The sequence below is a fragment of the Alternaria hordeiaustralica genome (genome assembly GCF_023758085.1).
Source record: "Alternaria hordeiaustralica strain BMP 2776 chromosome Unknown scaffold_35, whole genome shotgun sequence".
NCBI lineage: Eukaryota > Fungi > Ascomycota > Dothideomycetes > Pleosporales > Pleosporaceae > Alternaria > Alternaria hordeiaustralica.
The window spans coordinates 20,195-159,715 of record NW_026056807.1 but is presented as its reverse complement, the minus strand read 5'-3'; the positions used below and the strand labels follow the sequence as shown (position 1 = coordinate 159,715).

The following is a 139,521-nucleotide window of genomic DNA, read 5'->3' as shown; positions in this document are numbered from 1 at the left end:
CCGCTCGACTTGAGTCCTTGCGGGGTAAGCGGCGTTCGTGGGGAAGCTAAGCAACGTTCCGCGATATAATCGGCACGAGATAGCAAGAACGCGGATTGGTGGACAATCGCGCCATGGAGCGGTGTTCTCGCCGACTATTGCTGTCTGATTTTCAGGGTACTTCGGTCCATCTTCGTTGTTTTGACACGTGCGGGGCCGGGTCTGCAGACCAGGGAGATCATGAGGTAAGGCAGTAAGGCATGATGCGCAAAATGAGTTCTGGAAAGTGCTTCATCCGAGCTGTATTGCGCCGAACGTCTGAGTATCCGAAGATACCCGAGACGGCCTCTGTCGATAGTGTGCTGACTTCTGGTAGTAGGCTCGTCCTTGCTCCGCAACATAGTGAGTCACCAGATTCTTGATAATGTCTGTAAGCTGATGGGTGAGCAAAGCGGTGCCGCACGCAGCTTATTGCTGAGGCGCACGCTACGCAAGGATGCGTCGCGTGGGAAGAGCTGAAGCAGCAAGCGCATGCCTGCGACGACGGCGGGGAAGACGTGCCCGCTGCAAGATCAGGAGACAGCTGACCACGACGAACTCCCGAACCTTCTGGCAAACTTGAGCCCTGCAGGGACGTGTAATGAAACAGCAGACAAAAGAAATGAGATGTATCAAATACTGGGCAGCGTTATGCTGTTTCCGGGAGCGCCATCCGATACTACGTAAATCTGGGGTCTGGGGATAGTCTCCAAGGTTTGGTTCTACCGGTAGCGTACCATGGTCTTCACTCGCCGCGCGATCGAATCGTAGATTTAACGCACAGCACCGGTTCAATGGGTGCCGTTCCTGAGAAACGGTTTGCATCATGCTTGCCTCAGGTTTCAAGATCGCCGTGTTATTGTTTGGTTCGTGATAACCGTTGCGTATGGTCATCTTGCTTTTCGTGGTGGTTGGCCATCGCGACTTACCTTCTTTAGCAAATGTCCGGGGTGCTCTCGATATCGTCATCGCTGCGTGCATCGAAGCTTGTCGCAACAGGTCTCTGCGCGGCATGAGGACCGTCCATCTTCACGGGCAGTGCTAGGAGCAGCACGGTGTCCATGTGCTCGTATCTTCAGAAGCCTCGGTGTTGTCGAAGAGTGGCCGGGGGTTGTTCCGCTTGTCCAGCGTAATGTCTCCCCCGCCTCTTAGACCCCAAGTTGGTTGAGCTTCGATAGCGTAGTCATGCAAATGCCTCGGCTTGCTGTGTCAATAGCTGGAGGCTAGAGCATGCATCAGCACGGCGAAAACCGTAAGATCGCTGTTGTCGTTCCCATTCATAACGTTGGAGATAGCAGGGCGAGAAAAGAGGCTGGTGAGCAATGACGTACATCTGTGAATGCGATGGACATGTGGGTAATTTAGGGCTGCATACTACCGTGGCGCCTCTATGGAGTGGAGCAGGTGTCCATCTACCGAGACTTCGGAAAAAAGATGGTGCATGCCTGATCTCGATCTTTGCAGGTCTGCCCTGGCATCATGAGACTGATCGTGATCAACCTGATGCGCCCGTTAATCGCAGACACGATCGAGAGATCGCGATCATTCGGGAATGTAAAGATCTTGATTGTCGTCAAACGGCCCTTCCATATCGCGATGGTGTTGACTGAAACATGCCAGCGAAGCCTGGGGTAATTGACGCTAGGCTAGGGCAATGTCCCGGAGTCAGAGCCACTGCCGAAGATCTTACCGACTAAGAGCCAACTATCGTGAAGGTCAACAGACGGTATGAGCGCGCTTGGGCGATGCGCTGGCAAGACTTGAGGTTTGAGCGGGGATGGCTGGCGTTCAAACGTGTTGGAGACAGGTGATGCATCTGTAAACAGTCAAAGCGCAAGTGTTCATGTAGCTGCTCCTACTATTTCGAGTTAGTGATATGACGGTTGATCTGATAAAAAGTAGATTGTGGGGTGCCGTCTGCACCGCGTGCCTGATGTAAAGAATACCACCGGATGAAGCATGATGGTGTACCGCTAGGCTGATGTGTAGGCAGAGGGTCGGGATACGGCTGAAGACTAGGGAAGAGAATCGACAGGAAGCAAAGAGAATGTCACTACAACGACAGAGACACCTCATGCAAGAAAAAAACTGAACAAGCCTGCAGACTACGTTGACCCAAAACCTTGCAAAGTAGGTGACCTAACGTCAACGTAGGCTCCAGGCTGTTCAGTTTTTCCCTAGGTTGGCGTGGAGAAGTCGTAGTGCCTTGGTTCTGGTGTTGCTACTCCCATGTGCCCTGCTGGACTATGGGCAGTGCCAATGGCTGCATTCAAGGCCAATAAGCCATTGGTATGACCGAATCCTCTCGTACATTAGGTGCGCAAGCCGAGATTGTGATTAAAGTATGTGTAATGCGGGAAGTATTGACGGAACGATGGCGCTACGTGTGGGACTCTACATCCAGGCAATGGGAAAGACTTCCGCGGCCACGACCTCAAGCACGACATTTTGACGGCGCTCTCGCCGACCTGATCAGCGGAGAATGGCGTCCTGCACAGCGGCAATTGATTGTATCTGCCTCGCCTCAGCGACACCAGCATCCCGAGATCCGTTCGACGCGTAGGCAGACGCAGACATCAGATCTGCACGCAGCGGCATTGGCGAGAAGGGACGTCACCAAAGTGTGACGATAGGTGTTCATGTGACGGGACCCCCACGGGGGCAGCAAATGAGACTGCGGAGACAGGAGGCCTGGAGTGATACTGGACCGAAGCCGCCAACGGAAGCGATAATCACAGTCACAGGACGAGGGATGTAAGCGGTTGAGCCAGATATTGCCAGGGAGCCCTTTGGCGTGGCGGAGTTCCTCGTACATGAGGCTGAAGCATCTCCAAGTTGACTCGTCAAGGCTGGCTTCAGATGACCACTCGCAGGCGCTAACATGCCAACGCATCGACCTCCAGACCGACTTGGTCGCGGGGTAGCGCTGCGGGTGCCTGATAGAGCGTCGCCTTCCGCCGTTTTCAGGGATGAATGTTGTTTTTAGCATCCGGATGATCAGAGGACTTTGAAATCAGTGGTAATAGTGAGCGTCAACAATGCAAGCTGCTGGAGCGACCGGGGCCGCGTTGCGCTGCGCTGATTGAGCCCGCGCAATCCGGTGGTGATGATTGCTGAGCGACGACCGAGGGACGATTGGCGAGGCCGCTTCCCGGAGTCATCTGGCAAGGCTTGCATGGTGGTTGAGTGATGCTGATGCAACGCATATTGAGCAGCGAGGGGCGAGGGCGACGACGCCTGGAGCAGGAGCAAAACGGCGCGCGGGGAAGTGCGGTAACTTTCAGCTAGCATGACGTAGTGGCGTCGCTCACTATTGTCAGTGTCAGTGTCTGCGAAAAGCCTCGCCGCCCGACTCGTGCCTTGCCCTGCTGAAACCGCGAGCGTCGAGATTGCGTTGCGCGGGGGCAGCTGTTGGTGTTGAGTTCGCAGCTCGAGTCATAAGGCTGAGCGGCGTCTGCAGCCGTCGAGTCTCGCCCGCGATCCCACGACGCACGACGGAGGGTGGGTGTGCTCGCCACGATGCACGCACGATGCACGTTGCCTGCGCCCTGGCCTATATGGCGCAAGGGTAGGCCCTCACGGGGCAGCGCCCTCGAGTACCGCATGCCCTTGGTGATCTCCTGTGATGAGCAGCGGCGCAGCAACATGTCAGGCACACAGAGTTCGTGACGGTGAACAGGAAGCCGGGCCGAAGCAAGGGCGGCGCGGCTCAGTCCAATTTGACTTTGGGCTGTGACGAGCGACGAGCAATGTCGCGGCTATTGCAGATCCAAGTTTCGCCATATCATCAATAAACAATGACCAGGCTGATCGCCATCGTGACACAGACAGCGTGCCCTCTAGGCGCGGCAGATGTAACGGGGGGAATCAGTGTGGTGGTGGTGCGATCCGGCACTGCATGAAGCCTACAGCAAAGCGTGCATAAGCGCTTCTTAGGCAGCTAGCTTGGAGTGGTTCAGAAGAGCGGTAAAGGAACCTGCCAAACAAGTGGCTCTTTACAATCGAACATGCGTCTTGTTGGGACCTCGAACCCCGGAACAGGTGACAGCTAGAGAGTCAATGAGGCTTCGAGGTACATCGGCCTAGTGCATGGCCTTGCCGCCACAGTCACTGTAGGCATCATGTAGGAGTGTGAGATAGTGAAGAATCCGCTTTTTATCATTAGGTATCTAGGCAAACACCTGCTATTTCCAAGCTAGGTGTTGCTGTGGTTCAACAGCTCCGTGGAGCCGTCCCATGCCGGGGTATAATGGGTCGGGCAAAGAGTCCGATACAAGTACAGTGCAGGTGATAGTACAGACCAAATAGGCGTGAGCCGTAACCCGTCTTCAGACCAAGAAGCACCCATTGTCCGATAACTGCAGGAAAGAAATTCGTAGCCTCATTGGGCGTAATCGATGCCCTGGTGGTATCAGAAGATTTTGGGAGGATCATAACCCATCATCGCCTGCAGAGCGCTAAAGTGAAGAAACAAAACGCCTTGGTCCAATGCCAAACCATAGATGCCGCTAGAAGTGCAAATGTGAAGAAATGATGATGAAGTGCTACCATCCGGAGCGGTGGTACTCTTGGGCGTCGCCGCCGTCGAAGAACTGGTTGTAGGAGCTGTCGGGCTTGTTGTCGTCCCGGAAAGTAGTAGATCTAATTTGAGCTTGTTGCTCGTTGGTGTTGAGGCCCTTGACATCGCCGGTGGTCATGGCCCGGCGGAGGGCTGGTAGGTTGACTGCGCTTTGTGCGCGCTTTGCTACTGCGTTGGTGGTGGCGTTCTTTTGCTGCCTCTCCCAGAGTAGGTTCTGGCGAAGTGAGCCAGTTAATTCTGAGGTCAACATATTGCGTCTACATGTCTTTGGGGACATGGCGGGTGGGTGGACGTTGGAGGTGGTCATGATGATGGGCTTTGGGCGGGAAGCCGGCTCGCGCATCATCAGACCCTTGTCCTCGTGGGGAGAGTTGCCGGTCGATGGACCGTTGGGTGCGTTGGTGCGGGAGCGTCGGATAGCAGGCGATGATCGCGATGCTTCGTTCTGTAGTGCTGATGCGCGGTCACCCTGGTGAAGCGCGGTTGTGAGTAGGGAACGGCGGGAGGTGAGGTTGGGCTTGGAGTCGACACGCGAGAACAAGGGACGGTGCTCAGCAACGCTGGGGGGACCGCTCTCCTCGTTGTCGTCGTCTTCCCACTCGTCTTCGTCGGAGTCCTCGTCCTCGATGGCGCTCTCGTCGACGTCGTCCTCACTGTCGGTCTCAATGGCCGCCTCGCTGCTCTCGGAGACGTCGTGGAAGGTGCGGGTGCTGACCTCGTTCTTGAAAGAGGTCGTCTTGCGCATGGGAGCGGCGTTGCGCAGCTGCTGGGAGAGGGAGCTGCGCTGGAGAGAGTAGGCCTCGAAGGAGCTGCCGTTCTCCTCTTCCGAGGAGCCACCGAGAGTGAACATGGGCTGCTTCTTCTTGCTCAAGTCGGCCTTGGCAGGCAGCGGCTTGGTGACAAAGCTGGAGGTCTTCTTGAGGATGGGGGTGGGGTTCAGGTTGGTGGTGGACCGTACCGAGGTGGAGATGTGGCCAGGCTCGAAGCCGCGAACGACGCTGTGCTCGCTCACGTCGGTGGAGGTGCTCGCCTCGGAGCTGACGGCGGGGCTCATGATGTCGCTGTTTACCGTGGTGGCTACAGTGGAAGTCGAGGCTTCGGGGATGGGGCGGGCGGTGGTGGGGGGCGAGGTGTTGTGTTGGGCGGGCTTCTGCTCGGGTACGGGCGGGGCAAGCTGTGCGGGCAGTGGTGAGAGCGGCTCAATGAACTTCTTCTCTTGGATCGAGTTGACGACCTTCTCGAGACCGATGGGCGTCATGTGCTTGCCGCGGGCCTGGCTGGTAGCGGAGTCGTGGCGGCGCAGGTCGGGGCGGTCGGCCGAGAGATCAGAACGGGAAGTGGTGATGATGGCGCTTTCCACATTGGAGTCGTCGGAGGCGACGCTGGTAGACAGCGCGGGCATGTCCGCGGCGCTAGCCGACAACTGGCGCTGGAAGGTCCACTGGGGAGCAGCCACGGGGTCTGGCTGGCAGCAGAAGGTCTCGCGGGACCACAACCGCCAGGCCATGTTTTCGTAGCGTTTGCCGTCTTCCATGGCAGGCGAGCATCGTGCAAATACTGGAGGGTGAGTTAGTCGCTGTTGTGCGCTTCACATGCTATCATGGCGATGTATCATGTGTCTATCGGCATGCATGTCACTCACCAGACCAGAGGCCGAACAGGTTCTCGGTGCTGCGGGTTTCGATGGTGCGCATGGAGCTGTGCTCGACACGCACTATGGGCCGTTCAGCGCGGAGAGGCATCGTAGGCGTTGTGTTGGGGTTGAGGGGGAGTTCGTGAACGGTGGTTCCGCTTGCGTCAGTGACGATGAGGTTCCGGGTGCGTCAATGGAGTTGCCGAGCAGAGGGAGTTGCCGGCGATGCTACAGCGCTGACAGATACATGGATAGACGGTGGTGAGTGAATGGGTGTATATGTGGGGAGGTCCAAGAGAGCGTAGTGGGTGAATGGGAGCAGGCGTGTAATGCTATGGGCGAGGTATGTAGAGAGGGCATGCAAGTGGGAGTGGATCTTGTATGTATAAGCCCAAGTACTGGTGTGCGTGCAAGGTCCACTAAGAAGGTGCAGGGGGGCAGCGACGACCTACGACCTGGGCCGACATGGAAGGCGCGATGGGCACCCACACTAACAGGAGACCCCTGCAACGCGCTCCTTCCCCCGGCAGATTGCCATCAGAGCCTTGATCCATGCCCTTGCGGCCTTTCTCGGGCTACCGCTCTTTTGCCCGGAGTCCAGAGTCTACCATGGATCCTCTCAGTCAGTTTCTGCGACGCTCGTGGCCCTCGTCCCCATCGTCATCCCCCCCAGAGACATGGCCGCATTCACTCTTCCAAAACAACGCATCCAGGGCCGCCGCCACCTGCGCCAGCGAATGCCACCTCTGCGTCGCCGCCCGCGTGGTGACGGCCTGGGCGTGGGGAGGCACATGATCTGAACAACACAGGCCGTGCACGCTGGTACTTCCAGAACACTGCCTGACTCGCTGTCTCTACCGCCTCCCTCAAGACTCATGCCCATCCCTCGCGCTGCTGCGTCGAGCCCATCGGGGCCATGCTGACCACGGCACCCTCTGCTCCTACGGCGCCCATGGTCGGCTTGCCTGGCTGACTGGTAGCACTGTCTGCTGTCGCTGGCGGACCCGTTGCACCACAAGTCACCTGCCCGGCGAACCTTGGGAGAAAGTTACGCCGCCGTAATACAATACCGCTAACTCAGCGGTTTCGAAAACCTATGCACGCCATGTGATGCTGCTTGTCGCATCCCGTTAGCGCTCGCGGAAGCAGCTGAAAACTTCCGCGCGGCGCTTCTTTTCCCTAACTCGCCTCTTCCGACATTCCCCCCTGCACGAGTCTAGCCTTTGAAGCCCATGTGCTTCCCTTGCCCAAATGGCTGCGCCCTTGGCTGTGCCTCTTGGACCCTGAGTCAATCCTCATGCCCATCCACACCAACTAGACAGCCTCACAGGCAACTTGGCACCCTCGACGAGACAGGTACTCGTGAACGTCGCGACAGCCCTGTTTTCAGGTCCGCATCCGACACTCTGTCGTTTGCACCGTCTGCATCGTCTGCGCAAATCCCCCGCACTGGGGTCGGCAACACGGGATCCTCAATTCTTCCGTGGCGGTCAAGAGCAGCCTTCGCACGCTCTGGTGACAGGGCTGCTTTCGGTGTGGTCAACTCCGCCTTTGTCTCTGCGATTGCGAATTTTACCGCCTACCACCAACGCTGACCTGCCACTGTGAATCGGCACGCCATTGTTCGCTAGGTTCCTAGATGCGTTGGTTATTCGCAAGGGTGCCAGGCCACGAGGTACAAGCCCGGTGGCCACCTGGTTAAAGTGCTGTCCTCGACGCCTTTGAGACATGCCAGCTACCCCAGATATTCCGCTCCAGACTTTGGGGTAGCGACAGGTACCCTGCCATGGTGCACTGTGCGCCCACTCGTCCTCCAGTAACTTCCAACTTGGCTGTTATGCTACGTCAGTCCAGTACACGGCAATTTCTCGAGGTCATCTGGGGCGCCTGTCGAATCACAAAGCCGCAAAAGCATCAGGTGCGACCGCACATTATCGCTGAATGCGGCGTGATGCTTGTTTCATGAGTTGTACACCGGCAGCTACCTCTACGTGGCACTAGACTGTCGAGTGCCTGTCGCTCTGCTTATCCAACCGGTCGTCGCTCCTGAAAGCCACCCGGCTCACGATGCAATCGATCGCACATTATGCACAGCGATTTCTTTGGTACAAAGAACAAACGTCAGCGTGGGGAAAGACGGGGCCATGTTCACCCCAAAGTCTGTCGTTCGCTCGTGACATGACAAGGAGCTGAACTTTAGTTCCCCGGACCGTGGCCCCGTCGTGGTTGTCGTATGCTTTTTCTCACGATCATCATACAACCGTCAACTTCCACAAGCTCTCCACCTCTATCGGCTTATCGCGACGGAATGAACCGCCATCAAACCTGGTACGACTGCACGATACGCCAAAGGTGTATTTCATGTTCGCATTAGTCGTAACCACCTTTCATCGTCCCGAGACTGCGTATATGTTGTATCATGACCTAAATCGGGTTGCTTTGATCATCAGCAGGACGATGACTGTACCCCAGATCACGACATAGCAAGCTGTGACGCTTGCCAAGCGATTGTGGTATCGGGTCTGCCGTTGCTTTTCGCTCTACAACGAGCATGCACGGCCATATGGCGACGGTGGCACCTACGTGATCGGTATGCGCACACGTCGTAATACGAACGACATTCTGTCGAGGCGGCGCACTGCCCAACTTCGACGACTGCACTCACTCACTGCCGTCGCCCTCTCTTCGGGACAAAATCGAAGCGATCGAGTTCGTCAGCGTCCAGCTGAGATGAGAGCTCGTATCTGCGTCGGGAGTAGCCATCAGCCTGTCATCCGTGGTTATGACAAGTGCCGGGGGGTCGATCGCTGTATGATTACTCGTCACATGCTCGACGGCAAACGATCTCGGTACATTTTGTATTTTCCTTTTACGAACGACTCTTCTGCACTGCGAATATGAGCTGCGCTATCAAGCCGCACACATCGATCTCGCATACAACCCACACTAACTACAGGATAATACATACTGCACCCACGATGGCGGCTTGACAGTGCCACTCTACCGGACACTGGAGAATGCAAAGAGCCCGACAGCCTGGAAACCATGTTCGAGCTAACCGTATCGGATCCGGGGCGTCCAGCCGCTCCCCGCGGGCGTCGCGTGGCTGCTACCAAGGTGCACCAATTGCCTGGCTTGCAACCACCGGCTGTTACATCGGTTGGTCGTGATAGCATTACACTCACCTTTCCGTGTCACGTTGTGATCATGCTCTGGGTCGCGCAGCTCCTTCTCCTTCCTGCTGCTGTCCCGGCTCGCGCATCGCAGATTCCCCTTCTGTGGCGGCGCCCGGCCGTTCTCAGCGCTCACTGTCCAATCATCCGCAACAACGTGCTCACCCTCACATGTGCTGCTCGTCGCGATAGTTAACCGAGGCTTTGATGGTCAGTGCAATGCCGCGCAATGCCACTGAAACATCACCATCGCAGAGAATAGGAAGATTTGCCTTTCCTGTCGCTACAGCGCTTCTATCACATCTCTAGCGTACGGGGGGAACTTGATGCTGGTCTCCGCCGTCTTGCACGAATCGACATGAGGGATTTTGCACGAATCGCAGTAGTCCTGTGCGTTCCCCGGAAGCGGACGTTGCGCCCAACAAATAGCAAGGGAGAAATTATTCCTCATTTCCAGTGAGTCGGGTCTCCATTCTGGCGCGCATTCAGTATCGTCGATTGCCTGAACGAGGTGCTGTGGCTGCCCAAAGCAGCGACACGTTCCCCAGTGCCTGGCGGTGGGGCCCGACGCGCAGGCATCCCACGCGTGCACGCACGAGCTCGTCGCATCGTCCACCTCCGCACTGATAACCAACCAAATGACATCCGGACGTCTCGCCGGTCACCGATGGCAACGCGATATCAAGCGGATCAAGGCGCCGGTCTTTCCGCCGAATGTCACAAGCAAAGTCATTCATCTGTTGGCCTTCGGTGCAATGTCGACCTAGTATCCCGCACTTCGGAGCAAAGGTCCCAAGAGGCCAACTACAGTCTTCCAGGCTCATTACCCCAGCCGGCATCGAGTTCACATGGACACGCCCCCTGCTTGGCGAACGCCGTGTGGTGTATACTGCTCCCACGTGTGCAGCTTATCATGGCTTATCCGAGTAGAACGCCCTACTCCCGCAGGATTCTGCAGCGACAAACGGGCCGGCTCTTTGCTCATGAGACCGTACCTGAAACCCAAAGATGGGGGTAAAATTCTGCAAAAGCAACTGCACGTCTGATATCTTAGCAATATTTTTTGTAACGGGCGAATGGAGAGGGATGGATTTGATGATGTTTTCCCGTAGGATTGTGGCAGATTCCTTCGCTAACGGCCATCTTGTTCCACCTTCTGCATTCAGGCTGCGCCTTGCATGGGCCCTCTTTCCGGCACCTACCTTGGTTAGCTTATCGGTCGAGCCGTGAGCAAAGTCTGGAGACCTCGTGGGACTGAAGACGGGTTACAGTTCCATTACTCGGCACCTTGCCATCTCTGGCAACCCTTCCAGACGCCTGTATGACTGGTCTTCTCTTTGAAAGCGGCTTACAAAACGACTTGAAAGTTTCCAATATAACGCCTCGAACATGGTAGTTACAGGCTGTTGCAGAAAGAGGCGGTTGGCGAGGCTCTTTCACCCGTCCCGGGCTTATGGTTCCCAGTTCCAAGTCTGGTTCGGTAACACTGCGTGCTGACTGTCATCTGCGCGTCTTCATCTATCTCGTCCTACCCGAACGCGCTTACGGTGTCAAGTCGAGTGGTGGTCAGCCTGCGCTGATGTACCCGCTCCCATATTGGATTCATTACACTCAGCCAGCGAGAGCGTATTACCGTGCTGTCGGGACCGAGGCGCTGACCCCAGATACCAACCCTGATTCCAAAGTCTCACTCTATGGTCGTACAAATCTACCTAGGGGTGCTGTAATGCTGTGGCAGGATGCTCGTATACCCCTTCACCGCCAGAAAACGGAGCTGAATTTGGACTCTGTTATTCAAGTGCCGCGCATAGCTTACGAAGATCGCAATGCCAGTCCGCACAAGACTATGATTGTGCAACACCCAAAGATATCGCTAACGAGCTCAAGACTAATAACACAACTGCCGTATCATCTCCGCAGACCCCACGCGTTACGCCCGACAACTCATCACACAACCACATGTATACCAAGGTACTTTATCACACGGCCCGAGTCTTACCAAGACTTTCGGCAGCCTTACACCTCCATGGTTTACCACGGCCCGAGCGACATGGCTCTTCATCCCGTGGTTGCGGTTCGCATGGTTCATGGATAAAGCACAAATATCCAGCCTATCAAGCCCCCAGCATCCTATGTCATTTCCAGCCACCACCACTCACTCCCAAAGTCGGTAATAGACGCAAGCGAGAAGTTCGGCTCCCATCTTTTGCAGGTTCCTCCATAGCCCCATACGTGGCCGGCAGGATGTCGCACCAAAAGCGCGATTTCGATCACGCAGTCTACCTGCTGTAGCACACCAACCTTAATCAAACGCAACGTCTAATTCCACATTCTGGAAGAATAGGCAGAACCTCTCCTCCACTGACAGACAACCGAGGCGTAGTTATACAGGACTCTCGGCATCAGCGAACGCATGCTCGGTCGATACCTTCCGTTTCGGTTCTGTTCCGTAGCCTCCGCGTCCGCATGCCTGGCGCAATTACCCCAGACAAACGTCGTCGCGTGGTTCGGTTCTGCATGCGCTTTCACCGGTGCTTACGCGCTTCCTTCGTATCGGGGTATTATATCTGGCTGTACTTTATGCTATGTTGATCCGGCCGTCACATCACATGCGAAAGCTATTTCCGCGGTCCCATATCTCGCGACGAGTATCGGAACACGAACTTCGGGCGGAACATGATGCTGACATCAGACGGCAGACGGCTGTAGAGCCAACGGTGAGGGAGGGAAGGCTCGGGGCGAGAGGGCGATATTACTGCCCTGCGTTTATCACGCTCGGGGCTCTTGCTTACTGTGACAGATGACTTGACTCTTGCGCTGTACAACACAACTACCCTGATAGCGTCATCAGCGTCCATGTCACGCTTTCTTGCGACACTGGAAACTTGGAGACCCCATCTCCACCCCCGCATATCAGACCCAGATCTCATCTCGCCACAGCCTTAATCCGGGCTGACACCTCGGGCGCAGTCAAGGAGAAAAGTGTCACCTGTCACGACTGAGGCTCCATGCGTCCGGACACGTCTCCAAGACTCTCACATGATGCTCCTCATTGCCGCTCTTGACCCGTGCCGTCGTCGAGTATCTTCGGTCCCCTGTATGCCACGTTTATCTCCACATCGACACGCGCAGTATGTCATAATGCCGTTATAATAGCTATCGCTACATTCATGCACATTCACCAGTTTAGCATGAGATCCCGCCCTGCGCCCAGGATATCTTCGTCACGCGCTTCCGCTTCGCCTCATAGTCGATCCTTCCTGTATGGGTATGGGTAAGGCGAATGGCCAAACCATGCTGATAGTAAGATTGGGCGCGTGCCTGAATACTGCGGGCGATCGCTTAGCTGCATTTAGAAAATGCTGCGGTATAGTTACGCGAATGTATAGTCTTGTTTGATATAGACTAGATGCGGTTCTCTTTCGATGAGGGACATCAGAGCGAATGGAGCGGCGATTTTCATATGGTAATTGTTGGAATGGGCGATTCGTTTCGAAGGATTGGTATGGTGATTGCAAGTCTAGATGTAGATGGTAAAGCTGCTGCGGATGAGTTCGCCATCGCCGACAAGCCAAACATGCGAGTACAGTACTCACCATAGGATGTGAGTGTTAGTTTCACACAGCGATCCAATCGACAAGTCGTCGCAACTACCGCAATAGCACCATCTCCCACCGGCTACCCTCTACCCGCTACCTCCCATTCCCCATCTCTACCCGCCTCCCACCCGTCCTCACAATACTCCGTATCCACCACTCCCCTCCACCCGTCAATACATCTCCTCTCCACTCTCCCCAAATCATCTCCACATCCCGACCTCTCACAGCCCACCTCCACCTCAACAACACCCAGCACTATACACACCCTAGCAACTATTCCCATGAACGCCCTGCAGCGACATATGCACCGAAGTAGCTAGCCTGTTCTTTCCCTCGTGTTTTGCCTCGTGTTGTCGTATGCAGGACGGACATATCCGCAAGGAACGGATTCCTTCATCTAAGCGTGTTCTAAGCGTGTTTGCGCTACTGACGTGCAGCGCTTCTGGATATGCAGGAATACTGCAGCGAAGGAGCGTGTGTAACGTGGGAATGGAGGGTTTACCCGGTCGCTAAATGTCGAGGCGAGGTGTAGGGAGGTGAAGCGAGGGTGGATGATAGTAGAGTACAACGTGGATGATGTGATAGTTATGGTGTTAGTGTAAGCGAGGTGTATGTTGTGAGACATGTGGATATAGGAATTAGCTTGTCAGGAGTTAGCTGTTAGCGATCAGCTAGAAGTGTAGTATATTTTCTCAGCGACACATTTCTGGCCCAGTCACGGATGCTCTTACCAAAGGTTGATTAGTAAAATGCGAAAGGAGAGTTTTTTTGGACTCCGACATATGCAACGGTACCACTGATGTCTTTGTCGATGCCTTTGCAATATATACATTTAACAAAATCTCTCACGACTAACGTAAACATAATATAACTCAGATTTTTAAAGTCCAGTCAGTTTTCACGAAGTTCAAGTTTGCAACCGAATCGTCTTCCAAAAGCCAGTAGTATCGTTGTCATACATCCAAGCTTTCCTCTCATTCCTTTCCTACACTCGTTTCCTCTCGAGAAGACAAAGACATCACACGCCGATACGAAGTAGAACAGCCAATTATTCCCTTCAATATCCAACAAACAACCCACCTCGCATACCAAACAATTCTCGTGTCGAGACTACATCAATCCCATGCGACGGCGCGAATCGAGGGTGAGGACCAAAATCAGGAATCGAATTTCCCGATCTAATCAACACGCGATCGAGTATGCCATGCTATGCACATATGCGCATGCGTTCGCATCACGTAAAAAGGATTCGATTCGATTCGCTTACGGGGGACCGGACGTGAGTGTCAAGAACGACGATCGTAGGATCAAAGGATTGGGCCTCATGCCGCGGAGGGACACTGATGCAAACATGATACGCAAAGCTAGGCGACTCGAAACCCCAGATACGTAAAGACAACAGTATCAGAGTGCGGCGTCAACATTAAATGGTTAGTAAGAGCCCACATTGTATAGCACCAAGATGCTTGTATTGATTTTACTTTGAATAGTCTATGGGTATTAACGCCTTAGACATACGTAGCTTCTAGATGCTGCCATCCAACATGCCCTTGCGCCTTCGCTCGACGCGCCCACGACCAGGGCACAGGCACAGTCACAAACACAAGTGCACAGATCAATCGGTGTGATAGGTACGGCGTGGGTGACATGATCAGCGTCTAGAAGTCCTGGTCGTCGTTTCCAGCAATGATGACGTTGTTGACCTGTGCGTTGGTGTCAGTAGTTGTTTGCAACAAGGCCAGTGATCCAGCGGTGAGGATAAACGGTAACACAAAGCGAAAAAAAGGGAAGGGTGGTGTTTGTTCGCGTGTAACGAGAAACAATGCAACCTGCATAAAGCGCACCCCCCGTGCGACGCCTTTATCTTCGGCTTCCCCGCTTCCCCGGCCTTGCAAATCGATCCAGAAGACGGACGCAAGGGAGGGAAAGTGAGCAAAGCGAGGTTGCACAGACGGGAGGGAAGCGGAAGGGATAGCGGGAAAGGGAGTCACACCAAGGGGTGTGCGGTGCGACAAACGACAATTCGTTACGGAACAAGGGCGGGAAAAGTTACGATACGTACCTTGAGTACCATACGGCACAGCTGTGTAGCGAGCAACAGTTGTTGCCGCTTCGAGATCAAGGGATCGATCACGAAGTGCTCCTTCATATCTGTGATAACGCCACGTTAGCACAATCTTCGGTAATTCAGCCACCAATGAGGCCCATGACGTTGTGCATAACAATGACAGCAAAGCAAAGGTCTCAGATGACTCCTGCTCATCTCCACTTGTAGTTGCGTTCATGCCAGCGCAGCAAGTGGCGTGGCGTGGGGTAATGCACCGTACCCCACGGGGGCGTTGGATGCGGGAACTGAATGCGGGAACTTGGATGCATCACGGGTCTCGGGTCTCCCGGAGATAGTCCGTACTGCAGCTATGCTTGATAGCGGTGAGGCAGTCGGGAATCATAGAGACAGCCGTGGGGAGATGGTTGGATAACAAAGAGCGAAGTGCACTTACCGTTGCTTCCCGTCTGCATGCAGTCAACACCTAACCTGGAGTTTCCCTCCTTGGCTTGTCGGGACTTGATGTTGGCGAGGGTTTCGATGGGGCTAAGACCGGAGTTCTCAGCCAGCGCCATGGGGACGGCGTCAAGGGCATCGGCGAAGGCGCGCATCGCGTATTGCTCAAGGCCAGGGCTCTGCGAAGTGTTAGTTGTTGTTATCGCGGAGCTTCGTCGCGCTTACCTTGACTGCGGCATCCTCAACTGCGAGCGAGCATGCTACTTCCGCGGCTCCTCCACCGTATACAATACGGTTGTCGCGCACCAGGTTTCGGACGACACAGAGGGCATCGTGTAGTGACCGCTTGGCCTCGTCGATGATCATCTTGTTGCTACCGCGAACGAAGACGGTGACAGCCCTTGTGTTGGCACACTCCTCGATTACCAGCATCTTGTCGCGGGTGGTTCCGAAAGTCAGTTCCCGGACAATACCAGCCTTTCCGAGCTTCTCTGCGCTGAGGTCCTCGAAACGGGGTACGATGCGTCCGTTGGTTGCGATGGCGATCAGCTCGATTTCTGGGCCTCCTACCCACCGTACAGCGGGGAGCTTGTTTGTGAGGAGAAGATGGTTGGCCTCGTCGTCGAAACCCCACTGACATATTACTACGTTGGCGCCGGTGTTCTTGATCTGCTCAATCATCTCGGTGAACTTGTTTGACTCGTAGTTTTGTAGCTTCTTGAACTCCTCTACGGTGGTAATGTCCAACTTGTGCTTGGTCTTGGGCTTCGGTGGCTCGAATGCGCATGTGAGGATGGCGAGTTTGGCGTCCTTGACCTCGGACGGCATCTGGGGATGCGAAAAGTCCTTGTCTATTATGACACCCTTGACAAGTAATGTGTCTTCGAGCGATCCACCGACCTTGCCGTCAACCTTGATGAGCTCGAAATCGACGTCTTTCCGCTCGAGATCTGCGACCGAAAGCACAGCATCTACGGCGATTTTGGCGAACTGGTCGTGCGCCTTGGAAACGATCTTGCTGCCCAAACTTGTCTTTGCGACCTTGAATAGCTCTTCGGTGTTGTCCTTGGAGAAGTGGATCTCGTCGCTGACCTCGTCGAGCTTGGCCACGGCAACCTCGCAAGCCTGGTCGTACCCGTCTGCTATCCTGATGGGGTGGATGCCCTTGTCGATAAGGTCTGCTGCCTGCTCGAGAAGCGCGCCCGCCAAGACTACGACACCAGTTGTTCCGTCACCAATCTCGTCGTCTTGTGATTTGGATAGTTCGACTAGTAGCTTCGCGACGTGGTTGGAGATTTCCATCTGGGAGAGAATGGTGGCGCCGTCGTTTGTGACTGTGATGTCTCCGTCGGGTGAAATCAGGATCTTGTCCAGTCCTCGGGGTCCCTAAATAGTATGAGTTCATGTCCTTGTTCCTCCGTCTCGGGCGGTGCTGCGTACCAGAGAGCTCTTGACGATGTTCGCGACGGTCTTGGCCGCGAGGATGTGGGACTTGACCGCATCGTTGCCGTGTTGCCTCTGCTTCTTGCCTTGACTGCCCCAGACATTAGCTGCTGTCTCTTATAGAGCCTTAAGCTTTCTCCATATCATTCCACGTACTCTCTGACAATGATGAATGGCCTGCCCGATTCATCCTTCATCACCTGCGCTATACCCCACTATGTCAGTCGTTGATTCGCGGGCGATTTGTAGTAGATTCGGACGCATACCGTTGGAAAGGTCGACCTCTGTAGTTTAATAATGTTAGCATATGTATCTCACTACTGAGGGTTTGGGAGTTCGGAGCTGTTGCTGCCCGCACTTACGCATCTTTGCGGTGAGAAAATGCCCGCTGAAGTAACAAATGCACGACTCCGAAGAAGTATCAGACTACAGACACACACTAGGAGGGAATCCCGGGTATGTTTGGTAGTGAGGGGTGGTGGGGTATAGCCAAACAGCTGCCATGTCGGTCTTGAAATTTCCCCAGAAGGGCTTGGCATCAGGGTGCACGGCCGCGAGTCGCGAACGCGCCGTCCGCCAGCTCCAACTCTCCGAGCTGCCCTGACGCTTGCTGCCCCGAGCCGCCACCACACCCATCCCCAGCGCATCGCGGCCTTCCAATCGCGCTTATCCGAATCGCCTCAAGCTCCACGAAGCTATATATCCCGTCATATCCATTCTCCATTTCTAGCGACCGCGTTTCGACATGCCTCGTGAGTCGCGCCCGCCCGCCCAAACAATCACCATACGCGTAATATCCAGCTGCTAACTTGCGCAGCTGCTCTTAGCGATCACGGGTCCTCGGACGCCGAAGACGTCCCCGCGCAGCCAAGAAAGGGAAAGGGAAAGCAGCCGGTGCAGGAGGATCCCATAGACGACGAAGAGGACGAGGATGACAGTGAGGTGGGAGAGGACGAGTACGCGCATATCCATATGTACATGGATCACATCGTGCTGACAATGCGACAGATACGTCGTTGAGGCGATTCACGGCCACAGATTCACAAAGGTGCGCGCAAACACCACCTCTTTCCCACGCGCAAACACTGACAACACCAGGGCGTCCTCCAATTCGACGTGAAATGGGAAGGCTACGACGACCCCAAGGACCGGACATGGGAGGCAGAGGAGAACATGTACGTTGCGACATCCCTCTGTACTAGGTTGAGACTGACAGTCGCAGGGAGGGAGCCATTGATGTGCTGAACGAGTACTTTAAGAAGATCGGAGGCCGACCAGAACCCAAGGGCCAGAAGCGGAAGGGACGACCATCGACCGCCGGCATCAAATCCGAGTCCGGCACCCCGTCATCCTCCACGAAGCGCGCCAAGGCAGACAAGCCAGAGAAGAAAGTGGCAGAATGGAGCCCACCGCCAGGCTCATGGGAACACGACGTCGACCACATCGACACGGTGGAGCAAACGAAGGACCCCAAGACGGGCCAACTGGAGAAGTTTGCATACTTGGTGTGGACGAATAAGCAAAAGACACAGCATCCTCTCAAGCACGTCTACCAAAAGTGTCCACAAAAGGTGCGTCAAACAAAAAAGCTCTCTGGAAATCATTCACCATACTAACATCTCGCAGATGCTCGAATACTACGAAAGCCACCTAGTCTTCACCGAGAACGTGGACGAGCCTCTAAACGGTGACGACACCAACGACACAGTGATGAACGACGACTAATCCGCTTAAGCCGAGTAGTACCCGAAACCGAAATTGCCGATCAAGATATTCCCTTCCGGTGAAGTTCGGTTCGACTTCGCCCCCGCGATGCCATACGCGAAGATGCTACCCAAAAACTTCTGTTCCCCGACATGGTCACCCATCACACCTCTTCTATCGTTCCTCCAGTCGCCGACCGTATCTCCCATCACACCTCCTCTACCGTTGCTCAAATCGCCGAAAGTGTCCCGGTTGATACCCACGGAGCAGTTTTCATCTTCCAATCCTATGATGCGCTTGGGGGCTGAGGAGGACCCTGATCAGCTGCAAAAGGGTACACATGTGTCTGCTGTGTATGGCGTATAGGCACTGAATGTATTATAAGAACTTCTTTGGATAGGTACGGAAAGGGAATACTGGAGTATCAAGGCTTCGTTCAAGCGGTTCCAGTTTGTGCCGTGTATCTGGTATCGTTCAAAATCTACAACGTTTATACATACGCCTAAGACATGACCTACAACGCCCAGTGAACATGATCGCGTGCCTTGCAAGTCCATGTCAGCACACCATTGTGGTTGGCATGCGCCTGTCTTGGACTACGTTATCTCTCCCAAGTTATGACCAAAGGCCCAAGTCAAATCAAGTCGAAATAGTTCACAGACGAGGCAATCAAGAGAAATGGTTTTAAGTAACTTTGAGTATGTGATTCATTCCATTCCATGCGCAATTGTATATACCAACATAACAATAGGTAACGTAATAACGTTGCGGGTATCCCAATTCGGCCCAGTCCATACCATGCCAATTCAACATGCCTTCTTCAATCTTCAATCGCATTATCTCGTTCTCGTTCTCTTATAAGTTCAAACTCCAAGGCGCAAGTCGCATAGCCATGCGACTGCCTATAACGCCGGTGTAAATGCGAACCACATCGTCCTTATCTCCGGTGATGTGCTGTCTTGTGTTGTACTGTATTCATATCGTCGTAAAAATGTCTCTTTTGTTCCTCTTCTCTCTTGTTGTATCGTTTCTCCGTACTGTGTTGTGTTGTGTTTTGTGGTGTGGTTTGTTGTGATGTGATGTGGTGAGGCGTCTACACATTCTCAGTCATATCCGAAACAGACGACGCAGTGCCGCCGACAGCCATGCGCGTCTGGAGGTAGTAGATGAGGTATGCGATGGCGGCAATCAGGATGAAAAGGATGAGGATGATGAGGAAGATGACGATGTTGCGCTGCATGGTTGCGGTTGTGGGTGGTGGGAACGAGGGGGTCTCGTTGGTGGTTGTGGTAGAAGTAGTTGGAGTGGTGGTGGTGGTGGTGGTGGTGGTGGTGTGTAGTGATGCGATGCAATAGTCTCCTATAGTAAAGTCAGCAAATCGTCCTTCGTAAACGTCGTAGTAATTGTATGCGCACTGTAATCTCAGCGCAAACAATCAATGGTTTTGTATAACGCGGTCGTGGTGGTGTCCAAGCTCGCTATCGTCCAAGCAACACTCAGTAGTCAAGCGATGGTATCCCGGAAGCAATCGAATGACCAAGGATAGCGATAGTAAAATCGTAGTACGAAGGAACTCGAAAAGTACAAGAGTATGGTAAGGGTGTATGTGAGGGGAATGAGTTAATAATATCAGCGAGGAAATCTGCAAGCCAAGTCGTAGTCCATTCTGCAGGTGGCATGCAGGCACTTTTGTACAGACGTGGCGGGGTGCGTGCGCCGCGTGGGTGGTTGGGTCGCGTCCATGGGCCGGAGGGGCTGGCGTGGCTGGGATGCCGGCGTTACTGGCGGTGAGGCTGGGCTTGAAACGTTGGTTGACGGACTTGATTTAATTGAGTACGTGGTGATGCGTTTGTTGAGGGAAGCTTGTTTTTGGGATTTGATTCAGGGTACAGAGATGAGGGTTGTATTGGTGATGGGGGGATGGGAAGGCGCGCGGTCAGGTGTTCTGGGTCTTGGCGCGTTCGGGGCGGGAAGGCGATCTGACGGCTCGGCCTTGCGACGACTTCACCACCATTGTTGTGCATTCCTGATGGGCTCTACCATCATCGCTTCCGATCATGCGCATACCACAAATCACTATCGCCTCAATTCGATTTTGCACCACAGTCGCAGATCCGGCGCTTGAGAAACCTTTCGTGAGCACGGCGAGAGTTTCTCGCATGACAACTCTGGACTCTCGCTGCTTCCAGGGTAGTCTGCTTTCGCTTTTTTCCAGAAAATGTCGGCCGTTGCGTTCAAAAGCTGATGTTCATTTGAATTTGTGTCGCATTCTGGAACATTGCCTGATTACCGAAGACGCAACGAAATGATATCTAGGGTGAGGTTGCCCCATTTGTGAGGTGAGTGCCATCAATCATGCTACGAATGGTGACATTCCAGTACCAAGGTAAGATTGAGCTATCTCACTGTCCAGGAAGCCACCGCTCGACAGGCAGGTGGGAGACAGAAGCCTGCGGGGGCCTATATACTTAAAGGACCTCATTCTTATCCCACTTCTTACACACCACCTTACCTTACCTCTACGATCGAATCGACATCAGAGTCGGACAACAGTATGCCACCCAAGAGAACCCATGCCGAGATGTCGGCTACAGGAAACGAACCGCCTTCGCTTGATACTTGTCCGCAAGGAAAGCATCTGGTCGCTTTGTGAGTGGCTTTTGTCTTCCCCAAAGTTCACTCGACTAAACCGTTTTTGACAGTGCACAACGAACGGATATACTCATCAAGATATGTGTACACCCTACGAACGCCAGCCCCGGTTCCGTTTACGTGCCACGTGAGCTGCTACGTTCTGTCTATCGCCCCGACCATAGCGAAGAATACCGTCGGTCCAAGTCTGGAGAATTGGAATTATTGGTCCCCGGACTGTACTGTTCCGAGGTACTTGGTCTATTCGTACAGTGGCTCTACGTTGGAAAGTACACCGAGCTGGGTGGTCTAGTCATTGCATTTAATGAATCCCCGATTCCGAACCTGACCATGTACAACACCGACAGGAAAGACACAATGGAGTGGGCAGTCAAGGCTGCGATACTGGCTTGGCTCTTGGGCGACATGCTACAAATACCCGGGTTTCAGAACTATGCTATGGAACGCCTCCTTGCCGCTCTTGCACGCAAGTCAAAGCAGCCACAACTCACATTAGCCTTGTGTTTGTTTGTTTGGGGATATACAGACTCTAGCGACGTTCTAGATTGGGTGCTGATGGACTTGGTCATCCGGAACTGGGGTGATGCAGCCGTTGTTGATCTGGCAGACTTGGACTCATGGTTTTCTTTCATAAGCGACCAGCCGTCCGACACCAGGGTCAAATTCATGGAGGGGACGCTCATGTCACTTGAAAAACGTCGTGAGAAGGTCTTGGTGGCGCAGGAGTATCTCGTCTGAGTACCTGAGAGCATGGATGAGACATCAGCTTCGGAAAGATGAGTACGGATAAAAGCATGACATGGTAGTCGCTTGGGATGAGGACTGGAGCAAAAGTACTGGATATCATCCGGAGAAGTCTATGGTACATGGACACTAGATTCATGTCCGGGACCATTTGCGTTACTTGATTTGGGTGCTTCATCACTACAAATTCAGCATCTGCTACCTTCTTCTCCTGAACTTCGCTTCCGAGCCGCCCGTCTTGGCTACTAGTTCCTTTCCAGCCTAGGTCTTCGTCTATGCGCTGTAGTCTTGCGGAGCATCTTTCTCGATAAAGCTATCAATCGCAATTGCCATAGAAAGAGCCGGTAGCCCAGACATGTATTGTAACCCGCTTCCTACATCTCTTTTTGCCTTCCCTCGATGCCCCATCGTTCCATCAGCCATGAACGTCGAACGCTGCATCTCTCTCCACAACGAAATCGTACGGCATGGCTGGGTCGGCTCAGGCCGCTCCGCAGATACACTTGCTTCGCACAGCAAATCCTGGTTCCAAGTATTCGGCGAGGAAGCCGAAGCCGAACGGTCTGCACTCTCACCCGACCTAGTCCAATTCCTTGAGCAAGTCCAGATTTCGCGCGTAGAAGAAGATGGATTCTACCCTGAGTTCTTCTACTGGGTTCAGGGCCAGTCTCATCCTGAGTATATGTTCGAGTTTGAAGATATGTTGTGGGATTACGACTACAAGAATGATAAGGAGGAGGAGGAGGGGAATGGTGAGGAGGAGGAGGAAGGTTATGAGGAGGAAGGTTATGAGGAGGGGGAAGGTGATGAGGAAGAGGAAGGTATCGAGGAAGATCAAGGTGACGAGGAGGAAGAGGATAATGAGGGAAGGCGCTTAGTCCTGTATGCTGCGGCTCATTTCGATACAGGGCATATCTGTGGGTTGATGTGAGAGACTTCATGTTGCTGTTATACTGGAACAACGAGCTCACAAAGACAGATATGACCAGAAGACCAATCTTTGTACTCTCAGTCTCACTATACACGATACCGACGATATCAGTACTCAGGTATGGTACCCATTAGATGCCGTACTTACCTTCTGGCTCTCTCAGATCCGTAACGAGACTATTCAGGCCCTACCAGACAAAGGCGGCAAACTTCGTGAAGAATGGCCTGAAGTATTCGACGAGTATTGGGAACACGCGCCTTGGGTTTTCGCGCCGTACAGTGAGAATATGCTCAAGCACAACCTCGATGTATGGGAGAAGCTCGTTGACGCGATTGAGAGCCGCATGCCTGCAGCCAGTAGATCACAAGCAGCCGACCCACCTGCATATGGCCTGTTGGACGACAACATACGTGACAAAATAGACATCCCTCAGCGATTCGCATACAACTTTCTCTTCCGCGCCCGCCGGCCTCGCTTCAAGATGATAGCTCCCGGTCTCCGCATTATCACATCCGCAGACTTTCCAGAACAACTCTTCCGCTCCTACATGTCCAAAGACAAAGAAGAAGTGCTACCCGTACTACTCTCCAAGTCCGACCTAAACTTCTTCGAAGACCCAACCTGGACTCCGCAAAGTCCAGAAGACGCCATGGTACCGAATTTCTTCGACTACCGCGATATCAAGACTTACCCTTCTGGCTTGTACCTACTGCCTACCAATCACAGAAGTCTGGAAGATGGTATTTCATTCGTTCTGCCGTACGCTATTGGCGGTAAGGGGTATGCGAAGAGAGGCGATGGAACAAATTTCGCGGGTGGAGAGGATTGGCGTGGGAAAGACAGCTTCACAGAGTTATTTCAGCCTGGACGAAGGGCGCTTGAAGAATTTCAGGCGCAGAGTCTGGCGGAGGTGTTGGAGAGTTGGCTGGGTATGGTGGAAAGAGGGGACTGGAAAGTCGATGAGAATGGGGTGGTGGGTGATATGGAGACTTGGAGGGAAGCGGATACGGAGGAGGGATGGAGGAAGTATGTTATATCGAGTAAAGAGCCATCTGGTAACGATTGAGAACTGGTGTAGATAGGGAGAGGCGTCATTCTAAGGCAGAGAGGCTTCAATAACAACGTCCAACGCGTTCTCATGACTCCAAATACCCTCAATCTTGAGTCCCACCGACTCGAGTAGTTCGCGAAACTGCGACTCAGTTCGCTCTTGACCAGAGAGTGATTGCATGACGTTGACATCCATGGCCGTAAATGCCCACGGTGCGTTTCGATTGGGTATGAGAAGCTCTTTGATGAGAAGCTTGGAGTAACCGGGCTTCATAGCGAGGACGATATTGCGCAGGATGTTGCGACATGCGTCGTCGCTACTGAAATCATGGAGAACGTGTTGGAGCATGTATGCTCTCGCGCCTTTGAAGAACCGTTAGTGCCTTATACGTAGGATTGTGATGCCACCGTAGAGACGTACCTTTGATCGGCTGCACCTCATTCCAGTCCCCAACATGTGCTTCAAACCCATCTTGCTCGCTCCTATCAACAATATGCTTCAACTCCTGCAGCACAAGTCGACCTTTGACATCCTCCCCAAGCGCTCTCCTCAACATCCCCAAATCGCCCGCATCGCCACCTCCAATGTCAACAAGTAGCACATCATCGTCAGACACAGGTCCGCCTTCCACCAACCGCTCTCTGAACGGGTAGTACTTGTCTTCCCAAAAGAAAGGTTTGCCGGCGTTGTACATTTGAATCATGCCGCCGAAGCGCTCTCCCATAGCTGCGTCTTCGTCGAAATACGTGTACAGCGACTTATTAGAGAAGCCATGGGCGTGCTGGAATGGGCCGTTGTTGATATCTGATGGGTTGCGGTGGGAGATTGAGTCGAGAAACGAGGGGACGCGCCAGCCTACGTTGTAGAAGTCGTCGAACCTGTTGTGGGTGTGGTATGAGTAGGAAGACCAATGTACGCATGAAAGAGTGGTATTTGGGGCTTACATGAAATGGATCGCATCTTTGAACGACTTTTGCCTCATAGACGCTGAGAGCCGAGTGCTTGCATAGGTATCATGATCGACTTCGCGGATCGTGCCGTTTGCTGCTAGATGGCGTAGGAAGCGTGCTGTACGTTCTTCATTAGTATGCCTTCATAAGATAAAGATTTCCAGTCCCTTCAAATAGTTCCGCATGCCAATCTTGAGGGCATTTGTTAAAGTTTGCGATAGTGCATACATACCAACCAACCTCACATCCGCCCCCGCGCCCTCAGCAATCCGCCCACACGACACGCCCTTCTCACCAACATCACCCAACGCCTCGAAAACTCCCCATTGTAAAGCAAGTCGAATAGCGAGATAATGTCCAGGCTGAGTGCATTCCGTTCGTGGTTAGCGCTAGTCGACCAGATGCAGTAGCTACAACCCCGCATACCCAGAAAGGCCATCACGACTTAGGAGACGTACTTCATTAAACGTCACCCGAAAGACAGCTTCATCTGATCTTTCCAATTCTTTCCTAAGCGCTTCGGCGAGACCGCTAAGTTGGAGGCGCTCGGCGTTGCTTAGTTGAGCGCGGAGGGTTGGGACGGCCGCTAGGAGGGCTCTGAGTTGGGAGAGGGCGTTGGACTCCATGGTATGCGGAAGGTGAGCGTACAGAATCTATTTCGCGAGCGGTTTTGGTTAAGAACTCGATGATGCGGTACCCATGATAGATATGCCGGCAGAAGGAAAGTAGCCAAGAAGGCGTATCGCGCCTGCCGTTCCAGGTCAAGCGTAGGAAGGCAAGAACGGTGGGGTGCTTAAGTTTACTTGTATGCTCCAGGAACATATTCGGGAGGCTAAAGACGTTTGGACGATGTTTATCCTTTATTTTGGGGGATCTGATGATGGGCTTCCAGGTTTAAATTGTCGGTTCCGTCGTCTACACCCCTCCCATTATGTTCGCGACTTTTCCTTTCCGCCTTTCCAGTCGTGCCCTGTCCATCTTCCATTGACCCCAGCAGCATGCCAATCCAAAGATTATTGAGCCTCTGGGAGGAGGAAACCGTCCGTAAAGGGCTCGCATCTGGGAATGACCGAAGAGTCTAGCTAGCAGCATCGTCGGTTATCTGAAAGGACTAAGTTTGTCAGTGAAACTTCCCGTTTTTATGAAAGCTAGTTGTACCTTTCTTGAGTAATGCCAAGCAATAGGTAGAAGTGAGAAGCAGTTGTGTAATGTAGGTTGATGAACGAACAAGTTGTCGTTGTCGAAAAGTGAAAGTGGCGCCGTTTGACACTGTTTGTGATGGAGAAAAGCGAGAAGTGAATATCATACGCGGCGACGTACATATAGTGAACGAGTTGTTGGTAGTTTTCCATGCGTGACGTGGTAGCGACAGAACACAACCGTGGTTGTGAAAAGTTAGACCCACCTCATGTGTGCGGTACCACCTTCACTCAACTCCTCGAGCTCAAAGACATTTGTCGTGGCCATCCACATTCTCATGATACGCAGCATGCCTTAACCATATACATTAACAAAAAAGGGTATATACAACCACTTCGCGTCCTCCAAAGTTTCCGAACCTTCAGAGTAGCTCAAAACTATACAAAAGCCCTCATCTCAATCCCAATTCCCATAAACAAACACCAAAAACGCCATTCTTTTCCTGAATCTACCCATCCATCCCATCTTATCCTCCTCACTGATAAAACCTCCACTTAACCTCCTTACACGCCCACTCCTTCCTAATCCCATTAATCCGCTCAACGTCCCACCCACTCGTCCACTCCTCATCCCCTACCTTCCCACCCAGCCGAATCACCTTGCTGAGATGGCACTCTCCCTCCCCCTTGGCCGTATACCGCCATTGCAAACAATCTTCGACTTCTGAGCAAACGGCCTGGCAGCGCTCGGAGCTATCTGCTGCATCGGGGTGTTTCTCGGCGAGCTTGTCCCAGTTTGGTGGCTCTTTCTTGTCTTCCTTCATTTCCTTGCCTTTCTTGTCGTCCTTCTTGTCGTCTTTCTTGTCGTCTTTCTTGTCTTCGCGCTTGGAGATGCTGTTCGAGGTGGGGAGGGCGCCGGCTTCTTGGAAGACGCGGGAGTCGGGTGGTGGGGCGGTGTCGAGTTTGAGCTTTGCGGGCTCTTTCTTGTCGTCTTGCTGGGTCTTGTCTTCTTCTTTGGGCTTCGCCTCTTCCTTGGCGGTGTCTTGCTCTCCCTTCTCTTTCTCTTTCTTCTCGGCGTCTTGCTCTTCCTTCTCCTTCTCCTTCTTCGCAGCGTCGTCTTTGAGCTTTTGCCGACGTCCTTCTGGCGCAACGATCTTCGTGTCCTGACTCAGGTTATCCCAGCCCACCTTTTGCGTTTCGATGTGCGGTTCTACGGAATCGTGATAGGCGTCGCGGTACAGATATGGCTTCTTCCAGCCGTTCGCAGTAGTCCACTTCTTCTCAATATCCCACTGCCTCGTGAGTTGATCACCGCCAAGGTGATTCCATGACACGGCAGGAGCACACCAGTGTTTCCTGGTGTAGTCAAGTGTACTTGGCTGCTCACTCTGAAGAAGTGGCCAAGAAGCGTAGAATTCCACATGTGCGTCGCCAAGCGCCTTCGCTAGCATCAAGTCGCCGCAGCATTGCTCGCCGTTGTCCGGTTCCCACTTGGTTGTGTAGAGCTCATCGTAAGATTTGGAGTACCGTCGCAGAGCACCCTGAGACATCATGATGCCTGCTCCGCGCTGCGCCACCTGCGTGCCCGCGATGTAGTAGGGCGCTCCGCTGTAGTACGGTATCCGGTAGTCCAGCCTGTTCAGCCATTGTAACAGGTTCGTCCAGCTCAGGCTCGTGTCGGCTTCGATGAAGACGAAGAACTTGGCGCTGGGGTTCATGTGGTACGCCTTGTATACCATGGGCAAGAACTTCCACTTTTCCAGCTCCTCCAGCTTCTTCGTGTCTGGCTTGTGCTCTGCATCAGCATGCATAAGCTGGTATTCCTGGAACTCCTTGTGCTTGAACTTGGTCTCGCCGCTGATCGAATCGAGCGCATCGTGTACTTTGTGCCCTTGGAACTCGCCGGCGTGGTCGCTGAAGATGGCAAAGGTGGGAACGCAGGCTAGCAGATTGCTGAGGTGGCTGTTGAGCTTTTCGATCTCGGCCTTCGATGTCTTGAGGACGACCATGACGTCTTTCGCTCCGTCGGCGTCGCTGCAGAACTTCTCGACTGCGTGTGTAGGGACGGCGGCTTCGGCGGGCTTCGTAGGCGCAACGTCCGGCTTAGCCGCAATCGGAGTCTTCGACGCAGGTATCGCCTCAGTAGCCAGTGTTGTAGGCGCTGCCATTGCGCCTGAGCCTGACATGCTCCCCGACTTATCACCACCCTTCAACTTTTCTTTATCCTCCCATCTTCCGCCATCTTCCTCATACTCCGCGACGCCTGTCTTAGCAGGCACGGACGGTGTTGTCTTTGCCTTTCCACCCTGCGCTCCCTTATCGTCCCATCTGTGATCATCTGTCTCCTTCGGATGATCTCCGTGTGCTATCGGCGTGGATGTCGCGTGCGGAGTCTCGATGACGGGCGGCGGTATTATCGGCTCGGTATGCACATTCTTGTGGTCATAATGGTCGATGACGGGTATCGTCGGCTGGGGCGTCTGTTGCGGCAGGCCAAAAGTCCAGAAGAAAGTCAAGAGCGAAAAGGAGACGATGATGATGGCGAGCCGTGAGGGGGTGATGAGCGGCATCGCGGCGATAGGGCTTCGACCACCAAACTTGGAAGTTGAGGTTTGGTTGTGATTCTTTAGGGCATTGAAATAGACAAAGTCTTTGAGTGAAAATAATCAAGTCATGATGGTTGCAATCGCAAAAGTCGCGAATGCCCCTCTGAGCGATGATCCCGGGAATGATGGATGGATGAGGCGGTGGCTCTCACCCCTTGGCTGTGGCGCTCGGTCTAGCAGGCGCGCCGGAAGACGCGCTATCACGACGCTTGACCTGCCCAACTCCATTTTTCGGTCTGCAATGCTGACGCAGATGCTTGCTTTTGAAAGAACAGCTAGAGACTTGAAATCGTATCTACAGAACTACTGTAATATGCAGGGGCTTCTGACAGCTGTCACCACGTGTCGAGGGCGCGCCCGCTGGCGTAGCTCATTAGATCACGTGATGCACTTCAATATCTTTGCATCAAGGACACTGTACGCATGCAACGCGATTGCAATGTTTCACCGAGCAGCCAAGGTAACTCCTAAAGATCTGCAATCGTTCTCCGGCCTGAAACTGGACGCCTTGCCTCGTCTTCTCTTCGGCGTCTCTCCCGCGTTCAATTTCCCTCCCACCGGAGTTCCTCCGCCGTCGACAACTTCATCACCCAGCACGCCATTACCAAATCGCGCCTCTTTGCATCCTTCTCTATTCCATCCGTCATCTCCAGCACAAGTTCCTTTCTACCCTTCTCGAGTCCCATCCCCACCTGCATCAACGACCGAGACGCGTTCGCAGCACCCAGCCCCTCCCTCCCAGTCTCTTCCCTCGCAACAACCACCCCCTCAGCATCCTCCCACACACCCTTCTTGACGCAATACAAAAGATGTTTCTCGGGCTCACATACACCTCTGTAATCGCACACATGATGCCGAGCTTTACATTTGGTAACATGCCAGATACGCGTCCATTGGCCGCCCCACAATGACTCCCCAGACGTCATCTGAATGCTTCCGGGGAGTGTTCCAGTTTTCTTGCCGCGCATCTCGAATTCATCTATGCTATATAGCGTTTCCTCGCTGCTGTAGCGGATCGATTGGTCGCGTGCCGTATGTGTGGTTGGTACTGAACATGACCGCGTTTCGCGTGCATGTACTGCGCGGATATGCAACTTGGATACCGATCCGTCGCGGTCGAAGTCTCGATGCAACTGGTATCGCGGGATGTTCTGCGTCTTGGTGGCGTAAATGAAAGAGCCGTCTAGTCTGAAGGTCTGCGCTTCTCCGATGGGCACAAGGTCGAGTATGGTCTTTTTCGCTTCTACTTGACCCTGGACTTTCGAGCGCGATTCCTCTTTGTATTCTAGAAACGTATGTGCTTTAGCGAGCGGGCGACGAGCTGTAACGTTGGCGCTTAGCAGCTTCGTCTCTGGTGCTGTGGCCGGGCTGCTGCTTGGGCGACTTGATGCCGACCACATGCTAGATGGAGAGATGGCTTCGTCGGAAAGTGCCTCATCACCATGCGTAATTGCACCCGTCAGAACGTCGAATGGGTTCTTCTCTTTCGCATACGTCTTGAAAGTGAAAGAAGAGTCAACGAGTGGGATTAGGTCGTCTTCAGCAGATGCGGTAAACTCAAATGGGCGGCTGAACATCGTTGCGTCTTTTTAAAAGAGATTGAATGATAATCCTACTGTCAAGTATAGGACTGCAGGTCTATATATCTATCCGCAATTTCTCTGAGTGTTCTACGTCGTTGATGTATCAGCCACGATGGGCGTCTAGGTTAGTCGTTGTCGGCATCTCGCATACACCAGCATGCGCTGTATAAGTCGATCGCGCAAGGAGAAGCTGCAGAGTCATCTGGCACTATTCAAGCGATTCGATTGGAAAGGCCGTCGTGTGTGGGCGTGGCGGATTGAGCTCTCAGTAAGCATGTGAATAAGCGCAGATCGCAGGTTGACTACGCGCGGCTACTTGCATACGCATCACAAAGCAGTTCGAAGCCAGATGCAAACGCAAGGCGCATAGCAAATGAATGTATTATTGTATACAGCGAGCGAAGGCAGCGTACGTAGCCAAATATCCTAGTCACACAGCTCAAACTTACAATGGCTGCCCATCCTCTCCCAAAATCGGAGCAAAGAAATTAAACTTGCCAAAAGGATCATACTCTTTCTTCAGCTTCCTCAGCTTCTCCAACCTCCACGGCTCATACCCATACAACTGCTCCGTTGTCTCATCACCCCTCGCATAGTTGATGTAAGACTCATAAGGCTTGTTCGTCCCGTTGATCATCGTGTCGCGGATCTTACCCGCGTAGTCCCACGCGAGTGCATCAAGACTAGCGTTCTTGTCATATGTCATGAACGGGGAGAAGAGGAGCTGACCATCGCGATCGGGGTATGCGGTGCTGTCGCTGGGTATCTCGCCGACGCGGTTGGTGCTGTAGCTTTCGAGGAGGACAGCGGAGTTGCGGAATTCGGCTGGGAAGGTGGTCATGATGTCTATGACTTCGCGAAGGGAAGGTGCGTCGTATGTGTCTGCTGAGACGGGGACGAGGGAGCGGGTGTAGCCTTTGGTGCAAGAGGGGCCGTCGCTGTCGGCGCCGGTGAATCTGCTGACGCCGCCGAGGTCGGTTATGCCTGATTCGGTGTTGATGGGGGACATCGCGACGAAGGGGTCGGTGTATTGGGCTGGGACAGTGTCGGCACCTTGGTAAATTACCCAGATGATGACGATGGGCTGGTGATGTTAGCAGTTGGACGGTGTTGAGGCAATGGATATAGACTTACGTTCACTGGGTCTACCTCTGGATCGAAAGAAAAGACGACATAGTGTTCCAAGCTCACCGACCTGTTAGCAGCAGTCATCCAAGTATTCGCGACTGCGACAACGTCTTCCATCTTGTCGTGCGTAAAGAAGTAGCCGCTGACGGCCCATCCATCCACAACTGGCTTCTTGTCATAGATCTTGATCTCAGCCTGGGTCACTAGACCAAAGTTGTGACCAGCGCCACGTATCGCCCAGAACAGGTCTGGGCTGCTCTCGTTGACGGTGATGGCGGTACCGTTGGCTAGGACCATACGCGCGGAGACGAGCTGATCGGATGCTAGGCCGTAACGTCCTTGGTTCCAGCCATGGCCTCCTCCGAGGATAGGGGAGACGTAGCCTACACAGGCACATGCTGTTGTCATTGTTTGCTTGTCATGGAGCCCCAGGAAGTCAATGACGTCTCCATTGAGGATACCGCCCTGTATCAAAGCAGTGTCGCCATCATCGACGATGAAGATATCGTTCATGCCGCGCATGAAGATTCCAACGGCGTTTGTGATGTTGTTGAGGTATGTTGTCGTCGCATGAGCCCCCGAGATGGCGTGGAAGGGCTTATCGTTGGCATTGGCATAGAGGATCTGGACTGAGGTTAGCTATAGGAAAAGTTTATCATGGTATGAGTTTACTGACAGCCTCCTGAACATCTTCTTCCGTCGCAACCTTTACGATCATATCGTAGTGCGGAGTCTGCCCGGCGCCCCATCGTACAGTGGCATTGGCAAATTCTTCTGAGCCTGGCAAGTAGACTTCCGCAAGCTGACTCAACGAAGACTTGAAAAGCTTGAAAGATGAATCCGACATATTCAAAGAAGCCTGGGCGGTAGCCACGCAGGCCGCTATGGCGGTCGCTGTTGAAAGAGTGTTGCGCAACATTGTTGTGATTCGATCCGATGAACAACAGATGAGGTACGGAATTCCATACTGTAGACTTTGATCTTATAGGACTTCAGATACTGGTAGACTACCGTGAAAATGCGTGAATTGCGCGCCTCACCAACTTGTCGCCGTTGTTAGTTTAAGGAGCGCCCTTGGTCTTTCCCGCTTCTCCACCAATTCCAACATTGTGGAACAAAGGAAATGTAGTTCACTAGCATCCTTGTTCCCGACACAATGGGTCAGGCGTGAGTCGAAGGCAAAGGGTCAGTTCGATAGGGCAATCGTGAAAGCCATCACTCCTTCTGGGCAGGTACCGTGGTAAACTGATTGGTAGCCGCGCGTGAAGCTTACTACGAGATTTTCGGAAGATTCATTGAACTGCTAAGTTCGGCCGAAAAACAAATTGATAAAACAGAACGAATATAGAAGGTATTGCCTACCGGTGTTGGAGGTTGCGCATCGGATAATAATGCGCGCTAGGTTGGGACGCGCGTTAGAAGCAAGCGCGTACACATGCTGGACCACGACGACGAAGTGACTTCGAAGGTTCAATCTGCGTATCAAGGGCCAGAGTCTGACCTACTCGGATCAAGGAACAAATGTGAACTTTGAGTATCGAAGCGCGACCGAATATACTAGACAAGTTCACGACGACGCATCGTAGGTGAGTTGTTCCGCGGTAAGAAAGTTGCTGACACGGGCCTTACTCAGTAGGGTCCTGAAAGACGCGCCCCTTGATGTACCTGTGGCGATTCATGGCTCCAGCGTCGCCGCGGAGAGAAGTGTACGGCACAGGTCCACGAGCTCTACCTGGCGAGCAAGCTTGCTAAGAAGCCCTGGAAATATCCCTTAGATACGTGATTTAGTATGTAGTGACATACGAATTCGTATTCGCATTGGGGCGTGGGGTGAGGGCACAAGCCGACCGACGTTGATGTGTGGTTGGCCTGGAGTGAATGGGATGAAGAGGAGATGTCCAGGTGGTGCCAGGCGCTGTTGCCTTCGGGCGGGGGTAAACTGCGCCGCCCCACTCTGTGGTTGCGACATCCCAGACAGTACCTGCTGGCTACAAGTCGTGTCGCATACATACACCCACGTCCTAATAAGTAAGTAGTTGGTACATAGCTGGCCAGAAAACTCACACCTCTGCCTTAATTTATGTTCAAGACCGCGACACGAATTTTAGCCATCTCTGGGACCACTCCAGGGCTGCGGCTGAGTTGACTGCATCGCGCGAGCGGTGCAGCGCAAAAGGAATGCTTGTTGCAGTCGATTGTTCCCTCCAAGAGGCCTATACATCTGTGCACAGCCGGCGCAGAATGAGGCTGCGAAAAGTAGGTGGCTTTGTGAGCCTACGTGGCGTGGCCCCTCAGCCAGAGGGGCGTATGCATGGAAGGACAACACAGCTGAACCAGTATATTATACTTGCGACTTCTCTCGTTTGTTAGAGTTACAGCTGAAGTATCACCTTCAGATAGTATATATTCACTTCCCACCTTCAGACCTGCGGTCCGATATCATACTATCCTCTTTTCTTCAGCACGGTCGACCAGCACCCTCTCAGCATGTCATCCCACGCATACATGGACGAACATTTGTTCGATCGAGATGTCCTGACGCCCAGCTTGCGTACCCCTCATGTACTCAAAACCGAGCCTCACTCAGGCATACGCCCTGAACAACCAGACAACGGCTGGCTTACGGCATCTTCGGAGCTATGGGACCGGACGGCGAACCATGAAGCGACCTCAGCACGAACCGCGGTGGCTAGTGCTGGGTCGCTCAAGAACTGCTACAACATTCCGAAACCTGATGAAAGCTCTACATCGTATGTTGTTCGAAGCTACGATTCCTTGTACTAATACTGACCCATGTGGGTGGGGGCATGCCGCATCGACTCTTTCTGGTCTTGATCTCATTTCTCTTTTCCTCTGTCTTTCAAATGTTTACAGCCTTGTAGCATTTCCGACGCTACGAGAATCTCTTAGTTCCCATGGATAACGCCTGTCGCAGGCCTACTTCTTTCTTCTTCTTACAGCATAGCGGAGTCCGTTCCCGGATCTTATGAATGAGAGCCCTCTCATTCGGGAAATTCCTCCGCTATGCACCTTCTCTTATGTCTATTGGATAGCAAATTTGTGGTGCGCCTAGCATGTATGCAATACTGTGAACCTTGAACCCAAGTCGCGATCGTGCCCCCATCTAGATTATACAGATCCCTCATCTCATGCCAACATACTGTTGCTCACGGACAAAATATCGTCGATGACTCGGTCTTGTTGCTGCAACCTTATACATACCATGGAGCCTGGACCGGTGTTCCTCACGAACAGACACTCACACACGATCTTCATATTCCTCAGGAATATGGAAAACACTGGAACGTGGAGCAGGCCATGCTAGAAATAGCAGATCTGAACGAAGAAGCTGCGTCTTCCGGATCCAAACATACTGTTCGAGATCGCGGTTACGCAAGCAACGCAGCGATACACAGCACCACAACGCCTACTAGTAACACTAGAGACATCCCCTTCCGAGTCGAGACCAAGAGAGTCTACATCTGCACGCATACTGGCTGCAACAAGAAGTACTCACGCATGCCGGACCTCCGACGCCACTACCGAGGATCTCATCTGGACGATCGTCCATTTCAATGCCGCGCTCTGGGTTGTGAACGGGCTATTCATGGTTTTCCGCGGAGGGACAAGAGAGATGTGCATGAGAAGAAGATGCACATCGACATTGGGGACGGTATCTTGTTGTAAAGGAAGAGATGGGCATGTGCGCGTCAGGGAAGCCTCATTGGAAGGGAAGACGATTCCGTTGGAAGAGAGAAACGCCATGTAAGAGCTGCGAACACTTGCGTCATATGTCGCACAGTCTGGGGCGCCACGTGGGAGATACGCACGAGGAGGTTTCGGGTTACGGCGCAGTCTTGCCATGTCTTGTTTACTACGTGGCGTTCATGCTGTCTAAGCGATCCTGCACAGCTCAAATCGAAAGCATTATCTACTTTCAGCGAGCCAATACATGCTAATCAGCTGGCTAACTTACCTGATTCCTGTCTGCGCGCTTCTGCTTCCGGCCGTGTGATCACCCGTTCGGTCTTCCTGCGTACGACCCATGTCCGACTCCCGGCGCATCGGTGATTCACATGACTCGACCTACCACTGCCTCCGACTCCTTCCAGCGGATCATCATTTAAGATTCGCAGTCTGCCTCGCATTGATTGAGATCAGCTCGCGAACTACACTGATCGTGACTATTGGCAGTAGTCGCGAAATTAGCTTTCGGCAATGCGAACTTCCCCGGCGGTACTGCGGACACACCCTCATGGCCGCAGTCAGGCGGATACGGGCCGCCACGACACCATACTGATTGGGGAAATTCTCACAGCTTTACTTGCCCCGACGGAGTAACCCTTGCTGAAGGGCACATGGTTCAGGGATGCAGGGCAAAACTTTCGTGGCACAGTCCAGGTGTGCTCTGTTTGCGCGTACTCCTTATGCTGACCGCTGTGTTACCTTGCTCTCTTGCTCTGTCAAGTTTCACCTACCTTTCTGCATTCATCCTTCTTGACCACGTCCGCGGAACTGAATTACCAACTCTCGCAAAAAGAAATCATGTCAAGAATTGCTTGTGCCTGGGCGGAGTTAGGCGAGGATGCTAACGATGCCTATCACTGGTACGAAACCACGCATATACCCGACGCCCTGGTGAAGATCAGGTCCACCGCCAGACATGCAGAGCAAGTGGAAGACAGCCCATTCCAGGAAGTACCTGGGATTGATGGCAGGTTCATGACCATTTACGACCTACCAAAACAACCAAGCGCGCAAGACCTGGATGCGCGGATATGCCCTGCGCTGGACAAACTTCCGAATGAGGCGAAGGTAGACACACGGTTCTACACAGAGCATAAGAACTGGTTTGGAGAAGAGTGGCGCGGAGGTATGTTATACTCAAGCTCATGATACAAGGATGCACCATGGAAGCTAACACCTTGCGTCAGATCCCCGCGATGTCCAAATGTGGGTCGTAGTCCTTTGGCAGCCCGCGCCAGAGGTTCACGACGAATTCGTAAAGTGGTTCGGAGAGGAGTTTACGCCCGGTATGCTCGAGAGTCCTGGACTTCTTCGCACGCGCATCTTCAAGCTCGAGCACGCTTCGCTCATCCAGGACGAAAAGTACAAACAAGTAGACAAGGCGTCAGTGTACCAGTACATGACTTTTTGGGAGTTCGATAGCGAGGAACTGCCATGGGAGATCTTGGTATACCTGGGGTCTTCAGAGAGGTGGAGGCATTATGTGGAGGGCGGGCTTCTGGTACGTCGCGTGTCTCCAGTCAAATGAGAGTGCTGATAGCTAACAAAGTCGTAGTCATGGCAGGTCGGACAATTTCTGGTAAATAACATCTATCCCGACATCGAGGACGCGGACTCCCCGGCCGTCATGGGGGCGAAGATCATCGTAACCCCGGTCGCACAGGAGACGTGAACGTTGTCGACACCGAAACTGATGCTAAGTAGGAATATCAGGATTTGGACGACGACATCAGCCAACATAGCGGAAGTGATCAGTTGGACGGAGGAAATGAGGCAATACCCGTAATGAACAGCGGATATGATGATTTGATCGAGGACGTGGATTAATTGGATTGGCTAATATCTTGCCTTCGGTAAACGGCGTTTAATAATACCCCAATTGTTGTTTTCCACTCAGAACTCTCTTTCGGACATCCGTTTTGATGGTCAGACTGACCGTCATATGCCATACCACGCTGCTGCATCATTTCCGAATCATGTCGCCTTTCCAGGCGTGTATGGTGGGGTACCTGGGGTGACACTTGATAGGTACCGATCAGATGGTACACCGGCCTGAGCATGAACTAGTCCAGGTATACCTGAAGTGACTTGTTGTAGGGATTGTCCTGGAGGAAACCGTGGCATTGTTGCCCACGTGGCGCCATTTGTTGACAACACTGGTCTTGAAGGACTCGTGAGAGCTGGTGCTCGCGATCTTGTAAGAATCTCATGTTCACTCTGGTTGAGCACAGTGTGTCCAAGGTCTAATGAAGGTGGGTTTCGAGACAGGCTGTATGCGTTCGCGTTTTGCTGAATTTTGCCTAGCGAAGGATCGGGTACGAGCTGGGATGCGGACTCATGCACGTCTGGCGCAATATGATCGTCTGCCCGACCCGCTCGCAGCCGTCTCCGCGTTTGGACCTGAGAGCTTGCCCCGAAGACCAAGTCGGACGACTCCTGTGGCGTCAGCCCGGGTTGCCTGAATGGGCTTCCAGGCGCCTCTGGTACACCAAATGCGTTTTTCTCTCCGTCGAGTGACTCATATTCTTCCAATTTGGATGTATCCTGTTCGGGGTTGATGACAAGCTTGATGGTATTGTTCGCTGTGGCTGTTCGAGATCTTCTAGAAGCAAGTATTGGTGCTGAGTCCAGGGATGGTCTATCTGATCGATGCTCTGGGATCGGCAGCGCGTCTGAGCAATCTTGGTCTCGACGTGTTCGCACGCTTTTTTCGGCCCGCGAAGTCGGCTCACCAAAGCGGCCTGCTTCCTTCTGTCTGTGGGCTTGTGAGCCTTCACAAGGATTGACATCGCGTGTCCTGCTGCGTGAGCCATTATGCGACTTGCAGAATATATGCTTCCCATTGCCGCCAAATCTGAGATGTCTAGGCACGTCCCATACTTCGTCCGAGCTTGCGCTTAAGACTCTGGCTCGTGACGGCGCAATTCGATTTCCTTCAGAACGACTACCAGAGCCTTCACCGTGAGCCTTGATACCCAGCTTCTCAGCCTTCAGTCGCTCTTTACCCACAGAGTCTGGCATCCGAGGGGAGCGATATTTCTCCGGGTTTGGGGTACGGCCCTTGGTGTAGCGCATAGTGCGTTGTATGCCAGCGAAGCTCTGCCGCTCGTCATCGTCGAGATCGACACCTTCCACATTCTTGTATAGCCTGACTTTACGTCCGCCCTTGCCTGTGCGCTCGCCGCTGACTCGGTAAACGCATGTTCGTCCCTTTCTTCCACTTTGGTGTTTCTTGCGCGCGCAGACGTATCGTGGAGCCGAAGTTTTGGCGTCATCGCTTGTCGTGACCTGAGGTGAGAGCAAAGATTTGACCAGCCCTCTTAATCCGCAACTCGGAAGCAACACGATGACCATCGCGATAAGCCGTAGGCTAGAGGTAACGATAGGGTTGATGGCTGGCCGATCGCCGTGAATGTGGTCTCGAATGTGTACACATCGCGTGCGACAGGTCTCGAGCAGGCGGTAGGGTCGCAGTTGCTTTGAAGCTCTTGGGTAGTGGTTGTCGAAAGGATCTGTATGAGTAACGTTGCCAAGTATGAGACGCGACTGCCGCTTCCAGCAAGTGAAGTCTTATTCGTAGGTTCCTGTATACCGATGTCATTTTCGGACGGTTATCCCTTACCCGCCCATGCATCTTGAGACTTTGGTGCTGCTCCCATCGCAATGAGAATTTCCAATAGACTGCTAAGACCGCGTTGCGACCGGAGAGTAGGTACCTGATCTTCGTAGAGATCAAGGTGCCTGCTGTTAAGGAAGCGACTGCGTTGGAAGACGCCATTGCAGGAACTGTTAATGATGATCAAGTGAAGTCCATGCTACGTCCGAAACTGCCAGCACCTCACCAGGTCCAGGGTTACAATTCAGACTCCGGGGCGCATTAATGGCAGCTTGGACAGGTGTAAATGGCATGCTCGTGGTATCTGTGGTGAGATTGGGGTGAACAGGAGGGTGTTCTACGTCATCGAGATCGCGAACCCCTGATGGGCCCCACTCATCGGATGACTAAGTCGGTCTTAGCCTATTCCGGATGGCATGTTCTCCTTCCGAGAGCAGTGACAGCCAGCGACACTTTTCTCTGTCTTTCGCGCTCGAGCCCGAGGGGTCTTTTCGCGTACTTTGGTTGTATACATTAGAGAAGAAGATATAATTATTTAATTATTTATATATTTCTATATAAATAAAAGACTTATAAATTAGTTAAAAAAGAGTTCTTTAAAGTAGTTAATTAAAAATTTAAGTAAAATTAAAAGCTTAGTATAGTTACTATTTTATAGATAGTATAGTATATACTATAGTACTCTAAATATAAGTCTTATAAATAAAGCTATAGCCTAGTAATAAGTATATTAAAAAGAAACTTTATACTCTAAAAAAATAATATATCTAATAATAAAATATAAAGCTAAAATACTTAATTTAATAATACTTTTATACTTAGCTTTAATATATAGCTAACTTCTTTAATATAGTAAAGTATAAACTAAAGTTTTAAAAGACTAGACTTTTATAAATTTAATATATTATTAAATATAATATAAAGAGTTAAGCTCTATTTTTAAAATACTAAATTACTTTTAATATACTTTAGCTAATAAAGTAAGTACTTTTTTTATATAAATTTTAATAAATAAATACTAATAATATTATAAAAGACTAAAAAGTAGTAGTTTAGTTAAAAGATAAAAGAAATACTTTTCTAAAGCTTATTAATAATCTTATTATAGTATTTTATACTTAAGTTTATAGACTTTATTTAGTAAAAAGATATTAAAAAATATCTAGCTTTCTAGGTTATTTTAGAACTACTAGAAGATTTTAAAATTTTAATATATTTAGTATATATTACTATTAGTACTAATACTTCTATATAAACTAAGAATATATACTTATTTATTAAAGCTAGAGATAATTAATAATTAGAGATAATTAAGTATATTATAATTATTCTACTACTAAAGAAAGTTAGAATAAAATCTCTAGCTATATACCTAAGAGCTAAGTAATTATATATCTATAATTACATAATTATAACTACTCTTTAACTTTAATATACTTTCTAAAGTAGTAAAAGTATTAATCTACTTTACTAAAATTAATTCTATTAAATCTACTATAATTAGTATACTCTAGTAAAGTCTAGGCTTAAGAATCTAAAGTGTAGTAGTAGATTATAGCCTAACTAAGTATTTAATTATACTTAATACTAATAGTAGTAAGCTTTTACTTATTTAAATAAAGTCTATTAGCTTAGAAATTAACTCTATTAGTTTAGAAATTACTTTATAATAGTTTAGAATATAGCTAATAGCTATAGAAATCTAGGTATCTAACTAGTAAGAGATAATTCTAATAGTAAGATCTAGACTTCTAGTCTCTTCTAAGTAAAGTTTATAGTATAATTAAGAAATTAATAAACTACGCTAGCTATCTATATAAGTACGCGCTTAGACTAGAATTAGAGACTTTATAATAATAAGTTCTCTAATTCTTCTCTTCTCTACTATAATTATCTACTTTTATATTATTAAGATACTTATACTAATAAGTTAATAAGCTATCTATTTAATTAACTTTTCTACTTAAGATTTTTAGCTTTTAAGTTTTAGTACTTTTAAGTTCTATACTTAATTCTTTACTTTACTTAATACACTACTCTACTTACTTTTTTATCTTCTCTATTACTATAGTAAGTTCTTACTTTTATATCTAAATTAATAGCTAACTATTATATTTTAGTTTAATAATCTAACTTTTAACTCTAACTCTAGCTATAAGTATTAGTACTTTAGCTTCTACTATAATAGCGTCTTATACTCTAATTATAATACTTCTAGTAGTAGTAATTATAATATATAAACTAGTACTTAGCGTAATAGCGCTTAGTATAATAATACTCTATAGTTAAGTACTTAATCTTCTTACTACGCTTAACTTAAAGACACTACTAATTAAGTTCTACTTTTCTCTTCTAGAATAATAGTAGCTAATAGTCTATTCTTTAGTAGCTTTATATAAGATAATTAGACTACTAATACTTAACTATTTTAGAGCTTTATAAAACCTAATAATTAACTAGATTAAAGCTTTATAGTAACTAGTAACTTTAGTAATAATAACTTTTATAAGAATTATAAGCACTTAGAGTTATATATTAAGTATATCTACTTAGATTATAAAAGCTTTTAGTTTAATAATCTTAATAATAAGAATATCTAAGAGACTATTAAGTCTATTTCTAAAAGTAGTATCTTTATTACTAATAATACTTTCTAAACTTAGAGTTTAAGTCTTTAGAAATCTAACTATATTAAGAACTAAAGCGCTTAAGATTAAGAGAAGTAAGTATCTCTAAGTAAAGATTATAGTTATAGTTACTTTTCTAAGAAGTCTAAGAGTAAGACTTCTAAGCTTAAAATTATCTAGAATTATTAGTATCTATTATATACTAGTTACTTATATAAGTAGATTAAAGTAATACCTAACTATAATACTTTTTAATATCTTTAGTGTAAGCGCTATATCTATTAGTAACTTCTTAATAATATTCTAGAGTCTAACTATTTTAAGTAATTCTACTAAGTTATATATTATTTATTCTATAATTCTTATAATTACTTTCTAGCTAATTAAAATCTATATAATTACTATATAGGTATAGTAGATTACTATAGTACTAAAGTAAGTTTATAATTCTTTTTTTTTTTAGCTTTTTTAATTTTTTACTAACTTAATAATAGCGCTAGAGTACTAAAAACACTTTTAAGTATTATAAGTAGCTTTACTAAGATCTCTACGCTTATAAAAAGTAGAAAAAAGAAGCTAAAAGTAGTTCTAAGATACTAGCTAAATTATTAGATAAAACTTTTAAGTTTTTAGATAAAAAGAGCTTAAAGAGTACTCTATCTATAACTTTTTAAAACTTTAATTAATATAGTACTTATAGTAAGTTTATAATACTAAGTAAGAGAATAAAGAGAATTAATATAATTAGTAGTTAGATACTTTTATTTATAATTTCTACTTATAGTTATCTACTTATAGTCTTTAATCTAATACTATAATACTTAGAATATTATTATTAGAGCTTATTCTAGTAGCTACTACTACTAACTTTCTAGCTATAGGCTTCTTAATTTAGAAATTAGCTACTATAGAATTAGTAGTAGAATTAGTATAGTTATTATTAGTCTTAGTAGTATAACTACTAGTCTTAGTAGTATAATTATTAGTTTTAGCTATTATTATAGTAAAGTGTTAATATAAAGTAGAGTAACAAAACGTAGTTAGTAACTCTATATAGTAATCTTATTATAGGTATATTTTCTAAATACCTTATACTTACTATATATAACTATAGAATTTAATAAAACTTTTTCTTTAATATTTACTATAGATATAGTACTTTAATAATAATAATAATATACTTATAAGAAGTAATAGTAATAGAGGCTTCTCTAGTAGACTTAGAAGTAGACTTAGAGGTAGTAATAGGTAAGCTATAGAGCTATTAAGCTATAGAATTATTAAAATATTCTTAATTCTAGAATTTAATATAGAAATAAGCTTTCTAGAGTATAGATACTAATAGTAATAATAGAAAAAGTAGAAAGTAAAGTAAAAGTTAGAGTGTAGTATAATATAGCCTTTCTCTTAGCTATAAAGCTAGGTAGGTAGAGACGCTATATAGGTAAACTCTAGACCTAGAGTAATATTAAATTATAGTACTATACTACTATAAAATATAAATAATATTTACGTAGATAAACTATAGTATAAAAAATAGTAGCCTAAAGAGAGTTATATAAAGCTTTATATATAGAGAATACTTTTTTTCTTTTTTTTTTTTTTTTTATAACTTTCTATTTTAAAAAACTCTTTATATCTCTAAAAAATCTAAATATCTAGCTAGATACCTAGCTAAATATCTAGATATAACTTCTAAGCTTAATACTAATACTAATATTACTTTAAAGATATTAAACTTTTAGGCTACTTTTCTCTCTATATCTACTACCTAGGTAGGTACTTCTAACTCTTTAATACCTAGCCTAGATAATAGTTATCTAGTACTACTAATAGGCTTAGTCTCTTATAGAGTTAGTATTACTAATACTAATATAATCTTTAATATCTTATAGCTTAGAGGTTAGATATATAATAGTAACTTAGATAATATAATAGTAACTTTCTAAGATATTATTCTTCTAATAGAGTTTAACCTAGAAGATCTAGAACTATATACTTATCTTTATATAGACGTACTTTTTATTATTAAGCTATTCTAGATAAATATGCTATTTATATACTATACTATAAAGAAAAAAAAAGATAAGACTTTTACTTAGAAGAAATTTAAGTATTAGAGAATAGTAGATAGTATATATACTTATACTATAATAGTGCTAGTACTTATAGTAGTAGAAAGGTATATATAGCGTAAAAAACTCTATCTCTAGAGTTTACTCTAGAAGTTAGAAATACTTAGAATTATCTAAAGAAAAAGAGATTAGCTAGTAGTATAAGTATAGTAGTAACTAGACTAGTAAGCTAAGAAATAGTAGTTATTATAGTAAAGTATTAATATAGAGTAGAGTAATAAAACGTAGTTAGTAACTCTATATAGTAATCTTAATATAGGTATATTTTCTAAATACCTTATACTTACTATATATAACTATAGATTTAATAAAACTTTTTCTCTAATATTTACTATAGATATAGTACTTTAATAATAATAATAACATACTTATAGAGAGTAATAGTAATAGAGTCTTCTCTAGTATACTTAGAGGTAGACTTAGAAATAGTAATAGGTAAGCTATAAAGCTATAGAAATATTAAAATATTCTTAAAAGTTAATATAGAAGCTTTCTAAGAGAAAGCTCTTAGTAGAAAGAGTAGAAGTTAGAGCGCAGCGCCTTTCTCTTAGCTATAGAAGTAGATAGATAGAAGTCTAGATAGTATAGATAAACTCTAGGTCTAGAGTAATATTAAATTATAGTACTATACTACTATAAAATGCAAATAATATTTGCGCAGATAAACTATAGTATAGAGAATAGTAGCCTAGAGAGAGTTATATAAACTTTATATATAGAAGATACTTTTTTTTTTTTTTTTTTTATCTATTAACTTTCTATCTTAAAGAACTTTTTATATCTTTTAGAGCTTCTTATATCTCTATAAACTCTAAATATCTAAATACTACTTCTAAATTTAATACTAATACTAATATTACCTTAAAGATATTAAACTCTACTTTTCTCTCTATACCTACTACCTAGGTAGGTACTTCTAACTTTTTAATACCTAGCCTAGATAATAGTTATCTAGTACTACTAATAGGCTTAGTCTCTTATAGTGTTAGCATTACTAATACTAATATAATCTTTAATATCTTACGCCTTAGAGGTTAGATATATAATAGTAACTTAGATAATATAATAGTAACTTTCTAAGATATTATTCTTTTAGTAGAGTTTAATCTAAAAGATCTAGTACTATATACTTATTTTTATATAAACGTACTTTTTATTATTAAGCTATTCTAGATAAATACGCTATTTATATACTATACTATAAAGAAAAAAAAAGATAAGGCCTTTATCTAAGAGAAGTTTAAGCGTTAGAAAATAGTAGATAGTATATATACTTATACTATAATAGAGCTAGTGCTAGTGCTAGTATCTATAGTAGTAGAAAGGTATATATAGCGTAAAGAACTCTATCTCTAGAGTTTACTCTAGAAGTTAGAGACGCTTAGAATTATCTAGAAAAAGAAAGATAAGCTAGAGATATAAGTATAGTAGTAACTAGACTAGTAAGCTAAGAAATAGTAGTTATAGGTACTCTAGAATAATCTAAGCGTTATTACAAAGTATAGAAGATAGTAGTAAAAGCTAGAAACTTATTAGTATAGATAGAGAATAGGTAGATAGATAGATAGGTAAGAGTAAGTATAGATAGTAAGTAGTAGTTACGCAATATAGCTACTAATATAGCTAGCTTATAGATAATTACGTATAGAATATAAGTTAATTATATAAATATTATATAGATATCTTAGGTTAGTTTAGAGGCTTTATACTAGTAGTAGGCTTACTAGATTATCTTTTAGAGTTACGTATTTGTATAAGGCTAGTATTAGTGCTACTAGTTAATAGTCTAGATAGCTATTAGTAATATATAATAAATATAAAATAGTTAGCCTATTATAATTATATATATAATAATTATTATAGGTAGTAGAGGTAGTGTAGATATAAGTATTGTAAGTTATAAATCTAGGCTTGCGTTAGAGATTTTTTAAGTTTACTTTTAAAGTCTAATATAGTAATATATTATTATATAATTATATAATTACGTAATTATATAATTATTTAATTTTAAAAAAAGTACGCTATAGACTCTATCTCTTAGATCTAAGAGAGAAAAATAGTAGTTATAGGCGCTCTAAAATAATCTAAATATTATTATAAAGTATAGAAGGCTATAGTAAGAGCTAGAGACTTATTAGTATAGATAGAAAATAAGTAAGTAGGTAGATAGGCAAGAGTAAATATAGATAGTAAGTAGTAGTTACGTAATATAGCTAATATAGCTAGACTTATAAGTAATTATATATAGAATATAAGTTACTAGTAATTATATAAGTATTATATAAGTATCTTAGATTATCTTAGAGTCTTAGAGGCTTTATACTAGTAATAGACTTACTTAGTTTCTTTTTAGTATTATATAATTATATAAGGCTAGTGCTAGTATTACTAGTTAATAGTCTAGATAGCTATTAGTAATATATAATAATATAAAGTAGTTAGCCTATTATAATTATATATATAGTAACTATTATATTAATAGTAATAGTAGTAGTAGAGGTAGTATAGGTGTAAGTATTATAAGTTACAAATCTAGGCTTACGTTAGAGATTTTTTAAGTTTACTTTTAGAGTCTAATATAGTAACGCGTTATTACGTAATTACGTAATTATATAATTACTTAATTTTAAAAAAAGTATACTATAAACTCTATCTCTTAGGTCTAAAGAGGTAGTTTTAGCTATATAATAATTATTCTTAGTATTATAATTCTTAGCTATATAGTTACTAGTCTAATAGCTCTATATCTAGTATTATAAGTAATAGATTCTACTACTATACTTAGTATTAGCTAGCTAAGGCTAAGTATAAGAAAGCACTACTACGTACTAAGTATAATTAGATATAGCTTAAATTTTATATATAGACTTAAGCTACTAAGACTACTTATCTATAAGCTTAGGTTAAGAATTTTAAAAATAGCTAAAATAGTAAGCTAGCTTTTAATAAGAATAACTATAAGAGTTAAAATTAGAGAAATTAGCACTATAGTAGTTAGTAAGTTAGTAGCTATATAAGTTAGTCTAGTAGAAAAGTTTAGTAATTTATCTACTTTATACTTATATTAATTATTAGTAATTACTTTTTTATAACTAAGTACTATTTAGAGTAACTAAGATTTAGCTTAGATATAATTAATCTTTATAGTAGTAGTCTAAATAAAATTCTCTCTACTTTATCTACTTCTTAAGAATTAGATATTATAAATCTTATAAGTTAAGTAGCTATTTAAACTTCTTAAACTATTATTAAATAAGTAATTTAGTTAATCTATCTATAGATATAATTATAGTTTCTAAATACTTAACCTTAAATAACTCTTTAGTATATTTCTACTATAGCTATATATTCTAGATATTAATATATCTAAGCTAAGTATTAATATACTTATTCTTTCTAATAACTAGCCTAATAGTTTACTAATTATTATACTAGACTATCTAGAGTTCTCTAAAATTAAGTACTAGCTTTTTAAAAAAGCGCCTAAGCGCTATAGCTTTCTTAATAGTATACTTAAAAGTAAGTAGCTCTACTTCTATAGTAGAGATAGTAACTATACTCTATCTTATAGCTTTCTAGAAGATTATACTCTTATATAATATAGTAATATATCTATAAGATAATTAGTAGGTTTCTAGGTTATTAGTAAAGAATATATCTCTAGTAATTATTAGATTAGACTTATTATAGTTACTATACTAGATTATATTAAAGTAAGTATAGTAGAAATATATAATTACTTACTTTATAGCTTTTTTATACTTATTACTTAGGTTTATTAGAAAGTGTAAAAGCTTTAAGATAGTATACACTATATCTAGTTAGAGTATAATTACTATATAAAGTATAAAGCTAACTATTTTCTAGTATCTCTTAATTTTAGACTTAGTTACTTCTTTAGTGTTTTTAATTAGCTTATCTAATAGTAGAGATATTAGAGAGAAAAATCTATCTCTAAGCTTAAATCTCTTAAGTATCTTATCTATATATATATTATAAATAAGTATAATTATCTTTAGATATTAGTCTTTAATTATATAAATATCTAGAAACTACTCTATATCTTTCTAATCTTAAATCTTATACTTACTAAAGATCTTAGCTTATATAGCTATTATATATTACTTTATATTCTTATAATAGAGTAATAAAATATTATTAATATTAAAGAGAATAAAAGTTTTATATTTTTAATTAAAGAAGAGGTAGCGCTCTTCTTAAGAAGCTATTATACTAATAGCTTTTAGCGTTTCTAAGAACTTCTTATACTATAATAGTAGAAAGTTTTATAATCTATAAAGTATATAGTTAAGCTATATATATAATTCTAGCTTTTTAAAGCTATTTAATATCTTATAAATTACTAAGTTCTTTACTATAATCTTTACGTTAAGAAACGCTTCTATAATATTAAACTATTTAATCTCTAGATTACTCTAGGTAGTAATTACTATTATAGTATAGAAGAACTTTATAGTAAGTATTACTATATAAGTAGAGTTAATTAAGTTCTTCTTCTAGAGATTACTATAAACTATAATTTAAGCTTTATATTTAAGAAGATAGCTATTCTAATTATACTTATAAGTCTATACCTATTTTAATAGAAGTAGCTAATCTTAGACTTATAACTTATAGATTTCTATCTAGATTCTCTTCTTACTTAGCTAATTAATTTTTCTTTTAGAGGTATTTTTAAAAAGCGTATATATTAGATACTAGATTAGTTATTTCTATAATCTAAGTAGCTCTTAGAGATTATTATAGTATTAGTAAGTAGTCTTTAGCTTATACTTACTAAGCGTAGTAGCTATAATAATAGAGTTTATAGTTTTATAGCTAGCTTAATTATTCTAGTCTTTTTAAAGACTAGAGAAGTAGATTTTATAAAAGTTAATCTAGGCTTACTTATTAACTAAGCTTATAATTACTATATTTACACTATCTATGCTATTACTCTCTAGTTAATTACTAAGCTAAGTAGACTACTTACTTTTACTCTTAGAGTATCTTAATAGTTAATAGATATTTATAAAAAGAGAGCGCTTAGACTCTTTATCTATAACTTTTCTACTATAGTATATTTTAGAGAATTTAGCTATTAGCTAATTCTATAGCTATATTAATTATTAAAAGAAGACTACTAATTTAGATAGTCTATCTCTTAGTTTTTTTAGCGCTTACTCTAGTTAAGCTAGTTTTTTATCTATTTCTATAGAACTAAAGTCTATTCTAATAAACTTAATAGATAGAGTTAGATCTTCTAATCTATATATAAAAGGCTCTTTACCTCTAGACTTTAATAAGTTAGCTCTCTTAGGCGTATATACTACTTTTTAACTATTAAAAACTTTATAATTACTTTAATTATCTATCTCTAAAATCTTATACTTAGATATAGATTCTAAAGTAGTAAGCTTAGTAGAAAACTACTAATTATTAGAAATTTCTAATAGAATACTAGCCTTATACTCTATCTCTATTAAATTAATAAAGCTTTAATTATATTTAATAGATAAGCTAATCTTATTACTTTAATTATAGCTTATATTACCTCTAAGATCTTACTTAGTAGTTAATAGCTCTACTATACTTACTATTTAATTAATAAAAAGAATATTAAACTCTTTTATAAAATTAATAAGCTTACTATTATTAAGTATTTTAATCTATTTAAGTACTTAATCTCTAGTTAGCTTCTTTTTATACTTACTTTAATAGAACTTCTACTTATTAAAGATAACGTTATAAGTTATAATTATCTAATTAATTACTTATATCTATATATAATATATATTAGAAGCTTAATAGCTAATTAAATATTCTATATAGCTATAAAGCTTAACTTTAAAGTCTTAATAGTGCTTTCTAGCTATATAATTACTATTAAGTAGATACGCTTAATAGCTATAAGTATAGATTCTACTCTAATCTAGATAAAGATTAGTAGCCTAGTGCCTAATCTTAGATAGCTAATAATATTAGAAATACTTTCTAAACTATTTATATAATATCTAATCTAGAGATTAATAGCTATAAAGCTATAATAGACTTATTCTATAGAGTTAAGCTACTATATTTATAATTACTAGCTAGAGCCTAGCTAGAAGATTAGCGCTTATACGCATCTTAATTAACTTAGTAATAAGCTCTTAGCTAGCTCTCTCTACTAAGCTATTAGACTTATAAGTATATAGTAGAGGTATTATAATTATAATTTTTTTCTTTTTAGCTTATTTCTTATATCTTAAGTACTCTCTCTAAGATAATATTATAGTATTATTATTCTAATAAATTTCTATAATCTTTTACTAATAGTAGTACTTAACTATAGCTATAAAGCTTATAATAACTCTTATTATAAAGTCTAGTATTTTATTCTTTAGATTATAATTATATAGCTTATTTAAATAATTTTTTTTAATAATTAAAGTTTATTTATTAAGTGTATAGCTTATAGAGAAGTTAAATAGATCTTATAATACTTTAAAGAAGAGACGTAGTAATAGCTTATAAAGCTAATAAGAGATTTTTTAAAATATATAGATAGTAGCGTAATTATTATACTTACTATATTATATACTAGTAATCTTTATATTCTAGATAGCTTTAATAAAAGCTTTAAGAGCTTACTTACTTAGATAGTCTAACTTTTAATACTAAAGGTTAGCGTTACTAGTATATAATTATAAAACTTATAAGTAGGTAATAGTATTTATAATAATAGAATTAGAAGAATAGATAGAAGAGTTATATTTAATAAATAAGAAGTTAAATCTATACTTAAAAGTTATAAGAATAATAAACGCCTCTAGTGTATCTATTCTAATTATATAATTATAGTTTATATACTATATACTACTATTTCTAAGAAGCTTTTCTAAGATAATATTAGTATAGAAACTAGAGATAATCTTAATACTAGTAAGCGTAAGATTAGCTTTTTTAAGTTTTTTAGAAGTACTAAGAATAAAATAAAGTATATAATTACTAATACTAATTACTAAAAGAATCTAGCTACTTATTTTAACTATTTTTCTATTAGTTTTAATAAAGAAATTAAACTCTATTAAAGCTTTATTATTAACTAAGTAAACTACTACTCTACTATTAAGAATTATACTAGCTAAGAGTACGTAAGACTTAAAGTCTATACTAAAGATAGAAGATCTAAACTTAGTAATTAGCTTTTTTAGATAAATAATTATTAAAACTATATTATCTAGATACTTAGAAGCTAGAGTACTTATTTTTTAGCTAGATTACTTAACTTTTTTATATAAGCTACTCTACTTTCTTTTATAATAGCGCTTTTAGATCTTTTACTTATTTTAAGCTAAGAGTTCTATTAGTAAAATATCTAGTAGCTTAGATCTAGTAATTATAGTTTATAATTAGTAATATAAGATAAACTTCTACTTATACTTTATATTAGGTTTATAGAGATAAGGCTTAGGTAGTAAGCTTAACTACTTCTTATCTAACTTAGTAGAAGTAAAGAGTTAATTTATAACTATATTTAAACAATTATATTAGCTTTTCTTTTCTTAGTAGTAATTAATATCTTTTAGAGAATAACGCTAAATACTTTACTAAGATTATTAAGGCTTAATATATTCTTCTTAAAGGCTATAGTAAATAATTAATTATATTACTACTAGTAAGCCTACTTAGAGTTAAACTTTTTAACTATAGTAAGAAAGTTAGTAATTATAAAAGATTCTTTAACCTCTAAGAGCTTAAAGATCTTTACTTATTAATAAAGTATTAACTAGTTAGTAAACTACTTTTTAGTAGTACTTCTTTAAGTTTTTTTAAAATAAGTATAATACTTTATATAAATTATATATTATATAGTCTAATTAGTAGAAGTAAGTATAGTCTTAAAAGTCTTTATAAAAGACTAAACTATTTTTTTATTATTACTTATAGTTATAAGTAATAGATACTTAGATATAATAGTGCGTATAATTTAGTTTTTAATATTATTTATCTTCTTACTCTTTCTTAACTACTACTTAGACTTATAGTTCTAGTAAGCTATAAGCGTAGTACTATTTTTAGTTTTATAGTTATAATTTTATAAAAGAGTATTATACTTATAGATAGCTTTATTATACTTATTTTTTTAATTCTTAGTTAGCTTTATAAAGAGAGAAGCTAGAGCTATAGACTCTAGAACTAGAAGATTAGAAAACTTAGACTTCTAAGTATTTATATATTTAATATCTAAAAGATTAGAATTAATCTCTTTCTACATATTTTTCTTATTATAGTACTACTTAAGAAGCGCGAACTAGGTATTCTAGTTAGATTACTTCTTAAGAAGTATATCTATAGCTATAATAGCTATATTATAATTACTTATATCTATAGATTTAGAGTATAGAATTAATATAGAGATATAAAAGATAATAAAAAAGTAAATAGTAATTAAGTAATTATATAGAAAAAGTCTTAATTATAGAATATTTAGAGAGAGTAGAATAGAAATAAAATTAATTAATCTATCTTCTAGTAAGCTTTAATATATAGTAGAAATTAGTTCTATAATTAAGTAGCTAGACTTATAACTATTAGAGCTAGAGATAATTAATAATTAAAGATAATTAAGTATATTATAATTATTCTACTACTAAAGAAAGTTAGAATAAAATCTCTAGCTATATATCTAAGAGCTAAGTAATTATATATCTATAATTAGATAATTATAACTACTCTCTAACTTTTATATTATTTATATAACTTCTAAAAGCTTAGATAGTATTTAAAAACTACTAAGATAATATAGTAGTAATAGAAATACTATAATAAGCTTTATAGTATATATTCTTTAATAACTATAATATAATAACTATTTTCTTATAGTCTATGTCTTAATAAAAGTAATAGTACTTTATTATAGCTACTTATTAATAAATAGTATCTTACTATATAAGATAAGCTATAAATACTATATTTTTATTATTTTAGCTTTTATTACTTTTATAAAGTATTTTAGCTAAAGTATTTCTTTACTAAAGTATAGTATTTTTAAAAGCTTAAAAAAAGCTATAAGCTTAATATTAATTTTACTTTATATACTTAGTTATAATTCTACTATATATTTATTAATTAAAAGTATATAGTAAAGTACTAATTACAGCTGTAAACACACAGAATAAAAACAGAATAGTAGTATACTTATAAGAGTAAAAGCTTAGAACTCTAAATAAAAAAAAAAAAAAAAAAAAAAAAAAAAATACTTAGTTATAAATATAAATAGTATAAGTAATTAAGTATATTCTAGTAAAATTATAAATAAAATACTTTTTTTATTACTTTAAAAGTAAGCTATATTTACTAAAAAGCTTATATATTTTACTAATAAGCTTTTTAAAAGTAAAACTAGAAAAAATAAAATAAAAGGTCTTACGCTAGTTATATATATAAAAAAAATAATAAAAAAAAAATAAAAAAAAAAAAATATAATAAAAATAGATATAATAGAAATAAGTATAATAAAAATATTAATAGACTTAGTGTATAGCTCTAAAGTACTAGTAAAGTAGCTCTTTAGAGTACTTATAATAGCTTTTAGTATAATATAAATAAAGTAGTTTATAATAGTTTTTATAATAGCTTTTAAAATAATAATTTTAAAAAAACTTATAAAGTTATAGTAGTATATTTAAGAGAAAAGTAATTAATATAGTAATAATAACAAAGCTTAATTAAGCTTTAGTTAGTAAAGTAATATAACTAGTAATAAAATTAGCTTTAGACTTACTAACACTAAAAGAACTTATAAAAGAAGTATAAAGTATTAGAGATATAGTTAGAGCTTATTTAGTATACTAGTATAGCTTTAGTATTAGATTTAAGCTACTATTTATATTTTTAATAAGTTTTTAGATTTCTAATTTATTATAAGTAGTAGAATAAGAATAAAAAGTATATATATAGTAGAAGTATAATTTTACTTACTAAAAATTTTAGTATTCTATTACTTTATAATCTATAGCTTTATTAGTTATAAGCTATTAAAAATATTTAATTATATTATAATTCTTTTTACTATAAGTAGATATTAGTATTTATAAAATAGTTACTTTACTAGCTTAAATTCTAGAAGCTTTAACTATACTAAAAGTAGTAGTACTAAAAATCTAAGCTTTAGTCTACTTAACGCCTATACCTTTATAGAATTTTAACTTTTTTAGAAATATATTTTTTTATATACTAGTAATAGACTTTACTCTTTTTAAACTAGCTTACTATAGAATTATTAGTTTACTAATAAATAATCTTATTAAGATTAATAATATTTTTAATAGTAATAATTCTAACTTTACATAAGAGCTTAAATATTATAGTAGTAACTAAGTTATTAAGAATATATTAGTATACACGTAAGTAGTTAGTTCTATTACTAAATAGCTTATTAAGCATAAGTAATAGGTGCTAGGTAGAACAGGCGGTTAGGGTTGTTACATTATTTATCAAAATTGGGAGGAGATATTCGGTAACGGTGGTTGCCAGCGACACTTTTCGTCGCCGGACGCAACTACGACTTCAACCACTCCGAGCAGATACTTGTTTTGCTTCCATGGATCTTGGCAATCCACTCCCTATCTTTGAGACACCTCAACCTCCTCCAGAGTTCCGTTAGGAACGCGTGTCGCAATACCTGTGGACCATGATACACATCGCGCCGACCGTCGTATCACGTCTTAGAGACCATTGAACGCAACTATTCATCGCCGATGTAACTTCAAAGATGGATCCAGCTAAATATATGCTGTATTGCTATGTAAGGGCGAAATTCGAGCCGATTGTGACCATCGCCTTCAAGCTCTTCCATTGTAAGCCAATAGGTTTGGTGCGCCTGCTACATCTGTAAGGCGATTTGGCTAAATTTAGGTTTGCGAAGTCAGTGTACGTCTCACATGCAGTCGGTGCAGAGCCACTTACAGTAGCCAAAGCCAAAACTCTTGCCCTCGCGGCCGGACCGATCGATTGCCCTTCGAGACCGCGCAGATAGGACACCAGACCAGCCACAAAAGGTGCAGACGCCGAGGTACCACTCGCTGTCATTGTGGCTGTATCTGAGGTGTGCCAGGTAGATATGATATCACCACCTGGAGCCCAGATGTCTACGGCAGATCCGTAATTCGACGTCGAAGAACGAGCATCATTCGATTGAACGCTTCCTACGCACAGAGCATTGGCAGCACGAGCCGGCGAGACATTTGCGGCGGGCTGGTTTTCGTTTCCTGCAGCGACGACAGGCAATATACCTCGGTTCGCCAGTGCGTTGACAGCGTTATCCATGGATGAGGAGGCGGCCCCACCGAGCGATAAGTTCACCACGGCTGAACCCAATCGGCTTTTGGTGACGATATCGTTTGTTGCCCAATTTAAGCCAGCCAGCACACTGGAGCCAGCTGCGACGTTATCGTCGCCTATCACTTTTACCGCAATGAGATTCGTCTTCTTGGCGACGCCGTATGTTTTTGAGCCAATTACACCAGCTACGTGGGTGCCGTGGCCGGTGACATCGGCATTGTTGGAGTTGGCTGCGTTGTAGCCCCAGGAAGCGCGGTTGTTGTCGAACTCCTTATGGGTCGTTCGGATGCCACTGTCTAGTACATACGAGTAGGTTCCCTCGCCAGCTGTCTCGTCGTATATGTAATTGGTAGCTCCTCTGGTCCTAGAAGATACGCTTGCAAGACCCCATGGTGCGTTGGTCTCTACTTAGTGTTAGCGGCACGCACCTCATACAAAAAAAAAACCCCCCGGATAGGTCTTCAAACAACAAGGTGGGTGACCTAATGTCGATGGGGGCTCCAGGATGATTGTACTTACGCGTCACGAGAGCCGTAGGATACATCAGGAAGTCTTTTTCGACGAGGAACACATCATCCAATGCCTCCAATTCGGCAACAACGGCTGGATCGAAGGCCCCGGCATAGCCCTTGAAGTCTCCGAAGTTGTACTCCTTATCGATCCCTGCGTTCAGGTCGACGTCGTCTCGTCGTCCGAGATGGCGAGCTACTATACTGCGGACCTTCTCACGATGAGCGGTAAATGTTACGACGTCCACGTCCGGCTTGAGCTGTACGATATATCGGCCCGCGATCAAATCCTCGGTTGAGCCAGTTGGAAGTGGTGCCGCATGAGCAAGAAACGATGTCGCAGCTACGGCAAGAGAAACAGCGCGGTTGAAGAATCGCATCTTGAAAGACAGAAAGAGGGGTAGTAATTCCTGGAAGATGAGATTGATGGAGATGATTTAGGACTTATCGCAACGCTTTCGCATACTTATAGCGATCAAGAATACCAAGCTCGACTTGCTCCATCGCACACCCTCAATCCAGCCTACTACCGGCGGAAGAATCGCAAGCCCATATACCCCCCGAACATATCCAATAACGACCTCTTGAGAAGCAAGATGCCTGGCCCCAGGCGCTTGCGGATGTCGCCCGGCTGACGTGCGCAGAGACTATCCTCGTGTGTACTCCACATAGTCCACTGAGAACTGATCCATCTGCCCGCTCCTGCCTCTTCTTCGCGCGATCCGATAGTTCATGCAGGAGTCCTGCGATGCAATGCAGGGGCGGAATGCCCTGCGCTGCACGTGCGTGGCGAGGCAGACTGGGCGTGGTCTGTTGTCACGGTCTTGAGAGCTTCAGATCTCTGTTGATCCGTCTGAACAGACCTGCGATGTCACATGAAGATAACATTGACAACAACAATATGCATTGTCGTTGAATGTGACACAATGAGGGAGCCGCTTCGTGATCGCGTCCCCGCCACGTGCCGCCCGCGGTGGGGCAATGTCTCAACTGCGCCGCAATTCATCACCGACTAGACTTGATCTCCGGAACTACTGTGCCTCATACACATTTTGCTCCACGCACTCCGAGACCGGGGAAGCTCAAGTAGACTGGCGATACGACGTGGCGAAATGCTACCGCCTGCGTCCACCTCTACCCGCCGGACACCTCACTAATCACGGCCGCTCTTCGGGGAAGAGGTATCACTCGTTGCATTATCATATATACCGGCTATTAAAACGCCTCTACTATCCAGTAAAGTCTCATCCTTCATCCCGGGGCTTGCTCGAACCCGCCTCGCGTAGCCACTTTGGCCAAGCAACTCTCTTCCAGCAATCTACTCCTCCGGATCGCGACCTCCACGCTTCTTCATCTCCTCAAGATATTCCTCTTCCGTCTCGAGATCAAATGGCAAAGGCCTGGTGATGGGATGAATCGAAGCACCATAGTCTTCGAGTTGCTTGAGGCGCTTCATCGTGGCGGGTTTGGTGCGATTGACGCTGTAAAGCTTGACGCGGCTGCAATGACGTTAGCGTCCTGCTATCGAGCATACAAGATCGCTCAGACAAGAGATACTTACTGGCATGAGGATGTTACGTGGAGATCCCAGTTCCATGCACTTCGCACGAAGGTGGGTTGCGTCTGCGATAAAGTTAGCAGATGTTGTCTGGTAGTCACAACGAGACTTTGCCACGCCACATCGAGACAACCACGATGTAAGACGTGCGGGAGCTTCGCAGCGGGAGTCGAAGTTTGCTTACATTCAAAGCGTCATCCCAGCAACGCACGCAGAATTCACTGAGCAACGTTAGCATGTGTCGCAGAACTACCGACAACAATAGACTTACAGCCATCCCTCAGCATCGACCGGGATATCGACCCACCACGTGCGCCAGGCATGGTAGTATTTCTTGCTCAAGTTCTCGTATGGCACCTCATACCAAACACCGCCACCATCGTTGCTGACTTCAACACGTTCCGGCCAGCCACTTCCACTGTATGCCCAGCCAGTCATGCGGATCTTCCCATCGTGTACAATGACGTCTTTGTCGACAGGCGTCATGATAGCACTCGCAACAGGCATCGTCTGGATACTGAAACCGTTGCTGTATGTGACGTTTTGCTTGCCGTTCTGCGGAGTATAGTAGAGATACTCCTTCATTTGAACGGGAGCCAGAGACGGCTGGTCGATGACGTTGATGCGAGTGAGCCATTTGCAGCTTCTGGCGCCGATGTAGCCCATTACGACGGTACGGAGTGGGAAGCCATGGATGGCTGGTAGTGGCTCTCCGTTCATCTCCCACGCCAGCATCACCTCGTTGATCTTCACCTTGCGGGTCGGTACTGATACAGCGTAGTTGTATACGTGACCCTTCTTGAAGTAGGTGTCGGCGCCAAAGAACTCAACGTGCTTTCCTTCCGGCTTCAGTCCGCAGTACTTGAGCACCTTCTTGAGACTGACGCCCACGTAACGGGCCGTACCGATGGCGCCTTCTCCCCATGGCGCATTGATGAGTTCATCTCCGTCTCCAGGGTAGTCGTGGATTTGCTCAATGCGTCGCGTACCACTGCACTGCAGGGTGACACAGGTCTCCATACGCGGGAAGATGCTCTCGTCCTGTAGCTCCTTCAACGTGATCTTCTTTGGCTTGTCGACGAGACCCTCGACTTCGAAGAAGTATTTCTCCGGGTCGATCTCAGGTATACCACCGTGGTTTCTCACAAAGTGGTCTTTGTTGTTGGTTATCTCGGTTTCGACAAGGCGCTTGCGCTCTGGCTCTCCGTTGTAAGGGAATTGCAGTACATGGACCATGTCCTCGCTCTTCTCCTTCTTGACGTGTTCCCAAGAGTCGGCTGGCATATCCTTCAGCGTCTTGCCCATCGCATAGTGGTAGTGTTTCCATCGCACGCCTTCAAGCACCGGGTTTGTGTCGGGCAACGGCTTCAATTGGAATTCGGGAGGTACAGGAAAGTCGTATTTCGCCAAGATCTCTGCCGCCTGCTTCTTCTTTTCTGGGTATCTCTCCCACTCGATGTATCCTTTCCATCCTTCTCGCTCCTCTGGGAAATTCGGCTCTTCTGCTGTCAAGAGCTCGAAAGGCTTTGCGTTCGGTTCAGCGGGCGCCATGGTCGGGGTGTGGAGTTGGGGAAGTCTGATCTAGCATGAGGCTGGGGATGCAACCCCCTACAAATGCGCGCGACTGTCGCATTGTGGAGTGGACGCGCCAGCCCATGTGCGTTATGTCATGACCTCAAGGTGACTGATACTTAATCATGGGCTATACCGATCTGCCATAACGTGTACTGCAGGCAACCCCTGTACATCATCGTGCCAGCACGTGGTCTACCTGGATCCACGAATGAAAATGCCGCAAGCTCCGCAAAAGCGTTGGAAAGAGATACACCACTGCGTCATCATGATGAACGTTGAAGAGCTGCCACACATCCTGGGAGGGTACCACGCGCCTAGAACCAATAATCGTTAAGCCCGAAATCCGAGAATGGGCAGGGCAAATGCCGGAGAAAAGATGGAAACGGTGCGACCCGCATGCGAACGATGAGTAAGAATGCTAAAGTCTTGAGAATGCTTCTTATTAGTAGTCATTGCTTACAGACACGCTTGGCGTAGTACTCGTGAACCAGACCAGTTCTAGTCGGTGATGCGGAGCTGATTACATGCAGGCCGCGTACCAGAAATTCGAAGAGGCTCGCTTCTATCGCCGACGATTTTCGGGAGGGCCAGCGCGAATTTTCATCCCAGGGGTCAGGCATACTGCAGACAAAACCGGAAAGCAGCGCGATGACTATCGTTGTTGCAGAGCAAGGGATGGCCAGAGTTGGCATGCACGCATGGAAATGCGCGGCAGTTGCTTCACAGGTTCTGCACGTGTCGCCTCGGCAAGTTGCATGGCGTGCTAACCCGAAATGGCTTGGCCCGGTTCTGCCCGCCGTCATCTCACCGCAGAACACCACGATCTCAGCATCTAGCCATCCGTCAGTCTCCGCACGTCTGCATCCGATATGGCTAATCAAGAAAGAAGCCCCAACAACATCTCTTGACATCTCAAGGTAGATCACCGAGATATCTCTCAGCTTTCGCACTGGCGGGCGCGGTGCTAGTAGCGCAATGGAGTGTACCCCTATAACATTGCTGCTACCTCAGCTGAAGGCATTACGCCGCCTCATTCCAACCAAGGATAGGACTCAGACCCCGTTCATCTATGCCAATGTGTCTCACAAATAGGTCGAAGCCAAGCACATGCGTGCTAGAGGAGCGGATCATCTGCTAGTCGTTCTCACGCGCTCCACGTCCTTACCATCTGATCGAAGATATCTCATCGAATAGCATCGCAGTTCACGTCCCTTCCGAAGAAGGATCAAATATTAAACGAACGCGATTCGATATGCCATCGGAAGATGAGGACTTTCCCCACGTGGCGGCGCCATCAAGGGCCGCCCTTGCAATCACGGCCCGCGTCCTTCGGTTCCAAAGTTCGATGTCATTAACTGGCCGACATGCGACCTCTAGGACAGCACACGATATGGAGTAGCATCAGAAACATTCAGATGAATGTCGAACGAACCCCATAGCCGGGGCTATGGGCTCGTATCGCTGGAATGTGTTCAGTCCCAACTGTACGAGTAAAAGCTATGAAACATGAGATCAAGGGATCGCCCAATATAGTGAAGGAGCCGTATCAGCTAGACTCTAGATGGAGCTTCGCATCTCGCATCTGGCAAACGGAAGGACCATGTATGCATATCTCCGTCAGGACATCTGGACGATCTGGCCAATCGCAATTTTTGATCTGGACTTCTACGCCGCATAAATGCAGATATGGTTCATATTGGGTAAGTATACGGCGACACATGGCTTGGAGAATGGCAAGCGCGGGTTATGCGTCTGCCCAGAGGGACAACGTGAGGCACACCATCATCGATAGGGGAAGCCCAGTGCACCCGGCGATAGACTGCTACATCTCGGCTTGCTCAACACGTCTTAAATGGTCATATTGATCGGTCACCCTCAACCCTAGTCTTCGCCCCCGCATCTTCGCCTCTCATCTTCACGTTTTGTTGTCTATACCTTTGGAGCGACAATGGTCAATATGGTAGCAAATGCCCAGAGCGCGCTGTTGCAGAAAGCTAGAGAATCTGCCTCTTTCGACACGTTCCAGCTTACATGCATACTCTGGGGAAGGTAAGCACAGTTTGTGAGTCTATGTAACATCCTCGCTGACCCATCCGCAGTGAGAAAGTTGTCAAGGAGCGACGGGCCGCCTTCAAGCGAGTTGAGAAAGCAATCGGCACCGACGACAATGCAAAGCTCCCTCGATGCTACTCAGAGACCTCACGCGAGGATCTCTTTGAACAGGGTCTTGAGATGGGAAAGGCGTGTCTCGATGACATGCTCAAGTATGACCATGAACACTTCGTGTGGATCACGCCGCGATACAACCTTATGAACGCTAGGTATGTTGAAGTAGTCAGGAGAGTCTCCTACGACTGACAAACTGACTTCCAACAGCCCCTTCGGCCACAAAGCTATCCTCTTCGAGCCCGGGATGGAGCACAACGGTACTGAGGAACAAAAGGCGAAGTGGATGCCACTCGCTCGATCCGGCAAGATACTTGGTACATACGCGCAAACTGAACTCGGTCATGGTTCCTTCGTGCGAGGTATCGAGACGACCGCAACGTTCGACTCCGATCGCGATGAGTTCGTTGTTCACTCACCCACAATATCATCGACAAAGTTTTGGCCTGCTGGGCTAGGCTTCTCGACGACACACGGCACAGTCATGGCGAGACTCATCGTTGGCGACCAGGACCACGGCCCACATATATTCCTTGTACAACTTCGATCAGTCGAGGATGGCACCCCAATGCCAGGTGTGAAGATGGGCGATGTTGGCCTTAAGCTTGGGTAAGTATTGAGATCGCAGAAGACGTCAGGAGTTCAGTCGCTCACCAAGACCCAGCTATAACGAAGCTGACAATGGCTTCGCCTCCTTCGACAACGTGCGCATCTCTCGATCGCAGATGCTCATGGCACATAGCCAGCTCACATCCGACGGCACATTCACCAAAGACCCCCTTCGCGCCAAGCTCTCGTACTCCGTCATGCTGCTCGTCCGTGGCAGGATGCCCAGTGTCTTTACGGTTCAGCTAGCCCAAGCTTTGACGATCGCGACACGATACTCTGTTGTACGACAACAAGGCCTCGGGCCTGCCGATGCGTTTGAGACTGAAGGAAGCATCTTACACTACAAGCATCAGCACTTCCGTCTTTTGAGCTTGATCGCTAAGACGTACGCCATGTTCTCCGGCTCTCGGGTCTGCGACGAACAGTATAACAAGCTCCGGGAGATGCAGAGCAAGAACGACCACTCTCTTCTGCCGGCTGTCCACGCATTGACTGCTGGGATGAAGGCGTATGTCACTTCTGAGGCCGCTGATGGCGCCGAAGATGCGCGCAAGCTCTGCGGCGGCCATGGGTACATGTCTATCTCAGGCCTACCAGACATCGTCGGTGCCTTGGTCGGTGGAGCAACCTTCGAGGGCGAGAACTACGTTCTGTGGCAACAACTCGGGCGACATCTCCTCAAGCAACTCGACCGCCTACAAGACGGCGAGCCGATCGAGCCCCACGTGCAGTACCTGACCGATATCGAAGACCCTAACCTTCCATGCTGCGCATCCGCAACGCAATTTCTCGACCCTAAGGTACAACTCGCCATCTATCGCGACCGTGCACACCGCATGGTCGTCAAGGCGCATTCGGCAATCCGCGCATCAAGCAAGTTGCCAGCAGATGCATGGAACGAACATATGATGCTGCTCATCTCCGCCTCGCGAGCCCATATCGAGTACTTCATCCTAAAGTCCTTCACCGACTTCATCTCAAGCCTGTCTGACTCTACGTGCAACTACCTGCGCATCGTCTTAAACCGCATGCGCTCCCTCTACGCCCTATCGACTATCATAAACCCACGTACCATCGACGCAGTCTCCTTTATCGAGACAAGCGACGATCGTTCTCCGTACTTCACTTCGGGACAGCTCGACACTATCCGGCATCTTGTCAACGGCCTGCTCGATCAACTACTGCCCGAGGCTGTCGCTCTGACTGACGCATGGGACTTTACCGATGCCAGTCTCTGCAGTGCGCTGGGTATGTACGACGGCAATGTATATGAGAACATCATGCGATGGGTCGAGCAGTTGCCTATCAATCAGAAGGCGTGGCAGAATGATGGGGTACAGCAGGGGTGGAAGAAGTGGGTTGATCCGATCCTGAAAAGGGAGGCGAAGTTGTAGAGTGACGTAGCCTGGATGTGTCATTTACATCGTCGCGATAATATGGGTGTGATGGGGACGGTAGTATTGGTTGCTATGCATTGGAATGTTTTTCATTTGCAAGATAGCTACTGTAATACTTTTGTGTGCTCTTATATAGTGCAATGCAATAATCCTAGCGAGCTTTGTACCAATGTAGACTGGTAGACCTCCACTCATATGTGACGCAATCTCTTTGCTCTTCAGCACAAGCTGCTAGCTAGGATTGTGTCCCGATGCTTCTGTTCAGTTGATCGCTCCGGAGGTCATTCAAATGTCTGTCGGAGAGCATTTGGTTCAACTGACTGATCCAACTCGGCGCATTTAGTGTTTCAACCTTGACCTCGAACACATCATAGCCCTTCACGTTGACCACAACTCTTTTTCCCTCTCTGACAAGTTCCTCCAGGACAGGGAAGATCGGTCGAAGCTTCCTCACAAAAGCTATTATTGGCTGCTCTCTCATCGTCACATAATGCTTGTGTGGACATTGGAGATATAGAACGACGCGCGCATTTGCTCCTAGTGACAGAAGTTTCCGGAGATTGGCGTTTAGATGGCCAATAATCTCGTCGACGCCGTGGATGTAATCGAGACCGACATAGATGTGCTTGACATGTTGGTACACATCGATGTCCAAGCCCCAAGTGTCATCGTGGAGGAAGTTCAAGGCTTCTGAAGCTCGTTCGGGTTCATCAGAGGCGCAGACTACGAAAGTCGATACCTTGTACCACATCTCGCCGATCTCTTTCATGGTATCAATCGGAACGTATCCGCGCGTGAAGAGATGATCGCAACTGATCCGCCGTAGGTAAAAGTCATTTTTTTGGCGGTCGACGGTGTAAGTCTCTCGTGGGAGTAGATGGGCGTACACCATATCGCGTAGTTCCCGTGGTAGTTTGCTCTGCATCATCTCGGACAGTGTCATGCACTCTTGCTTTGCGTGGGTCGCCATGTACGTGTTGAGTTCGTCGTCGAGCTTCTTTGCTGCTTGACCGATTCGCTCTGATTCCGGTTGTCTAGTGCGGGTATCTTCGCTGGGGCGATCGCGGCGTCTGAGCTGGTATAGACGATGCTTCTCTTTCATCGAGAGGCCCGGGTTGGATGGGTACCAAGTCGCTCGTCGCTCGTCTGCTTCGCGGCGTGCGAGTAGAGTGGAAACGTGGCGCGTCAGTGCCACTTTTCGCAGAGAGCTATTCAATCAATCAGTAGGATGTCTGTCAGCCGTGATAGTGTTTACTTACCGGTGGACGAAATCCCTATCCATGGTCGAGCTTGACGGGCTGCGCCGCAAAGGTTCCAAAGGTGTCACAATGTGGAGACGGTACGTAGGTGGGAGAGTCTCGGCACAACTGAGAAAATGAAAACCGTGACATTAGCTCTCGTTTGTTATTGTTTCAATTTCTCCAAGCAACAGCAGTAGCACGTGATCGACCGGGTAGGCGCACTGAAAACTCTCCACAACAAGCTAGCGCCTCTGCTTGTACTATTCAGACCTTCAGGTCGCATTCTAGCAATGACCAGTCTCCTTCATAGACCATCTCCATGCCCGTGAGTCTTGCATGTATCTCCTTCCTACGTCAACGATGCAGTGCTTCTTCTCTCGACTTCGGAATGAGGATGTGCCTAGTTCTAGTCGTCAACGCGGTGAAGAAGCTCACCAGTTTGCACTTGGGAGCAGGAGATGAGTACTGCACGCCATGGCCCTTTTGTTGTCTGGAGACTACCGCGCCTTGAAAATTCGTCACATGTCTCTTCTACAGTACATCTAAGAGCTACTCGTTGTCTTTTGACAGGCGTGCTGTCAGAGCATATCACACTTGTATGCTGCAAGTGTCGTTTTTCTTTCCACTTACTGCTGAATTATGCTGATGTATGCGGCAAACAAAAGTGAGGTGTGAGCAATAGGTAACATGATGAAAGTAAATTAACCCTAAACGCCGTCTCCTAGCCCGTACGAGGGCATTGGGTATCTATGCAAGCCGTTGGTACACAGAGTGAAATACATTTGAAACCATGAAAACGCCGATTTCCCGTCATTCCATGTCCACTACAACCACAATACGCCACGAATGTCAGCGCTCGAAGACTGGTAAGGAAACAGCTCAGCGACATTCTCTGGAGCATCTTTCCCATCGAGGCAATCCTCCACCACACGCACAATGCCTTCGAAATCAGACAAGACGCGTTTCGCATACGGCTGACTATAGGCCAAGTCATGTAGCATGCCCTTAGCGCGGTGGAAGGCCTCGATGTGGGCCTCGGTGTGGGGATGCGTCCTTCCAGCAGAGTCGCGGACGAGAAGAGAGCAAAATACCAGAAGTGCATTCGACAGGGCCGACGTCATGCGATGCCGAAGGCTGAATGGCTGACGAACTTTCCGCGTAAAGAAGGTCATTCTGGTGAGGGTGTCGCAGGCAAGTTGGCTGAGGTGTTCAGCGTGATTGTCGTCGTATTGCAGGGAGATTATGACGGAACGTAGCCCCCACAGAACGAAGTCTGTCTTCTTCTGTTTGATGAACATCGTCAGTGGTACATCCCCATCACCATCCCGCTGAGCGTATGATGGCATCCCCAGTACTGGTAAGTCGTGATCGAGGTAGTGGGAGATCTGCCGATCAATGATATCCTGGGTTGTGCTATCCAGACTGCGACCATCGACAGCGTTGCTGGCGTAACGCGCCCAGAGTATGACATAGTGGATGTAGTGATCGATGAAAGGTCTGGGGTCATCATTATCCTCGGCTTTGTAGAGGTTTGCCTATAGAACGTGAGCGTGAGGTAGCAGGAGGAGGAGGATACGTTGATCTAGGAAGAAACTGAACACCCTGGAGGCGACATCGACGTCAAGACACCCATTCTGCATGTTCATCTTGATGTAGTCTCCAGACCTGTTCAGCGGGAGGAAGGATAAGAGTCGTGGACTTTACTTACCCTTTGTGAGAGGTCTACAGGTGCCTCGACTTGGATGTCGGTTTCGTGGATCCTGTATGGTCTTCCACACGTCAATGAGATAAATCGGTCTTGGACGAATATATTCCAGAAGGTGCAGATGCGCTCATATGCTTGAACCGTCGTGATGTTTGTCCACGTGGATTGCTGATGTAAGGAGGACTGGAAAGCGAGTGTTGCAGCGGCGCCGATGGTGTTGTAAGCTGGGCCGGGCATGTCTGCGTATTGGTAGTAGATAGCCTACAATTCTTAGTCTGTGTGCATCAAGCTCGGAGCTTTTGAACACGTACCTGGAATAGAACGCAATGTATCAGCGTCAGATCACCGCTTCCGCTTAGTAGCGACCTCTTGTCGACGAGCTCGTCAGCCATCTCAAGCCAGCGCCAGCCCGCAGGCTTGCCAGTGTCGATGGGTGCGACATTGAGGAGTACGTCGCAGCATGCGAAGATGGTGTAGTTCAGCGCGAGAAACTCGCGATCTTCTGATGGTATGGTCGTGCTTGCTAGCATGTGTTGGCTGCGGTTGCGGAACTCGGGTTCATCTATGCACGGATGAGACAGGTGAATGTCGGTAAAGAAGGAGGCTAGGTACTGTTGGTAATCGGCGGGACTAGGAAAGGGTAGCTTCCTGTTGCCGACTTGTACGAGGTGCGATGGGTCGCCGTTGATAGGAGAGCCAACGCTTGGGGCGACGGGGTTGGCTGGCTCTAGGGAGTTCTCTGAGAAGAGCGAGGGCTGTCCCATGAAGGCGAGAGCTGGGTTGATGGGATCCAGCGGCGGAACAGACAACGCGGCGTCACCTCTGAAAGCATCGCTGCCGTTCTGGTCACGCTCCACACTGCCCATTGGCGTCATGGTCAGACCTCGGTCGCGCATGAGAGCTTCCATCATAGCCTCAATTCGAGCCATGCGCGCTTCCATGGTCATACCGCGTGTACTGGCATCGCTCGCCCTCCGCTCTGTGCCATTTTCCGACGGCATCAGGCTTCTCCGTGGTACGTTATGGCTGTTGCCGTTGGCGCTGGTATTCGAGGCTTGTGTGTGGAGGGCAGGCGTGGGTCGACTGAGGTTCTGCAGGGCTTCGGCGGCCGTCTGGTCTTCAGAGAAGAAGCATCGCTTGCCGTTGTCCATGCACCGTTGGCATGGGTTTTCTCCGGAACACTGTTGACGTCAGTCGCTGCCTATTGTGGTTGTTGCTGTGAGAGTTCGTAGATGCGGAAGCGACGCTGTCGCATGGGGAAGTCGCGATGCAGTCGCGATGCAGTCGCGAGAGAAGTGGCCGAGGCAGCCAATGTACAAAAGAGCTTACATACCTTGAGCTTGGATCGCCTGCATGATACACCTGCACAATCTGTCAGCCGGCTGATGGCATGACCTCGTCGTCCTGTCGCGCGAGCTGCGTCGAACCACTACGGAACCATCGGAATGCCGCATAGGAAGCTCGAGATGCGCCGAACCAGAGCGAGTGTCGCGACTTACATGCTTTGGGCGCGTACTTTTGCCGGACCTTTTTGCGTTTGGGCGAAGACGACCTCCTCTCGACGTCCATGTGCTCCATAGGCGAGGGATGGCTGTTCATGGCGCGATGGAGTTGTTGGAAGAAGGATGGCGCTCCCTCAAGCTACTTCGGAACGCGACCGGGATCCGGGCCTTTAGCGCGTCTCCAGCTTCCGTCCTTGTGCAGCCAACGACATCGTTTTCATTCCTCCATTCATCACAAATGTCTTCAAATAGATTCGCATTTGAAGCAGCGATTTGGAAACTACACCAAGTAATACTGCTCAGTTGGGAATTTTGCGGAATGCCAATCCGAAGGGAAAGGTCCGGTAGGGACATGCCCAGCCTCTGACATGTGATCGCACCAGCCTGAGGCCTGTTTCTATTGCGCATGTCTACCTTCATGCCCACAGAACCACTCGACAACGGTCATACTTCACTGTCTTTCAGTCCGATTCCTCGGCACTCAGACTCCTTCCACCACCCTTCCACAACACCACACTTTTGTTCTCGCGCTCTTTACCACTGCTTCTTATAACTGTTCTTCACTTTTTAGGATTGTTGTTATAGCAGAGGCTACTAAACTCGGTGACGCGCCTAAGAGCGCAGTCGCTGCAACATTAAAGCACCTCGAGCCGCAAGAAGCTACTTCCAGTACCAGCTTGCGACTATTAGCTTCAGGTTTACAGCAATCACAGCGGTGGCGATGTCAAATCCACGGCTGCCGCTCGCATGTGAGGAGTATTTTGAACATGAGTAACATTGACTATTATTGCTATGGACGCTGGAATGGCAGCGAGCTGAGACGTCCCCACGGCTTTGCGACCTCTCAACTGACAGTGGCGTCGTCCCCTGCTTCGCTTGTAGCCGTAATGGACGTATGAGTTATCAACCTCTGGACCGCGGTAGGTCTCGAGAGATTAAGGAAACAATGTGATCGAAAGAGTAAACGACTAACAAAAAAGAAGGCAAAACTTGCTTGCTCGCTGGAATTGCATGACTGGATATCTCCGATACCCGCGTGAGAGAAAAGAAGATGTGGTAGTCGTGGCTTCGTAAGCCGTAATGTCGTGAAGTCATGAGGAAGAGCACTTCTGGCCCTTCCCGCCATCCTTCCGGGTGTCTCATGATAGCGAAAGAGATCAGAATCAAGCTTCAGAATGGCACCAGCGAAGAGACTATTTTCTTCACCTCTCGCTCCCACCATCCAAACCTGATGAGATCCTTGTGCTCCTTGACGGTTGAGCGGGTAGTCTTCATCTTACGGTCTTGAGCCTCAATGACCTCTCTCCCAACCCCCATTCACCCATGCACCGCCCAAATCTTCAACGCCAGCCCACAAAGCTTCCTCAGCGCCTTCGTCTCCTTAACCTCCCTATACCTCTTCGCCAGCCCGTCAATCTTCCTCACACACTCCTCAATCTGCGCGCGATAATACGACGCATCCATCGTACCCAGCACCTTATCCTCACCACCCGCAGCATCAACAAGCCCCTTGATGCACTCGGTGACAGCGCGGCGGTGACTGTTCTTGGGCTCGGCGTGCCGGAACATGTCTTCCATTTCTGCTTGGAGGACCATGTTGTCGGTGCTGATGTACTGGAGGACGGAGGTGCGGGCGGCGCTGTCGCCGGGCTCGATGGTGATGGATGGGATTTGGGGGTTGGCGGCTTTGGAGGCGGCGTTCGAGGCGGTTGCGGCGTAGAGCTTGGATAGGCCGCTTCCGGGTGGTGCGGAGGAGGTGGTGGTGGTGGTGGTGTTGGGAATGGAGGATTGGGGGGCGTCGGGGTCGAGGCCGGATGTTGAGGCTCGGCCACGGAAGGACCATCCTCCTGCGGGTGGTGGAACTGCGCCAGGGAGGGAAGAGGCGGTCTGAGATGTAGTGTTCGCCATTGTGTTGGCGTTTGTAGAGCTGGAGCTCTGATAGAGGTCGCTGAACGGCAGCGGCTTGGGCGCAAGAGGGTCGACGAATACCGTCGGGTTGTTAAGACGTCGAAGAATCTCCTCAATACACTGGGCCATGTTCATAGTCTGTAAATCCAGGTTGTTGGACCTGCCCAGTAAGAAGTCATAGAGTGCCTGTAGACGAGCCATGGGCCAGGCTTCCTTAAGCTTCTGGGCGCCATCCGGATCCAGAGGGATATCAGCGTCAAACTCTTCAAGCACTCGCTTAACGGGTTCAAAGACTTGGTGGGTCAGGACTTGCACGACCTTGGCCACCTCCCACTGTTCTCCGGTCTGGAGCAGATGTTCAAGTCGGTCGATGCCTTCGAGCATGTGGCCGGTATGCCATGCTAGCACGTTGATACGGCCCTTGTAGACGTCCTTGTAGTGACCAAGGAGAATCTGTGTTTTGAGTCGAGTGACCTCTTCTTCGCGAACCAGCCGAATCTGCTCGTCGTACTGGCGCTGTACGTCCACCTTGTGAGCTTCGAACTGGCTGAGAAGGCTGATTGTTGCCATGCGCTGGTTGTGCTCGGCGATGACAGGTTCCATGGGATTATGACCGGAAGGAAGGATGGGCTCTTTCATCTTTTCCTCACCGAGGATGTCGGTCAGCTTCTCACGCACATACGCCCTGCGCTCCTCGGAGGTCTGGTTCTCGTAGAACTCGGCGGGGTGTTGTAAGTTGCTGAAAGCTTTTGGCGGCGGGAGTGCTGGCTGCGACGTCCACCGGGGACGCTTGTCCTTGATACCGGTTGTGCGTTCCAATGAGGTTCGCTTGTAAGGAACATGACGCTTTTGTTGTTGACGTCGCTTGCGCTCCACCAACTCCCTCCGCTCGTTCTCTCGGAGACGCATTTCGCGCTCGTAGAACTCTTCTGCGGACTTCCGCTTCATGGCCATGTCGTACCATTTGGGGTCCAGTTCTCGGGGATGGGGTTCTCGCTTGGGTTTCGCAATGCGGCCTGTGGCGACGGTGTGGTAGGTCTGCTGCTTCTTCGGGGAGTCAGTCGGATGGCGTTTAGTCTGAACAGCAAGTCTTCTAACCTTGACCCGCGGCCGGAGTTCTGTACGCGTAGAGCTGTCGCGGACGTTGTTGAGTCCTGCTGCGACGATATAGGGGGTTGATCTCAGGAAAGGAAGCTATGTCCATGGTTAGTCGTAGTCTGGACGCCATCCGAAGGGATATACAAACCTTAAATACGCGAGCATGGGTTTCGAGCTTCAGGTATACCTCTTGGTACTGGATCTGCGCCTTCTCTCTAATGACGCCTACCAGGTAGCTTGCGCCGTTCCGGATAGTCTCGCGGATGGAAGCCATGGCAGCGAAGTTGGTGGGCGTGGATGATCTGAGTGAGGTGTAGGTGGAAATGATTGAGAGAAAGCTGTGAAAGTGTTGGGCAACTGCTAGGCTGTCTGGATCGTGGGAAATAGATCAAGATGAGGAGACAATGTACAGCAGAGGCAGTTCGCACTGGAGAGAGTTGATACCGAGAGGGAGAAACAATGTTTAGAGGAGAGGAAGGCAGCAAGGTCGGTATACGCTAATGAAATCGCGCTTAACCGATGTAGGGTTCTTGGCGCCGTTGACGGAAGTGAATACTAGTGAATGGGGGAGTTATGACGAAATGATCCGTAGATACAGCCGTGAAACGCCAGTCACCGCGGCGAGAAGAGCCATTCACGTCAGGCAGGCAGGAAAGATGGAGCAGGAGAGGGTTAAGAAGGCTGGGGACCTGGTCTTGTGATTCGTAATTGACCTTCTTGTGCGCGAGCATTCACTGTGGCGGAATCTTGGCCTTGTGACAGCCCCACTGGCAAAGGAAAAACCATGCGGACTACAATGCTCCGCCATCGTGAATTCGGGGTGAGTAGAAGTGTTGGTAGACAGTGCATGCGGATGTGGTGTTCAAGACAGTGTGGACTGACATGGAGGTCGTCTCCACAAGGGCATTTCACACCACACTCATGGAGGTGCAGTGACATGTCGACCCTGAGATGCCTGGGTTTGACGTACTACACACCCTACGGTAGAAGATAGAAAAGAGTATGAGAGCATGCGGAGTGAGGCTCATGTAGAAGTGAAACGAAAGGCCACGTGCGAAGATGGGATGGTGAAGGGACAAAAGGTGTGGATGGTTGTGTAAGGAGTGAAACAGATAGCAAACCCTGCGTTCAGTCGAATAATGCGTAGATAGAGCTGAGTTTTTCGCTACAGCAGACGTCGAGGCAACTGGGACTGCACTTGCCGTTTGTGTCGAAGCGGAAGTCGTCAATGACTCTCCGCCACGTTTCTATACCGCGTACTGCCCTCATGCACACATCGCAATGCATCACCCTCGATAATCTCGAAAGAAGAGGTGAATATGGTGTATCTCAACACCCGGAAGACGGAGGTAGAGAAAAGAGAGACTTCAGACGACGCCCCCTTGCCCACCTGCCGCGCGTCTTCAAGTCCACGGATACGGAAGCAGCGGCACCCAAACTGTTCGAGACATCCAGGGGCCTCTAAAACAACACACTGAGGTGAAGATGCAGCCATGAAGGATGCAGAAGAAGCCAGACCAATGCAGGTGGGGACCCCAAAATGAAAATAGTGCCCACGACTCAGGCACCAGAAGTCTCGAACGAATCCTACTCCATGGGCCGTCAGGCGTCGGGCGTTTGCATCGTATTGCGGTACGGATCGATCGCACGTCCAGTCCTTCGTACTCGGTGTTGCATGTTGCACGTCAAGTGTGGCGTTCACTGAAGAAAGCCAGTCATCTGAGGCAGACGGCAACAACAGGATAGCGCTGCTTACATACATCGCGACGCGCCTTGAATAGTAATCCAGCACAACACCCACAGAACCCCCGATACCAATCCCCCCTTTTGACGCCTCGATGACGGGACGCGCAAGCCCCAAGGATTTGGGCGAGATTTGTTCCTGCAGACAGGCGGCTTGATGTGGCTTCTGTGGCACAGGGCGGCTTGGCCGGATGCCGAAATCCGAGTTGGCGCGTGGGGTCTTGCCGCTTGCGGCTAGCCGACGGGGCGGAATCGACGTTTTCTGTCGAAACGCAGCCTTTCTGTCGAATAGCATTGATAGCCCCAAGGCAAACATGCCAAAGCAGGCTCAAGCCCATGCATGCCATCTGTGGGGGCCGTGCCCTCACATCATGGGCGCCGATCGCCTGGGACTTCTTGATCCTCGTAGTATCAGGTTTCTCAGGGCTGCCCCAGGTGCCCGCTTGGTGTCGTGTATATCTCCCGTCTGCCCTGCCTTTGTCGAAGCTGCTTCCGGGGTTTTACTGCTTACTACTAATCACGCGTTCTTGGGGACAGGACGCTCAGTTTACCTTTCTTTTCGCGGCTACCTACATTAGTCACTCGTTATACCGAACTTTGTAATTACGCTAATATGAGGGTCTCGCAACTTCCCCTCCTCGCCATTACCGTCGGCGCCAGCCTCGTGCTCGCTCAAGAGCGCTGCGACGCGCCTTCGCCAGGCATATACTGCAACTCGACGGAAATTCTCGCCTACCACGCGGACGACTGCAAACCTTTCCACGTTTTTGTCGCACGAGGCTCCGACGAACCCTACCCTGGCCGCCTGGGTAACCTTACATCGGAGATCTGCGCCGCAATTGGAGGGTCATCAGAATGCGGTTACGAGGATGTCGAGTATCCTGCAAAGAGCTCAGCATGGGGAGCAACCGCCTGGTGTGAATCAGCAAGCAAGGGTGCCAAGAACGGACAGGAGCAGATGAAAGCGTACAGCGAAAAGTGCCCAGACAGCAAGTTGATCGTCTTGGGTTTCTCGCAGGGAGCATCAGTCGCACAGGACATGCTAGGTGGAGGAGGAGGTCCAGTCTTTGCATGTGAGCAAGACATGAACCCAGCTCTGGATGCGTCAATTGGTTCCAATGGTACGTACGCACGTGTAAAGAAGTCACGCTCTACACTCGTTTACTAACTTCTCCGCTCCAGTCGTCGCAGCAGTAACATTTGGCGCGGTCGTCCGTTCCCGTGACCAAAACTTCACAGTCGGCCGCGGCGTAGACTACGACGGAACCAGTGCGCGCAGCCCCGAACACCTCAAAGGACTAAACGCCTACGCCGACGTCCTCCTCGACTACTGCCACTACGGCGACCCTATCTGCGCCGTTGGATCATCGCCCCCAGACACAAACGAGCACCTGAACTATTTCTTCATGCACAACGAAGAGGTGATCAAGTGGGTGTCCGGGATGGCCAAATCAGGTGGTGATGTGAGTGCGAAACCCAGCAAGCCCGTAATCAGCCAGTCTTCCTCTTCGACAAGTGTGCCCGCGAAGCCGGCTGCCACCGCATCTGGATCCGCTACCATTTCACCTGTTGCGACGACAACTGACGATGCGACGAAGGTTGCAGCGGCTAGCGCTACGGGTGCTGCCAGCTCGCTGACTGCTACCCTTGGCTATATGTCGGGGTTAGCTTTGGGTGTGGCTTTCTTTTTGTAGATCGTTTGCGTGATCTTCTAGCGTCATACCCTACATTTCATTCTTAGAGCTTGTATTACAAGCATCATTGTTAAGATATTCAACAGACGAGCTGAGGAGTTGAGGAAGCATACAACAAGCATATACACACGGCGTACAAGGTGTTCATTACAAGTCTTGGATGGAATTTGAACATTGCTCTTTCATTACTATGAAGCCATTGCCATGATGACATGCAAGAAATACTTGGGTTCCCGAGCCTTTTGCCAGTAAATGCAACAACCATCAACATAACAAGACGCCGCCAATGCAATGCGAAACTATCTTAATGACAACAAATCTACAAAAGACCAATAGTCCTCTGCTTCATGGTCCTGACATCGACATTCTGCCAGAAGCCAACACTGAAAAGCGTGATGCAGTAGACGCAGACAGCCGAGATAAGCATGTACCTCTGTGTCTGACCGTAGCTGAGGTTGATAGCATCGCGAGTGGGGCTGCCGACAGGGTAGCTGTCTTGCACGTTGAAGTCGCCGTAAATGGCAGCGAAGTTGTCCATGGCGCTCTCAGGCAGGTTAGCCATCAGGCGAGCAGGGAAAACACCGGTCCAGATAGCACCCGCAACAGTAGAGCCAATAGCGCTTCCGATGGAAATGATCATAGACTCGACGGCCAAGAGTGCAGGGAAGTCTTGCTGCTTAGACACAGCCATCAAGGTGGTCTGCTCAGAGATAACCAGGATACCACCACCGAAGGCAATGAAGATCATGCACATGACAATGTAGCCGATGTTCTCGTCGGGCTGGCGGAACTTGATCATGAGACCAACACCAAGCATGGTGAGCGGCACACCCAAGAACAAAGAGTAGATCTTGAGCTTTCCGTAGTATCGCAGCACAAGTCCGTAAACGATGGAGCAGAAGCAGCTGCCCATGGTGTAGATGTTGGCTATCCAAGTAGCGTGTACAGGGCTCTGGTCGAACAAGACGACAAGAAGCGAGTAGAAGTACGAGTCCCAGCAGTACCAGCCGATGTACAAAGAACCGGCCATGGTGTAGGTGAAGATGACGGTTCGGTTCTTGAGCAGCGGCCACGGGATGAAGGTGACGGGTGCGCCGTACTTCTCCCACAGACCGAATGCGACGACTAGAAGGGCGCCGAATACGAGGAAGCAGATGATGAGGGGTGAAGCCCACTGCTTGGCCTGGTAGGAGTAGATGTTGAAGGCGAGGAGGAAGAGGGAGAGCCCAGCGGCGAGGAGCAGGAGGCCTACGGCATCGAATTCGCGGAGGTAGTACTTGAGGGTCTGGACGAAATTACCGCGGCTGGGGCGGGGCGTGATAAGACCCTCTTTCTTTGCTTTGCCCTCGTAGATGATGAACAGAAGCATGAGCGGTGAGGTGACAATAGGCGCGATAATGGCGAAGATGCCGAAAGTCCATCGCCAGCCGATACCGCCAGGAGCAGTGATGCTGTTGATGCCGTATCCGTAGATCCAGGTGGTGATGAGCCATGGAGAGGACGCATACCCGATGAACAGCGCTCGGTTCCTCAACTTGGAAGTATCGGCGATGAAGACCGTGATGAAGAAGTCGATACTGTTGGAACCGACGTAGAAGAAGGTCTGTGCCGCGCAGTAGGCCTTGACGTTGTTGCAGCTCGCCATCAAGATGAGACCGAGGACGTAGATGGCTACACCCAGGCCGAGACCGAAAGGTCGACCCCAGATGTTGAGGATCTTGGCATATGGGAGCTTCCAGATACCGCCGACGATGGAGGAGATGACGCTGGTCAGGGCGGTCAAGGAGTGCAGCTGGAAGTCACTGGTGACGTAGGGCGCGAGGGTGCTTGAGGTGCTGGATGCGTAGGCAGTGAAGAATTGGATGAACCACATGCTGTTGTCGTTAGAGTAGTTCTGGAGCAGTGTGGAGGGAGTGACTTACGCAATGTACGCGAGGATCAGGTCTCGCTTCTTCCACAGGAGCGAGGCAGCTTGTACATGCTGAACACCTGCCTCCGCAGTGGTATCGACTTTGTTCAGTTCCTCATCCGATTCCCGACTCCTGGCCGACTCCCTCGGGCTGCCAACCTTCTCGTCAGGACGAGCAGCATCCATGCTGGTGTGGCCCTGGTAGGAGGCAGGCACGTCGGCAATGTCTTTCTCATTGGCATCGGCATTTTTGCTGTTGCCAGAGACCAATGCACTGGTAGTCAATCCCTTGAAAGTGAAACCCATCTTGGCGATAGGTGTAAAAGCACACCAAAAGAGAGGCTGTGATGAAGACGAGACGAAGAGATTGATAAGACAAGGTACCGCGCGCGCCTCAGGTTCATATACCGAAAACACTGATCCACGCAGTACCACCGCAGGACCTTTCCGAGACGCGCCCGGTTACCGGCTCCTCGTCGCTGGGTGGGGAATTCCGTTCACGTTCACCATGAACAAGGAAATAGTCGTGAACATCACGCGCTCGCTCCCAGCTAGCATCATGCACCGAAGCTTGACTTTCCTGAATGCAGTTGGTTCCCCGGAATTAAGCCTTCCCAAGCACGGCCCAGACAGCCTCCAAAATCTTATCTCGATAATCAGCCGGCATCTCGGGCCAATAGGAGCGAGCGGTGGCGTGACGCGTGGGTTATCAGATGAAAATTTTCGATCTAATCATTATCTGATCAAAACCCGCAAGCCACGACGCCTGCCTGTACCACTCCACTACTTGCCCTCTGCTCCGTCATGCCTTCGTAAAGCGGGGGTACCGAGGGAGATGATGCTACTTAGTCTGCGACTACGGACCTGCCGATGGTGCTCCCAATACTCGATAGCCGCCGGGCTTGCGGTGGAGCTGGCTCGGGGTTTCTGCAGAATTTGCTACTTTGCTCGTACCGTGGTGGCGGCCTTATAGATAGGAAAGAATAGAAGTGGAGGGAAGGAGCGGCAGAAAAGGTACAAACGGGTCGGATGGGTTTGAGAAGCTTTTCTGCGCAGACATACCGTTCCTGCCATCGTCGGGGTCCAATCGCATCCCATCGTCGCTGCTGCTGTAAACGAAATCAAGGGTCTGGCGGGTTGGCGTGAGTGGGGTTGACGGTTGGGGTGCTCGTGCGAAAGACGTGCTAACGGCGGCTAATCCTTCATCCTCGGGTCCCGACAGCAGCAAAGGCTTTCTTGAGCGCAGATCCACCCATCCACCAGCCTGGAAACCGAACGTGATGCCTTCCGTGTGATACCGGGAAGCAGGAGGAGGAGGGGATTGGCGTGGTCAGTTGTGGGCAGGCACGACTGCGAGTTCGATGCGCACGAGTCATGTCAGCGGCCGACAATCGGACATGCGCGCGTCGCGTACCTGTCAGCTGCATCACGTTGCGTACATCACTGCGTCGACCTGCACACGTCACATCATGTTTCGCGTACACCCCTATGTTGCGCACTCTGTCGGTATCTGATGCTGTATTCGATACCTAGTACACTTGGGTTCTGACTTCCTACACCAGGGGCTCTAATCATGCTTTTACTAAGTTTGCTGACCCCGTAGGAACTGCTCGAGAGCTAGCTCTCACCAAGTCTCTCCAATCTGATTAAAGTGCGCCCTCGTTTCTCCGACGTTCCTCAATCCCTTCCTTCACCTGGATCGTCACATCTGGCACTCTAGTGGATAAGGTAGTCTGTCAGACTCAGCTTCTTCTCACGCCTCTTGACCACGTCCTGATGCTTCGCCTTATGAAAAGTATCGCCGAAGGCCTGGCAACTGTTGATGATCGGATACCAGTCGCCCCTTTGATTAACGACGGTCTCGTCACTCCAGTTGCGAAGGATAATATCTTGGATCAGGTGTTGTAGCTGCCAAGAAGCCCTTGGAAATCGTTTACAGAAGAAGTATGTGTGCTGGAGTAACTGCGGCACCAGTAGCTGCGAGAGTGGTCGAGAGAAGGCTTCGAAGAGACGCTTCATGGCGTAGTTCTGGAAGTTCTTCGCGCGTAAGCTGGCGCCAAGTTCCCAGCATGCGAAAGCTGCCTTGATGGCCCAATCCATTAGGTCCCGGTCTTTGAGTTTGCCGTCTGGAAGGGTAATGGTTCGCAAGCTCGATACAGCAAAGTTTTGTACCAGAACTGCGGAGGTAGAGGTACGAAGTCAGTAAATGTCTCACATGCACTTCGTACAGTCAGAACTTACCTTGTTTCTCGCCGTACTCCCGAGTGTACAGCCACTCAACGAGCAGGTCGATTGCCTCGGAGCTATGTTCAGATCCGATGAAGTATTCACTGGCAAGCCCTTTGTTCCACTGGAGGTTTTCGCACTCGCTCTCCATCAACGTTTTGTGGATGGACCATGATGTGCCCTCGAATAAGAGCCCAAGTCTAATGACACCGATTTCTCCATCGCGCATACTGCAGCAGGTTAGCCATCGCTATGAGCTTGTCCATTTCTCGGGCGACAACTCACCTTCTTGCCAATCTCTCGCCGTGATCGCGATGCTCCAGCAACCCCGGAGCCTTGACGCCAGTCACCGTATCGTCTTGCAGGTGACGATCTTGCACGTGTCTAGGGTGCATGTATGGACGAGCCATGTCGATTTTGGATGGTTTGGAAGGTCTGGAAGGAAGCGAAAGCACAATGGAGTTGTTCTGCTGCTATATGGTTGCGCCAAGACAGAGGGTGAGTTGCAAGGTGAGAGGGCCGCTCGCTCACCTCCTCATTCACCGATGAAGTCTTCGATAACCAGTCATCGATACGACCGAGAGCTCACCTCTAAGGGCTCACCTCTAAGGGCTCCAGCTTCAGAAGCCGATAGGGAGAGGGTCAGTCCGGACTACGCATTCGTATGACAAAGGAAAGCGAATCTTGCGTACGATCCCGTCCGCCCGTTCAGGCGTCATGGCGAACTCAGGCAACATGAGCATGAAATTCGCACTGACTACAACGCTAGAAGCCCCAATAGAGACGACATTCACAGCGTTCGTAGGTCCAAATATGTACTGTTGAACAGAAAGGCGAAGAGCATCAGGAATGGTTGCCACGAGTTGCGACAAGCCGGACGTCTTCTGCAACAACCGAAAGCTGTAACATTATTCAACAGAGCTCTCTTAGGCTGAGAATGCAGTACGATCCGTTGTTGGCAGAAGTGTACGGCTGTAGCACGCCTTCCAGATGAACAATTGAATACCTACCCACATAGAAAGATGAAAGCAAACAACATCAGTCTATATTACGTTAGCAATTAAACGACTTCTGTTTCAACTTCAATGTAGACCATAGCGTGTTTTGGTTCTCCGCTGAATGTGGTTGTAGAAAAGCCTGAAGTCCGAGCGATTACCTTGATGGACTCAGGGCTACGCACAGTACATGTAGCTCTCGATCACATCACTTCACAAAGCTGCTCTTTGTGCGACATCCGCAGAGATTGCTATAAGACGACAGGTGTCGTAGCAACTTAACGGCTCGCTGAACTGTCACTAGATTATCCAAGACTTCGCCACCATCGGCGGTTCAGGTTCTCGACCCGCACTCGACACTTGACCATAATTTGCGCATACCATCCCCACAGGAAATTAAGTCATCTGGAAAGTACCGGCTTGTCACTCGCCACCTGGCGCTGGCTTTCTTGACACTACCTCCGAACCAAGCCCTCCATCAATACTTGGCCTGTAGCCACAACTTGCGCAAAAGAACGCTCTTGGATACTCTATCCACACTATTGTGGGGTGTGGGTAGGGTTGGACCGCTAAACCCCACCCTTTCCTAGCTGTGACCTGGTCTCAGCGGCCGAGGTGCACAAGGTGCTCAACGAAAAAGACCACCGGGCGCGACTTGCAGAGGTAGTTTATTGCGGTATCAATAGTAGGGCCGACAAGACCTTGACTCTGGTTGCCACCATGGCTGTCATGCGGAAATGCGGGCGCTTCATCCCACGGAATTACACACGTGGATCATGTATACGGAGGGTCTCCGATTGGTTGACTCTGCTGTACGCGGTTTCCCTGCAGCTGATGTACTGGCAGGTGCGCTTCACACATTTCCGCGGCAAGAGCGATGTACGTTCCCTAGCGAATTCCGATGAGCTGTTGGGACATGTAGCATGGAGTTCGGAAATTGAAGCAACTGCTCACGCTCTTCAGAGGAAGTTGCAGGAGAAAGAAGGATTCATTCGCAATGTCTCTATCATAGGGTATCTAATCGTCAAAGTTCACCGCAACCAGCTTGCCTACACTATCTACGCACAGCACCCAGTCGGCCCTGCCGCTTCGATAGAAGAGCGTCTCGTGTCCTTCTCATCGATCTGACCGTATGGTATTCTGACCACCATCCAGTCGCACAGGAACTTTCCCAACACAGCACCCAGTATGATGGAGATGAAGATATATCCGTTGAAGTGCATGACCAGCAACATGATGATGTAGGCAAGACCGAGAATCAAGCCGTGAATAGAAGCGCGAACAAGTTGTTGAAGTGCCGTGGCGCGGAAGGTAGCCTGTTGGAGACCGAGTGTCGAGGTGGGGCCGTCGCAGCAGTTGGTGGGTGTCGCAGCAGCGAGAGCCGCCCGTTGTGCGTTGAGTTGGCGCTGGAATTGGCGGAGGAGTAGAGCATCGTATTCATGGCTGACTCTTCGCAGGAATTCGAGGCAGACGACTAGGAGAGCGGCGCCGATGCAACTGGCGGCCATCATGCCGTTGTTGGTCACGTGCCATGATGAGGACAGGAAGCAGGCGTCTTCGACACGCCAATTCCACAGCATCTAAACACAGTGAGTCGTGATATCGAATTGACAAGATATGAATTGCACACCTCTGTGACGCAGGTGCTGTTGGGAGCCATTCCGGCCATTCCTGACATTCCGTGCATGATGGCGATGATGTTCTTGGGCTGCGAAGTTTGGATGGATAGATGTCAGAGGCTGAACCACGGAACAGGACTGTCAAAATGATATAGTAGACGTCGGACCAGACCCTGCGACTGCAGATGCGAAGCCATGATATGTAGGAACGAGATGCCGTCTCACGACAGTCTGGCCCGAGCAAGCAAGCCGGCAATCGCGCCGCGAATTATGGGGGAACTTGCTCAAACACACTCGCACTAGCCACTTTGATGGCCCCAAGAGAGCGGGAACCGCCCAAAGACCCGCCTAAGCGTCGCCGCCCACTTCTCGAAGCCTTGGCCCGCGTTTTTGCGAAACGTGCTCACCACGTTTCCGGTGTGCAATGCCCGGCCGGCGATAGGTCATATACATATGCGGCGCACTCCACCCCGAAACATGCAGCACGCATCGCATCTTCAATTCTTGCCTTGACCATGGCCGCTGACATGCTCGTCGCGCGTGCGCACATCCAGAACTACTCCGAGGCGAGCGCTGTCGAGCCGCATTGGGGCTACGCAGATCGCCTCGTCCCCTGCACCAGCGACCCTGGCTCCTGCTTGTACCTCGACGTTGTCTACCGCAGTCACGACAATGGCATGCTCTACATGGGCATCGTATGGGCAACCATCGGCGCCATTCTGCTGGTGTGGGGCGTTGGCCGACACTTTGCGCCCTCGCAGCCATCCGGCGTGCAATTACCAACAGAAGCAGGAGAAGGAGTACCGCAGAGACGCAGCGCATTCGAACGACTTCAACGGGCAATTCCATCATACGCACGGCAATACCTTCTCCCTGATGCGGCGCGACCAATCTTCGGACGCGTCACTCGCACCCAGGTCCTGACCCTCATCGTCTTGACGGCGTACCTGACCGTTTTCACCTTTATCGGCATCGTCTACCAGCAATGGATCACGCCCGTAAAGAAGTATCCCGGCGTCTACAATACCCGTACCAGTCTCGGACCATGGTCAGACCGCATTGGCGTCATCGCATATGCCCTTACCCCCCTCTCCGTTATGCTCTCGACGCGCGAGTCTATCTTGTCGCTCGTCACTGGCCTGCCATACCAGAGCTTCAACTTCCTCCACCGCTGGCTGGGATACGTCATCTTCATCCAGTCCACCCTCCACACCATCGGCTGGCTGATTATCGAGCTTAAGCTCTATCAACCCCAGCCACAAGTTATCAAGGAGTTGGTCTCCCAAGAGTACATCATCTGGGGAATAGTCGCAATGCTTCTCTTGCTCCTCATGGTTGTGCTCTCCACTCCCTGGGGCATCCGACTCACTGGCTACGAATTCTTCCGCAAGGCCCACTACGTCCTCGCCATGGTGTACATTGGAGCGTGCTGGGGACACTGGGAGCAACTGAAGGTCTTCCTCCTACCCGGACTCCTCGTCTGGTTCGTCGACCGCGCTATTCGGTTCGCCAGGTCAGCACTCCTTCACTACAACTTCCTGCCCTCCGGCCATATGGGTTTCCGCGCCGCTTCTGCAAACGTCGCGCTCTTCAAGGACGATGTCAATGGCGATGTCGTGCGTCTGGATTTTGACCATCCTCAAGATGCCTGGGCAGTCGGCCAGCACTTCTACCTCACATTCCCGGATAGCTCCATCTGGCAGTCCCACCCATTTACACCAATCAGCCGCCCGGTTTATGGTGCTGACTCCCAGCGCCACTCGTACATTTTCCGCGCAAGGGGCGGAGAGACGAAGAAGATTGCCGATCTGTCCATGAAGCGCATTGCGAACATGTCAAGCCACCAAGAATCGCACGAAAGCCTAATGGCTGATGCCCGCCTCTCTGTCGTCATGACCGGGCCCTATGGCGAGCGTACCATGCGTGGTCTTGCTGCCAACTCCAACATCCTCTGCATTGCTGGCGGTACCGGTATCGCTTACGTCCTCCCCGTACTTCTCGACCTCGCTTCCAGCCCACAGTCACCCGACCGCCACATGACGCTCATCTGGAGCATACGCCGAAGGAGCGACATCGACTGGGTCGGTCCAGAACTCGCGACCCTCAAGCGCAAGTGCCGAAACCTACGAACCGGTATTCACATCTACGTCACCCGCGCCGCCGAAGAAGCCAACCTCGATCTCACAGTCTCAGAAAAGGCCGCGCCCAACGAGTGCTCCAAGGAGATCAACTCCGCCTCCGACTCTTCATCTGCTGACGCATCTTCTGCGCTATCCGTTCATGGTGTCGCAAAGTCCGAGTTGGGTCTCAACCACATCCAAGCCAGGCCTGACCTAGATACCCTAGTGTCAGAGTTCGTTGCTGGTACTGTACGAGGAGGCACCGAGGTGTTCGCTTCGGGACCCGGTGGTATGATTAGCGATCTTAGGCGGATAGTTGCGAAGAACAACAAGGGTGGTGAGGTGTGGAAGGGAGACGACAGGTGGGATGTACGGTTGACGTGTGATGATCGATTAGAGTGGTAGTTTGCTTGACCTAGATACCCCAATTGCATTGCTTTCATGTTTAATATGTCTTCCTTTCGCGTGATGCTGACATATCCTCGAGATTAACTCAGCTTCTTGGTCTAGCGACGCGCATCCTTGAAAGAGCCACTATCTTAACGCTTTCCTGGTCCGATTTATTGCGCAACACGTCGACCTCGCGAACGAGCCGTTCTGAGTAGTTGTTTTCTGCAGTGGTAAGGCTCATACCTCTGTCCGGTCGATGGATCGTTCAGCAATTTTGGCTGCGCCCTGACAAATTGCACGATGTGTAATCTCACTAGAATGGTCGGCCAAAGCTGATGGATTTCGGCGTTCCGGCTGCCTGCTGACTAAAAGCTGCGCTAGCGCCCGTTGTGACGTTTGCAGGTGTCCAACCTGTCGCTCGAGACAGCGGCGTCCTCTTTCGTTACACAGACATTCTCATGTTACACAAGACTCTCAGCAAGCACCAAGTAGCGCGCAAACCTCAGAGAACGAGGGAGTATTAAAGTAGCGTCAGCCCGCTGCGAACTACACGGTGATAGGCCTTATCTCCGGACCCCACATCGTCACCACTTGGACCCTTGATTTGTCTCCGCTTTTCACCTTCGCTGCCAACTGCTTTGAGCAATCTTACTCTGCGAGAGCAATCATGATCGAGTTACTGGATCTGTGTTATGATGTACTGATCGGGATTCTGGAGGAGATTGAACCCCATGATCTCGCGGCATGTGCGCAAACGTCCAGAGGCTTCAACCAATTCATCAAGGAGAACAAGCGGCTTTACAAAACCCTGTACTTGAAGCACTTTGTATGCGATACTCTTTCCTTCCATCGCATTTCATGCAGCCTAATGATGTGGCAGGATGACCCTCGACGCCGAAGACCGGCCGATCCTGAGCCAGAATGGGCAGGAGCATTGCAGAAGGTGGTGAGATGTCAAAAGATCCTCGATTCTGCCAACAACGACCTCAAGGTATGTTTCCAGTTCCGGTCTATAGGCAACGTTGCTAAGCAGTAGCAGAGAGAAGAGTTCACATTTGTCGCAACGTGCGTCGACGAGCTTATCGCCACGATGTCACTTGATGATTATGGCGTGACTCACAACAAACGATTAGTGACCGACCAGTTCCAGCGTATCGCACAGAATCACGACGCATTCATGTGCCGGTCCTCTCTTTTCGATCGTGCCGGTACAGGAAAGCAGAAGCCAGCCGGAGATGAAGAAAGTCGACAACTCAGCGCAAAGTTGCACAGTCTGTTCGGCTTCCCACCATCTAACGCTGGGAGGAGAGATCTCTCGACAAACCCGTATGCCAGATCGCGTGTATACGACCTACGAAACTACACCGATAACAACAAGTGGGGTCCTTTCCGTGACGATGGCACCATGCGAGTGGATTGGGAGATGATTGAAAGCATCATGATTGTCATCGGCTATAACTCTTGCTACTGCACCCATACCGTATCGAATAAACTCCGGCCACCATGGTTCGCTCCACTTGATGGCGTGATCCCGGAAGACGCTCATCAGATGGGCGCCGCACGGAACTATACAGCGTTGGTACAGCAACCGGACATTTCCCTCAACATGAAGGATCCATACGGAGTGGAAGGTATCTGGTCACGTGTAAGCTTTTGTTCGCGCATGCACCCCAGCTCTCTCTAACGGCATCTAGATTGTATGTTTCCTCGATTATAACGACTTATACCATTACAACTTTAGCACCGAGGCGATGAAAGTTCCTTCCGACGAGCCGAGAGACGCGCTGAACACCGACGAAGCCATTAGACACATCATCATGGATTTGCGTATCACCGATGTCACAGCACCGCGGCCTTTCGACAACTCAAAGCTACCCATTGTGCATTTCAGAGGCAAGTCGAAGTCCGTAGATGCTCATTGGGATCCGAATGCCAACTCTGGTATTCGCGGTACCGTTAGCCTGACACCGGAAGGAGAGGTGCGCTGGCAGACTATCTCGGTATTCCAAGGGTAAGTACAGAGAGTTGTGGGCATACACCGGGCAGAGTATTACTGACTTTGCGACAGCGGTGAGGAGCGATGGCGCAGCGATGGCATTCAAGTTGGTGGGTTGCGCTGCCCACGTGGTGTTGTGGGAACGTGGTTTGACAAGGACTTTGATGCGTAAGTGGCATCAATGTATGAGTTGACGTGAGATGCATGCTAATGTCATATACCCAACTTTAGTCATGGCCCTGCCGGACCAACAGCATTCTGGAAAGTCAGCGAGAGGCCTGTAGATTCTGCAGATGAGGAGAGCGATTCCGAAGATGACTTTTGGGATATGTCGTGATGAACTACCTGAACTGAAGTACAAAGGACCAGATCATAGCTTTCACATCTCAATATATCTCCATTTCAGCATCGTCGCGGGCAGGCCTTCCACCCGCACCTCTTTCGTTTCACCGGGTACCAAATCGAACCCATTGTCGCTCAGATGGTGTTCTGTATCCTCCTCAAACACGAAGCCCTTGACTGGCTTCGCAGAAGAGACGAACACTGTCTTCTTGTCTTCCGAGTAGCGCACATGTACGCCTGGCTTGTCGAAAGTGAGATATTTGATGGGCTCTGGCCAGGACACATCGCTAGCTAGAAGCTGACCATCCTTGTGTAAAGACACGTGGATGACGAAAGGGTCGGCTCTTGATGTACGATAAGGTCCACCGGGCTCTTGTGGGTCTTCGACGTTGACAACATGGCCAGTAAGTATCTCGGTTGTTCCATTCGCCGCAATGCGTATCTTCTTGCGCTCTTCAGTGCTGATGTCCTTTCCTGTGCCGATTGAAATGTAACGTATCGCAACATCCACTTCGGCTTCCATCAACGTACTGTTAACGACCCAGAGGTCGTATTCGACATCCTGCCACAGCTTTTGCATGTCGATATGCCCAGTGTCTCGCTGCCACAATCGGTCGGCCGGCCGCATAGTCCAACTGTTATACTTGCGCTGTACACCAACGGTGATGGGCTGCATAGCGCGCTTGATAGCATAGTACGCTGGCTTTGGTACCTTGTAATAGTCCACCACAGCCCATGACATCGTCGGCCAACAGTCGTTCAGCTGCCACACCAATGCACCACCACACTTGCGATCGCCAGCCGATCCCCATTGGCGGCGCCACGACTTGTAAGCCCAAGACATCGCATCCGCTTGCATCACCTGGCTAAGATGTGTATAGCCTTTCAGTAAGTACTGCACCCGGAAGTTCTCAGACACGTAGCTGATGAGACGTCGTTCATGACCAATGGCTTTGTTGCGGAAGTCCATGGCCATCGAGCCAGGTTGGAGGTCATGCTGATCATTGATGCACATCTCGAGTGTGGAAACATGAGGATATGCTTCCATTCCAAACTCGGATACGAAGCGACCGCCCATATCTGGTAGTCGTTGGTATGGCTCCATGGTACCGTGCCACATGTTCCACTGGTGGACATCGCCAATTGTAGGATCCACTCCTAAGACCGTCGACTTGCCATCACCGAAGGGTGAGCTAGGGTGATATGGTGTGTTTGGGCATTCTTCTTCCACCACCTTTGGCAGGAGATGCTCGTAGATGTAGCGGGCTGGGAAGTCGGTCTTGAGCCAGGATTCTGGATCCTTGTCGTCAGGGTCGTACTGTAGTTTATATCGCTCGACGATCTGGTAGTCCTCGTTGTTCCCTGCCCACACCACTAGGCTGGGGTGGTTTCTCAGCCGTCTAGCATTCTGTCTTGCTTCGATGTCCATACTTTTCAAGTACTCGGGGTAGGTTGGGTAGTTGGCACATGCGAACATGAAGTCTTGCCATACTAACACGCCGAATTCATCGGCGGCATCGTATAGCGCGTCCACTTCGTAGATACCGCCTCCCCAAATCCTCAGCATGGTTTGATTGCCGTGGGCTGCGAGCTTCACCCACTCGCGATAGTCATTGGGTTTGAGCCGTGTAAGGAAGGAGTCAGCGGGTATCCAACACGAGCCTCCGCAAAAGATGTCGACATCGTTGATACGGAAGTAGAAAGAAGTGCCGTGTGAGTCTGGCTCTTTGATAAGCTCAGTGCGGCGAAAGCCAAACTGCTTCGATATGAGGTGAATTGGGTCCGGGACACCCTGCACAATGGCTTCTGCTCTAATGGTGTAAAGACTCTGTTGCCCATAGCCTCGTGGCCACCAGAGCTCGATGTTTTCCATGGTGATAGTAGTTTCCAGGGGACTCTTGCGGTTATTGATGGTGGTCCGCCTACCGTCAATGTCTTCTCCGTTCTTTGAGACCATGAATGATATACCCGTGGTCGTACCCTCCCATTCGACACTCATCTTCAATTTCGCGGACTTGAGGTCCTGCGACAATTCGTACTGCACATTCAGGGCTGATAGGCGGCATTCCCACGTCTCAATCGATACTGGCTTCCAAGGTCCACACGTCATGAGGATAGGGCCCCAGTCCCACCCCCAATGATACTGCGCTTTGCGCACCGGCCCTCGCGATATTTCCGTCTGGTGTACGATGAAGCGATGTTCTGGATGATGTTCCACCAACTCCAGGCCCTTCTTGCGCGCTGACTCAAAGACGATTTCGAGTACGTTGTCCTCAGCCTGAAGCTTGCCTGAAACGTCGATTTGATGCTCGATGAACATGTTGTCAGATTCCAGAATCATCTCGTCGTTCAGAAAAACGGAGGCAAAGGTGTCGAGACCTTCAAGTCGAAGGGTGGTGGCCGCGTTCGCCTTCCCATAATCGGAAGGCGCAGCAAAGGTCGTGCGATATGTCCATGTCTTATCGCCAACCCAGCGCACTGCTAGCTCGTTGAGATCCTGAAAAGGGTCTGGAATCTTGTCGTGTTTGAGTAAGTCGCGAAAGACTTCAGTTGGGGCATCGCAGGCTGGTAGATACTCGTTGGTAGAGGAGCGGCCGCCCTGCTTGAACGTCCAACCCGTCGTTAGCGGCGATGAGGAGTACGGAACAGGCGCCATCCTGTCTGTTAGTTGTAGACTAACAATGAGCTCGCCCGATGTGACAGCTAAATGATGGACGTTCGGTGGTTGTTCACCCGCGGGTAAACACATGCGGGGTACCTGCCCCTCAAGATGCTTGGGTGAAACGCTGATCAACGACTACGGAGCTTCCTTCGTTCAACACAAGCGTAGGCACGGCCACACTTACGGATGTACATCAGAGGCCGATTTATCCCGCCGCGACGATGCGCCTGCGTCACATCCTCTCGCATCCACCTCTTCCGCAGACTCGCAGCGTTAGGTGGAAAGTACAGAGTTGGGTAAAAAGTACGAAGTTAGGTATAAAGTACAGGGTTAGGTAAGAACGACAGAGATAGGTAAGAAGTATAGGGTTGGGTAAGAACAACAGACTTGGGTAAAAACTACAGAGTTGGGTTAAAAGTGTAGTTAATCCCTAGGTAAAAAGCACACTTTATACCTAGGAAGAAAGCATAGTATATACCTAAGTAGAAAGCACACCTTAATAGTTTATACCTAGGTAAAAAGCGCAGTTTATACCTAAGTTAAAAGTATAGTTTATACCTAAGCACACAGCATAGTTTATACCTAAGTACGAAGCAAAGTTTATACCTAAGTACAAAGCATAGTTTATACCTAAGTGGAAATCACAGTTTACGCCTAAGTAGAAAGCATGTAGATTATACCTAGGTAAAAATCACATGGATTCTGCCAAAACAAAAAGTAATTACCCAAGCGGAAACTCTAAGCGCTGTTCAGGATCTCAAAGCCTACAAGATCCGGCCCAAAACTGTCCCCGTACCCTCGGAACTCAATCGTGTTCTCTGTACCTTCTACAAAGCCGTCGAGCTCTATCTGCAGTCGTAGGCTCTCCTCCCAATCACCACCAGAGAGAGGGAAGGCCCATCGCTTCGCCTCAGCACCATTGACTGCGATGGTCATGTTACGTGTGTTGTCGCCCCATTCCCATGCAGTGGTAAATGCATAGTGGTAGTTGACAAAGTCGATGCCCATGAGGTTCTTGCCCGTGGATTGAGAGCTGACGTTGGCGAACATGACGCTGCTGGCGCGGCCGATGTACTCAATCTTCGAGCCAGTGGGAAGGCATGCGCCGGACGCGCAGGAGAAGTTGTGTGTTGGTCCGGAAAGCGAGGCATTAGCAGCGGAATGGTACGAGCCGGAGGTGAGAGGGGCAGCTGCGACGATGTTGGATAGAACCCATAGTCGCAGCTCATGTCCAGCCAAGTCAGCCGTCTGGGCACCAGACAAAGTACCAAGATCCTTCGCAGCCCAGACATCGCGCACATCGGCCGAAGCTATGCCCAGTGTTGCTAGATCGAAGTCCACAACTTGGGAGTCGTTCTTCCAGTTTGCGACACCCAGCACCAGCTTAGACCCCGAGAGCTTTCCCATCCATATATCCCACTCGTTTTCGGTATCGCGACGGACCAACATGGCTTGCTGGGCAAGTGGGTCTTGATTGATGGCAATGACTTCCTTGTTCGAGAGGATGTCTAGCGAGCTCTGACTAATGCGTTCGGGATCGAGGGCGGCGCCGATAATGAGAGGAGACTTGTTGATAGCCCACATGCCAAAGTGGAAGCGCTCTTCCTCTTCGGAAAGGGCATTGAGGCCCACGCTAGACTTGTCAGTTGGCGACTCCAGATACAGATCACTCTACTTACGTCAGCATATCCATGTCTGCAAAGGCGCCAGCAGTGGTGTGCCTGAAGTATGGCACGACCTGATTGGTGATGCGCCAGATGCTGCGCCAGCCATTGTAGATGTCGTTGCTGATCCGCCAGGTGTTGCCAACCTCAGCAGCCCAGTCGCCGACATCTGTGCCAATTCCCCACTGGCAGACGTAGTAGTGTATGTCGCGGTCTACCGCATCTAATTCGGCCGCCATGTGTTGGAAACGTGCTGGTGATTGAGCTTCTGCGGAGCTAGAGTCGACCATCGTGGTGTTGGAAGTAGAGTAGCAGTTGTCGTACCTGCATAACGTTAGCAAGGGCGAAAGCGTATTGAGGAGGCTTGTGATCATACTTAAGGCTATCTCCGCCCCACTCAGCGAAACTCTCCGCATCTAGTTGTTCGTACCCCAGACTCGCAGGTAACGATTCTGACCCGCACTGTAGATACCCAGCGCCAGAGTAAAGACCAAAGTCCAGTCCTAGATCATGGAGATAATCTCCAAGTGCCTTGCCACCAGATGGAAAGAGGGTCTCGTTCCATTGAAGTCTCCCCTCTTCATCTCGATCATGGGCGTTCCAGCCGCAGTCGACTGTCACGAAGTTGTAGCCAGCGTTGCTAAGACCAAGGTCGATGAGGCCATGGGCGCTCTCGTGAATCTTCTCCTCAGAGGGCAAGCAGTTCCAGGTGTTGTACGAATTCCATCCCATAGGAGGTGTGGGAGATCTGACGGTTTTGGCTACTGCCTGTAGGGCAAGGCATGCCGAGAGCAAGATTGTGGTAGCCATTGCGATGCGAGCTTGATGCTGAGAACTGCCCATCCGCGGACTCGTTTTCAATCGCCCATCACGGACTCATAATATCCGGTGGTCGCTATGCTGCATACTGGATGACCTCACGGCAGGCAGCGTTTCCTGGCTACGGGCGCGGGCGACGGAGGAATTGGTCGCGATGCATCATGTTGCACGTCTTGGCCTGCACCGTTTGACATAGCGCACCAGCTCAAGGGAGTGATCGACAGCTGTACGAGATGCGCGTACAGGGATGGGGGGTTTGGTTTTCTGGGGTTGGGTGAGGAGAAGGTGGAGGTTTGCCGGCGGACGCGTGACGAGCGATGGCCGCGAGCCGGAAGGCGCCAGTCGGAAGCCTTACCCCGCCAGACTTCGCGCGACCAGCCTCGCCCAAGCACCAGCTCGGCGTCATGGCCGGAGAGATTACTGCCTCACCCCCAACGCGACTCGGCGATGCGGAACTGGGTAAAGATGCTGAAGAATCCAGGTGCGACGACGCGCCTGCACCAAGCCCGCTCGAATACACATCCTTCACGCAGTCGCAGCGGCGGCGACTACGGCCGCTTCTTGGGTTGGCAGCTATCACGTCACCCTTGACCGCGACCATCTACTTCCCCCTTCTTCCCCTGCTGCGCACACAGTTCAGTACTACAGCGCAGGCTATCAATCTTACAATAACCCTCTACATCATCTTCCAAGCCATTTCACCCGTCATATTCGGACCACTGTCTGATGTTCATGGCCGGCGACCCTACTTCCTGGCCACTCTGGGCCTGTACGTCATCGGTAACTTGGGACTAGCTCTTAACAAGCGCAACTATGCTATTCTCTTAGTCCTGCGCGCGATACAGAGTCTCGGGGCCAGTGCAGCGTATGCCATCAGCTTTGGTGTCGTTGCAGACGTCTGCGTGGCTAGCGAACGAGGACAGATGCTAGGCCCAATCAGCATGGCCATGAATCTGGGCACTTGTGTAGGTCCAGTCGTTGGAGGTTTAGTGGCGCACACAAGCGGAAATATCAATTGGGTATTCTGGGCCTTATTCATTGTCGGCGGAGTCTTGCTCGTTGGCGTGGGCGCGCTCCTCCCCGAGACGGCTCGCAACATGGTTGGCAATGGCAGTGACAAGTTTGGATACAAGTGGTGGCAGTACAGCTGGGTAGGCCTTTTACGAGAACGAATAAAGGTAAAAGCAGCAAAGAGACTGAATGAAAGAGGGCCGACTCCAGCCCCATCAGTGGCAGCTCCATGCCAGGCGACTAAGCGGAAGTACGGACTGTCTAACTTGCTCGCCTGCTTTCGCATCATCTTCTATAGGGACACCTTCCTCATTTTATGGGTTCACGGATCGTTCTACACAGTGGACTACTCCTTCGTTGCAGCGGGCCCAGACATCTACAAAGATACATACCATTGGAATGAGCTTTACATTGGCTTATCATATCTGCCGCGTGGCATTGGCACCATCGCCGGAGCCTACTTCACCGGAAAGATGATGGATTACAATTACTGTGCCATTGCTCGCAGCATCGACTGGACCATTGATAAGGTATCTGGTGATGACCTTCTGAAGTTTCCAATCGAGCGTGCGAGGACAAGATACAGCTACGCCATGCTAATAATATCGACAGCGACCATGATCGGCTATGGATGGAGTGTTCAACATCGCGCCCACCCGGCTATACCATTGATCTTACAATTCTTGCAAGGTTTCTGGGGTTGCTACGGCTACACGACATTCAGCACCTTGCTAGTGGATTCTTTCCCTCAAAGTCCAAGCACCGCCGCAGCTGCTACAAGCATTACACGCTGCGCCATGGCCGCGACAGGAGTTGCGATCTTAGAACCATTGCTGAACGCAGCTGGTAGAGGATGGTACTTTACGGCTCTAGGCCTGTGGAGTGGCATACTGTCGGCCTTGTGCGTCGCCCTGCTACAATGGAAGGGCATGTATTGGAGACAAATACGGAACAGTCGCGTAAATCAGAAGTGATCACTAGTCTCTGGACCGATTGCAACCATGGAGACCAAGGCTGGAAACTGAAGCATCACTGATAAGCTTCCCAATGATTTTGTATGAGAGCAGATCATAGTACAATGTCTATATGCTAGCATCCAAAGCACTTACCCTAAGCGGTTCGCCCTACACAGTATGATCCCGCTCAGATGACAGAGAGGCCATCTCAGCCTCTTGTAGTGTCGGAGGTCTCTCGCCTTCTGGAAAAGGCGCGTATCTGTCGATGAGAAAGAGCATATCGTTGTAGGCGCTTTTCGTGTGTTAGCTATGCCTTATTACTTCCCACTCGACTTACACTTGGCGAATTGCTTTACCCTGGGCAACGTGGTTGACCGAGTAGATGACATTCCAGTAGATACTGTAGAGTCGATTCCGATCGTCCCACTCCTCCTTCGGTTCGCTAGGCTCTTGGTACTTCAGATAGGTTTCCATGTACACCTTGTTGCTGATTTTGTTGTAGTAAGGTCTCCAATCCGCCACTTCTAGCTCATGATGGGCGTAGAACGCAGCAGAGTCGAACAAATACACGTTATTACCGTCAATGGCTGCACCGATGTTGCCTTCCCAGAGATCACCGTGGATCAGGCTTGGCTTGATCTTACGACCTTCCGCTGTTAGGGCTCCAAGCAGTCTCGGAATCACAAACTGAATGAGCCGCTTCTCGGCCTTGTCGAGCCCATTCCAAGCTCCGTTCAACTCGATGTCGACATCGATGACGTGCTGCAGAAGTTTGGTGAAGAACACCGTCCAGTCGCTCTCCCATGCTACAGACTGAGTCGCACGACCCTGGCAGGTCGTAACATGGAATCCGTATTGACTAGTAGGTGAGGTGCTTTCGCGATGGAGACGGGCCAACTTCTCACACAGCTGATGAGGATCAGGCATTTGGTCGCTCATGTCAATGTATTGTGAAAGGAAGAAGTACGCCTCCGGTTCGTCACCTCGGTATCGTCCCCACGAGTGCGGCTTAGGCACGAGATAAGGCGCCCACTTGTACAGCTCAGACATCGCGTTAAATTCGCCTTTTATCAAGGTACGACCATGAGCCTCTGCGGCCGACTTGAGAAAGTAGCGTTCATCGGTACCGTCGGGCAATAGGAGATGTAGCCGCGCGGTGACAGTCCAGGATGATACTCCGAAGCGCTGCGCAGAAATGACCTTTGTACCATTTGGGAACTTGAGGAGAACGTTCTCGTCGACTTGGAAGTCCCCGTTGTAGACTCGGCTGTCCACGCGAGACTTGTCCATGGGCTCTTGGAGTGGAGTAGTTGTCTGCATCATGATCTGATATTGCGAATGCCCTGAGACGTCGATTTTCGATCGCGATATAAGATAGTCGCTCAAGAGAATGGTGTTGCAACGTCAACGAGATCTTGCAGGGTTCTGCGTCAAGAAAGCTACGCCACCAAATCATGTGACTGTATGCACTCAAGAGGCACGTACCGCACGCGCTGTTTGTCAAACATAAGCGGCGCAGTAGACGATCAGTGCTTAGCCGCGGTTTCTGCTCAGGTACAAACGTTTTGACCTAAGTAAAAGATACCTTTTACCTAGGTATAAACATCTCTACTTAGGTATAAACTCTTTTCTTTAGGTATAAACTGTTTTTCTTAGGTATAAACCTTTCTTCTTAGGTATTAACATGTTTACCTAAGAGAATACTGCTATATTAGTGTATATATATACTACTTAGGTAAAAACCTTTGTACCTAGGTATAAACTCTAAGACTTTTTACCTAGGTAAGAAGTACATTGTGCTTAGGTAAAAAGTACTTTGTGCCTAGTAATTAACTCTATACTTTTTACCTACGGAATAACTCAAGACTAAGGCGACGTCTTCTCCGGCTACGCATTTACTGCAGGAACGCAATTAGTGACAGATCTCGGGCATAAGATCTTCGATCGCTATTGATTGGAATCAGAAACATGACACACAGAACAAAGCGGCACTACGCATGGTTGCAAAGTTGTTTGATATTCATCCAACGCAATAGCGATATCAAGCTCATCATCTACGAAGATGCTGACGGCTGAGGCCACTTGTCCAGCACGGTCTCTTCACCCGTGATCGTGAGCTTCAGCTCAGCCTGCGTAGGTTCGTCAAGAAGCAGTGTGTACTCTCCCGGATACACGACCGTGTTGCCCATTTGGTCGACCCGCGCCAGCGTTCCAAGCGTGAGAGAAAGCGATGCCATCTTCGTCTGACCACCAACAATGTCCCTCAATCGCGCGTATGAGACTAGTGTCTTGAGAGGGTAGGGCTTTGGTCCAGCCTCACCCTTGATGAAAGCCAGAGCGACGAAATCGGAAGTCGTGTTACCCTTATTAGTCACACCAATCTCCAGTGGCGCAACGTCGCACAGATCAGGATACATATGCGAACAATCGCTCATGATATCCTGGATGTTGTAGGTGAGTCCTTCGCTGCTGCTGAAGTTCGCATCAAAGGTAGTGTAATGCAAGCCAAAGCCGAAGGGCTGCACGGACTGGTTGTACCAGCGATAGGTGCGTCCTGGACTAATGGCACCGGGGCGTAAGTTCATGTTTAGCATCGAGAGATTGGTGTAGCTTGCGGGGTATTGCGTGATTGGCAGACGACCTGCGACGGCATGCGCGCCAGTGATGACATCCATGACGGCCAATCCACCATCTTGACCGGGCCAGTTAGCCCAGATGACGGAGTTGACGCCTTCCATCGACAGTAGGGGAGAGTTGTCAACCATGTCGCCCAATACAACAACCACAAGCGGCTTTCCAAGCTGAGCAAGCTTGGTGATGAGTTCGACTTGTGCGCTAGGCCAGCTGATGTCGGTACGATCGAAGCCTTCTGCCGCTGCTGAAGTGTCCAGGCCACCAAAGTAGATGATGTAGTCAGACCCTTCGGCCGCAATGAGCGCGTTCGTTGTCCAATTATCGCGAGCACTAGAGTTCTGCAAAACAGGGCCAGTGGCAATAGACATGTTCAATCCGAGCTGTTCACCGGCCCACACGGGAGTACGCAGGTAGGGAGCAGGGCCGCTGTAGATACCGGACAACTTCGACGAGTCATTGGCCCAGAAACCGATCATGGCGACATTAGACCCATTGGAGAGAGCAAGAGAGAGCGTGTGGTCATTCTTTAGCATAACGAGACCTTCTGATGCGACTTGGAGAGAAAGTTGCTGTGCCTCCGGTGTGTTTACATCATCGATTCCTAGGTCTGCGTATATAGCTCCAGCACCGTCAAAGTAGCCAGCACGAACGAGACCCTCGTACTGCCGCGTGAGCGCCCTGTCAATAACGGTGACGTTCAAGAGTCCTTGACTCCAAGCTCCAGGGATATCGGAAGATCCTTCGTACTCGCAGCTGTTGTCCATGCCGGCGATGAAGGCGACTGCTGTACCTTCGGCGAGCGTATCTGTGTAGTTGTGGTTCTCGGAAATGTCAGCGACAGCCTCACAATCACTGGTGATGTAGTTGTTGCTTTCTGTCCAGTTCCAGTGGTCGCGCAAGATGGTCTGCAGAACGTACGTATCGGCGCATGTAGGGACGCCGTTGACAGCGTTGTACGAGCACATGAACGAGCCGACTTTGGAGTCTCGCGCGCATTGCTGGAAAGGCGGCATGTAGTACTCGGCCAGATCCTGCAAAGTGATCTTGGCGTCAAAGTTGTGGCGATCGACGCCGCCCCAAGCCTCCATGTCGTAGCCAACGTAGTGCTTGCATGTCGCGATGATCTTCCTCTGAGCTTGATCGCCCTCTAGTCCAGCGAGCAGACTGTTTGTGTAGCCCTTGATGCGCAAAATGTCTTCGCCTGGCGTCTCCGAGCCTCGACCCCAGCGAGGATCACGGAACGGGTTGATGTCTGGAGTCCAGTAGTCGACTGGGGCCACACCTCCATTGCCGAATGCACGGGCCTCATTTCCAATGATGTTAGCGATCTTGAAGATGAGGTCGTCATCGAATGCAGCTGACATGAGCAATGGCATGGGGAAAGAGGTGGCGTTCGTGAATGGTTCGGTGAAGTTGATTCCCGGGGCTCCTGCTACACCGTGCAATGCCTCACCCCACCAGTTGTAGGCAGGGAGGCCCAGTCGTGCTACACCCCTCGATTTACTGCAAGAATCAGTTGGGTGGAATGAGGAAATCGCGATGGAGGCCTACCTCATCAAGTTGTCGAGCTTCTCTTCGCTTTCCATAGCCGCAACCAGGGCCATTGCCCGTTCGGTGGGCGCGGCATTGACATCGCAAATCTTGTTGTCTTTCAACGGACCATTGGCACAATCGGGACCGATCGCATAGGTGGTCGACACCAAGGTGACGCCAAGAAGAATAAGAGATGAGGCGGAATGCATCTTGGCTGCGATGAGTACACTATCGTTGCTAGACTGCCAACAGCTGTCACGTTGAGGCAGCCGACTCTTTATTACTTTCACGACTTGAGATGCCCAAGACCACCATGCAGCCAAGGATGCGAATTGATCCGGACAGGAACCCAAAGACGCGCTATTTTACTCTCCCGTAAAGCCATAGTGAGGGTTGACCGTGCTACCCCGCGTCCGCGTATACGAGCCCCGGATCTGCATGATGCTGTCTCTCGATCGACCCGCGATAATAAACGACATTCAGCCACCGGGCTCAACGGAACATAAGGCGCATGTCACATCACATCACTTCGCATGGATTTGCAGCAGCGGTAGTGCCTCGGTAAACTTTAAGCGACTGGTTATTGTGCGGTACGCGAAGAACACGAGGACGCGTAGCTAGCTAGCAGAGTTGCTCCTGCCCGCGTCCCACACCGAACGGCTGTAAGTCATTTAGCCATTGCTTTAACTAGCTTGGCTGTTCTTGGACTTGTCCGGGAAAACCTTGGTGCTCAAATCGAAGACGGGCAGCGGGCAAGGGATTCCCACGGCTTCGCAAGCGGTAAGAATGGCGAGGTACCAGCCAGAGATCAAGCCCAAAAACCCGAATCCTCCTGCGCATCGCAACAACGTGTTGATATGTTCAAGATCGGCTTCAGTCGTGGCGGAAGCGATGGAGAAGTCCGCGGCAGCGATGAAGCCGAATAGCATGACGAGCCCGAAGAATGTGAACGTGAAGAAGAGGTTGACGCGAAGGGTACCGATCAAGAAGACGAAGCTGGCGAGCACCCTGATCACTCATTAGAGACCGCACTCCACCATACAAGAGCCGGGATTACTCACATAGAAACGTTATGGAAGCCTTGAGACGCATTGTAGGCTGCGCCTTCCGCGCCTCCGAGCTCGCCAAAGGCGGAGGTCGTCTGGTGTATGGGGTCTTGCTGGTACGCCAAACTGCCCCAATGGCTACCGTAGATGATGAATACCGCGAAGGGAAACGCTGCAAGAGGTCAGTACCAACAGAAGGGCGCCTATAGATACAGGTAAACCGTACTGTTACCCAGAATGAACTCGGCGATGCCAGCAAGATTCATGGCTAACGCCCCAAAAAAGTAGTAGTCGGCGCTGATGCCGACCAAGCTCTGCGGAGCGACGGCTCCTTGGAACCCGCACAAAATGAGGATAGTTGAAGTGTATGGGACCAAGAATCCAATCAGCCCAAGCAGTGTTGGATTGGCGAACCGCTTTGCGAGATCTCCACGACGCGGTGCAGATGGCTGGAAGAAGAGACGCTCATATTGCTCGGGCGAGAGAGCGACTGTAACCTGGCGACTCAACGGCGCACCATTGCTTGCAATGTTCACGCCGTTATGCTCAGTCATCTCGTGATCTATCTTTGCCGTCTCTGACATGATGGAAGGTGGCTCTCTGTGTAGATGTCGTTAAGTTGCGGACGCAGGACGAGATCGCAGCTGGCTGTGAGAGCAGATTGGAGATGATGTCTTCCTGGGCCGCGGCATGATAGGTATATCGCAACACAGAGATGGCTCTGATTGACAGGAGACGGCACACGGCTCAGATCTCACACCCTGTCGTCGTCATGTCTCGAACAAACCGAGGCATGTCGCCCGTCTCAGGCAGCGTATCCCCAGATTTCTCCGCATATGTCTCCACATTTGCTGCAACGGCTGAGCAGAAGACGGGTCGTTGTACGATGGGCGCTGCTATCCGAAAGCCTGGGTTGCGCTGGTTGGTGGACGGTAGGCAAAGCGGCAGACCAAGCCTTGTCAAGTGGTGCGAAGCATTACGTTCCGCGGACTCGGCAACGGGGCGCTAGGCAGAGAAGAGGTAACAGACCGCCCATGACATCACGCTTATCGTCGTGTCACCGAGGTAGTTAAAAGCCGCGTTGTAGCATGCAGCTTGCACCTTTTCTAGGTAGACTATAATATTTGTACTTACATCTATGTCTCTAAAATTAAACTATCTAAAGAAGAAGTAGTTTATTAGTAAATTATTAATTTTATAGTCTATAAGCTAGTTCTATAAAAGTAAGGTCTATTACTAGTACTAAAAAAATATAAAATCTAAAGTAATTCTAGATAGAATTAGCTACTCTACTTTCTAGCTACGCTAGAGAGTAGTATCTTAAATTTAAGGTATAAGGCTTACGTAAGCCTTAAAGCCTATACTAGCTTCTTATTATAGTACTTATACTTACTTATATAGATAATTATATTATATCTTATACTATATATAATTATTTTACTTCTATCTAAAGTCTTTTTACTTCTATCTAGACTATTAATATATTATACTTTATACTACGTATACACGTAATTATCTAAAGTTTTAATATTTTCTACTAAGTATAGTATAGTAAGCTAATACGCTAAAACACTAATACGCTATACTTATAGTAAATATATTTTATAGCTAATTAGATAATTACTTCTAGTCTACTAATTAATAGGTTTACTTCTATCTTATATTATTTAATCTAAATAGCTATATAAGTAAAGTAATAACTAAAGATTTTACTTACTTCTAAAAGTATAGTGTTAAGTAAGCTAAGACTTAAAGTTTTAGTTCTACTATTCTTAAAGTAGTTAAAGCTTCTAAATTAAAACTAGCTATAAAGCTATTTTAATACTAAAGTACTTTATAAAAAAGTTTTAACACTAATTTTTAAAAGAATTATAATATAATTATATATACTTATTAGTTTATAACTAATATAGTTATATATTTTAAAGGTTTATAGTTAGAATATATATACTAAAATCTTTTTTAGTAAAAGTACACTTTTTTTATCTTATAGATAAGTTTTAGTAATCTAATAATATATAAAAATAGCTTAAATATAATACTAAATACTATACTATTAAAACTAATTATAAGTCTTTTAGATAATTATAAGAATAAAACTAATCTCTTACTAGTTATATTACTTTACTACTTTACTAATACTTAACTAAATTATTTTATTATTATTAAATAACTTTTTCTTAAATTATATTACTTTTATAAAGTTACTATAAGCTACTTTAAATCTAGTAGAAAAGAGACTATTAAAAAAGCTATTTTTAAAGCTATTTTAGTAGCTATTAAGTAAAATACTATTTATATAATAAAAGATATAATTAAGACTTTCTACTCTAGATATATATATTTTAGTACTATTAATACTATTAATACTTTTATTAACTTTAAAATATATCTAGCTAATATAAAGCTTTTTTTTTCTTTATTTTCTTATACTTATTTTTAAAATACTTACTAGAAAGATATATAAAGTATTTTAAAAAGACTATTTTACTACTATAGACTAAGAAATAAATTACTTAATTAGTAAGCTAAATAAAAAAAAGTTATTAATTACTATTACTATTTATATTTATAATTTTATATATATAGTAAAACTTAGAATAAAGCTTTTACTATCTCTATATATAGAGTAAGCTAGATACTAGTAGTATAAAGCTATTACTAAAACTTTAAGTATAAGTAATAAGAAATAAAATACTAGAGATAAAGTGTTTATAGCTTATTTTCTTTTACTTAGTACTATTACTTAGATAAATACTATAGTTACGTATTATAGTTACTTTAAATAAAATTTATAAAATAAAGTTAAGATTATAGTTAATAAAGAATAAATATAGTAAGTTTTATTAGTAGTATTTCTATTACTATATATTATATTATTACTAGATATTTCTAGTTATTCTTAGTTATAATATAGACTAAGAAGTTATATTAATAAGTATAAGATTAGTTTATACTATAAACTAGTAATATCTTTATTACTAATATAGTAGAGAGATTAGAAGTATCTCTATTAGAATAGATACTTAATATAGTTAATTATATTATATATATCTATATAGTTATTATTATTATCTAAACACTATTTAGACCTAGCTTTTTCTAGTACACTAACTCTTAAGCCTAATAGCTATTTAGTCTATTATTATATTACTAGTTTTACTACTATATCTCTTCTATACTATTAAAAAAAGCTTTCTTTTCTTCTTAAGTATAAAAGAGAGAATAGCTCTTAGATATTCTTTTCTACCTATTATATTACTAGATTCTATTTACTTAATCTAAATATACTATACGCTAAACTTCTATCTAGAAATCTAAATATAAAAGCTCTTTAAGCTATTTCTATTCTAGTATATTTTTCTTTAGTACTCTTCTTATTTTAATTTAATTTCTTCTACTAGCTTACAGCCTTTTTCTCTATTTCTCTAGTATATTCTAAACTTTATCTTAATTACTTTTAATATTAGTAGCTAATAATCTTTTAGGCTTAAATCTATATCTTTCTTAGATTTAACCTTTACTTTTCTATAGCGCCTATCTATTTAGCTCTTAATCTTCTATAATATTAGCTTTTTTTCTAATAGATATTCTACTATCTCTATTAAATTACTAGTATATTTATAGAAATATTCTAGAAGGTTTATATATACTACACTACTATTAGAATCTATATACTAGTTACTCTACTTTTTTATCTAAGAGCTCTTTAGCGCTTAGTAACTAAACTATTAAAATAATAATATTATAACTTTTCTTCTTATATATAGTAATTACTACTTTTAACTCTACTTTTACGTGTATAGCTTTCTACTATTCTCTTTCTATTTTTTTTTCTTTTTCTACTCTACTTTACCTTAACTTTTTTTCTTTACTATAGCTTTACTTAAGCGCTCTAAAAGTAAGTTAGCTACTATAGATACTATACTAGTTACTATATCTATCTTCTATACTTAGAAGCTTACTACTAAGCTAGCTATTATATCTAAGGCTAATAATAGCTCTACTACCTCTACTACTATATCTACTCTTAAGTCTACTATAGCTAAGTAAGCTACTACTATTACTATATATACGCTTACGCTTTCTAAGCTAACTTCTACTAATAAGATAACTATTAAGTCTAAAGCTTTAGATAATTCTACTACTATTACTAATTAGCTTATAACTAAGAGTACTAGTAATAATACTATACTATTATTCTAATCTTTATATATACCTAAATAGCTATTAGCTAAATCTACTCTACTTACTTTATCTAAGACTATACTTTTAATTAAGTCTAAAACTAGTACTAGTATTAGCTAAACTAATACTATTATAACTAATATATCTAATACTACTCTACTACTCTTCTCTATTTATAATATTAACTCTACTAGCTATTCTTAGTCTAAGTTAGCTCTTAAGTTTCTAATAAAAGTCTTTTAGTATAAGATAGACTTTACGCGTAGAGAGGTAGGCTAGTTAGAAGATAGCTTATATTTAGAGTTAAGAATAGTAGACGTAGAATCTAAGAGAGAAAGAGTCTAGCTAGATCTATATAGAAAGAGAGAGAGAAAGCTAGTAAAAGCTAGTACTAGATAGTACTAGCTTATAGTAGTAAATATCTCTTTTAAAGAGTCTAGTAGCTTTAGTAGAGTCTAGTAGCTTTAGTAGAGTTTAGTAGCTTTAGTAAAGTCTAGTAGCTTTAGAGATAGAGATATTTAAAGTTAAAGTAAGAAGATAGCTCTAAGTAAATTTATAAAGTTTATAAAGGCTATATTCTTATATATACCTCTCTCTTTAAAAAGGCTATAGCTAGTTCTCTAGCTAGATCTACTAATAGTAAAAGAAAAAAAAAGAAAAAATAAAGAAAAAAGTTAAAATTTTAACTATATTAAAAATTCTTAGATATAGCTTATAGTTTGTATAAGCGTATATATATCTATATAGTTTCTTATATAAAAAAGCGCACCTCTAAGATATTTTCTACTACTCTAACTCTAGAACGTAAAATTTAAGCTAAATAACGTTTTTATACTCTATAAGAGATAGCGTCTTAATTAAGACTATATTCTAGAAGACTTAAGATAGTAGATAGAAATACTAAGTAATTAATAGTTAACTATAGCACTATTTAATAATTAGGTATAGTATATATTAATAGTATAGAGTTTAGATAGTAGGCGTAAAAGTAGCCTCTACCTTTTACGTATATAAGCCTCTTTAGAGGCTTTTACACTAAAATCTTATTACTACTAGTATAATTAGGCTTCTAATTACTAATATCTTTAGATAGAGAGGTTTAGTCTAGAGATATATTAAGGCTAGAAGGTTTAGACTTATTAGAGAACTTCTAGTAGAAAAGTTTAGTATTATAGTAACTAAGATAGTTACTAGCTACGTGCTAGAAGGCTTTAGAGAAATTAGTCTACTTAATAAAGTAAGCCTACTCTTCTTAGACTTTATTTACTTCTAGTAGAGCTACGTTCTTAAATAAATTTATAAGCTACTCTTTATAATACTTACTAGTACTATCTACTACTTCTACGCTAACTAGTTAAGTATAAGCTTAATTAGAAAGAGCCTTAGTAGCTAATAGATATAGTAGTTAGAGGTAAAAAACTAGAAATATACTATTTTAAAGTATTTTATTAGAAAGCTTTAATTTATACATACGTTCTTTATAGATAACATAGGTAACTACGTAGAAGCTAGCCTATTAATATATAAGTTTCTTAGAACGCTACTTAGTTTACTAGTTAGTTATACTTATATAGACTTTATTACTAATAGAGTATAGTAGAACTATATAGTAAGTAGAATTAGCTTAAGCACTTTATTCTTACTATAACTATAGAAGTTATTTCTTTAAATAGGCTACTAAGTTACTATAGTAGTTTATTATTTTCTTAGTTTATAATTATTAGTTCTAGATAGGTAGAGAAAGATTAGCTTTAATATCTTTAACTAGGTAGACGCTACTATAGAGATAGTAGCCTAAGTCTATAAAAAATAAAGTTATACTAATACTTAAATTAACTATATTATTTACCTAGAACTTAGTAATATAAAGCTAGGTAGCCTAGTTATCTTATATATAGTTAATATATTACTATAGGTAGGTCTTAAGAGACTAATTAGCGCGCTTAGTTTACTTATCTATTTTAGAGTAGTAAGTAGTAGATAGAATATATTTAATTCTTAACCTCTAGTAGATATACTTCTAAAATAAGGCTATAAAGTTAGTACTATAATTAGATATAATAGTAAGAGATAGCTTATAATTTTTAAATATATCTATAAAGTAGCGTAAGGCCTTATAAGTAGTTTATCTATAAGTAGAGTAGAAGAGCTTTTATTTAGTTAAGTAATTAATAATAACTAAAATATTTTAATACTCTCTACTATTAAGGCAAGATAGAGGTAGGTTTTAAATAAAATTAATAGTTAGGTCTAACTATTAGGTATAGAGAATAGAAAGTAGCTATAAGTAGCTATACTTTCTATTCTATAGGCTCTTTATGCGTTTATAAGTAGCATAAGCATTATAATACTACGTAATAGACTAGCTTATTTTAGGCTAGTAGTAGTAATTATATATTAGATAAAGCGTAGACTAGAGACTTTTATAACTAGTAATTTTATAATTATAGTATAAGTTAAAAATCTACCTCTAAAGTCTAGCGTCTCTAGAGATATAAAGCCTAGTTTAATTAATAAAAATTTAATAGCTGCGTCTAGTACTAATAGAAGTAAGATTAGCTACACTAAAATAGTAGCTATTTTTATAGAACTATTTAGAAAGTTTAGTATTATAACTATTAATAGTAGTAAAAGCTTACTAGGCTATAGAGTTATCTTTATAGATAGCATCTAAAAAGTCTTTAGTAGAGTAGAGGTTATCTTTATAAGTAAGAAGATTAGAATTATAGACGCCTTTAGGTAGTAGAGTATCTAAGTTATTAAAAATAGTATTCTTATTAGTAAAAACTATGCAAAGAATATGCTACTATTCTAGATTTAGAAAGAAATTAGATTATATAGTAGAAGCTAGCGTATAAAGAGTAGTAGTAATTACTAGCTATATACCTAGTAAAAGTGTCTTTAGCTCTAGAATAATTAAGATAATAGTATAATGTAGATCTTTAGAGTCTAAGAGAATATCTTAGAGTTAGTAACTAAGTGTATTAGCTTTAACATTTTTAATACTAGATACGTAGGTTATCTTAAAGTTAAACTAGAATAAAAATAAAGACTAGTAGGCCTAATATTAAGTAAGCGTCTTAGTAGTTATAAATGTTTCTAGGTTTTTATAGTTAGTTACTACTATAATAGAGTAGCTAGAATCTATAAGTTTAGGCTTCTATTTCTTAAATCTCTAGATAATTTCTATAAGCTTAAGATTATAGATATTATAGTTATATTCTATAGATAAGTGTTTCTTAGAGAAAAAAGTAATAAGTTATAGAATACTCTAACTATTAAGTTGCTTTATAACTCTACTAGTAGCCTATATAGATATATTAGTAGTAATATAGATAGGCTTAGAGAGGTTAAAATATTAAAGCACTAAACTTTTATAGAAGGTAGCTTTTAGTGCGTTAAAAGCTTTCTAACACTTAGAAGTCTATACTAGTAGGTTATAAATAGTACGTGCTTTACTACTAGAATTCTTAACGTTTAGTATAACTTTAGCTTTAATTAACTTAGTAAGTAGAAGAGTAATAGAGAAGTAGCGCTTAATAAACTACTAGTAGAAGCCTATATAACTAAGAAAAGCTAGTAATTTCTTTACGTTCTGCAGCTACTTCTAGTTACAAATAGCCTCTACCTTAGATAGATCTATCTCTACACTCTTATTAGTAATAATTATCTCTAAGAATTTAACTCTATCTATATAAAACTTAGATTTCTTAGAGTTAATATAAAAGCCTTATTTTTTTAGATAGGCTAAAACTTTCTTAACGTAAGTAACGTGCTCTTTAATAGTTTCTAAATAGATAAGAATATTATCTAGGTAAGTAGTGTAGAACTAATCTAAGTATTTAAAGAGTACGCTATTAATAGCTTATTAAAAGATTATAAGAGCATTGTATAGGCTAAAAGGTATAACTTTATACTTATAGATATTTATTTAAGTAGTAAAAGCTATAAGCTACTTAGAACTAGGTTTTATCTAAATATAATAAAAAGTGTAAATAATATTAAACTTAGAAAAAATAGTAGCTTTATTTAGCTTAGCTAGAGTCTTATAGAAGAAGAGAATTAGATACTAGTTTTTAATAGTAGCGTTATTAAGGTTCTAGAAATCTATATATACTCTAATACTACTATTAGACTTACTAATAATAAGTAGAGAGTTATAGGTAGAAGAGTTATAAAAGCTAATAAAACCTTTTATTTCTATTTTAATAATATATACTTAGATAGCGTTCTCTTACTAGCTAGAGAAGAAGCGTAGATAATAATTAGAGATTTTAGCTCTAGAGTATAATTTAATCTTATAGTTATACCTAGAATGCTTAAATAACTAAGACGCGGCAGCCTTATTAAACACTAGAATATAATTAGTATATTTCTTAAAAAGTTCTAGTATTAGAATATTCTTAAAAGTAACCTTAGTAGAAGTACTTATAAACTTAGTATAGTCTTTATCTACTATAGCGCGCTAAAATTAAGCGTTCTAGAGCCTTCTAGTAGCTATTAGGTAAATAGTTAAATTCTACTTCTTATATAGCTTTTGTATTACCTTAAGTAAAATCTATTAAATATTAATTTTAGAAGTAGGCTTAGGTAGTAGTATTAGCACTTTAGAATCTATAAGCTTAGAGAGAACCTCTACGTAACTAGAAAACTAGAGTAGTAGTAGAGGCTCTATATTCTTAATAGTAACGCTATAGTCTATTAAACTAAAATTCTATCTAGCGTAACTAGAAGGCTAGATATTAGAAAAAGTTTCTACTTCTAGAGGGTTGTGCGTATAACAGAAATCTAGTAAGCTAATAGAGCCTATTTTCTTTTTCTTATAAATAACTAATAGTGTAACTCTAGTAAGCTAATATAACTAGAAATAGTACTAGTTAGTAAATTTAATTATTTTTATATAGTAATTAAGTTTAGGTTAGTAGAGTCTTCTCTATTTAAATCTAAGTATAAGATTAAAAAAACTATAAGATTCTACTATATAAGTAGTTATACGTTCTATATAGATATCTATTTTAAGAAAGAATTTAATCTAGTAGATAATTAATTTAGTAGTCTTACTATTATAGCTTTTATATATAATAGGTTATAATAGTAGAATTAAAGTAAAGGCGTAGATTTAGTTTAAAAACTTCTTTAAAATAAAATTACTATCTACACTATTATTAGCTAAGGTCTTACACCTATAAGAAACTACTAGAGTAGAGCTAATAAAGAAAGAAAAAGTAAACTATTCTAAATTATAGAGAGTAATATAGCTAGAGCTAGTAGTAGATATAAAAGTAAATTATATAAAGCTTAAGGTTAAGTAGTAGTTTTTCTACTACTAGATCTAGGTCTATTAAAGTAGCGCACTAGTATTATAAGTAGTAAGGCCTATAAATAACTTAGCTAAAGCGTTTTACTATAGCTATAGTTTAACTCTAAAAGGTAGCCTATCTTCTACAGTTAGTAGTTTTCTAAATTAGATTTAGAAGCGTTTTCTATATTAGAAAGATTAAACTAGTTATTACTATAGTTAGACTCTAGAAAAAACCTAGCTTAACGCTAAGTAGCTTTAACTAGTTCTTTCTTAGACTTCTTAGAGTAATTATAGGTAATATAACTAGACTAGTAATAGATAAAATAAACTTTAGGCTTATTATTAGCTAGCTTAGAGATATAAGACTTTAAGAAGGTTAGCTTAGTAGCGTCTAGCTAATCTATACCTTAACGCATAGAAGTATCTTTTGCCTTAGAACTCTCTACTATAGTAGTGTTATTAGTAGTAGTAGAACTATAGTAATTATAATTCTAAAAGCGCTTATAGAAAGCTACTCTAGAAGTATAGTTAAAGTTATATATATAGACTATAATAGACTCTAGAAGCTAATAGAAAGCCTCTAATATAGAAGTAGCCTAAAGTAATATATTAAGAAAGTTAGTGTAGCGTAATAGAAGCTTACTTATAATCTTAATACTATATAACTTATAGAGAATACAAAGGTCTATAGCTAAAATACTAAAGTTAACTTTAAAAAAAGTCTAGGCTTTAGAGTTAGTCTAAATATTAATAGGTATATAGAGGTATTAAAGCTAAAATATCTTATTTTTATTTATAGTAAAAAGGTTAGAGTTACTCTAGGTCTAATATAGTATAAGAAAGTACTCTATCTTAGTAGAGAAAGCATAGCTATACCTTAATTCTAGAGAAGAGAAAGTAATATAAGCTAATTTATTAGTATACTAGTAGATAGATTAGGCCTAAGTCTTAGAATCTTAGAACTACTTACTCTTAGATATCTAGTAAGTATATATACCTAAAAAAAATAAGTTTAATGTAGTAGAGTTACCTTTAAAAAGACGTAGCTTAGATAGACTACTATTATTAGCTTCTATATATACTTATAAATTATCTATAAAATACTTTATTTTACAAAGAGTAGGTAGAAGAATAACTATCTAACTCTTAATAATAATAAATTTATTATTCTTAGTAACTATAGATTCTAGCTAAGTAAAAGAAAAGAGCTAGATAGTAGAAGTAGAATTACTACGTTACATAATTAAAGGTAGAAATTTAGAAGTAAAATCTAGAGAAGCCTTTATAGAGATAGAAATAGGTATAACTAAAAGCGTTTAAGTAGATAAATTATCTAATAGAGATAAAGAAAGTTATAAGAGCTATAAATTTACCTATTCTTCTAGAAGAGTATTGCGTTAGACAAAATCTAGCGTATTTTTTATCTTAGTAAGTAAAGCTAATAGCTTAGTAGCCTACTTCTACTAGGTCTTAGTATTATTAGTAGTGTTATTATACTAGATACGCTCTTTATTAAGCTACTTTATTAAGTAGAAGTAATAGATAGAAATATTCTTATAGTTCTTTTAAAGTAATTTAAAGTTCTTACTTAAGTAGGTATAGTAGTTCTTAGTATTGCAATACTCTAAAGTATAGCTAGCTAGAGTATAAAAAAGTCTAGAGGTAAGAGTAGCTAGGTAGTTATAGTCTAAAGTAAAAAACGTAGATAGGTTAGTAGCTTCTAGTAGATATATAAAATAGAAGCTTAGAAAGGTTTACTTATCTAAATTAAACTTAGCTATATACTTAGTAAAGTAGTTCTAGATAGCTTCTATAAAATATAGGTAAAATATATATAAATTATTAATACCTAAAAGCTACTTACTAGAATAGCTAGGTGTAGTAGAAAGCTAGAGAGTAGTAACCTTTAGCCTAGAGTAAGAGAGTAAAGTACTAGAGTAGCTAGCCTATAAGGTATTCTTATCTAGAAATAGAGAAGAAGAGTAAAAAAGTTTAGAATCTAGAACTTTAGTAAGTAAATCTAGTAACTTAATTATATAACTCTAAATATTCTAAGCTACGTTAATACTAGAGTTAATATAGTAGAGTAGAGTAGCTAGTAGAAGTAGCTTTCTAGAAGCTATTTCTAAAGGTAGAAACTTATTAGAGAGCGCTTAGCTAGTAGCGTTAAAGCTAGAAAGCTCTCTAGTAGACTTAATAAAAGAAAGTTAACTAAAATAAACTTAACTAGTAGTATTAAGCCTATAAAAGAAGTTATAGCTCTTAGACTAAGACTTCTTAGTAACCTTAATAATAGGCTAAGACTTTTTAGTAACTTTAGTAATAGGCTAAGGCTTCTTAGTAATCTTAATAGTAGGCTATTTAGTATCTATAAAGTTCTTAGAGTTAGAAGTAGAAAAAGCTAAGTAGAAAACTATAAAGGCTTTGCGTAACTAGCTATAGAACTAAAAGTAAGTCTTAGCGTAGATATAACTTTTAGAAAAAAAGCTATTAAAGAATACTTAGCGCTATATAGAAACGCTATAGCTACGCTAGAACTTATCTTTATTACTAGTATTAGCTATTACGTATAGTACCTTTTAAGAAAGGTAGAAAAATTAGTAGTAACTTTATAAAAGATAACTTAGAATAGAGTTAAAGTTAGTTAAGAGTTTTATCTAAGTGCGTAAGTAAAAAGAGATAAGTTTTAATTACGCAAGTTCTTAAACTACAAAGGTAAAGTAGCTTAAGATAGTAGTAGGTAAGTGTCTATTCTTATAATAGATAAAATTTCTAAAATTTACTAGCTTACTAAACTTAAAAGTTTATAGCTAGAAATAGAGCGCGCGCGCGTAGGCGCGTAAAGATAGATAGGTAAGTAGAGTAAAGGCTATAGCTCTAGGCTATTAGGTAGTAAAAGCTATTCTATAGTAAAAGAGCTATTCTTTTCTACCTAATAGTGTACTAAGATAGAGTCTAAATCTAACCTACGCTAGTAGTAATTAGAGCGCTAAAATTTTAGCGCGCTCTTTTACTATCTAAAGACACTAAACTTAGTAAAGAGCTAGTAACTAAAGCTATAATTCTATATAATAACTAAGAATAAGTAAGAGCTACTTATTTTTATTAAGGCTAGAAGCCTATAGTAAGTAAAAATACTTATAAAGTCTACTATTATATAAGATAGACTTTACGCGTAGAGAGGTAGACTAGTTAGAAAATAGCTTATATTTAGAGTTAAGAATAGTAGACGTAGAATCTAAGAGAGAAAAAGTCTAGCTAGATCTATATAGAAAAAGAGAGAGAAAGCTAGTAGAAGCTAGTACTAGATAGTACTAGCTTATAGTAGTAAATATCTCTTTTAAAGAGTCTAGTAGCTTTAGTAGAGTTTAGTAGCTTTAGTAGAGTCTAGTAGCTTTAGTAAAGTCTAGTAGCTTTAGAGATAGAGATATTTAAAGTTAAAGTAAGAAGATAGCTCTAAGTAAACCTATAAGGTTTATAGAGGCTATATTCTTACACTTAGACGCTTATATCTTACCTTTCTAAAAAGTAGAAGAACTAGAGTAAGTCTCTATACTTTTCTATTTTTACTCTAACTAAAGCTATTAAAGAAAGTAGACTTAGTATATATATAGTAAAGTTATATAAGTATAAGACTTCTAACTCTAGTTATAACTAGTATATTATCTAGTATAAGTCTTTTCTCTTCTCTAGAGCCTTTTAACTAAATATTATTCTAATATCTTCTACTTTATTAGTAACTAACTAAAGAGTCTATATTATTACTCTTAGCTTTACTATAGATATATAGAATTACTTATATACTTTATAAAGTATAGAATATATACTTAGACTTTCTCTATCTATTCTAGCTACTAATTAGAAGAGCTATTAGTTTAATATATAGATTAATACTTATAGTAACTTCTACTTAGCTAATCTAGAGATTACTATTAGTAAATTTTTTTAGTTAGATAATAAGTTTACGTACTAGCTATTTAACTCTAATATAAAGGCGCTTATACTATTTTATTACTTTAGCGCTAAGTTAGTTAGTATAATTAATTCTTTAGTTAAGAATTCTTTTATTAAGATTATTATCTATAGTTAGTGTACGTTATTAAATTATAGAAAGATAATTAGCTAGTATATCTAAGTTTATATTAATAGCTAGCTAATAAAGAGTAGAGTTTACACTAATTACTTAAAGTATAGTAATTATTAGGTCTACTTTTTTTATAGTAAGTTACTAACTATTCTTTAGATACTTACTTTTTTATTTTTAGTATCTTTACTAATATATTCTTTTAGAGACCTAAGTAGTAAGATATAGCTTTAAGTCTACTATAGCTACTAAGTCTATAGTTATCTCTAATATAATTACTAGTCTTTCTAAGAGTATTCTTACTTATCTTAAGGCTAGTAAGAAGCTAACTACTATATCTAAAGAGAGTAATAAGGCTTTATTTATCTAGGCTAGTAATAGTCTAGCTACTTAGTATAGATACTATTTAAGTAATATTAATACTAGTTATAACTTAGCTTTCTAACTAAGTCTAAAGAATCTTAGCTATAATTTACCTAAAAAAGCTTTTAATACTAAGGCTACTTTTACTTCTACTAGCGCGCTTTATATTTAGTTATTATTACTATACTTAAAGATTCTTAGTAAAAGTAATAATAAGTCTAGATTAACTATTACTAAGCGTTAGAGCTAACCTATAAAGTCTAATCTATCTACTAGCTAGCCTAGTCTAGATACTATACTTTCTATTAAATCTAATAGTAGTTTAGCTACTAGTGTTCTTAAGCCTATTATACTAACTAGAAAATCTTATTATTATACTCTCTATACTACTTCTCTTTCTATCTAGGTTCTAGATAGTAGTTATAGTTAACTTTATAAGTAGTCTAAGCCTAAGAAAGCTATTACTAATAAAGTAAATACTATTAGTAATAATATTATTAAGTCTAAGGCTTCTACTATTACTACTTCTATTACTACTTCTACTAGAACTACTAAGCCTATTTCTTCTTTAACTTCTACTAATTCTATAACTTCTAGCTTTACTAGCTCTTCTATATATAGGTAGTTTTTTAGTCTTTTTTCTTTCTAATTAACTCTTAGGTCTATTTATTCTACTCTATAGTTATAGTAAATAAAATTATAATATACTTCTAAGTCTTTTTTTATTACTTTATATTCTTACACTTATAATATTATAATAGCTAAACCTATATTACTTCTTTTCTATACTTAAAAGAAAGAAAGTCTCTTCTTCTTTAGCCTTAGGTTCTAAATATTATTTAGATATAATCTTTCTATTATAATATTCTTAGATTTCTAGTAGCTATTATAATAATACTAGATTCTAAGCTATAATTAAGAAGTACTAATAGTATTAGCTTTAGTAACCTTTATAATTATATAGAAGATCTTCTAATATCTTTCTAAATTAAAATAATTCTTCTATAAAGTTAAGATCTATTTCTAAGGTTTTTAAAGCTATTCTCTAGCCTATCTAAGAGCCTTTTCTTATTAGTAGATACTAATCTAAGCGTCTACTTAAGATATCTAGTTAGAGTTTTACTATAGCTCTAGCTAAGTAGCCTTTAGTTAAATTTCTAACTACTTTAAATGTATTATATTCTATATTATAGTATTATAATATTCTTTTTATATTACTAATATATTCTAAGAGTATTATTATATACTAGCTAGCTTTAAAATTCTAGTATTATAATCTAGTATTACGTAGTAGCTCTTATAAGAAAAGTAAGTCTATTACTATAGACTTAATAGCTCTTTAGATAGTAAATATATTAAGTAAATTCTTTTATAATATTCTTATTACTACTTTCTACTTTTTCTACGCTTTAACTACTTTATACTCTTCTATATACTCTTCTACTTCTTTTTACTTTTTACTTTACTACTACTACTATTATTCTACGCGTATTCTTACTATAGCTTTTAGCTCTATTAATACTATACCTAATAGTAAAACTATTAAGTAGTCTTTTATTAAGAGTGCGTCTATTATCTTCTCTAGCTTTAATAACACTTACTTTACTACTCTATAAGCCTTTCTATACGCTACGCCTAAGTAAGCGTCTACTATTACTATATTAGAAGCTACTACTACTAAGCTAACTTCTACTAATAAGATAACTACTAAGTCTAAGGCTAATAACTATTTAGCTACTATTACTACTTAGCCTATACTTATAAGTACTAATAAGTTTAATAGACTAGATACTTAACTTTTTAATAACTTTAACTTCTTTATCTTAGATAATAAGAAATCTTTTCTTAGCCTTTAAGAGTAGATTAATATTAAAATATTCTTAGATATTATATAAATAGATTCTAACTTTAATTATACACTAAGCGTCTTTTAGGCGCTTTAGAGTATTATAAGTAAGAATACTTTATACTTTACTATACTACCTAACTACTATAAAACTCTATCTAATATTAAGAAATTTAGCCTCTTTATTAAAAGCTCTAGCTCTTCTAAGTCTAAAGTTCTTTCTAAGTTACTTATAAAAAAGCGTCTAGTATCTAGAGCTCTTAGTAATTAGGTAGTAGAGTTATATAAGCTACTAAAGCGTATTTCTATCTCTAATACTATTATTAGCTAGAGTAAGTCTACTATTTTCTTTTCTTACTTTCTAAAAAAAATTCTACTAATATTATATTTTTTTATAGTAATATATATATTATATATAGACTTTACTATTAACTAGATTAAAGACCTCTATAGATATATTATTAACCTTAATACTTTAGAGACTCTAGCTAGACTAGTTCTTATAGTAGCCTACTTTCTAACTTAAAGTAAAAAATCTTAGATTAAGTATAAAATTAATTTAGCGCTTCTAAATATATCTAAAAACTATTTATTCTTTTATAAGTTCTTCTCTCTTAGTATAAACTATAAGTAAATTATCTTTAAGCCTTTTATTACTACTTTTATATACTATTATCTTATTAGCGTAATTAAGTATAAGTTAGCTTTAGGTAAGAATAAAGAGCTTAGTAGATATAATAAAATATATAGCTATTATAAATATAGTTTAAAGCTTCTATTTAAGTTATATTACTTAGTTATATTAAATAGCTTTCTAATACTATAGAGAACTTATACTAATTACTACGCAAAGAGCGTAGAATCTTAGTACTTTTTTACTTATAAGTTTCTAACTACTTTTTAGATATCTACTTTCTTAGTATAAGTATAATAGCTAACTTATTTTTAGATTAGCTTTACTTCTCTAGTAAAAAGATTATATTTACTAAGCTAGTAGATCTTAATAAGCTTTCTATAGTATTCTACCTTCTCTATTAATTATTTTAGTTTTTCTTTTCTCTTAATAGCTCTAATAGTCTAAGCGTACTTTAGTTATATAAGAAGAGTTCTATAGTTTAGACTCTATATACTTCTAAGAAGCTAGTTAGTAATAGTAACTATAATTCTACTAAGAAGTTCTAGAACTTAGATATTAGTAACTATAGTAAGAGTATCTCTAAAAAGAATTATAAGCTAAGACTTACTTAGCTAGAGAAGGCTATAGCTACTCTAAAGAGTTTTCTAGCTTTACTATTTTCTAAGTATAAGTATATTTCTTCTAAAGGTACTATAAAGTTTACCTCTACTAAGAAGATAAAGAAACTAGTACTACTTTCTACTTCTATACGCACTTTTTATACCTATAAGCTTACTATACCTTCTACTAAGGCTATAGATATTAATAATAATAAAAGTAATAAATTTCTTACTCTATTTAAGTCTAAAGACTTATTAGTCTAGAAGACTTCTAGTAAGAAGAAAAAGAAGAGTAAGAAGTAAGTACGTTACTTAGTTATAGACTATAATAGTAGTAGCTATTTCTTTATATATATTTATAGATATAGTTTAGAGCTTAGTTATAGTATTTAATATATATATATCTAAAACTACTTAAAACTATATCTATAATATATATACCTAATACTTATTTTAGTTAAAATCTAGCTTCTTTATTAGAATAACTACTAATAATTACTAAGATTTAGATAATATCTATTCTATATCTTATTTCTTTTCTATATTAACTAATAGATTATCTAGTTAAGCTCTTAGCTATAGACTTCTTTAAACTTTAGTTAACTCTAGAGTATCTAGAATATCTTAGCTATATATAGGCTATTTAGGCGTCTTATTATTATTATTACTACTTACTTCTTAATCTATATTATTAGTTTTATTAGTAGAGAATATAGTTATAGTATAGTCTAGTTTATTAATCTCTATAAGATCTACTACTATATACTAGTAAAAGGTCTTTAGATAGTTTTCTAGTGTATAACTTTAGAAAGAGGTACTATTAAGCTCTTTTAACTAATACTAACCTTTTTTATTAATACTATAAATATAAAATAGCCTTTTCTACTTAGGTAGAAACTTAGTAAGTGTAGATTAGTTATTTTTATAGAAAGAGTCTCTTAATAGAATAAAGTTATCTAGAAAAAGCTTACTTAGCTAAAGAACTCTTAACTAGTTAAAATAGTTCTTATTCTTATACCTAAGATATATAGTATAGTTAATAGACTTTTTAAATTATTTATCTCTATAGTTAAACTAGTAGACTTATATTATAAAAAGAGTAGGTATATTCTAAACGTTATTCTATAGAAGCGTCTACTAAGTTAGAATAGATAGCTTAATAGATAAAATATACTACTAGCCTAAAACTAAGTAAGCTAGTATCTTATTTATAGATTATTTAATAGTTATATAGTTAGCCTATAGAATATTAGGTAAGTTATCTACTTAGTTACTAGAAAGCTTCTTTAGAGTAGCTATAATAGGCGTATACTTTTACTTAATAAGTTTTTACTTCTAAAAGTAGTAGATACTTAAAATAACTTTATTAATTCTCTATTACTTCTAAAGTTCTTTAATAAAGCTTTTATTCTTAAAGCTTTTATTAGCTAATATCTTAAGTAGAATACTTTATTAATAAAAGATATTATATAGTAGAAACTTCTAAATACTTTTTAAGTTATTCTTAGCTAAAGTTTTAGCTTCTATCTATTATAAAAGGTAGTCTTAGGTAATAATAAGAAATTTCTTACTATTATAGCTAGGTAGTATATAAATAATATTAATAGTAATCTATATAAATAGTATTATTAGTAGCTTTATAGGCTAAAGCTTTTCTTAAACTATTACTAATATATATAATTAGTACTTAGAGTAGAACTATATATAGCGTTTAACTTAATTATACTATTTTTTCTAATAGTAGCGCGCCTACACCTTACGCTAGATACTTTTCTTACCTTAGTAGCTAGACTTATTATAGAAAGATCTAATAATCTTATACTACTTATTTATTAAGTTAACTACTTTTTATAGAGGCTAGCCTTCTAAAAGAATTATAAAGAAATATTATTCTCTAATAGTTATTTAGAGCGCTTTCTTCTTAAACTTATAAAACTTAGTAGTAGATATATACTTAGACTTTCTATAGAATAGAAGCTAGCCTATAATTACTTAAAACTTATTACTATAGCTATCTACTAGTAGTTAATTATTAAAAGAAAAATCTATCTAGTATATTCTATACGCGTACGCTAGAGCTTTACTAAAGATAAGCTAAACTATATTTAGGTGTATATTAATAAAGTCTTCTATATCTTTCTTAGGTTTATTAGGTAGCTTCTAGCTATCTAGCTTAGATATTCTTAAAAGAGTATTAGCTATAATGTTCTTCTTACTAGCTATATAGATAATATTAAACTTCTATATATTAAGAAGTATAAGCTACTAAGTAATTAGAGCTCTAGAGAAATCTATTATACTTTATTAGAGTTACGTAATAAGTATCTTTATATCTATCTTAACTTAGAAGTTTACTCTATAGATATAGAACTAAAACTTCTTTAGAGTAAGTAGAAGAGCCTTATATTTATACTTACTTAAATTCTAATTCTTCTTAGTAGTAGACTAAACTCTACTTTTAAAGTGTACTAAGTAATAATAGCTATTTAGGTTAAGCTATATAATAACTATACTCTAACTCTTTTTACTACTATTAACTATAAAAATAATCTTTTAAATAGACTTAGTATAATTAATAGAAACTAGTACTAGAGTAGTTATTAGAGCTGTCTTAAGATATTCTATTACTTACTTCTACTCTAGGCTCTATTTAAATAGTATATTCTTATAGAAAAGCTTAAATAAAAAGACTATAATAATAGTAAAATCTAGAATCTATACTCTATAGTAAACGTAGATTCTAAGAAATATTTAGACTTTTTTAGCGTTGTAATAATCTAGCTAATATATAATCTTATTAACTTTCTTCTTATTAGAGTAGTAGCTATACTTATTAATTTAATAGCTAATAATAATTATAAAAAAGTAGTAGAAGTTAGACTTATAGCCTAATATTATTATATCTATACGCTTAATATCTATAAGCACTTTATTAATATTTAAAAGATATTTAGTAATAAACTATCTTATATCTAGTTCTACTTTATAGTTACTATAGTACTTCTTTAGCCTCTTAATATATATATTATTAAGGTATAGTATATATCTATCTAGAATATAGTTTCTATAAATCTTTATTATAATATATATAAACTCTACTAGAGAGTTTATTATATCTATTAGAAGTATATATTATTATATAAGTTCTAATAGTGTTAAAAAGGCTATTATATCTCTTAAGTCTTTATATAGCTCTACTTAGTTATATTCTAAGAAGAAGTCTAGTAGACTTATAATAATATAGCTAGTAAACTCTTCTAAAAACTTATTAGAATTAGGTAGTAGATTAGTGTTATAAATTATAACTCTATTAAGCTTTTAAGTATTATTAATTAGGTAATACCTTTTATCTTTCTTAGTAACTAAAAACTATAGGTTATAATACTAGCTCTTATATAACTTTAAGGTACCTCTATTAATATAGTTCTAAATTATATTAATTATAATCTACTAAAGCTTCTTTAGAATAGAGAATTAGTTAACTCTCTAGACTTAATATAGTACTATATTAATAATAACTAGGAAAATAATATCTCTACTAACTCTTTCTAATTCTCTAAAGTTCTAGGCTAGTACTACTTCTTAATAGTAGAGAACTTCTAAAAGTATATTCTTCTCTACTAGTAATAACTCTAATAAGATTTTTATCTCTAAAATATATTTAGGTATTATTTAAGTATCTTAGAGAAATATAGCGTATTATAGCTTAAAATACTTAGTAAATAGAGCTAATTAGCTATTAGTATTAAGTACTTACTTTACTACTACTCTCTTCTTCTAGTCTAACTACCTCTTAATAGATTACGTTAGTTAGCTAGAGTTATTAATAAGTTTAATCTTAACGCCTTTACGCTTATAAGCTTTATTAATCTAAGTATTATTTAGCTAACTTACTATATACTTAGCGTATAGACGCGTAGGTTTATATAATACTATAACTATATTAACTTTTAGTGTAAGGCCTTTATCTACTTTAGCTAAGTTCTTTACTTAGAAGAATACTTTACTTTTCTTTATAGTATCTTTATTACTAATACTTTCTATAATATTACTTAGAAGTTAGACTAATAGCTCTTTAATATCTTCTATCTTAAAAATATATAAGCCTTTATTATCTTTTATTAGTAGACTTTTATTAGACCTAAGGCTTATTAACTTACTATTTAATTTTAATAAGTATACTATTAGATCTTTTCTAGAAGCTCTACGCTTTTTTTATAGAATCTATTTACTAATAAGTTATATAAGTATCTAACTACTATTTAGTCTACTATCTCTAATCTTCTCTATTATTATATCTACTACTTCTACGTATACATACGCTACGCTGCCTACTAGCTCTTTAGTTACGTACTAGAGTATAGCGCTAGCTACTATACTTCTATATCTTTTTTTACTATAGGTTTAGTATAAAGACTAGAAGCTATAAGCTTATTACTTCTAGTATATATAAATCTTATATTAGCTTAGCTATCTACGCTAAAGATATAATAGTACGTTAATCTATTAGTTATATACTTAATACGCGCCTAAGCGTTTATTAGAAAAAAGTTATCTAGAATAATTAAATTAGTGTAGAATTCTATAATAAAGAAATTTATTTAGACTTTAATCTACTTTATTATAATAAAGATACTCTAGATAATACCTATAAAGCTTACTATACTTCTATTTATAGTAACTATCTAAGTAGCTTTTATACTACCTAGTAGTAATATAATTAGTAATATAGCTCTCTTAGCTACTTCTCTTTTAATAGTATTTAGCTTAGCGCCTAAGTCTAAGAGGTAGAGAAAAAAGTTCTCTCTAATATTAATAGAAATCTTTAGATAGTCTTAGCGTAAGTGCTTAATATCTATTAGTTAGTTATATTCTTAATTATCTTTTAGGTAGTTATAATCTATATTTTTAAAGTTATACTCTTAGCTTTAATCTATAATAATATACTATTATATATAGCTAATCTTCTAGTTAGTCTAGTATTCTACTTTTAGGCTGTAGTAGTTAACTACTCTACTAGCTTCTACTTCTACTAGTACGTAGTTAGAGAAAGTGCTAAGAGTAATTATATTAACTACTATTAAAGTTATAGAGTAGTTATAATTATCTAATTATAGGTAGGTAATTACTTAGCTTTTAAGTATATAGCTAGAGATTTTATTCTAACTTTCTTTTATAAAATAATAATTATAATATACTTAATTATCTCTAATTATTAATTATCTCTAGCTCTAATAGTTATAAGCCTAGCTACTTAATTATAGAACTAATTTCTACTATATATTAAAGCTTACTAGAAGATAGATTAATTAATCTTAATTCTACTCTACTTTTTCTAAATATTCTATAATTAGAACTTCTTCTATATAATTACTTAATTATCTACTTCTTTACTATTTTCTATATCTCTATATTAATTCTACGCTCTAACTCTATAGATATAAGTAATTATAATATAGCTATTATAGCTATAAGTATACTTCTTAAGAAGTAATCTAACTAGAATACCTAGTTCGCGCTTCTTAAGTAATACTATAATAAGAAGAGTATATAGAAAGAGATTAATTCTAATCTTCTAGATATTAAATATATAGATACTTAGAAGCCTAAGTTCTTTAATCTTCTAGTTCTAGAGCTTATAGCTCTAGCTTCTTTTCTTATAGAGCTAACTAAGAATTAAAAGAATAAGTATAATAAAGCTATCTATAAGTATAATACTCTTTTATAAGATTATAACTATAAGACTAAGAATAATACTACGCTTATAGCCTACTAGAACTATAATTCTAAGTAGTAGTTAAGAAAGAGTAAGAAGATTAATAATATTAAAAACTAGATTATATGCACTATTATACCTAAGTATTTATTACTTATAACTATAAGTAATAATAGAAGAATAGTTTAGTCTTTTATAAAGACTCTTAAGACTACGCTTACTTCTACTAATTAGACTACGTAATATATAGTTTAGATAAAGTATTATACTTATCTTAAGAAGATCTAAGAAGAAACTACTAAGAAGTAGTTTAATAACTAGCTAATAATCTACTAGAAAGTAAAGATCTTTAAGCTCTTAGAGGTTAAAGAACTTCTTATAATTACTAACTTTCTTACTATAATTAAGAAGTTTAATTCTAAGTAGACCTACTAGTAGTAATATAATTAATTATTTACTATAGCTCTTAGAAAGAATACGTTAAGCCTTAGTAATCTTAGTAAGATATTTAGTATTATTCTCTAGAAGATATTAATTACTACTAAAAAGAGAAAAGCTAATATAATCTTTAACGCTATTATAGATTAACTCTTTACTTCTACTAAGTTAGATAAGATATAGTTAAGCTTACTACCTAAGCCTTATCTTTATAAACTTAATATAAAGTATAAGTAGAAGCCTATCTTATATTACTAATTATAGACTATAATTACTAGATCTAGACTACTAAGTATTCTACTAATAGAACTCTTAGCTTAAGATAAGTAAAAAATCTAGAAGCGCTATTATAAAGAGAAGTAGAGCAGCCTATATAAAAAAGTTAAGTAATCTAGCTAGAAGATAAGCGCTCTAGCTTCTAAGTATCTAGATAATATAGTCTTAATAATTATTTACCTAAAGAAGCTAATTACTAAGTTTAGATCTTTTATCTTTAGTATAGGCTTTAAGCTTTATACGCTTTTAGCTAGTATAATTCTTAATAGTAGAGCTATAGTCTACTTAGTTAATAATAAAGCTTTAATTAAGCCTAATTTCTTTATTAAGACTAATAGAGAAATAGTTAAAGTAGATAGCTAGATTCTTTTAGTAATTAGTATAGGTAATTATATACTTTATCTTATTCTTAGTACTTCTAAAGAACTTAGAAAAGCTAATCTTACGCTTACTAGCGTTAAGATTATCTCTAGTTTCTATACTAATATTATCTTAGAGAAGCTTCTTAGAAATAGTAGTATATAGTATATAGGCTATAATTATATAATTAGAATAAGTATACTAAAGGTGTCTATTATTTTTCTAACTTTTAAGTATAGATTTAACCTCTTATTTATTAAATATAACTCTTTTATCTATTCTTCTAATTCTATTATTATAAATACTATTACCTACTTATAAGTTCTATAACTATACACTAGTAATACTAATCTTTAGTACTAAAGATCTAGCTATCTAGATAAGTAAGCTTTTAAAGCTCTTATTAAAGCTATCTAGAATATAAAGATTACTAGTATATAGTGTAGTAAGTGTAATAATTACGCTACTATCTATATATTTTAAAGAATTTCTTATTAGCCTTATAAGCTATTACTATATTCTTTCTTTAAGGTATTATAAAACTTATTTAACTTCTCTATAAGCTATACACTTAATAAATAAGCTCTAATTATTAAGAAGAATTATTTAGATAAGCTATATAATTATAATCTAAAGAATAAAACGCTAGACTCTATAATAGAAGTTATTATAAGCTTTATAGCTATAGTTAAGCGCTACTATTAGTAGAAGATTATAAAAATCTATTAGAATAATAATACTATAATATTATCTTAGAGAGAGTACTTAAGATTTAAAAAATAGATAGAAAAGAAAAAGATTATAATTATAACGCCTCTACTAAATACCTATAAGTCTAATAGCTTAGTAGAGAGAGCTAGCTAAAAGCTTATTACTAAGTTAATTAAGATGCGTATAAGCGCTAATCTTCTAGCTAGGCTCTAGCTAGTAATTATAAATATAGTAGCTTAACTCTATAGAATAAGTCTATTATAGCTTTATAGCTATTAATCTCTAGATTAGATATTATATAAATAGTTTAGAAAGTATTTCTAATATTATTAGCTACCTAAGATTAGGTACTAGACTACTAATCTTTGCCTAGATTAGAGTAGAATCTATACTTATAGCTATTAAGTATATTTACTTAATAGTAATTACGTAGCTAGAAAGTACTATTAAGACTTTAAAGTTAAGCCTTATAGCTATATAGAATATCTTATTAGCTATTAAGCTTCTAATATATATTATATATAAATACTAGTAATTAATTAGATAATTACAACTTATAATATTACTTTTAATAAGTAGAAGTTCTATTAAGGTAAGTGTAAAGAGAAGCTAACTAAAGATTAAGCACTTAAGTAGATTAAAATACTTAATAATAGTAAGCTTATTAATTTTATAGAGAAGTTTAATATTCTTTCTATAAATTAAATAGTAAGTATAGTAGAGCTATTAACTACTAAGTAAGATCTTAGAGGTAACGTAGACTATAATTAAAGTAATAAGATTAGCCTACCTATTAAATATAATTAAAGCTCTATTAATTTAATAGAGATAGAGTATAAGACTAGTATTCTATTAGAAATTTCTAATAATTAGTAGCTTTCTACTAGGCTTACTACTCTAGAACCTACGCCTAAGCGTAAAATTTTAAGAATTAGTAATTAAAGTAATTATAAAGTTTCTAATAGTTAAAGAGTAGTGTATACGCCTAAGAAAGCTAATTTATTAGAGTCTAGAGGTAGAGAGCCTTCTATATAAGAGTTAGAAGATCTAACTCTATCTATTAAGTTTATTATAATAGACTCTAGTTCTATAGAAATAGATAAAAGACTAGCTTAACTAAAGTAAGCGCTAAAGAGACTAAGAAGTAAACTATCTAAATTAGTAGCTTTCTTTTAATAATTAATATAGCTATAGAATTAGCTAGTAGCTAAATTCTCTAGAATATACTATAGTAGAAAAGTTATAAGTAAAGAGTCTAAACGCTCTCTTTCTATAAATATCTATTAACTATTAAGACGCTCTAAGAGTAAGAGTAAGTAGCCTACTTAGTGTAGTAATTAACTAGAGAGTAATAGCGCAGGTAGTGTAAATATAGTAATTATAGACTTAGTTAATAAGTAAGCCTAGATTAACTTTTATAAAACTAGAATAATTAAGCTAGCTATAAGACTATAAACTCTATTATTATAGCTACTATACTTAGTAAGTATAAGCTAAAAGCTACTTACTAATACTATAATAATCTCTAAGAGCTACCTAGATTATAGAAATAACTAATCTAGTATCTAATACGTACACTTTTTAAAGATACCTCTAAGAGAGAGATTAATTAGCTAAGTAAAAAGAGAATCTAGATAGAAATCTATAGATTATAAGCTTAAGATTAGCTACTTCTATTAAAATAAGTATAAACTTATAAGTATAATTAGAATAGCTATCTTCTTAAATATAAAGCTTAAATTATAGTTTATAGTAATCTCTAGAAAAAGAACTTAATTAACTCTACTTATATAGTAACACTTACTATAAAGTTCTTCTACACTATAATAGTAATTACTATCTAAAGTAATCTAGAGATTAAATAGTTTAATATTATAGAAGTGTTTTTTAACGTAAAGATTATAGTAAAGAACTTAGTAATTTATAAGATATTAAATAGCTTTAAAAAGCTAGAATTATATATATAGCTTAACTATATACTTTATAGATTATAAAACTTTCTACTATTATAGTATAAGAAGTTCTTAGAAACGCTAAGAGCTATTAGTATAATAGCTTCTTAAGAAGAGCACTACCTCTTCTTTAATTAAAAATATAAGATTTTTATTCTCTTTTATATTAATAATATTCTATTACTCTATTATAAGAATATAGAGTAATATATAATAGCTATATAAGCTAAGATCTTTAGTAAGTATAAGATTTAAGATTAGAAAGATTTAGAGTAGTTTCTAGATATTTATATAATTAAAAACTAATATCTAAAGATAATTATACTTATTTATAATATATATATAGATAAAATACTTAAGAGATTTAAGCTTAGAGATAGATTTTTCTCTCTAATATCTCTACTATTAGAGAAGCTAATTAAAAACACTAAAGAAGTAACTAAGTCTAAAATTAAGAAATACTAGAAAATAGTTAGCTTTATACTTTATATAGTAATTATACTCTAACTAGATATAGTGTATACTATCTTAAAGCTTTTACACTTTCTAATAAACCTAAGTAATAAGTATAAAAAAGCTATAAAGTAAGTAATTATATATTTCTACTATACTTACTTTAATATAATCTAGTATAGTAACTATAATAAGTCTAATCTAATAATTACTAGAGATATATTCTTTACTAATAACCTAGAAACCTACTAATTATCTTATAGATATATTACTATATTATATAAAAGTATAATCTTCTAGAAAGCTATAAGATAGAGTATAGTTACTATCTCTACTATAGAAGTAAAGCTACTTACTTTTAAGTATACTATTAAGAAAGCTATAGCGCTTAGGCGCTTTTTTAAAAAGCTAGTACTTAATTTTAGAAAACTCTAGATAGTCTAGTATAATAATTAGTAAACTATTAGGCTAGTTATTAGAAAGAATAAGTATATTAATACTTAGCTTAGATATATTAATATCTAGAATATATAGCTATAGTAGAAATATTCTAAAGAATTATTTAAAGTTAAGTATTTAGAGACTATAATTATGCCTATAAATAGATTAACTAAATTATTTACCTAATAATAGTTTAAGAAGTTTAAATAGCTACTTAACTTATAAGATTTATAATATTTTATCTTTAAAAAGTAGATAGAGTAGATAGATCTTTATTTAAACTACTACTATAAAGATTAATTATATCTAAGCTAGATCTTAGTTACTCTAACTAGCGCCTAGTTATAGAGAAGTAATTACTAATAATTAATATAAGTACAAAGTAAATAAATTACTAAACTTTTCTACTAGACTAATCTATATAGCTACTAACTTACTAACTACTATAGCGCTAATCTCTCTAATTATAACTTTTATAGTTACACTTATTAAAAGCTAGCTTATTATTCTAGCTATTCTTAAAATTCTTAACCTAAGCTCTTAGATAAGTAGTTTTAGTAGCTTAGTTCTATATATAAATCTTAAGCTATATCTATTTATACTTAGTATATAGTAACACCTTCTAGTGCTTAGCCTTAGCTAGCTAACGCTAAGTATAGTAATAGAATCTATTACTTATAATACTAGATATAGAGCTATTAGACTAGTAACTATGTAGCTAAGAATTATAAGAATTATAAAAATTATAATACTAAGAATAGTTATTACGTAGCTAAGACTAATAATTATACTACTAAGACTAGAGGTTATACTACTAAGACTAATAATAACTATACTAATTCTACTACTAATTCTATAGTAGCTAATTTCTAAATTAAAAAGCTTATAGCTAGAAAGTTAGTAGTAGTAGCTACTAGAATAAGCTTTAGTAGTAATATTCTAAGTATTATAATAATAGATTAAAGGCTATAGGTAGATAACTCTAAGTAGAAAGCGTAAGTAGAGGTATCTAACTACTACTTATATTAATCTTTCTTATTCTCTTACTTAGTATTATAGACTTACTATAAGCACTATATTAATTAGAGTCTTAAGAAGTTATAAATAAAGTACTTTTTAAGCTCTTCTTACTTAAGAACTTAGAAGTTCTATCTAATAATTTAGCTAGAGTCTTAGAACTACTCTTAGCTTCTTTCTTTTACTTCTTATAAGTATAGAGATTTTAGTAGAGCTACTTATAATACTTTTAAGTATTCTTAGTACTCTAGCGCTATTATTAAGTTAGTAAAAAATTAAAAAAGCTAAAAAAAAGAGAATTATAAACTTACTTTAGTACTATAGTAATCTACTATACTTATATAGTAATCTTAAAGATCTTAATTAGCTAGATAGTAGTTATAAAAGTTATAGAATAAATAATATATAACCTAGTAAAGCTACTTAAAGTAATTAGGCTTTAGAATAGAATTAAGAAGTTACTAATAGATATAGCGCTTACACTAGAGACGTTAAAAAGTATTATAGTTAAGTAATACTCTAACTTACTTATGTAGATAACTAGTATATATTAGATATAGATAATCTAGAAAAGTTTTAGTTATAGAAGCTTTACTCTTAGAGTTTTTAAGAGAGTAACTATAACTATAACTTTTACTTAGAAACGCTTACTTCTCTTAATCTTAAGTACTTTATTTCTTAATATAGTTAGATTACTAAAGGCTAGAATTCTAAGTCTAGAAAGTATTATTAGTAATAAAGATACTACTCTTAAGAATAGGCTTAATAGTCTCTTAGATATTCTTATTATTAAAATTATTAAACTAAAAGCTCTTATAATCTAAGTAGATATACTTAATATATAACTCTAAGCGCTTATAATTCTTATAAAGATTACTATTACTAAAGCTACTAAGCGCTATAAAGCTCTAATCTAGTTAATTATTAGAATTTATAAAGCTCTAGAATAGTTAAGTATTAGAAGCCTAATTATCTTATATAAAGCTACTAGAGAATAGACTATAAGCTACTAGTATTCTAGAAGAAGAAAGTAGAACTTAATTAGTAGCCTCTTTAAGTTAAGTATAGTAAAAAGGTTAAGCGCTTAACTATAAAGTATTATTAAGTAGAGCGCTATTACGCTAAGCGCTATTACACTAAGTACTAGCTTACGTATTATAATTACTACTACTAGAGGTATTATAATTAGAGCGTAGAATACTATTATAGTAGAAGCTAGAGCGCTAGTACTTATAGCTAAAGTTAGAGTTAGAAGTTAGATTATTAAACTAAATTATAATAGTTAGCTATTAATTTAAGTATAAAAGTAAGAACTTACTATAGTAATAAAGAAAATAGAGAAGTAAGTAGAGTAGTATATTAAGTAGAGTAGAAGACTAAGTGTAGAACTTAAGAGCGCTAAAGCTTAAAAGCTAAGAATCTTAAGTAGAAAAGTTAATTAGATAGATAGCTTATTAGCTTAAGTATCTTAATAATTTAGAAGTAGATAATTATAGTAGAGAAAAGAAGAATTAGAAGACTTATTATTATAAAGTTTCTAATTCTAGCCTAAGTGCGTATCTATATAGATAGCTAGCGTAGCTTATTAAGCTTTTAATTACGCTATAAACCTTACCTAGAAGAGACTAGAAGCCTAGATTTTATTATTAGAATTATCTCTTACTAGTTAGATACTTAGATTTCTATAGCTATTAGCTAGATTCTAGGCTATTATAAGGTAATTTCTAAACTAATAGAGTTAATTTCTAGACTATTAAGCCTTATTTAAATAAGTAAGAGCTTACTACTATTAGTATTAAGTATAATTAAACGCTTAATTAGGCTATAATCTACTACTACGCTCTAGATTCTTAAGCCTAGGCTCTACTAGAGTATACTAATTATAGTAGATTTAATAGAATTAATTTTAGTAAAGTAAATTAATACTCTTACTACTTTAGAGAGTATATTAAAGTTATAGAGTAGTTATAATTATCTAATTATAGGCACGTAATTACTTAGCTCTTAAGTATATAGCTAGAGATTTTATTCTAACTTTCTTTTATAGAATAATAATTATAATATACTTAATTATCTTTAATTATTAATTATCTCTAGCTCTAATAACTATAGCGTCTAAAAGCTTATTAAACTTTTATTCTTCTTTCTCTTCTTATAGCTTCTCTTATCTAGTCTATTACTTTAATATCTTAATAATATTAACTTTAAACTTATCTAACTTCTTATTTATATAGTTAGAGTTAAATAGCGTTTTATAGACTTTAGATATATTACTAAGAAGAGTACTAATCTAAAGAGAAATTAAAGTACCTAGAATACTATAGATTATAGTCTATATATTAGGCTTAAGCTTATTAATAATCTTACACTTTTTTAGTTACTTATTAGTTATCTTAGACTTTAGTTCTAATTATTCTTATAGTATTCTAGATACTCTATTATCTAGTTATATAAGATTATCTTCTTTACTAAATTAGATAACTTTCTTCTTATTTAGCGCCTAATAGCTTAAAAAGTATTCTATTCTATTCTTATAACTTTAGAGATAAAGAATATAGTTATTACTAGGTTTTTATAGTATTATCTTCTTCTAAACCTTAGAAAGATTATAAGATACTACCTTTTTAGGTTCTAAGAATACTCTAGAAATAGTTATAGCTATAATAGTGTTATTATATTAATTTAGATTTACTAGACGTAGATAGTAGTCTAATTTATCTTTAGTAAAAATACTAAAAAGCTTCTAGAATTATTCTATATTATCTACTTAGAGGCTTCTAGTAGAGTCTAGTATAAGCTAAACTAAAATAGTATTATTCTCTATACTAATTAGAGCCTTTAGGTTACTAAACTAAGCGTTAACTATAAGAAAGTTAATATTCTTCTTTAGAAATTATTACTTAATCTTAGCTAAAATACTCTTAGCCTATAGTCTCTAGTCTAGATTATTAATATAACTCTAGAGGTTTTCTAGTATACTTTACTAAAGTATATTTTATTTATCTATATAAAGCTAGCTCTTATCTATATACGCTTAAAGAGTTAGATAGTTCTACTTATAATAGTTACTCTTATTATATATCTAATAATTTATAGTTACTCTAAGAGCCTATCTATTTATAGTACTTTAATTATATCTAGTTTCTAGATTCTAAAAGCCTTAGAAGTTATTATAGAAAGTTTAACTAGTATTCTATTAGTAACTACTATATTACTACTACTACTAAGATTAATACTAGTTATTTAGCTAGAATTACCTCTAGCCTTAGAGTAGGTACGCTTTTAGATAGTTTACGCGTTTATTAGCTTAATAGTCTACTTTACTATATATATTAAAGTTATTTATAAGTTTAGTTTTATAGTAGATCTACTAGATCTTCTATAGTTCTATCTCTAGGCTAGTATAATTAATCTTTAGGTTAAGTATCTTATTAACTAAGTTATCTACCTCTATATTAGTAGATGCTTTTTCTAGAAGAAACTAGAAAGTATAGAGCCTAAGTAGCTTATCTTAGAGTAGAACGTTAAGCTTAGGTAGCTAGAAAGTCTGCGTATAGTTATCTTAGAAAGTTAGTGCTAGTTACTAAGATTACTAATAGACTATTAGCTACGCTAGATTAAATTTAACTTCTAGAATAATCTCTTTAACTACTTTAGAGAGGTTAAGTATATAAGCTTCTTCTTCTACTTCTAGATAGATAGTAAAGTAGTTACTAATCTTAGTATAGTTAAATACCTTTAGGTTATTAGTCTTTAAACTAAACTTATTAAGTATCTTTATAGCGTGCCTAAAGAGTAGTCTCTTAACTAGATAGAAATCTTAGTAATCTTTATTAATAGTTAATACTTTAATATAGTGCTTACTATAAATCTAAAACTTTTATAGATACTTCTTAATATTTAGATTAAATCTTACTTAGTACTAGAGAAGCTAGTACTTAAAGTACTTAGTCTAAGCTTTCTATTAGTCTTTATTATTAGTATAAAAGAGCTTTCTAAGAGCCTCTCTAAACTTCTTCTAGAATTTAGTAACTAGAGTATTAGAATTTTTATTTAAAGCTTAGATAATTACTCTCTACTTAGATTTATAGTGCGCTAAGAGATAATTAATCTTTATCTTATCTATAAACTTATAGTACTTTAATATATTCTTAAAACGCTTAAGAAATATAGTAACATTAGTTTTATTAAATACTAGAACTATCTCTAATAGATATAGAGGAAGCTAGGTAGAATAGACTAGAGAGTAATTACCTAGCTACTAGAGAGACTAAGCTATTATCTAAAGAAGCTTTACTATATTATTATTCTAGAGTTATACTAAAGGTTATACCTAAGGCTGCTAGCTAGTAGTGCCTAAGAACTCTAGAATATCTAGCATCTTAATATTCTTCTAGAATAATATAGATATTACTTTAGACTTTATAAACTTAGTTTTAAAAAGTAAAGATAGTTATTTAGTAAACTAGGCTTTTACAAAGGCTTTAGTAACTAACTTAGATTATTTATTAACTTTAGTCTTATTAGATTAACTCTTACTTATTTATATAAGATAGTATATAAGTATTATAAATAGTATAATAGCTAGTATAAATATTAAACGTATAAGTACTATTAATTAGGTTTAACTATTTACTTACTAATAAAGTTAGGTGTCTTTTACTAGAAAAACTATTACTACCTTTTTTATATACTATAATAGCTTTCTACTACTATCTTATTATTTAGCCTCTTTTTTTCTAGCTATACTAGAATTAAGATCTACTACGTTAGCTCTTCTAACCTTTCTTAGGTCTTATTACTTATTCTTAGTAGAATAATATAGCTATATACTTTCTATTATATTATTTTCTATCTATATAGCTATCTAAAGAGTAATTAGCTAGAGCTAAACCTCTTATCTAGCTCTTTATATTACTTAGCGCAGCGCTACTATAGCTATATTATCTATTAGGCTAAGTAGTAGTTATTATTATCTAATTATTTATATTATTAGAGGTCTCTTAGTGCGCCTACTTCTTAGGTATCTATACTATTAGGTTTCTATAGCTTATAGTTTTACTTCTATATATCTCTTAGGTATACTATTCTATATATTATCTTATTCTCTATTTTATATACTTATCTATTACTTATTCTATTATATTATATAATAATTATGTCTCTTCTAAAGCCTAGTTAAACTATTATTCTAATAAGCTTTTAGTAGGTAAAATATATACTTAAAGATAGCGCGTAGTCTTTCTAAGATAGAAAGCTAAATAGATTAAGTTTTAGTTAGTTACTATATATAGTAGAGAGATTAGAAGTATCTCTATTAGAATAGATACTTAATATAGTTAATTATATTATATATATCTATGTAGTTGTTATTATTATCTAAATACTATTTAGATCTAGCTTTTTCTAGCGCACTAACTCTTAAGTCTAATAGCTATTTAGCCTATTATTATATTACTAGTTTTACTACTACACTAATAGTAATATATTCTAAATTAATATAAAAATTATTTAAGTAGTTCTTAAGAGAACTAGCTTAGAGTCTTTTAATACCTTTTAATATTTTTTAATATTTCTTACTAGAATAATAATTCTAAATTAGGCTTAAGATACTAAAAGAAAAAGTAGTAAGTATAATTATAGTAGCTATAAATAAGAAAAAAGTATAAAATTAGAAAATATAAGTTAAGTAGCTAAGATATAGTAATTATCTTTTCTAATTAAATTTATTACTTAAACTATAGTAGCTAGAAAGCTAAAAGAAAAAAAGTTAATTAAAAGTATAGTTATAAAAGTATAGTTATAAAAGTATAGTTATAAAAGTATAGTTATAAAAGTATAATTCTAAAAGTAAAGTAGTAAATAGTATACTTTAAAAAAACAAAATTAAGTAGAAAAATATATATTTTTAAATTTCTTCTATTTAAAGTAGATAGTAAAATAAAATAAGTTAGATAATATCTATAAAGTATCTTAAGAAGCTAAGTAAGTAAAGTATTTACTACTATATATTTAATTACTAATAGAGTAATAATAAGTTTAAGCTTTTAATAAATAGTATATCTATATATATAAATATTTAAAGAATTAAAAGATAAAAGAAAGTAGAAGTAGTAGATTATAGAAAGAAAGTAAAGAATCTAATAAAGATATATATTCTTAAGTTATTAACTAGTTTTTTAAAAATATTAAGATATTTAAAGTATAAGTATAGAAAGTAAATAGTAAATAATAACTAAAATCTAATAGTAGATTAAGATAATATATACTAATAGCTTTATAGATAAGTAGCTAAAGTAACTAAAAGATATAGAAGATTAAGTACTAAGTATCTTTAGTCTAAAAAGTAAAAGTATAGCTTAAAATAAAAAGAGAATATAGAGTAAATAAAGAAACTAGATAGATACTATTTTAATATAATAAAAATTAAAGTAATACTTATATATTTTTTAAGCGCTATTATATAAGTAATATATAACTTAATTATTATATAAGTAGTAGAGTAATAATATATAATAGTAAGAGTAATAGTATTTCTATAAAAGTAAGTAAATATAATACTATATTTAATATATTAGTATATATATATATATATATATATATAGTATAAAGTAATTATATAGTATATAAAGTAGTATATAAAGTAGTATATAAAGTAGTATATAAAGTAGTATATAAAGTAGTATATAGAATAAGTATATAATAGATAAGTATAAATATAAGTATATTATTAAAGTACTAGCTAAATAGCTACTTAAGATAGTAGACGCCTAGAGTACTATATAAATTTAGTAAACTTAAGAGCTTTTTTTAGTAGATATATAGATATAGATTATTAAATATTTAACTATAAAGTTTAAATTAATAGTCTAATCTATCTAAAGATCTTAGATATTATCTAAGATTTATAAGTTAATATAGTATTATATTCTTAATTTTAAAGTATGTATATATTTATAAAGTATTTTATACTAACTAGAACTATTAGAGTAAAACTATTTATAAAACAAAATCTAAAAGCTTATAGAATTTTATTAATATAATATAGTTTATTAGATTAGTATTTAAAAGCTTTTAGTTTAAGTTATTAAAGTATATTATTTTCTATAAAGTAGAGTCTAATATCTAAATAACTTAGAATAGTAATATATAACTTAAATTAATTTAAATCTCTACTATATTCTAGCTACTTAACTTATAATTACTATATCTTCTCTCTAGGTCTAAGAGATAGAGCCTATAGTATACTATTTCTAAGATTACGTAATAATATAATTACGTAATAACGCGTTACTATATTAGACTCTAAATTTAAACTTAAAAAATCTCTAATATAAGTCTAGATTTATAACTTATAATACTTATAACTATACTAGTTATACTTATATAATAATTACTACGCGCGTAATTATAATACGCTAACTACTTTATATTTATAATATAATACTAATAGCTATCTAGACTATTAACTAGTACTATAAGCACTAGTTCTATATAATTACGTAATATTAAAAAGAAACTAAGTAAGCTATAGTAAGTCTAATACTAGTATAAAGCCTCTAATATAATCTAAGATAATATAAGATAATCTAAGATAATCTAAGATAATCTAAAATATCTATATAAAGCTAATGTAATTACTAGTAATCTATATTTTATACGTAATTACTTATAAGCTTAGCTATATTAGCTACTATATTATATAACTATCTTTATAGCCTTATACTATACTTTACTTTTAATATTTTAGAGATTATATAAAGTATCTTTTACTTCTACTTTATATACTTATTATTTTTAGTAGCTTAATAAATAACTACTTATTAAGTATTATTAGCCTACTTACTACTAGTTTAGTATTTAAACTCTTTACTTAGTTAAACTACTCTTTAGTAATAGAGTAAGTATCTTTAAAAAGGTCTATATAGGCCTTATAGAATACGCTAGCTATACTTAAGCCTATAATATATATATTATCTAAGTTAATTTAGTTTATAAGATTAGAGTTATTACACTAGAACTTCTACTATAGTTTAAGAATTCTACTTATATATTATAGTTTAACTATTTTATATTTCTCTACTTTAATATTAAAAGTAAAGAAGCTACTTTTATAAGTAGTAAGATCTACTATTATAGTATTTTTAGTATTACTTATAGTTAAAGTATTAAAGAGAATAAGTGTATTTTTTAGAAGTTTAGAAAAGAAGTTAATTTTAATTATTACTAGTATTTTAGAGAATTTAGTCTTAAAGTATTTTAAGATATTAAATAAAGAAAAGTATTTTATAAGTATATAGGCTTTTTATATATAAAGTTATATAAAATAGCTATTTACTAAACTATAGTATTAACCTCTCTAAAGAGTATTATAACTATAGTTATCTACTTAGTTTTATAGCTAATAGAACTACTTCTATCTAGTATTATACTACTTTTTAACTTCTAGCTCTTCTACTAATAAGAGCTACTTATTATTACTATTAATATTTACCTAGCGTTAAAAGCTTATCTAGATATATATTTTTAGACTTTTAATAACTTTATAGTACTATAGCTTACTTCTAGTACTTCTAAGTTTACTTCTAAGTATACTAAATAGTTCTCTATTACTATTAACTTTATAAGTATATTATTAACACTTTATATTTATAGTAAATATTACTAAAAGAGATTTATTAATTTTACTACTATATTATAGTAAATATAAAGTGTTTAAAAAATATACCTATATAAAAATTACTATATAGAGTTACCTAACTACGTTTTATTACTCTACTCTATATTAATATTCTACTATAATAATTACTATATCTACGCTTTCTATTCTATTTATAGCTACTATAATTACACTTACTATCTTTTCTTAAACTTAGAATAGAAGTATAAGAGCTATATAGTTAAACTTATAAAATCTAATTAGCTATCTAAAATAAGAGAATTAAAGTATATTAGCGTTTTAGTATAGTTACGTAAGCTACTAAGAAATATAAAAACTTAAAATAATTATAGATATACTTTAGTAGTAAGCGTATATAATATATTATATTATTTAAATAAACGTAAATATATTATATATAGTATAAGGTATAACGTTTATAAACTAAGATAGAAGTAAATATATTACGTGTAGTATAAAGTATAATATAATTACTTATATAAGTAAATATATAGCTAATAAGAGTCTACACTAGCTAGCTAGTAGCCTAAACTTCTAAAGTCTATACTTAATCTAAGTTTTATAGAGAATTTTAGCACTATAAATAAAGCTATATCTTAGTTTTATTAGTTTACTACTATAGTATACGTCTAGACTTTAGTAAGAAATCTTAAAACTTTAGATAAATTAATATACTATAGTAGTAAGGTTAGTATATTAAGTCTAATTTAGTGTTCTTTTTACATAGTAGAATTATATTAAGGAATATTAAAGAGTATTAATTAAATTTAAATAAGTTTATTATAGAACTATAAAATAATTTAAAAAATAATTTAGTAGATACTACTATAGTAAAATAGTTACTTTATTTTAAAATAAACTCTATACTTAATTATAAAACTTTTAAGTTTATATAAGAACTAGAAAGAACTTAAAATAATAAAATATATAGTAATACCTATTATAATAGATATTTAAGCACCTAATAGGTTAATTATATACTTTCTCTCTTTTAAACTAGTGTTTTACGCACTTATCTTTATATATTACACTACTCTTATCTAATCTTATAAGAGTAGTAATTATAATTCTAATTATCTAAATCTATTATTTTAAGCTTAGTTTCTACTATAATACCTATATAAGAAATATATCTAGCTTTATCTATTCTTTATAGTATTTATTATAATACTATATTACTTATCTAGCTAGTAAAGTTATCTATCTATTAAAGAGTATTTCTAGTTTACTACTATAGCTTTTATCTATTTAAGTATAGTAGTACTTATATAACTATTTATAAATATCTTTTTAACTTTATTAGATATAGTACTATATTAATATAACTTAATATTTATATTAAGATATAACTTAATATTACTCTTTCTAGACGTAAGAGATTAAGTTTATAGTCTATCTTTTCTAAAATTACGTAATTACGTAGTTATATAAGTATATAATAATGTATTACTATATTAAACTCTAAATTAAAACTTAAAAATCTCTAATTTAAGTTTAGATTTAGAAATTATTACTCTACTTATAGAGCTCTTAAGATTATAATCTTAGAATAAAAGTGTAATACCTAGATAGATAAATTAGAAAGCTATCTAATTAGCTATAGAATAAAATTATAGTAATTATAAAAGTTAGTATTTTATATAAAGTATAGAAAGCTACTATTATAGGTTAACGTAACGCGTTACGTTAGCTTACTATAAGAGTTTTACACACGTTAATAATAGAGGTATATAGAATAATAATGTTATTATAGTAGAGAGCTTTAAGTAGAAGCTATTAGAGGTAAATATACATAGTAGAGGCGTTAGGCTAACGTTAGCCTAATAGAGTATAAGGCTTAGAACTATTATACGTTCTCCCTCTAAAGCGCTTAAAGTTCTAACTAAGTAGTAATAGTAAGTAAATAGAAATAGAGGACTCTTTTAATAAGAAGACCTAAAAAAGAGGTTAAATATTACTTTTATTCTAACGCGCTAATAGCGACGTTAGTGTCTAGCGTGTCTAAGGTGTCTAGTGTATCTAAGGTGTTCTTTAATCTATTAGCCTACTAGAGTACTATAGAGAACGCTATACTAGCTAAGGCTAATAGGTAGTAAGTAGAGTAGTCTATAGTGTAAACTGCCTTACAGCTACTAATATCTATAGAGGTTAAAGTTAGATAGAGATATATATTATAATTAGCCTAGTAGGCTTTAAGAGTATTGCGGCTAGGTAAGTCTTTAAATAACTAGCTAGTTCTTTCTAAGTATATAAAGTCTAGTAGATAAAGTAGAGTAATAGCGAGCTCTCTATTATTATTATAGTTATAGAATGTATTATATAGTCTAGGTTTGCCTAGGTTACGTATATAGAAGTTCTGCACTAACTTCTTTAAGCTACGCATATTAAAGTATAGTTACTAAGAGTTAGACTAATTATTATCTACCTATATAACCTTATACTAAAGAAGGCTCTAGTTACTAGTGTAGAGGTTAACTATGTTGTAATAGATACAAGCGTTAATAACCTAGAATACAACGTATTTAGTAACGCTATTATTAGTAAGGTAAACTTTAGAAAGCGTAACGTCTCTAGGTTATAGCTAGCCTAGAAGAGTATTATTATTATAGAGCTAGAGAAGCTATAGATAGAAAGCTAGAAATACTGCTTTAAGCTATAGTAGAAGATCTAGTTTGTAAGCTATATTATTAATAACTTATATAATTTAATATAAGCTTATATTTTTGTAATCTAGTAATTTAATAGGTTGCTTAGTGCAAATATAATAGGTATTTAATATTACCTACTTACCTAGCGCAAAGCGTAGAGCTAGTAATTAATTTACGTCTATAAATACCTTTATCTTCTTTTACGCCTATAGTATTTGCTATTATAAGAAGGTGTAGATTGTATTAATATGCTTAGCGAGAGTGTTAGCGTTGCGCTGTTATTAGGTAATAGAAGGTAAGTTATAGAAGAGTAGTAGAAGTTAATATATAGACTCTAGGCCTAATTAGAGCTAGCGCCTCTTTGTAGTAAGAAATAGAGATAAGCCTATAGTTATACTTATTACTAAATTAGCTTTAAATTCTGCTAGTAGTAATAGCTGCGCCTAGTTATTTTGTAAGTAATTAATATAAGTGTAAAGATATTGTTTTAAGTCTATATTAGCGTTCTTAGTTTATCTATTTGTCTCTAGGTAATATATAGTAGAAAGCTTTAGATAAGTACTAATATAATTATAGAGTTAGAACTAGAAATAGAATATAAACTAACGTCTATAGTCTAATATAATAGTGTGTAGGTATTTCTCTTTCTTCTAGATATACTCTATAAACTTGTCTACTACTATAGAGACCTCTATATTCTCTATAGTAATAAACTTCTTTATCTTAGATAGCTAGTTAACTACTACTATAATATATTAGTATACGTAGCTGCACTAACAAGAGATAGAAAGTAGAGTAATAAAGTTAATTAATATATTATTCTAGTAGTAAGTAGAAATAGGTAATAGATGTAGTAGCCTATGCTTAGTAGTCTAGTTAACTTTAGACTATTAGTAAGTTAGGTAGCTGTTTATAAAATAAGTAATAGAGTTAGTTATACCTTACTAGTAATACTACTAACTTACCTATTAGTACGTAGTAGTGTAGCTACTATAACTTCTAGGTAGGCTATTATAGAAGTGCTGTATAATTCTAGTGCAGAGCTATTTACTAAAAGGTATAACTAGCTATCTATTACCTATAAATAGCTTACTATTATTACTAACTTCTAGGTTAGTAAGCTCTATGCGTATGCTCTTAGCGATAAGGTAGTAAGAAATATAGTAATTATTAGAAGCAAGAGTAGCTTTAATATTCTAGAGTCTAGAGTTACTAAGGCATAGCTTATAGATAATCTTATCTAGAGAGCGTTTATCTGCGCTAGCTATATTATTATATAGATCTAGAGTCTCTTTAAGAGAGAACCTAGTAATACTAATAAGAGGCGTAGTAGCTAGTATAGATACTTCTTTACTTATCTTATAGATTAGCGTAAGCACTAAACTAATATTATAGTTATTATTGTCTAGATAGAGTTCTGCAAGTTAGATAGCTGCGTAGCTACTACTCTAAATAGAGTAATAACTAGCTATCTATTAGTCTTTGCCTAGAATTGTCTAATATTAATATTATACGCGATTGTTAGTAACCTTATTAGAGAGGTCTCTAGTATAACGCGTAAGACTGTCTAGCTTAGTTTCTTACTTGCTAGGTTAGTAGGTAATATAGAAGTTAAACTCTTCTATAAACTTAGTCTAGTAGACTTATCTTTAGTTAAGGTTATATTTTGTGTAGAAGTATTTAAGTCTATAGTAATCTATAAGAATGTTAATATACTCTAGAACGCCTATAAGCTTAGGTTGCTATTTCTTAAACGCTTAGATAATAGCTAGAAGCTTCTTGTTATAAATCTTATAGTTGTATTCTGTAGGCGTTATCTTCTTAGATAAGTAGGTAATAGGCCTTACTAAACTATTAGTCTATACCTAGAAGAGTATAGCTATATATACGTAGTTAGATGTATTAGTTTTAACTATATATTTAAGATTAGAGTTAAAGTGTATAAGAATAATATTACTATAAAAGGCCTTCTTAAGAGCTTTAAAGAACTTCTTAGCTTCTCTAGTTATAGCGAAAAGCTTTAGATCTCCGCGAGTAAGATAGATAAGTAACTTAGTAATATTAGAGAAACTATAGATAAAGCGTTAGTAGAAGTTCGCGAATCTAAGAAAAGCTTACACGTTCTTAAGTAACTATAGAAGCTTCTAGTTCTAGATAGCAGTAACCTTCTTAGAGTCTATCTTAATACTATTCTTTATAATAATAAGGCTAAGAAACTTTACTTCTTTCTTTATAAATTCTAATTTAAGAATATCTATAGAGAGCCTAGCACTCGCTAGGCAGCTAACTATATA

At 41.2% G+C, this 139,521-nt stretch overlaps 27 protein-coding genes across 27 annotated transcripts; 10 read left to right on the top strand and 17 right to left on the bottom strand.

The window, feature by feature from the left end:
- Positions 1-4,562: 4,562 nt before the first annotated feature.
- On the bottom strand, positions 4,563-6,339 carry J4E84_010029 (uncharacterized protein; the record flags this gene model as incomplete). Its single annotated transcript, XM_049392588.1, has 2 exons — positions 4,563-6,154; positions 6,240-6,339. The coding sequence occupies 2 exons, from the start codon at positions 6,337-6,339 to the stop codon at positions 4,563-4,565; spliced, it is 1,692 nt and encodes a 563-aa protein (XP_049239683.1).
- Positions 6,340-14,660: 8,321 nt separating this feature from the next.
- CCT5 (T-complex protein 1 subunit epsilon) lies at positions 14,661-17,314 on the bottom strand (the record flags this gene model as incomplete). The annotated part of the gene is made up of 8 exons (XM_049392587.1): positions 14,661-14,705; positions 15,065-15,153; positions 15,504-15,684; positions 15,731-16,891; positions 16,946-17,039; positions 17,105-17,153; positions 17,215-17,232; positions 17,311-17,314. 8 exons carry the CDS (start codon positions 17,312-17,314, stop codon positions 14,661-14,663), a joined length of 1,641 nt encoding a protein of 546 aa, XP_049239682.1.
- Positions 17,315-17,693: 379 nt separating this feature from the next.
- Positions 17,694-18,673, top strand: J4E84_010027 (uncharacterized protein; the record flags this gene model as incomplete). Its single annotated transcript, XM_049392586.1, has 6 exons — positions 17,694-17,700; positions 17,766-17,904; positions 17,957-17,996; positions 18,047-18,123; positions 18,171-18,519; positions 18,575-18,673. The coding sequence occupies 6 exons, from the start codon at positions 17,694-17,696 to the stop codon at positions 18,671-18,673; spliced, it is 711 nt and encodes a 236-aa protein (XP_049239681.1).
- A 2,560-nt stretch (positions 18,674-21,233) lies between these two features.
- On the top strand, positions 21,234-22,042 carry J4E84_010026 (uncharacterized protein; the record flags this gene model as incomplete). The annotated part of the gene is made up of 2 exons (XM_049392585.1): positions 21,234-21,301; positions 21,355-22,042. 2 exons carry the CDS (start codon positions 21,234-21,236, stop codon positions 22,040-22,042), a joined length of 756 nt encoding a protein of 251 aa, XP_049239680.1.
- A 427-nt stretch (positions 22,043-22,469) lies between these two features.
- On the top strand, positions 22,470-24,045 carry J4E84_010025 (uncharacterized protein; the record flags this gene model as incomplete). The annotated part of the gene is made up of 2 exons (XM_049392584.1): positions 22,470-22,930; positions 23,028-24,045. 2 exons carry the CDS (start codon positions 22,470-22,472, stop codon positions 24,043-24,045), a joined length of 1,479 nt encoding a protein of 492 aa, XP_049239679.1.
- A 30-nt stretch (positions 24,046-24,075) lies between these two features.
- On the bottom strand, positions 24,076-25,606 carry J4E84_010024 (uncharacterized protein; the record flags this gene model as incomplete). The annotated part of the gene is made up of 5 exons (XM_049392583.1): positions 24,076-24,392; positions 24,451-24,908; positions 24,975-25,098; positions 25,213-25,342; positions 25,439-25,606. 5 exons carry the CDS (start codon positions 25,604-25,606, stop codon positions 24,076-24,078), a joined length of 1,197 nt encoding a protein of 398 aa, XP_049239678.1.
- A 3,661-nt stretch (positions 25,607-29,267) lies between these two features.
- On the bottom strand, positions 29,268-30,302 carry J4E84_010023 (uncharacterized protein; the record flags this gene model as incomplete). The annotated part of the gene is made up of 1 exon (XM_049392582.1): positions 29,268-30,302. One exon carries the CDS (start codon positions 30,300-30,302, stop codon positions 29,268-29,270), a length of 1,035 nt encoding a protein of 344 aa, XP_049239677.1.
- A 451-nt stretch (positions 30,303-30,753) lies between these two features.
- Positions 30,754-32,283, bottom strand: J4E84_010022 (uncharacterized protein; the record flags this gene model as incomplete). Its single annotated transcript, XM_049392581.1, has 3 exons — positions 30,754-31,392; positions 31,443-32,060; positions 32,113-32,283. The coding sequence occupies 3 exons, from the start codon at positions 32,281-32,283 to the stop codon at positions 30,754-30,756; spliced, it is 1,428 nt and encodes a 475-aa protein (XP_049239676.1).
- A 3,698-nt stretch (positions 32,284-35,981) lies between these two features.
- J4E84_010021 (uncharacterized protein) lies at positions 35,982-36,855 on the top strand (the record flags this gene model as incomplete). The annotated part of the gene is made up of 3 exons (XM_049392580.1): positions 35,982-36,309; positions 36,371-36,684; positions 36,739-36,855. 3 exons carry the CDS (start codon positions 35,982-35,984, stop codon positions 36,853-36,855), a joined length of 759 nt encoding a protein of 252 aa, XP_049239675.1.
- A 17,494-nt stretch (positions 36,856-54,349) lies between these two features.
- On the bottom strand, positions 54,350-55,778 carry J4E84_010020 (uncharacterized protein; the record flags this gene model as incomplete). Its single annotated transcript, XM_049392579.1, has 3 exons — positions 54,350-54,397; positions 54,515-55,293; positions 55,409-55,778. The coding sequence occupies 3 exons, from the start codon at positions 55,776-55,778 to the stop codon at positions 54,350-54,352; spliced, it is 1,197 nt and encodes a 398-aa protein (XP_049239674.1).
- A 938-nt stretch (positions 55,779-56,716) lies between these two features.
- On the bottom strand, positions 56,717-58,507 carry J4E84_010019 (uncharacterized protein; the record flags this gene model as incomplete). The annotated part of the gene is made up of 4 exons (XM_049392578.1): positions 56,717-56,897; positions 56,960-57,021; positions 57,141-57,177; positions 57,228-58,507. The coding sequence occupies 4 exons, from the start codon at positions 58,505-58,507 to the stop codon at positions 56,717-56,719; spliced, it is 1,560 nt and encodes a 519-aa protein (XP_049239673.1).
- Positions 58,508-60,488: 1,981 nt separating this feature from the next.
- On the top strand, positions 60,489-62,700 carry J4E84_010018 (uncharacterized protein; the record flags this gene model as incomplete). The annotated part of the gene is made up of 4 exons (XM_049392577.1): positions 60,489-60,580; positions 60,631-60,852; positions 60,908-61,306; positions 61,362-62,700. The coding sequence occupies 4 exons, from the start codon at positions 60,489-60,491 to the stop codon at positions 62,698-62,700; spliced, it is 2,052 nt and encodes a 683-aa protein (XP_049239672.1).
- A 238-nt stretch (positions 62,701-62,938) lies between these two features.
- Positions 62,939-66,800, bottom strand: J4E84_010017 (uncharacterized protein; the record flags this gene model as incomplete). Its single annotated transcript, XM_049392576.1, has 5 exons — positions 62,939-63,911; positions 63,963-64,001; positions 64,917-65,479; positions 65,653-65,910; positions 65,961-66,800. 5 exons carry the CDS (start codon positions 66,798-66,800, stop codon positions 62,939-62,941), a joined length of 2,673 nt encoding a protein of 890 aa, XP_049239671.1.
- A 1,668-nt stretch (positions 66,801-68,468) lies between these two features.
- Positions 68,469-70,431, bottom strand: J4E84_010016 (uncharacterized protein; the record flags this gene model as incomplete). Its single annotated transcript, XM_049392575.1, has 2 exons — positions 68,469-70,253; positions 70,306-70,431. 2 exons carry the CDS (start codon positions 70,429-70,431, stop codon positions 68,469-68,471), a joined length of 1,911 nt encoding a protein of 636 aa, XP_049239670.1.
- A 2,082-nt stretch (positions 70,432-72,513) lies between these two features.
- Positions 72,514-73,594, top strand: J4E84_010015 (uncharacterized protein; the record flags this gene model as incomplete). The annotated part of the gene is made up of 2 exons (XM_049392574.1): positions 72,514-73,021; positions 73,083-73,594. 2 exons carry the CDS (start codon positions 72,514-72,516, stop codon positions 73,592-73,594), a joined length of 1,020 nt encoding a protein of 339 aa, XP_049239669.1.
- A 319-nt stretch (positions 73,595-73,913) lies between these two features.
- J4E84_010014 (uncharacterized protein) lies at positions 73,914-75,809 on the bottom strand (the record flags this gene model as incomplete). Its single annotated transcript, XM_049392573.1, has 2 exons — positions 73,914-75,468; positions 75,517-75,809. The coding sequence occupies 2 exons, from the start codon at positions 75,807-75,809 to the stop codon at positions 73,914-73,916; spliced, it is 1,848 nt and encodes a 615-aa protein (XP_049239668.1).
- Positions 75,810-77,219: 1,410 nt separating this feature from the next.
- On the bottom strand, positions 77,220-77,880 carry J4E84_010013 (uncharacterized protein; the record flags this gene model as incomplete). Its single annotated transcript, XM_049392572.1, has 2 exons — positions 77,220-77,680; positions 77,745-77,880. 2 exons carry the CDS (start codon positions 77,878-77,880, stop codon positions 77,220-77,222), a joined length of 597 nt encoding a protein of 198 aa, XP_049239667.1.
- A 1,902-nt stretch (positions 77,881-79,782) lies between these two features.
- On the bottom strand, positions 79,783-80,411 carry J4E84_010012 (uncharacterized protein; the record flags this gene model as incomplete). The annotated part of the gene is made up of 2 exons (XM_049392571.1): positions 79,783-80,304; positions 80,355-80,411. The coding sequence occupies 2 exons, from the start codon at positions 80,409-80,411 to the stop codon at positions 79,783-79,785; spliced, it is 579 nt and encodes a 192-aa protein (XP_049239666.1).
- Positions 80,412-80,858: 447 nt separating this feature from the next.
- Positions 80,859-82,868, top strand: J4E84_010011 (uncharacterized protein; the record flags this gene model as incomplete). Its single annotated transcript, XM_049392570.1, has 1 exon — positions 80,859-82,868. The coding sequence occupies one exon, from the start codon at positions 80,859-80,861 to the stop codon at positions 82,866-82,868; it is 2,010 nt and encodes a 669-aa protein (XP_049239665.1).
- A 652-nt stretch (positions 82,869-83,520) lies between these two features.
- J4E84_010010 (uncharacterized protein) lies at positions 83,521-83,889 on the top strand (the record flags this gene model as incomplete). The annotated part of the gene is made up of 2 exons (XM_049392569.1): positions 83,521-83,679; positions 83,734-83,889. 2 exons carry the CDS (start codon positions 83,521-83,523, stop codon positions 83,887-83,889), a joined length of 315 nt encoding a protein of 104 aa, XP_049239664.1.
- A 54-nt stretch (positions 83,890-83,943) lies between these two features.
- J4E84_010009 (uncharacterized protein) lies at positions 83,944-85,021 on the top strand (the record flags this gene model as incomplete). The annotated part of the gene is made up of 3 exons (XM_049392568.1): positions 83,944-84,498; positions 84,548-84,864; positions 84,922-85,021. 3 exons carry the CDS (start codon positions 83,944-83,946, stop codon positions 85,019-85,021), a joined length of 972 nt encoding a protein of 323 aa, XP_049239663.1.
- A 207-nt stretch (positions 85,022-85,228) lies between these two features.
- On the bottom strand, positions 85,229-87,847 carry J4E84_010008 (uncharacterized protein; the record flags this gene model as incomplete). The annotated part of the gene is made up of 1 exon (XM_049392567.1): positions 85,229-87,847. One exon carries the CDS (start codon positions 87,845-87,847, stop codon positions 85,229-85,231), a length of 2,619 nt encoding a protein of 872 aa, XP_049239662.1.
- A 744-nt stretch (positions 87,848-88,591) lies between these two features.
- J4E84_010007 (uncharacterized protein) lies at positions 88,592-90,249 on the bottom strand (the record flags this gene model as incomplete). The annotated part of the gene is made up of 3 exons (XM_049392566.1): positions 88,592-89,486; positions 89,533-89,841; positions 89,894-90,249. The coding sequence occupies 3 exons, from the start codon at positions 90,247-90,249 to the stop codon at positions 88,592-88,594; spliced, it is 1,560 nt and encodes a 519-aa protein (XP_049239661.1).
- A 404-nt stretch (positions 90,250-90,653) lies between these two features.
- On the top strand, positions 90,654-91,591 carry J4E84_010006 (uncharacterized protein; the record flags this gene model as incomplete). The annotated part of the gene is made up of 2 exons (XM_049392565.1): positions 90,654-91,301; positions 91,544-91,591. 2 exons carry the CDS (start codon positions 90,654-90,656, stop codon positions 91,589-91,591), a joined length of 696 nt encoding a protein of 231 aa, XP_049239660.1.
- Positions 91,592-92,636: 1,045 nt separating this feature from the next.
- Positions 92,637-93,593, bottom strand: J4E84_010005 (uncharacterized protein; the record flags this gene model as incomplete). The annotated part of the gene is given in 2 exon segments (XM_049392564.1): positions 92,637-93,570; positions 93,586-93,593. The coding sequence occupies 2 exon segments, from the start codon at positions 93,591-93,593 to the stop codon at positions 92,637-92,639; spliced, it is 942 nt and encodes a 313-aa protein (XP_049239659.1).
- Positions 93,594-94,357: 764 nt separating this feature from the next.
- On the bottom strand, positions 94,358-96,541 carry J4E84_010004 (uncharacterized protein; the record flags this gene model as incomplete). Its single annotated transcript, XM_049392563.1, has 2 exons — positions 94,358-96,440; positions 96,489-96,541. 2 exons carry the CDS (start codon positions 96,539-96,541, stop codon positions 94,358-94,360), a joined length of 2,136 nt encoding a protein of 711 aa, XP_049239658.1.
- Positions 96,542-97,153: 612 nt separating this feature from the next.
- J4E84_010003 (uncharacterized protein) lies at positions 97,154-98,100 on the bottom strand (the record flags this gene model as incomplete). The annotated part of the gene is made up of 3 exons (XM_049392562.1): positions 97,154-97,478; positions 97,532-97,688; positions 97,743-98,100. The coding sequence occupies 3 exons, from the start codon at positions 98,098-98,100 to the stop codon at positions 97,154-97,156; spliced, it is 840 nt and encodes a 279-aa protein (XP_049239657.1).
- Positions 98,101-139,521: the final 41,421 nt, after the last annotated feature.